Source organism: Aythya fuligula, chromosome 2 (assembly GCF_009819795.1).
Source record: "Aythya fuligula isolate bAytFul2 chromosome 2, bAytFul2.pri, whole genome shotgun sequence".
Classification (NCBI taxonomy): Eukaryota; Metazoa; Chordata; class Aves; order Anseriformes; family Anatidae; genus Aythya; species Aythya fuligula.
In genome coordinates this window covers 158,159,868-158,301,045 of record NC_045560.1, presented here as the reverse complement: position 1 = coordinate 158,301,045, position 141,178 = coordinate 158,159,868, and the positions used below count along the sequence as shown (strand labels likewise).

The following is a 141,178-nucleotide window of genomic DNA, read 5'->3' as shown; positions in this document are numbered from 1 at the left end:
CATGCAGATACCTCCAGGGATACCTGCATGTATGTACCTACACTCGTCCCCAAGTGTGCACACACACAAAAAAGAGTACATGCCCCAAACATACAGTCAAAGACAATGAAAATGCTGATGGGCTTTTTCTTGTTGGGGACCCCAGATTCCCTGAGGATCACCCCGTTGCATGGGGTGGTCTCGAAGGGTTGAGGTGCAGTAAAAAGACAATTGCTTTCCCATGGTCATGGCAAGACCACGGCAGCACTGGGATGTTCGAAGCAAAATTTTATGGTCTTAGGCTCCAGTAGACGCAGCCTTCTGCAGTCAGCCCTGATTCACCCCATAAAACAGCAAAAAAAGGGGGAGATGAGTAAAGAAAGACGAGAAAGACCATACGTAGGGGAAGGTGGTGGGATGGAAATGAAAAACTCTTTTCCAGGGCTGTTTGAAATGAAGCTGAACATGTAGGCACAGAGAGGACATGAGTGTCATCCCCTTGGCAGAGCTGTGCTCTATCTGCCTGCTGCATTTAGGAGGTTTTAAGGCTAATTAAATAGCTAAGAGGAAAGCAAATCCTGCAAAGGAGCCAAAATTTCACTGCAAAGGGACTCAGCATCTGTCGCATCTGCAAGAACCCACCTTGCAAAGAGGTTCTCAGGGATGGAAACTAATGCACTGGCAGTGAGAGCTGGTCAGGGATAGGATGGATTGCTGGGGATTTCAGCCCTTCATGTCTTCCTTTGCCTTGAAACACTGAATCTCATTTGGGAGTTTCAAAATTAGCTTTCACAGGCTGTAAATCTGGAAAGTATCCTGGTGATCCTCTACCCTCACTACAAGGATTATTATACATATATTTTTTTAATTTTTAAAGAGTTTTAATTTTTTCCCTAAGGATTGCGATATTTTTAATAGCCTCCTGGAATGACAAATTCCAAGCATGGCCACAGCAGTTCAGCTCCTATTGCCTCTTGCTGCAACCTGATTCCTGTTCCTGCCATATCATCCTTGTTCTCAGTGATCCTGCAATGCAAGAATCAGATTCAGCTGCACATCTTCAATTGCTCATACAATTCCCCTCCCTAGCTTCCAGCGAAGGCCCCAAGAATATATTTATTTTTGCTTCTGCCTGCTGCCAACACTGAACTCTTTGCTCTTTTTTTGGACTTGTCTTTTGTTTTGTGCACTGTAGCTCCCTACCAGCCTCCAAACACATTCCTGTAGATTTAAGATCTGTTCCCATTATTGCAGTTTGAATAACTGAACTCGCACACTTCCTGACTTTGATATATCGCAGCCACGCTGCAATTTGCATACAAAGCACAAGGCGCTCGTATCAACCTGTAGGCACCCTCTTTACTTAAAGCTGTATTTTCAGCACGTTCAGTGCAATGGGTCTCAGGGAGTGAGACCTTGTCAGACACAATAACAAAAGGTATTTTCAGTAAAAACCTTGGGTAGGATTCATCATGTTGAGTGGAGGAGTCAACAGCTAAGTCATCCGCGTTTGAGCTGTATATCCAGGCTCCTGTTATGCAAACCCACTTGATATTGCCAGTGGAGTTTGGGGCATGTATTTCTAACCCAGCATAGGTGTATGTTTTCAAACGAGGGAATTGCTCCCTACATTTCACCCACCCCACTGATCAACCCTCCAGTGGCATTTCATCCTGCCCTCCCAGTATTTTTATTGTTCTTGGAAGAGCGAAGGCTTCAGATGTTGCTGTCGTGTTTCACAGTCTTCAGAGCTTTTGTGGAGATGTGGGGGATGTTGGCTGCTCCATGAGCGCAATCCCAACATTGAAAAATCCCAAAGCATTCAAGCAATAGTAATCTGAAGAGTAGAAACTGTGCTGGTTTCCCTCTCCTGCCTACCACATGGCTCATTTTTCCTTGAGGGGACATTAGTCTGATTATTGGAAGTATCTGCCATGGCTCTGCCTGGGCTTTCTCTACCTTGGGCTCTCTCTGGAGTCAATGCAGACTGAGCCAAGAGCTGGAGTTTGGGACACAGCTCACCTCACTCCTGTGCTTGTTCAGCTGAATCAGCTCCATGCTGGCTCCCTAAGGAAGGTAAAATGGTGTAGGGTTGCAGAACTAAAGACAGATGCAAACTCTCTGAAGAGGTTAGGTGTCCTGTTGGCTTGTGACCGTCCCCTCCCTCTGCGGAAATGTCCCAGATATGGGTGTTGAAATGGAAAATAACAGCTTTAATATTTTGCTTAGGTAGTACAAAAGTCTTTCTGTTTCTCTGTCCTGCTGGAAGAGGTGAGGAGGCTTCTTCCTCACACAGGACTTCGAGGCTAGAGGAGAAGGCCAGCCGTTGTGACCTGCAGGAACCCTTGGAGGTCAGCCTGCCTCCTCCCAGACCCAGCTCCAAAGCCACGACTAGCCTTGCTGCCAGAAATTCTTACCATGGGGCAAAGAGAAGCATCAGAGATCTGGGCACCCTCCAAGTGTAGAGAAAGCTGAGTTTTGGGGAAAATTGCTCTTGTTCCTTAGAGACGACTCCCAATCCCAGCTCCCAGCTCCCTCCCAGCCAGTATTCATTACACTTTCATTGGTTAAAATCTACTTTTAATTTTAAAATAATAGTAACCCCCAAGTAGATGAATCACTGTCAAGAAGTTTTAGCAAATGCTACAATTCTTTTCTGAGCTTCCTCATCTTTCTCCCACTTGACACCAAGAGGTGAAAGCAAAACACATGCTTCTGGAAATATCATAGCAGTGGCAAGGGCAGGATTTGGCCCTGGCACACCACAACTACCACAACGTATTTCAGGTTCATGGTTGCTAGAGATGGATAGAAGGAAAAGCAAACTCTCACTGAGACTGGATTCATTCTTCAGGAGCACAATGTCATTCTGTAGAGTTCATGGCTGGGAAGAAAGGGAGGAAAGGGACAAGGTGAGAGAAGAAATAAGACCAGGCTGATGAGGCTGGGCAATAAGACACAAGTGAAGATGCTGGGCTCTGCCCTTTTTCCTCCACCCAGGCTGAAACCTATGCAGCTCATTGCATTTAAACCACCAAAAAGTGTCTGGGTGGCACTGGGATGAAGAAAACTCTTGGTGGATCCATAGGGGAGCACATCTTCGATGCCTACAACAGCAAGAGGCCATTCTCCTGACTTCCCCAGCATGCGATGTCTCCAACCAGTCCCATCCTTTCTCAGAGGCAAATCTCCCGTTCTCCTCCTCCCACTGCCCGAGTGGATGCATCTGGAGGTCGCAGCTGATCTTGGTGCTGACGTTGTGCAGACAAAAACCCACCGGCTGTCCCCGTGGGACACGTCCCTGCCGGAAACGGGGCCGGTCGGCGCAGCCAAGCGCCAGGGCTGTCAAGAGATGAAATCAGAGCCGCTCCGGCTTGGGTTGCAGGGACGGCTTTCTTTTCCGATTAATAATTCAGGGTTCCCCCGGGGGTGGGAAGATGACATCATATCCCACCCCTTTCCCACTGCCACCCTGATTTTTCCTTCCCTATTTCTTGTCATTGTGCTGCACTCGAGTCTTCAGGCAGTAAGAGGGTTGGGGACATCTTGGTGAGTTTTGTGTCCCTCTAAGACCATGTCTGCTGGAAACAGAATTCCCAGCCCTCTTTAGCTGGTCCCATTCATCCATTCACAGGACAAAAAAAAAAAAGAAAAAGAAAAAAAGGAAAAAGGCATAATTTTCTGTCCCTGACCTTTCCCCAGTGAGTTTTTATCCTGTGATGGTTTTGCTCAGTCAGTGAGAGCAGCTCAGTGCTGCATCTTCTTGGAATGGATTGTAGACCAAAAACAAGTGAAGGTCCCAGAAAGCTTCATGGTAGAAAGCAAGGTCTGAGTCTCATAGTCTGGAGACAGAAAGTTGGTGGGGGATCCTGCAGTGTGTGGAGCAGGGCTGGAAGTTTTTCCTGGGGGTCCTGCTGGGGACATAGCTTATAGAAGAGGTTACGGAGGTGCAGTTTGCCTCCAGGTCTTCGGGAACATCAATTGCTTGGGAGGAGATGAGGGCTGATCCAGCTGCTCCGGAGCTGCTCTGAAGTCTACAGCTTTGTGCTGTCCTGTGTCTCAGAGAGGTAGCCAATGATCTGATCTCAATTTAGAAAAGAACTTGTATTCATCTGTAAATACACCCTCATCCCTTCCTTCCCCAAAGCCCTTCCTTTGTAGGAAGAGCTTTTGCTAGCCCTCCGCAATGAAGACCCTTTGCCCCATCATTCAGTGGAGCCGAGATATGTCCCTGCAGCCTCCAAAACAGCAAAACAGACCCAGTCACCTCTTCTCTTGTGTTTTTTCCACTCTTTAATGCCTCCCAATATAACTTACGGTTGTACAGCACCAGAATCAGGCCCTGTATGGGTCAATTGTGTTGCCTGTTTAATTTCCCCATCTGAAATCCCCCTTGCCAGGGGATTTCAAGTGTTAACATAACAAAGCCCTGGCTGAGCCGCCTGATTTATCCATCTCCTAACCTTGACTTTATTTCATGGTCACGATTCTAACTGCTAATGTTACGTTACTAGTTTAACTGTCTGATTTATCCACGCTCACCTCACACATTACTTCATGGTACGGGTTTTAAATGTTAATTTTAATAATAAAAGTTTTACGCCCCTGGCGCTTTCTGCGTGCGGTGCACGAACGCGGGGACATTATTTCATAGTACGAGGGTTTTAAAAGCTAATGTCATAATGCTAGTTTAATTGTCGGATTTATTCCTGGTAAGAAGCAGAAGCAGCCATGTGTGGGTGGGAGGAATTGGTGGCCGGTGTCGATGTCTCGCTTGGTGTTGGTGGGATGAGCAGGGTCACAGATTCTCAGAGATGGGAAGGGACCTCTGGGTCCATCTGGTCCAACCCTGCTCAAGCAGGAACACTCAAGCAGAGTGCCCACATCCAGGTGGTTTTTCCTCCAAGGAGAAAGACTACAACCTCTCTGTGCAATCTGTGCCATTGCTAATGGAACAACACCTGGTATGAAGCAAAGAGCAGCTTGATCCTGCACCTGGTATAAACGCGCTGGCTGCACTAAGGAGGGATCCGAGGCTTCACAACACAAAATGATCTAATGCAGGGTGAACCAACCCAGCCCCGAGGGTGTCAGCTGCTGGGTTCGCCTTGCAAAGTGATGTCTGCGGGCAGGAATGTCCCTTCTCGTCCTGCCTCCCCCTCTGCCCCATGGGAAGCTGGAGAACAAAGATCCCACAGTGTGCCAAAACAGAGGTGGGGCGGATGTCAGAAGCATGTGAGGGATGCAAGGGGATGCTTGCAAATGCTTGTGGGGTGGCATTTGCTCACCATGAGCATGGCAGCAGCAAGGCTGCCCCCCCCATGACCGCATACCAGCGAGGGGGAAGCAGGAGAGCAGGGGCAGGGTCCTCTGGGGACAGCAGATGCTGCGTGGCTGAGCTGGGGTGGGGAAGCGGGTGGGCAGCTTGCCCAGAGGGAGATATGCAAAGCATTCGTGTCCAGCTGGGGAAATGGAGGGTCTTTCCCAGATCTGCCAGCATCGGGTTTAGGAAGTGGAGGCAGCATCTGGCCCGCAGGGGCAGAGCCATGGCAAAGGAGGGGCCAACCCATGCAGGCAGGACCTGGAAGGGTCTGGCCTCTCTGTGATGTAGGTAGGAATAGGGCATGATGGATACTGCACTGCTGAAAGGAAGTGTGAGGGCGAGAGGCCAAGTAGAAAACCCACGTCCAGTAGCTGTCGGTCTGCACATCACCATTTGTCCACCTAGACCCACAGCCCTGCATGGTGAGGGATAAACGTAGGGTTCAACGGGGGCAGCACTGGAGGGGGGAGATGGTGGCACCAAGGCACGTTCACCCATGGTGGCTTGACTCAAGAGACTTCTGAATCTCTGGGCATGCTACTTGCTAGAACAACTTTTCTGGCCTCTTTTATTTGTGGCTGGATGTGTTCTTCCATCACCACCCTTCTGGTGGCACAGCTGGGCCCCATACTGAAGGCACCCAGCTGGACTTCAACACTTGCAAGAACCCAGCAAGACTGAGCAGAGCCCTTTGCCTCTCTGTGACCTCTGTGTATTTGCTGTCGGCATCAGAAACAGATGGCTTTGCTTTGGATCCTGTTTCTCTTTTTCTTTGTTTTCCCTCAGATTACGAAATTCTCCCATTACCGAAGCCACTTAAAGTACAGGAGAAAGTAAGTGAAAATTCAATTAAATAAGCAGTGTGGGCATTTCTTTCTCACTGTCCCTCATAAAAAGCAGCCCACCAAGACAGAAACAGAGGAGCCAAAGTAGCAGTAGTAAAAGTTCAATAGAATAAATACCAATAACACTCATTTTCATCCTTCTTTTTGGCTTTTCTGGCTTATGGTACAGAGATAGTGAAAATCCAATTGAATTTTAATAACAATGGGTCCCATTACCAAAAATACAACCAAAAGGCAAGAAAGAGACCCTGACTTAAAATCAATGGCAGGAGAGATAGGCGACATCATCAAAATTATATTAGCCTTAACAGTCAATCAATTAATTAAATCTCCCAGTTATTAAAGAAAAAAAAAAAAAAAAAAAAAAAAAAAACTTGGAGGCTTTTTTTTTTCTTTTTTTTCTGATGAAGTTTTCCAACAGGATTTGAAAGCTTCTCATCCCACCCGTGGCCGTGGCTCTCCCCCAGCTCCCACCCACCATTTAGGGGCCGTTTATCGAAGTGACAGTCGCCTTTATACCGAAGTGATGGGGAGCCGCGGAGAGGCGGCGGCAGGAGTGCTGAGGCCACTGGAAATGAAATGTTGCATAGATATGAATTTTGATAGCTAGTCAATACCCTCTGTCCGTTTCAATTAAAAAAGAGCAGCGTGCACCGAGGGCAGATGGGCAACATTTCAGAGCCCATAAAATCAAACGGGGGGGATAGAGGAGAGGTCCGGCCGGACTTCAATCTCCTCTCCCTCTCCTCCAGCTCTCGCTGAATGCGTTTCACCAGAATCCTTTCTCTTAACACTTTGCCTGCTGGTCCATCCCTCCTTCATCAGGGATGCTCTTCTCCACCTGTTGCAGGAGGGTTTTTGGGGTGCGGGGTAAAGCTGGATCACGTTGTTTCCAGTCATCCTGGGGACCTTCATCCTGACCCCAGCCCTGTGGGGATAACCCTGGTGGGTGCCACGCTCATGTGAGCATGGAGCTAAGTCACTGCTTTGCCAGGAGCTGGCCCATGTTTGGTTATCTGTGCACTGCTCTGCTCTGGCTCAGTGCACCCACATCCCCTTCAGGCTAGCATAAACCAAGGTGCTGATTCCCAGCAAAGGATTTAACCCTCGTCCAGCCCAGATTTCAAGCTGCTGGGGAGATGCCAACCACAGGTCAGTGGCAGGGCATAAATGGTCGGAGGTTATCTGAGTGCTGTGGATGCCACCTTCACCCTCCCAGCCCTCTGCACTGCTCCTCACCCCCTTCCTCCCCCAGCAGAAACCCTATCTGTCCTCCTCGGTGTCACCTGAAAACGGGGATCTGCTTTCAGCCCCATCCCTCTACCCTGCTCTGTTACCGACAGCAGCATGTGCGAACTGTCTCTGCTGCCCTGCCCAAATCCTCAGCGGGATTGCTGGCTCAGGGAGCTGCTCCCGGGGACACAGAGGTGATGATGACCACAGGGTTAACTCTTTGGGGTCCTTTCCACCAGGTCCTGCTCGTGAAGCAGGGGTACAGGGGGAGCTGACACAGGGATGTGGTTGGACAAGCTGGAGTGATGGTTGCAAGAGGTGGGGAAATACCCTGTGGATAGGAATGTTCCATCCTGAGGCACATTAGAGAGGGGAGAAGACCCCAAAACCAAGAATGGAGGTGGGATAGACTTTTAATGGAGTGATGGAGACAACAAGAAAATGAAATTTGAGAAAGAAAAAGCTCTGGGGAAAGAAGAAAAGCTCTGGGGAAGAAAGAAAACCTCCAGGAGGAGACATAGCAGGGAGGTGAAGGGATTGTGCCTTGCTTGGCACAACAGAACAACGACTTTATCTAGCTGTTTGGGAAAAGCTTCCATGAGGCTGTGAGGTGCATCATTCATGGGTTTCTGAGGGTTTTCTTTTCTCTTGGACTGGAACAAGAATTTCATGGCTTCATCCAAGGACTCCAGTTAACCCAGGGCACGCTGCAAGTAGAAGTTGAACTGGGAATCCCAAAGCAGGACTGGAACCCACCTTCTTTCAGATGAGGTAGGAGCCTCAGTCAGAATCCATTACCAAAAAATGATCCCAACTAGGCAAATGAGTGAAATGTTTAGGAAGTCACAAAGCAAGGCACCTGGATGACCACGAGGGAGTCGCCTTAGGGTAGCACATCTCTTGCCACCCTTTCCACACCATGCACGTGGTCTCTGAGCCCAGGTCCACCAACCTTTCTAACACAACTTTACCCTGAGGAACAAACCAAGAAGGCTTGTGTGTGTGTCTGGGCTGTCTCTGTCAAGGACATGACCTGATTAGCCCTAGGTTTTTAATTCAGACATATGGAACTCAATCTCCATATCCACCCAATCATGGGGAAAGTGTAAAGAGCTTGTCACTTACATCTTGTAAGTGAAAAAATGGACAGCTGTCAAGATCCATTGAAGATCCTTCTAGCTGTCAGATCAGCTCTTAGGGGTATTTTCAATGGTTCCTGAACTTGGTATTCCACACTCTGCCAAGACATCTTTCAACATTCATATTAACATATTCTGAATGTCCCTTGGTGTTCATTGCAACCCTCACAATATTGTACATGCTTATTGGAAGCTGGTAGCTATCCCTAGGAGAGTCAGATTCAGAGCAACTGGGTTTGCTGGAAATGTTCATTCTGGTTTAAAGTTATAACACTTCCAATTGGAAGGAGAGAATGAAGAAAGAGCTTCCCAGAGGGTTGTGCTACCCAGCAGCCAGTGAGAATGGACTCCTAGAGGTGCAGGTCGTTTGTGTCCAGGTGATTTTACATATCCCCAAAAGTAATGTTCAGCTTTATCTGCTAAACGTGGGCTCCTGGCCCTTCGTTTCCCCATTTGAGAGATGTGCTAGCTTCTAACACTTAGGTTTGTGGTTGGAGAGTAGGGTGAAGGCAAGGTGCAGAGCAGGAAAGGCTAACATTGGGTTTCACCCTACAAAAAAGGTGGGGCAAGGCAATAGCTATGTGCCCAGTCTGGAAGCATTCCCATGTCCCAGAGAATAGAAATAACTAACTGATGATCCTCGATGCTGTCTGGAAAGTGGAAAACAACTCCAAAGCAGCAAGAAGCCATAGATATTACAGTCCTGCTGAGAACAGCATGCAGATTTTGCATAGAGGATGCAGGAGCTGGTGCCTCTTTCTTTGTTCAAGGGGTTGTTTTGGGAAAATGAGTTTTTTTTTTGTGGGTATTTCCACTTGTTTTTATCCATGGAGTGATGGAGGTGAGGGGGTAAAGAGGCTCAGCCTGAACCAGATGGCTGCAGTGCTCATTCTGCAGCCTTTTGCAAACCAAATACTGCAAGGGTAGGAGAGAAACCACTTCTGCAATGATCTGCCTTGGCTTTTGTCCTGGAAATAAGGAGGAGCATTAACTTGGATGTGTTCGAGGTGGGGGCACAAGGAATTTTGTTAAGTAGTTAATGGATGCAGAATCTGGTCAGCACGGCGGCACCGAATCTTGCTAACTCCATGCTTTTAGCAGCCCCGCGGGATGCAGGTTTGGATGGAAGCGGTCTGAAAGCAGGATTACCTGTCTCTCCTCTGGGATGGTTTTGGGGAAACCTGGCTGCCAGAGGGATCTGAGCTCAGAGACTCTTTTAGCAGCACCATGGTTCTTAGCATCCCTTGCTCCACCATCCTCTGCTCCTGCAGCATCCTTGGCTGGCATCCCTCTTATTTCAGCCTGGGAGATGTAAAGAGATCACAGCCCTTGCTGAGGACCTGATAACAAGCAAGTAATTCCTCTCTTCCCAACTCAGCAGCGGTTGATGTCACTGGGTGAGTGACACGGTGTGAAGAAAACCCCCTCTGTGGCCAAGATCTTCAAGGATTTCCCTGCCCTGCTTTCCCCTCCCTCCTTATCACACACGCTGCCTTGTTCTGCTCCAAGATTTCCGACGCGGAGCAGCTGGGGAATAAAAATGTGAACCTTTCTGATTCGGTCTCGCAGGCTCTGCTGGAGGCTAAGTGAGGTTAATAACTGAACACGCCGGGAGGTATTGAGGAAAGAGACGGGGGAAAAAGCTCCGTCCCTGATCTGATAGTGATAAACGATTGGAGATAGGATATCTGATTTCTTCTCTCTGGTGGTCCCTACAGTAACAGCTTCCAGGCGAGCACGTCAGCCATTCATTAAAGGAAAACGGCGAAGATTATCGCTAATATCTCGAAGATTAGTTAGATAAATACACACTGCAGAGGAATATGCAGAGAGCCAGGTCTGTGGCTGCTGCAAACCGAGTTCATTGACTGAGCCGAAGCAATTTGCATCCAGTGCCGTGCAGCGTTCATAAAGCCGACCCGCGGCGGCCGGGTGTGTTTGTAAACACACAGCGTGCGTGCCCTTAATGCACATCCGCTGCCTCCCTCTGTGGTTAGGAGCACAGAAAGTGCTGTTGGGGGATCAGACCGCAAACACAAGCACCTTTGCTAAATAATCCCCAGCAAAGTCCGAGCGTGATGTAAGAACGGTTCAGGCGACCGTATGAGCTGCTAAGTCCACCGGCAGCAAGGAGCTGGGGTTTGCCAACAAAAGCTCTCACCTGGCTAATGTCTGGGTGGTTGGAAATAGTTGGGATTCTTCCAAAAGATACAAAGCAAAAGAGAAAGAATTTTTTTGCACTGAAAATTTTATCATTTTCACAAGCAAAGTCCAAGCAAATCTCAGCTGACCCCCATGGGACCCCAGGGCTGACGTGGATTTAGAGGTCCCATCCCACCCAAGTCCCTCCTGTGACTGCAATCAGGAAGCTTTGCTTTCCGAGCAGCTTTCTGAAAGAAAGGGATACCCAGCACTCAGTGTCAAATGTTGTTTTGTTTCCTTTTTAAAAACCAGCAAGCAGAAACACTCGTGGTGCTAAGTCTAAATGAGGCAAAAACTGTTGTTTCATATTGACGCAAGTGTCAGCTCTTGTTTCTCTTCTTTTACACTTGAAAGCCAAAGTCACAGTTTAAGTCAAAACAGAGGAGAAATGCAAGGGCTGCTGGAAGGAAACCAGCGTTTGGAACCACCATTTTGCTGTGCAAGGAGAAAGCAGGGGGAAAAACTCCAGACCTGGCTCCATCCTTTGGCTTGGTTTGCCGTGGGCAAGGGATGAGCACAGCCAGCATGCTCAAGGGCTGGCTGGGTTTGGGGTGCCACATCCACCATTGAGTGAACGGATATATTTTGACCCCTGTACATCCTTCTGGCCACAGAGGGATGTCCATGGGAAGGTGAGACACGGCTGTCATCCTTTTGACCTGGAACAGAGCTTCTAAATGGTGGCTGGTCTGTGTATTTTTATTTCCTTTATTTCCTTTCATGTGTTATTACTTCCTTTTATTTTCTTTTTAATTCCTTTCTTTCCTTGTATTTCCTTATGTTTGCCTTTTTGTTAACATTTTAAGGGGTCCTTTCTCCCTGATTTATTTGTTTTCTCCCCTGGCCCTCCCCTTCCTGGAGCAACACTGAGTACTTGGTGTGGCTGGAGAGCCCCGGACTGGTGGGAGCATCAAGAGGGGTGCAGGGACCTGGGCTGCCCCCACATCCATGAGGTCTCTGAGACCAGGTCCGTTGCCATTTCACCCTTCTGGGTTATGATTTGGGCTGGTGAAGCCTGTTAAGAAGCCAGAGGAAACCACGGAGGTCTGTGCTTTATGTCTGCCCAACCCTCTCCCCCAGCCAATCTTAAATACCCTAGAATAACTCCATGCCTTGCTTCTTTGCTATCAAATCTGACAAAGGGGTGGAAGCTGCAGGGCAAAATGTTATTTTTGCAAGGTTTGCAAAAAAAGGGGCTTCTGGGTGCAGGGGAACTCGAGACTCGAGCACATTTGGTGGCTTTCACTGGGCTCTGGTGGCCTCCTGGGCACCAAACCTACTCCTGTGCTTGCACAAAACCAAGAGGCTCCCAGCACAGCTGTAACAGGAAAAAACACCTTTCCGCAGCAGGAATTTCCACTGGAGCAGGCAGGATTGAAAGTAATGGGACAGATAAGAGAAAAAAAAAATAGTGGTAAGATTTGCATGAGCTATGGTAGTTTTTAACCTTTTCTCTCCCTCCACATCTTTTCTTGTGTTCCCCAATTTTCTTTCTCCCTGCAAGAGCGGCAGCCTTCCCTTCCCCATGCGATAAACAGAGACAGCTGGAAAACAAAGAACCGGCTTTTTAATTTTATTTATTTATTTATTTATTTATTTTTTGCCACCTCTGCATTCAGCTGGAGGTGGGATGCTCTGTGGATATATGTGTGTGTGTGTGTGTGTGTCTGTGTGATGAAATTCAGGCCAAGCCGGCAGCGCGCAGAATTCCGCCGCCCTCAGCAGTAAATAGTAGCAGGAGCAGCAGGATTGCAAGGGCTGGCGGAGATGAGAAAAGAAGGGATGTGCGTAATTGCACACTCCAAATGCCACCTTCAATTGCGGCTGCAGATAAGCCAGCTCGCTCCCTGCCGCAGCCCCGCAGAGGGCTGCCAGGGTGCTGCCGATTCCCTGGCATCATCCTGCATCAAGGTACAGCAGCTTCAAAACATGCATAACAAAACCAGCAGTCATTTTCTGACCTTTGTTTTACTTTCAGAGACAGCTCCAGCTCTGGAAATCTTGGGACTGTGTTTTTTTTTCTCACTGTCCTGCCTCTCTTTCTCATTACCCTCATAGCCAGCAGGAAAACAAGTTTGTGAGGTTTGGTGGCAAGTATCAGGAGTGCAGAGAGTCGGTGAACGTTTTACCTAATTTCTTTTCTTTTCTTTCTTTCTTTATTCATTTTTCTGGTGAATCGGGCGATCTCATCAGACCATGAACTGCAACAGCTCTCCACAAACTGACTGTTTACATGCACACTTGCATTATTATGGGTCCTTCTGGGCTACCTTCAGGAAGCAGAAAGCCATCGTGCCTTCTGCCTTCAGCATAGCCTCTTTGCAATGCAACACTGCTGCTCCCTTGCTTTTGCCACCCCGAATTCAGACACTTGAGCACACATTGCATTACCAAAATAAAGAGTAGGAGGGAAACTGAGGCAGATCTGCAGCACAAATGTCATGCAGACTCCACATCATACAGGACAGTTCTCTTCACATGCGAAGACAGAGTAATTTTTCTCCTAAATTTTAGCTTTAGTAGCTCCTCCTTTATTCTAGGACAGGTTTCATGATGCTGCCCACCCCCAGCCCAAGTCCCATCACAGGTAATTCCCCCCCCCAAAAAAACAAAACCCAGAGAAAAACCTCGCAGCCCGCAGAGCTGCAGCTCACACCCGTCTCGGTGTTATTTGAAGCTGCGCCTCTGCGATAATGCCACAAAATGCTGGTCAACACTTTTTGATAGTGGAATTTTCTACCGGAAAACACATTCTTGTCGAAATCGTCTCGGGATCAGGCTGATTGTGGTGATGTGTTTTTTTATATTAAAAATATTGAGACGACTTGTTTCAACTGTCTTGCTTCACTCTCAAAGCAACAAAATATTTTTCATTGCTGGTAGGAAACATACTGCTTCAGCCCTGCTGAGGCATCCGGGTTTCTTCGAGTGTTTATAGTTAAACCTTGGAGTTAACAATATATTGGATTATAAAGTTGAGATTTTTAGCATATTTTGTTGCTCGTGAGAAGGATTTTTTATTTTTTTTTGGGGCTGAGTTAAAACACCATAACATCAGAATAAAACATTTCCAGGTGGACTTTGTTCTGGGAATAAATCTCAAATTCCTATATGTATTTTTGGCTTCAGAATGCAAACTCATTTGCAGGTGTCAGAATTTTCAAGCGGAATAAGATGCCATTTCCCAGCACAATGATGTGCTGCACACTTAGACAACTGCTCAAAAATTATTCCATGTTTCCCCTGTGGGTTTTCCTTATTCTTCTCTTAGCCTATTTATTTAAGGCATTATATTTTATATTGTGTCCGTGTGTAAATAGGATCACGGATCAGCAAATGAGTTGGTCAGGTAGAAATGTGTCCCTGCACCTCGGGCATCTCTGTTGGTGCAGCCTAGGGCATAGCAGAAGGAACAGAAACTAAAAGCTGTGGGTGCAAGGCAAAGGACTTCACATGGTGCAAAGCCCCTCTGCCTTACTAAAAGAAACCAAGCCTTTACTATTTCTTTGGGAAAGTTGTCAGTGGTTTTCTGCCTGGTGCTGTCTGTAACTTTGGAGTTTTCCAGCTTGTGTCCTGTGCTAACCAAGGGCATCGGAGCCACAGAAACAGCCCAGCACTCAGCAAGAGCTGAGCTGAGAAAATAATGCCTGCTCCAAGGATGCTGCCACCTGAATGAAGAGATGGGGTCTGAGAGTTTTAAGATCCAGGAGATGACATGAGACGTGTGTCTTGCCTTGTGTCATAAACACCAAACACTTGTGCTGGGTGTGCTCTTAATCCCCTTGCCAGAGCGAGTCTTCTGAAACCAAAACTGCTGGAAGAATAGAAAAGAAGAGTAGGACCCGACCTCAAAACCCAATAATTGATTTGCTCTGTAATTATTTGCCTCCTTGGCAGAACAAAACCAAAGTCCCTTCCCAGGAAGGTGGTGGGGTGGGAAAGGATCCTGGTGGGTTCAACAAAACGAGCCCAGAGCACCAAATCAGGGTTTTATTCAAATGTTGGCAGGAGCTGAACAGAAAATCCTTCAGAAAAGGCTGGCTACAGTCAAATACTGGAGGGCAGACAGGCTTCTCTTTCAGGAAAAAAAAAAAGTGCAAATTTATTCTTGTGGCAGCTCCTAACATTATTATTATTTCAGGGTGTGGACCAGGTCTTCTTCTGCCTTTCTTCCTTGGGAACAAGGAAAAGACACAGACTTAGAGCAGATCTTCCTATGATGCACAGGGTTTATTTTACCTTTTCATGTGCATGTTTATTATAGAGTGTATGGATATGTGTGTAAAAGGAAAACCAGGCTTTCTTGGCAAGAATTGTGTACCTTATTAGAGGCACCTTATATCTCCTTACATTACCCTCCCGTGACAGCCCTGAGTTTAAAGGAAACCCTTTTTCTGGAGGGCTGGCAGTGAAGTCCCTGTGTCTACGAGCACTTAAGCACAAGTGTGGCTTTGATTGAACCGCGAAGCGAAGCGGTAGCGTTTTACAGCCACTTCTCATTCATTTTTTTCCCTAGCCACAGAATATTTCAAAATGTATAAAGGCAAGAGAGACTGGAGCCCTGAATGTCTGCGTGAGACACACACGTGCCTGTTTATAGGTCCCAGCCTGGCCAGAGACACCCAGCTCTGCTGCTGTAAAACCAGGAACAAATCCATCAGCGTCAGCACTTTTTCATTGACATAAAGGTGAGCTGGCCAAGATGCAGCCCCTCTCTCCTGCCCTGCCTGGATGTGCCCCACAGATATACACAGGAGCCAGAAATTTAAATCATTTAAAAATCAAACCTATCTATTGCACTCAGCAGCTCCATCTCAATGTTCAAAAGGCATTTGGAGAATGCCCTTAAATAATGTGGTTGTCCCCGAAGTGGCCAGGCAGTTGGACTCGATGATCTTTGTAGGTCCCTTCCGAGTAAACTATTCTATTCTATTCTATTCTATTCTATTCTATTCTATTCTATTCTATTCTATTCTATTCTATTCTATTCTATTCTATTCTATTCTATTCTATATAGATATATAGATATATTTTCTATTTTATATGAAGTATATTCTCTATATAGAATACTCTATATTCTATATAGAATTGAATCTATATCTATATAATCCATATAGATAATATATATTCTATTCCATATAGAATAGAATTTCTCTTCTAAATATCTCACACAGACCCAAATGACCCCTTTAAAGATCCGAAGTCCCTAACAAGTTTTATTTAAAGACGTGCAACGGGAGCTTTCAGCCGGGTGCCCGCAGCCTCGGCTCCTCTCTCCAGCCCTGCATCCCCGTTGATGCGTTGATCAATGGCTCATCAAACCTTAATGTGTGCTTTAACTCAGCTGTGGCATCTTAATCAGGGCGCTGAGTGCCGAGTGTCAGCCCCATCGACTTGGGGGGGAAGAGCCGGGACAGATGAAGCCATCGACTGCCGGGGAGGGAAGGAGAATTTCCACGGGCCTGACCTGCCGTCTAGTGGCTGCAGGAGAAGAGGACAAACGGAGATGTGTGTGCGGGGTGGGAGGGCTGGGGGAGCCTCTCCGCAAGGCTGGGGTGCTGCTAGATGAGCGAGGGCTTCTTTAGGGTGCCATCGTCCCCCTTTGGTCCCCCCTCGGGAGCAGGTTTGGGGCGAGGGGGCTTCCCAGCGGGTTGTCTTCGTGGGGAGCATCAACAGAGCTTGGGGGGTGGAGAAGGGAGCGTGTAGGGCTTTGCACGCCCGCTGGCACGTCTGCACGCTTCTGTGGGGCTGGAGCAGCAGGAGTGCAGGGGGGGTGACAGCACTGGGTGCGTGCTGGAGGAAATTTGGGTGCACGGGGCGGCCGAGCAGTTTATTTGGCAATGGGGTGCTCATGCGTGGTGTCTGCAGGCTGGAGGAGAAATTGCTGTGTGCATGTACCTGCTTGAGCATGTATGTGTCCGTGCACATGTGTGTGTGAACAGAGGTTCCCATAGGCATGCCCATGACTCCACGTGCAGTGGTAGAGGTCTGAGGGATCCCAAGAGAGAAGAAACCCCATAGAGGATCCGTCCAGAGCATTAGGGCAAGAGGTAGGGCTGCACATGAGGGGTGGAGAGCACAACGTGCTGAGCTCTCCCGGAGCACAAGCTCTGCGCCGTGGGGCCACAGAGCTGAGAGCCCATAGCTGGCCCCAGCAAAGCAGCCAGCCTGTTTCGGACCAGTCCCTGCTCTGCCTTGCAAGCCCTGTATTTCTTTTTATTTGATTTTTTTTTTTTTTTTTTTTCAATAGCATCAATTGGAAAAGCTGCTTAAAGGAACAACAAAGAAAAAGCTGACACAGACCTGAGCGGGAGGGAGAGAGCAGGTCAGGCAGCGCTCCTCTGGGGTGGCAGTGATTTCTGCATCTCAGCTTGCGTCTTGTTTTAACAAGCCCCGTGCCCTCCAGAGACCTCTCCTCCAGACCTGGAGGAGACTTGGAGAACCCTTTTAGGGGGAGTGGGGCTATAGAGGAGCAGGTCCATCCCATCTGAAGGGGCTGAAAGCTCACCCTATAACCAAAGGGGAGCGTCAGGCTGTGCTGGCTCTCTGCCTGACTCTCTCCACTGGGTAGAGAATTAGCTGAAGGCAAAAATAATTTCAAGTCAGGTACTTCAGTTAAGTGCCGACAAGCAGGAGGGATGTGTCTGGGTTTCTGGGGTATGTAATGCCTGGAAGAAGGATTATTTTTTTTAAGGCTAAGCTGATCCCTGGTGGGATGCTCTGGGGAGATCACAAAGGCTATGCAGATGCTGTTCTGGGTTTTGTGAAGTTGGGACTGCACTGTACGAGCATCGCTGTCTCCTGCCTTAGCCAAGCTGTCTGTGCATGAGATTTCTTCTAGTTCTTATAGCTGTACCCAGCCCATGCCAGCAGTGTGATGTCCCTGTGCCTCTGGTCACACCATTCACAGCTGGTAGGTAGCTGTCTTGCTCATTACACTTATTTCTTCATTTGTTTTGCAACCCGACTGATGATCCTGACCAGGACTAAGGTGTTCCCAGTGCTGTGCAAACATTTCCCATCCCAAATCACCCCCTTGTCTTCCCCAGCACTCAGGAGAGACTCAGGGACTGGGGATGTGAATCCTCATACTGCTTTTCCACCCACCTGCTTCCTCCCAGCCACAAAGCAACCTTGAGAAAATCAAATAACACATTTGTCACTGGTTTATGCCATCCTGTGAGACCTTACCTGGTGCCACAGAGGGAAAGGTGGCAGCAGCTGGCTCTCAAGGCTGCCAGATGCAGATTTGGGAGGGCAGAAAAGAGGCGATGCACCCGGATCCGTCTCTGAGGCAGGCAGGGATCAGCTGCAGAGGGGAATGAGGTGAATTTGGGACCCACCCTGAGCACAGGCAGCAGGGGCTGAGCACTTTAGGTGAGACCAGAGCCTAGTGGGTCACCCTGTGATGGGTCCCTTGAGCTCAAAGGTGTGCACAGAGAGGGGAGGGGATAGGGAGCCTTGTGAAGCTCTGCAAACCACCATGTAACAAACATTTTCTGTGATCTTGCCATCAAAGGGCTTACAGGCAAAGAACGAAGCGCAGGAGGTCATAGCTGCAGCCCGGAGCTTATATAAAACCAAAATGTTTCCTCCTTTGACAACTTGCTTTATTGCTTGAACAAGATCAACATCTTTTGGCATTGCTGACTCATATTTCCAACACTTAAATCTGAGGCACTGTGACCCTTTTTAAAAACAGCTTTACAGGTGGAAGACGACATGAGTGTCAGTGGGGCCAAAATCACTCCTGAGATTCATCCCAGGTCCTACAACATCAGTGATTTATGAGAGCAGAGGAAAGGTTCTGTCCTGGCCAGGGCTCTCTCTCCAATTGTGGCTTTAAGCCGGGTCCTTCAATGGAAAAAATAAGGGGACAAACCTGATACTCCTTGTAACAACCTCCTGGGCTCCAGCTGTTCTTAGCTCGGGGGATTTCCTGAGCCTGTTGTCACTTGTCTGTTCAATAACCCCCAAGAGATCTCTTTTCCAAGCCTGTGTGCAGCCTCCTCAGTCATTAACTGAATCCATGACCCCCCCAACAAGGCGTCCTGCAGCTCTAAGACCTGCTATGTTAGAAGTTTTATTAGGAGTTAGGAGCCTTTTGTTCAAGCACCAGCTCCTAGATCATGTTCATAGGCTTATTATTATTATTATTATTTTATTTTATTTTATTTTATTATTATTTTTTTTTTAAATAAAGTTGTGTTCTAGAACTAGTTGTGAATAAACCCATAAAGATATGGATCTTACAGACTCAAAGGCAGGTAATCAATCAATCAAACAAGCAAACCAAATCATTTTTGAAAATAATGTTATTCTTTTTGGTAGATTTGGTAGATCTGGCAGATTTGGAGCACTCGGTCACAGCTTTGAGGGCCCCAGGTAGGGACTACAGGAGACTGCATGGTGACAAAGCTTCATCCCAAGCCACTAGCATTTAAAGCCACATCAAACTAGCTAACTGCACATGATGGCAATTCAGGATATAAGTGAGCAGGGTGAGAAGGAGCCGTCAGTCAATGTAGTGTCATCTGGAGGAAATGTAAGGAACAGCTCTCAATCTTTCAGGTATGGAAATACTGTTATTGAGCAGGGTCTGCTGCACTGCCAATACATCTCTCCAGCCTCTCAGGGCACCCCTGGTGTAGGAACAGGGACTTAGCCCTGTGTTACAAGCACAGGGACAGCATTTGAAGTCCTCTCCACCAATGCCACTCTGGAGACCATTCTCCTGCTAATGTGGTGGAAAGGCTTGTAGGGAATGGCCATAACGTCATCTGGGTTCTCCATGGCTGCAAGCTGCTGTAAGGAAATTCCAGTTAGATATAACACAAACAAAAAGATTGGTTAAGCAATGAAAAAAATGGCTCTAAGAGGTGGTGAAGCCTCCTTCTCTGGGAATCTGAACTGCCCAGGTCTGCATGGAGCTCTTTTCAGTCTCCCTTGAACCTCATTTTGCTTTTTGCCAGGATATGTGGGCTCAGGAGGAAACTCTCCAATTTTCCTCCAGTAATCATAGAACCATAAAATTAATCCCAATCCCTTGCCACAGGCAGGGACACCTCCTACCAGACCAACATGGTGTCCAAAGCCCCATCCAGCCTGGCCTTGAGCATCTCCAGGGATGGGGCATCCACAGCTCCTCCAGGCTTCCTGTGCCCATACCTCTCCACCCTCTGAGTAAATAATTTATAATTTTTAGATATCTAATCTATATCTAATCTTCTTTATATTTACTCTTTGTGCCTGGTGACATCAAGAAAACATCTTGCTTATGGAAGGACTTCAGTCCTCCCTGGTGGGCAGCTAAGGAGCCCCTTCTCCTGGGAGGGGGTGAGATGCTGCTGAAAATCTGGGGAGAAAAATGGGGAAATGGCAGAGGAATCTGTTCCTTGTGAGAACAGTTAAAGCAGAGCAGAGATGCAGAGATTTCTCTGCTGTAGGGGCTGCTCCTGCTCAAAACAGAAAGGGCAGAGGAAGGAAACCAAATCACACAAGGGTGATTTGTGGTCCCCTTAAAGCACCACATAGGTCCCATGGTATAGGAACCCCTCAGACTCTGCTTGACCACAGATGTGCAGGCAGCTGAACATCTCCCAGCCCCAGCCAAAGAACTAATCTCCTCTTTTTATAGCCCCTTGTGACAGCGAAGGATAAGCACATGTAGCCATGATGCAACCATGGCTTTTTAGTTGCCTTTTTATGCCCTTCCCCTTTGTCTCCATGCCCAAGGGCCTTGATGTGGCTCAGGAAGACCAGCAGAAAATTCTGATCTTGGCTATGAAAGGGAGATGTAATACACACCGTGGCATGGGTCACCATCCTGGGTGTCCTCATGTTCTTGCCCGCAGCACAGATGAGCATGGAAGATTCTACAAGCCTTTTGTAGAAGATATCCCCTTTTTTTTCTTCTAGCCAAATTGATTAAGCTGACATCACATTGCCCAAATCTCTGTCCAAACCTGAGCCTAGGATGCCAAGCATCACAGGGAAATTGTAGCAGAGCAGGTAAAAGGTTTCTGAATGCTGGTCTTTTGCAGACCATGAGCTACCCAATGTGTCCCATCTCCACGTCTCTTTGTTTTTTTTACAGGTGGAACAGTGGGTGAGGGGTATTGCTTTGCAGATTCGGTCAGATAAATGCCTGCTTTGCACAGGTATAAATAGTTTTATGCATGGCAGTGGGAAATCGGGACTCCAAGGGAAGTGTGGAGATGGGCTGTCATTCTGCAGAGAGTTCAAAAGCGCCTTGTTCCTGTAAAAAATGCATGGTTTCTGCTTTCTCGCTTTTGCAAGGAAATTTCAATTTTCCTTCTCTCTGTTCAGGTGTTTTCCTTTCACCTAGGCTGAAAGTCTCTTGGATTCACAGAACAAGCCTGCCAGGTCTGGACAAACACCGTGCTGGAAGCTCCAGAGGTGCAATAAATTATCAGACCTTGTTCATTCATACAGTAGCTGCCTCAGTGAGTCTGCAGCCTTTCTCTCATGGTTTTCCCCCAGCATCCATCAAGCTCACTCCCTGGACCGATGGTAATTCAAATGTGTCCTCCTGTTTGCTTTGCTCATTGGTGACACTAGATTCTCCCCCTTCACATTGCTCATCCTCCTCTTTTGCTTATTTTAGGCAGTTCGTCGTACCAAACAGGCCAGAGGGACTTCATGGGTGGAATTTCAGCAGCAGCAATGTTCACAAGGTGCTGGTTCTTCCCAAATCCACCTCCTTGCAGGTTGAGCACCAATTTCAGCAACAGAGGCTTGAGGAGCTCACACCGGCGCACGCGCCCACGTGCCCACACGGATGCACACTCAAACCTTCAAGCTGCCGCAATTAACAGGACAGCTTTTAATTGGCAATTACAATTCCATTAAGCTGGGTCTGGCAGATCATTTGCTCTGTCAGGAAAGCCCTCAGGCAGGGAAGATTAGTGGCTGGCAGGATCCGGGCTCCCGCGCTGGAGCTGTGGAGGAAAAGACAGGTAACAGCTGTGCTTTCTCAGCCGGGGAAGGTGGGAGGGAGAATCGCAGTTGCATGAAGCCCACTTTGTCTTCCCTGCCCAGGGGGAATGCATCCCACCGCAGCCGTCAGGAGGAGAGCTCAGCAGGTCCAGGGAGGGGGAGGCACTGATCAGACCAGGGAGCATGAAGCAGAATGAGCTTCGCTCCCAGGAAAGCAAAGCTTGGTGGTTCCTGTCGGAGGGGAAAAGCACAGGGAGCCAGCAGCACTGTGGCTCCAAGGGAAGTCCATTGCTTGAAGGTTTTTGAGGTCTGGGTACAACATTTGGGCACTGCTGGAGCCAGCAGCACTGTGGCTCCAAGGGAAGTCCATTGCTTGAAGGTTTTTGAGGTCTGGGTACAACATTTGGGCACTGCTGTGCCACCTTTGGGCCATAGGGAATTAATCAGAGGATGCTCAGGAGCTTCCTCATTCTGATCCTGGCTCTCAGCAGACCGTGGGTCTGGTAACGAACCTCTGGAATCAAAATCCTCTAGGTTTCTCTGTACTGAGAAGTATTCTTACTCTCATATCTATATATCAGCAAGATTTAATTGGTTAGGAGGTGATCTTTTTATTTTATTTTATTTTATTTTATTTTATTTTATTTTATTTTATTTTATTTTATTTTATTTTATTTTATTTTATTCTATTTTTTATTTTTTTCTACCAACTGCCTGTAAAAATCCAACCCTGATAACTTTATAACAGGTTGGGTGAATACTCCCTATGCAACCATCACCAGCATGCGGAGAAGGCCAGAGGGCAACCTCAACCCAGCTACATCTTTCCAGGCAAGGCATGGGTTTAAAGGAGGGCTCAACAAACAAAACAGTTCTTTGAGGTGGGCTTCAGGGTTTTCAGGACAAAGATCACATTATTGTGGTGATTCAAAATGGTTCATGGCATGGCCAGAAGAATGGAGATGTTTCAGTCCCAGCTGAAGTTATTGCAGACAGGAACCTGTTCTTTGTGTGTGTCCCTGTGTTTATTTCTCTGCCTGTTGGATGTCCCCAGCCCCTGCAAGCTCATAATTCCCATGCCACTTCTGATCAGGTTCAATAGAAAAATAGGGCTTTTTCTATTGAAATAATTCATTTCCTGCAAACTTTGTGAAAACACATAAAAGAGTCCTCAGTGCCTCCACGGAGGTAAAAGCTGCACAGCCTCCATGCAAGGAAGAGGAGGCTGGAAGGCACAAGGGGATTACCCCATGGGCACTGTGTCCTTCAGGCTCCCAAGAATCCCATCAGGATGCAAGAGGCCAGAGGAGAATTTGGCCACACTTTGGTCCTGGAGCCTCTGGGCACAGTTTGCTAGCTTGCATGCAGTGCTGCTTTGGCACATTGGAGATCCATTTGGAGCATCAAATATCTGTCTCCTCTGTCTGAGCTCTTAGCAGTCTGTCTCCATCCTGCTCCTCATCTCTCGTTCACAGCCAGAAGACCAGTTCTCATCTCCGATCAACAGAAAAGTGCAGCTGCTATTGCTCCCCCAGCAGATTTTCATGCAGACACATCGGTGCTCTCCCTGACTTGGAAGAATCCTCACAAGAACTTCTACAAAGTGCCCTCTTCCTTCTCTTTCCAGTCCCAGAATAAAATTCTCATTTCGTGAGATATTTAGAGACTTCTTTGATTACTTTTGAGATATACAATCTCTACACTCTCTACTTTTATGCCACTGGATTGAACTGCTCCACCTGCCCACACTAGGTGGAAGCTTTTTAGGGTCAGGCCCATCCTCATATCCTCCATTTCTCCTTATTTCTTAGCACACGTTTGTCCGTGATGGGATACCCACCATTTGTATATGGTTATCTGCAAATAAATAACATAAACAACGATTTTCTCTACTGCTGGCAGATCTAACTCTACAGATGGATGGGAAGGAGAGCTATTGAGCAAGAATTCCATTTTAATACCTCATTCAATAGTTTTGGATGTCTCTTGCTCTTCCTCACCTCTCAGACACACAATTGTATGTTACCAACCCTCTGACAATATAAGAATATGCAGATACTATTGACTTCTGCTAAGGTCAGTTTCAAGATTTATTGACCTGAGAAGGGAATATTGACCTGAGATGAAACTGAGGTCAATGTGTGGATCTCAGGGGACCATAAATTTCGAAATTGACCCACCAAACAGAAGTCAATAAATGAATGGTTAATATAAACATTGTCTTACAAAAATTAATTCTCGGTGACATGGGTTCACAAGCAATTTTTATTGTGAAATATGGAGGGCAATATTGGTTACCATGTCTGAAGAATGTGAGTCGGTGTCTGATTATGGAGAGTAATGAAACTGCTGGGAATGGGGGAAAAGGAATTGGATGTGATTATAATTTAATCTCCAGTCAGCAATGGAAGAGCCTCTTGTTAACCAGAGCAGGGTTATGAAGATAACTCCTGAACGAGCTAGGCAGGATAATGTTTAAGCCTCAGGGAGCAAGTTTACAGAAGGTGGTGGCTCGTGACTTCAGCTTTCCTGTGCTGGGGCTCTTCAGAAATCTCAGCAAACTGGTGAGGGATCCTCTGCTTCTTTCAGTGGAGTGGGACTCACTCCCTCGGTTGCAATCCAGTGCTTATCAGTTTACGTTGTCTTCAGTCAAGACATTAAGAGGTGGGCTATGAGCTAAAAATGTGGTTCAGGTCTCATGATGTGTGGGGATGTACAGAGTGGAGGTGTCAGGATCCAGGTATGCTACCAAAGTCCTTTGTTCCTAGACATGAATGCCCTCCACACACAAATACATCACATGTTTTAAGTGATTTCCACCTGGAGTTTCTGTGTAGGCATTTGCAAGTGTTTTTTCTCATTTGCAAGTGACCTGAGAATTTAGGAAACGTGTAAGAGCATCTGCAGTGTGAGAATGGCAGACTTTATTTCTTTTCTTCTTCCACTTCACCATACCATGGGGATGTACCTCTGCCTGTGTGTTGGTAGATTTTCAGTCCTTGCCATAGAGAACAAAGTGACACTGCAGTTTGGGAACTCATGAGTGACCATCTTTTGGAGTTCTTGAATAATGATATATAGGTTTGGTTAGAAAGGGCAGCTTTTGAAAAAGACCCCAGGGTGGCAAAAGACCCTAGGGCTACATCAGACTTTCACTATCTTTTTTTAGGGGAGGGGGATTTCTTTAGGGTGATCACTTCATTGTCATTAGTTACACCCTGGTATTGTCTACAGCCAACAGGTTTTGAATCTCATGGTGCTGGGACTTACGTGAATTTGCCTCAGATCAAAAATAAAATGATCAAGAATAAGCAACAGTGTGTAGAAAAGAACAGAGATCAGGGCAGAGGGCAATTTCTATAAAGATTAGGGCCCGTGAGAGAAAGCAACGGTGATGCTGATCCGCTTGGGTACTGAGGACTGGTTTAATTCAACCAGTCTAAATTCTTACAGATGGCATCTATTTCAGATGTTTGCCTCAAAACTGATTTGTCTTATCTCTCTTCAGTTAGTGGGGAGAAAACTAGCCCTTTGATGGCACGGCTCATCCCACTTGAATGTTCAAATAAATCACACCCAAGCTGTGCCTGTTTCTGAACCACTAAAGCCATTCTGATTTGCAAAACCACAAAGTCATTTTTCACAGCAGAGAAGGCTGTGAAAGAGTTAGAGAACACTGTCATTTGGATCCAAATCTCCCTGACATCAGAGGTGTCTCTCCATGGACTGATTTGAGGCTGGACTGCAACAAAAACTAGTAATCCTGCCTTCTAGTCTCATCTTCATCCAGTCTGTAGTTGTCCTGGCAATGTATTTGCATCCCACTCCACACTTGGCCATCCTCATAATTACTGTTTCATATTGACATCTCTGGAGACGCTCAGTGCAAAGAGATGTCAGGTCCTTGGCCTTTCAGGTACTGTGCCAGTCTACAGTGCACAGCCAAATTGAACTCAGCTATCTTGGCTTTAAATCACTGTCCAGATTGAACTTCTTTCAAATGTTTAAACCACTCCAAGGATTTGAATTGCAGGGCATATTTAAGAGTAGCTTAAATTATTAAAGCCCTTAATGTTTGTTGTTTTTTTTTTAAGATGCATTTTGGAGCTGTCAAGCGAACAATCTTAAATGACAGATTGATGAATTCATTGTCCCTTACCACATCTCCAGGCTGAGAGAGGAGCATGGCTCCCAGAGAAACCAGCTTTTCTAACAGAGTTACAAGTTGCTTTCTCCTCCTTGACCTCTTGGGTCATAAGCATCCTTCTGCTGGCTGCAAAGGCAACATAGCAGGGATGATGTTGGCCACAGACTCTCAATTTCAGCCCACTGATGATGAGGACTGATACCCCATGTAGGGATCATCTTCTGCTGATAGGGGTGCTTTTCAGAACAAACAGTTCTTAACTCTAACAGGGAACGCCTGGTCCTCCAGACAAGCAGCTCTGTTCCATCATTGTAAAACTGTGTCTAAATCCACACACAAATATCATATGTTCAGACCTTGCCCTGACTTTCATGAGTTGTTCCTCCTGTATGTAAAAGACTGGCCACGTACTAAAAGAAGGAGTTGTGTGGTGACTGTAGACTGAATAATTGGCCTGGGTTGGACATTTTCTCCCATGAGCAAACTAAAAGATGTTGGGAATATTCCCTATTCTCCTTTATGGGTGGGAAGTGCAAGGGATAAGGTCACTGGGACAATATTGATACTAGTAAATTTATGTGTCTGAGCATGTTCCTGGTACTGGGACTAAACTGTTAAACTTGTTGGCTGTTAGAACTATCTTGGAAATATTAATGGCCCAGGATAATTAATCCTTTTTCTAACATTTCCCAGGAATCAGGAATCATGACCAGCCACAGGCCATTGTCACCACACTGGTGGACATCTTATGTGAAGGTTAAAGGGAGTTTAAAAGCACGGCTGTGTGTTGTTCAGCGCCGGCTATCCTCAGGGGCAGTGGACAGTCCAGGCACATTTAATGTATAAGAGTAGTCTTGGAGTCTGGGCAAAGCCCCTGTTTATTTGTTTTTTCTGCAAATCTCAGCTCCCAGTCAAGAAGCCACTTCACGAGCAGAGCCGCCTTCGGCAGCCTTCTGGAAATAACGAACAGCAGAAAGATCAAAAATCCCGGAGGGATGGCGGGGCTTCGACGTTAATGTATATGGAAAGTTGTGCTCATTTCTGGGCTTCTTCTTACCAGACAGATATTGTCAAATGGCAGGGAGTTCATATAAGAACAACCGACAAATGACTGAGGGCTGGAAGGATTGATTTACAAGGGCAAGATGAAAAGAGCTGAATCAGTACAGCAGTGATCAAGACATGATGTGACATCTCCCTAAGTATCTGAAGGGCGTAAACACTGAGAGGCAGTGTCTTTGTGGGAAATGTCTTGTGTCTGCTTAACAGGCCACTTCGTTGGGATGTAGCAGGCTACTTACTGTCTATTAAAGATGTGCCACTTGATCATTATCAGTGTATTTATGGCGGGTCTAATGGCTTTCATAAAGTGAAAATTACAAAGGTAAAGAGCAGAGGAATCAAAGCCATGTCCCTCCCAGGTGAAAGAAACACAGAATCCTTTTTTTTTTCTTCTTTTTTTTTTCTTTCCCCCCCCCCCCCCCCCCACAGATCTGTGCTCTGGGATGAAGTCATATGCCTGCAAGCAGGTTATTTAACAGGGAACTGAAGAGAAGCTGTCTGGTATGTGGTATGCCCTTCATTCTTCTAATTATCTGTAAAAGCCAAATTTTACCTTTTGTACTCCAAAAGCAGGGACGTGTCCATAGGAACTTGTTAGGTCCCAGCTGAGACCGTTTGCCTTCTACCTGGGCCCAGGGGTGGGGAGGTGGAACAGCAGAGTTAGCCTTTTCTGATGTTAGGTGCCCATCAATCCATTAACACATCACTGGTTTGAGTCCTCGGTGGGCTGTAGAACAGATGCCTACTTGGGTCACACCATATTTCACTGCCTATCCCAGGAGTTCAGAAAACTGTCTTATACATGGGCATTTATACATAAGAACCCTTAAAATTAGGAAAGGCTCACCCCACCCTTTGTCCACACACAAGGAGAAGGGATTTTGTCCAGCAGAAGAAACCACTCTTTGAGCTGGATCACGTAGCTTGTTCTCTGAAAGCCTTGACTCAAACCTCCCTCTAGTGCATCCTCTCTTGTCTTCCCCTGCAGCACGGGGAATTGTTATGAACTGTGCTGGGAGCTAATGCTGGCCTCTGAGAGAAGGGGTGGTGCTGGGTTTGTGCCATCTGACATGCCCATGGATTGTGCTGGATCCTTTAATAGCACGCAGAGGGTGCTAATTCCCTCTGGAGGTGAAGCTCATCTCTCTATTTTTCCTCCTCTATCCTTAGCTTGCCCCCGGGCTTTAAAGAGAAGCCACCTGGCCGTGCTCCTCTCTTGCACCTGCTTTCCCCTGGATTACATGTCGGCCGGAGCCGAGACACTAGTAACTTAAGAATGTTCCCTGATGGAGGCTGTGCCACCCTTATCTCCTCGTGGCAGTGTGTGAAACGTAACCCCCTGCTTGCCGCCAGCACGGACCCTTCGTGCTTGCATGGAGCTGGGGTGGTGTCGGACGGCCAGAAGGACACTGCTGACAGACACAAGAGGCAAAGGCATCCCGATTTGGAGCAGTCTCCAGCTTTTAAAGGACCGGGAGCTGGTGGCAGCTCCCTCAGGCTCGTATCACAGGGAGATGAGGGCTTCTGTTACTTCTGCCCCGAGCCATGTTCCAACCCACAAGCTGTCCCAGAGGATGCCCAGCTTATTGCTGGGATAATCCATTGCTGTTGCAGTTCCAGCTGTGTGCAAGCCCAGAGAACTCACGGGCTTGAGATTCACAACCTGAAATACTTTGTGAGAAAGTCTAGAGAGTTTTCTATGCTACAAAGTACTTCTTCCTAGCTTGACTCGTCCATCTTTCCATACATCAACACAATTTGGAGCAGAAGTCTCTTCACTGAGTCCTGAGACTGAAGGAATAATGACCTGAAGCCAGACCAGGAGTCCGGAGACTTGAGATTTCTGCTGTTACACTCGTTATGTGACCGCAGGCACTCCGTGTATCTTACTGCACTTCAGCTTTTTAGTGACATGGGGAATTATCCCTTGAACACTGTGTTACCTGCTCCTGGAGGATCTGTGAAAACCAGTTCATTGTTCAACTATGATTTACTTTCAAAAAAAAAAAAAAAAAAAGGAAAAGAAAACACCAAAAACCTGTAGCTCCACTCACTAAAAGGCTGGTTTCAAACACACTAAAGATGATTTAAGAATCTCAGTGGCTGAACTGAGGTTCAAATCAAGCCTTAGGAAAGGCAGGTGGGCTTCTCCAAGCCTCTTACTGAAATGCACTCTTTTGATGAGTTCCCTCCTCTTACACTCCCTGCCACCGAGCACACTATGAGATTATTACTGTTTGCATCCCTGTGATTGACCCCTTGTATTCTGCATCCTGGAGATGCAGAGAGATGCTCTGAAAATCCCCAGATTTGGTGATTTATGTCCATCCTGCCGTGTCAGAGGTGACATTCTGGGCTTTCCCTGTCACTGTGCTGGGCAGCTAAATCACCCACGAGCAGACAAAGTGGAGGGATGCCTTTCCTTGCACAAATCATCCCTGGTGCTGCCCAGACCTCCTGCAAACCACAGCTGGCTTGGAGGCTGCTGGAAGCTTTGGGAGCAGAGGTGTTTTCTCCTGAACCTGTGTGCAATGTAATGCTTTGATCTGCCCAAATCCCCTTTGATCTGGATTCTTGGAGGGGTGGGACCCCCTGAATAGGACCCCCCAGGGGCAGGGAGCAGAGCTCAGCACCACGGACAGAGGTGGAATCAGCCCCAGGGGCAACGCCAAACCCTGGGATGGGGGCGAGGGCAGAGACCCCAAAATGGTCTTGCGAGGTGAAGGGTGCTGGGGGGAAGAATCTGAACCCAGACAAGCAGCCAGGGTGGGAGATCATCCTCCTGTCTGCACGAACAGTTTATTTTGGGATGCTGAAGAATGAGCAACAAGCCTGTGTAAGCAGCAAGGGGGAAGGCTGGAGGTAGAGGGCTGGTTCGTGGAGGTGCAGCTCCAAGCAGCTCGTACATTTCAGAGAAAGGATGAGGCTTCACGCTGAGATCTCACTGATTCTGCCTATCCATCCTCCCTGTCCCCATCCATCCATGCCCCCATCCATCTATCCATCACCACAGATCACCTAATGTTCTCTCTATCCATTCCTTATTAACTCACGAGCTTGCCTTTGCAGAAGCTGTTTTTAGAGCAAGTCAGCACTGACCTCAGCCCTGGTGCACTCACCCTGTTACTATAACACAAACCATACACAAAAAACAAACTCTTCTTAAGCTGGTCACCAGGACTTTGCTGCCACTCCGAGGCTTGTGCCTTCTTCTAATTGTCCCATTTTACCCCCAGTCTTTGCTCAGCCTTTTAATCCACCAAAGACCTCGGAGCATTTTCCCTCCTTTGACCCCATTTCTTCCCCCTGCCCACCCTCAGCCCTTTCTCTTGCTGTCTCTAAGGCAGCTGAGTGTGAGGAGTGGGAGTGATGCTGAGGAAGGGCAGGAGAAGGCAGAAAAGCTCAAATTTCTCAATTTCTCTACACACCAGAACTCTTCAGAACCACATTTCTGATCTTCGTACAGATTTCTCCCGTTAATTCTGCTGCAAGCAGGGTGGCTGCGGCCCCGCTCATGCAGGGGGAAGTTGCACCGCCAGCACCTGTCGAACACCAGCCCGGCACTGGTTCATAATTTAATGGTCACTGTGAGGAGAAAGGTACAGGCCTTCCCCCCACCCCCTTTTCCCTTTAACGGAACATTATCTAAACAAACGCACTCCAAAACTGCTGAAGCGCAGGCAAATAATGACACGGGAGCAGGAGCCAGGCATTAAAAATTCATGTTGTCGAATATTAAAACTTTTTACTTCATCATGTCAAGGCACCAGGCAAATGCAAACAAATGAGACCCACTGAGCGCTGCCTGCATGGGCCAAGACAGAGACGAGCCACTCACGCTGCCGGGGAGAGACCTGCATTGCGGTCCCTGTCTCTCCTGAGATTGTCAGGCTCAGAGGGGGACGGGGGAGCCGAGGGGGTAGTTAATTGCTCGGTGTCTCTAAACGAGCTCTGCAAGCTGACAACCCTGCGGAAGGCAGCTCGCTGCCTGAGCGGTGGGGCAGGTAGGTGGTGGCCGGGAGCAGCCCCATCCCTCCCCACATGCTGTGCTGTCACGGATCCTGAAACGGTGGGGGAACGTCTGGGAGGGAGCGTGACGCCAACCCCCTTGTTTATTCGGTCCCGTCTTTGCTAATTAAGGCACCAGCCCCTGTCTGCTGCTTGCTGCGCTGCTGACAACAGGCTCATTCGGCAGGGATTGCAATGAGACCCAGCAAACTCAAATCACGGGGCTCTCCCTGATGCCTCGCAGGAGACAGCCCCACAGGCTGGTGGTTGCCACCAGGGCATGGCTTGAGTCCCCACCTGGAAGGAATTATGCTGAAGAAGGGGAAATTTCCCATAAAGATGAACACAACCACCCCGCCCCTAAGGTTTGTCCCCAGGATCTGAGCATTTGGGTGCCTTGCTGCAGATATCAGAGCACTGCTTGAACCCTGTCCTCTGCTATTTATGGCCCAGCTCACTTTCACAGAGCCAAATATTTTTCCCCATGTCCCCTTGGGTGCTGGTGGAAGGATGTTCCAGCTCCAAGCTGCTCCGTAGAGGCAGTGTGACATGAAAGCAACCTCGCTCAAGCCAAGTGGTGATTTCACTGGCCACATTTCCAGGGTGAGGCACGAGTCAGGCAGAGTAAAGTTGAAGGAAAAAGCTCCTCAATTAATCTGTTCCAGCATCATCTATCACTAATTGGGTAATTTTCCCCGTTATGCGGCACACACTTTTAATGCACCCTGTTTACTTAATGACTCCTGTGATCCCCTAACACAATTACCGGTAATAAGCAACTGATGGAGAAAAGGATTAGGCCAGTAATCTTCTCGCTGTACGATGCTTTATTGGAAGTGCACTGAGCATCACATTTTGATTTTTAATAGATAACTTCTCTAAGTAATTGATTAATCATAAACTCACAGACTGCAAGAGCCAGAGATAATTTTATGGCACCTAAAAAAGGGAAAGGATCTGGATGATGTAATAACTAGCAATCTAGAGGCAAATAAAGGAGGGGAATGTTTGATTAAACATTCAATATACTTTTATCGCCTTGTGTGTTATGGAACTATCTTCATTGGTTTATTGTGTGGGAAGAAACATCATCATAACAGCCAAGGCGGGTGTCCACAGAGCCAGACGCAGGGTGCAGGGCTGGCAGGATGGGCAGTGGAGAGATAATGAGGATTATTTTAAATCACTTTGTCTCTGCAGCCCAGATAAGCTGTGAAAAACAAAGCCTACAGCAGGGTTTTGAGGATGTGGTGCTGTGTCACACTGCGGGTGGCATTTCAATGCCTGGCTCCTCCAGTGGTGCCCCCAGCCCAGAGCTTGGTGGCTAGGTGACCTGCAGAGTGTCCTAGCCAAGATGGCCAGAATATTAAGCAAGGAGCATTAAATATTGGGGGTGAAACATTGCCTGAAATATTGAGCAATGACTGTTGAATATTGGAGGTGAAGAGGCCCTGCTTTGACATGCCACACTACATGGTGATAGGCCTGGTGGAAGTCCTTGAACCTTCTCAGCTCAGACTGACGAAGGCTGAAGGACTCCTAGACCTGTCCAGAAGCACAACGTGAACTATTTGGGGAACACCAATACCAAAAATTGTGGTGTCTCCTGAAAAAAAAAAAAATGTGATGTCTCCTGAAAGTAGGCTTCTTCTAGGCCAGGCAGGTGCAGGGCTAGGGTTTGGAGACTGTCGATGTAATTTTTCCAAGGGTCTAATTCAAACCTTTCAAGCAGAATCTCCTATCAACTTTAATGGGCCACAAGGAAATCTTTCTCCATGGTGTCCCACAGAAAATAAATAAATAAATAAATAAATAAATAAAGCAAGCAAGCATTACAGGGTTATGTAGTGAAAGATAGTGCTAGAAATGGGAGAGAGGCTGCAACTGTGGGCTCTGCCACATGAAACAGCTTGCTGCACATCAGTTCTGGTAATTGGTCATGCACATACTCTTAGTGCATGCAAATGGGTTTTAATATTTTAAGACCAGGCTGCACAGGACACGGAAAAGTGTTGTTGGGCCAACAGCCCTGCCCTTCACCTCTGCCAGCTGCTTCTGCTGCTGGCTTGGACCACAGTGACCATGGCTAGGGACAGCACTGGTTGGGTTGGGGTGGTGATGGTGGAATCAGGGATGTCCTAAGGATATTATTGCCCTCCTAATTTTCTGTGCTCTCAATCCAGCAGGCAGGACTGTCCAATTCCAGCCCGAAAAGGCTTTGAACCCAAACCCTTTGTCTGCAGCCCACCACAGCTTCTTCTCTGGCACTCAGGTGGGCTGCTGTGAGCTGGCAGCCCTTTGCCAGGCCGTATGTTTTGCTGGATTGCCAGCACAATTTGGGGGGTCCGCTTTGCAGGTGGAGGGTTTCTGGTCCATGGTGTGGTGGTGGGGGACCTCCTCATGTTTGCACAGGACTGATGAGGTCTGCAGACAGAGAAAAAAAAAAAAAATCATGGGGAAAGCAGAAGTTACTGTTTGAGATTAAGTCAGGAGGGGCCTGTAAGACTGTAACACACCTAGTGCTGCCCCTCATGGTGAAAAGAGCTTTGTTTTGTGCCTAGACCTTCTCTGCAGCAAACTCCACACCATGCCACTGCCTCTGGCCCCAAGGGAGCTTTCTGTGGGCTCTACGTCTTGGCTGGCATCTCCCTGCTGCTCCCTGCAATCTCTCCATCTTCTAGCAGGACCATCCTCAGGTCTCTCCATCTTCAGCTCGGTGCTGGGGCTCCCCTCCGCAGCCCCCTCATATCCTTCTGCATGAACAGACTCAGCAGATCACCCAAAACCAGCCCCCTCAAAGCATCCTCCTCCAGTTCTCTTTCTACAGAAACAGCATAAATGGGGAACATGCAACAGAAAAAAAATCCATCACATCTTATATCAATTGGGGTGAGTGGTTTCAAGGTGACAGAAGTCAGATATCTGTTCAGGTGAGAACTGGGAAGCCCTCTCCTGGTTGCACATGCAGGTAGGGATGAATCTTTCCATCAGTGCAATTAATGCAGTGTCACACACACTTTTGCTCTTGTACCAAAACCAAGCAACTTGCTTGGAGCCTGCTCTGTCCCTGGAAAGGCACTCGAGGGCCCAGGTTGGGCATGAAGCAGGTCCCAGAGCAATCTCATCTCCCTAACCTTGCACCAAGGTTCCCACATCCCACGGGCACCATCTGCTTTACTTCTGAGCCCCTCAGCTGTGTTGTCTCCCACCTGGGAAAATGAACATCAAAAGAAGCTCTTTTCCTGGGTTTTTCTTTCCTCCTGCCATACTTCGTGCTGGGAGATGCCTGTTATAGGTCTAAAATAGTGCATTTGGCTTTTTGCAATGTTCGTATCAAGACATGGCTGAAAAGGTGGAAGCTGAATCCTCGTTTTCTTTTCCCTGATTGAGGCAGTCCTGGGAGTTTAATTCAGCCCTAGACAAAAGCCAAGGCTCACAAAGAGTTACGGGCAAGAAAACCACCTGAAGCAGAGGAAGAAGAGTTAATGACCGGGGTGCAGGAGAAGGGAAGAAGGGGCTTGGATTACAGCACAAATAGTAAATAAATCAAGCAGCAGGAGAGAGTGTCTTCGGTGCCAGTTTATTTATCACTGTTTTCTCTGGGCGCTGACAGGCCGAGGAAGGTGGGGTGGGCAAACAACATCATCTGGCTTGATGGATGAGGCGTGGAGAGGGAAGGAGCCTCTGCCAGGCCTTGGAGAGGCAGGAGGCAGCCTGTGGAGGGATGCACTGATGAAGCAGGGGGTGCCCTGTGCTTGGCACTGGGGGAGCATCACCTTCCTAATCTAAGCATCCCCCTGGGGAAAGGAATAGGCAGAAAACTGAGACCAGGCAGCAGGTACCTGGCATTTCTGGAGACCTCTTGCAAAGCCATGGCCGAGATCAAAGCATCCCCAGAGCCAGGAGCAGCATCCTTGCTCCCTACTGCCATGAAGCTGGGCTTTACTTAGCTCTTTGCTGGACCCCAGAGCTCTTTAGCCACTAATTTTCATTTATTTCTATTTTTATTTATTTTGGGGATGTTCTCAGGCAAAACTCTGCTGTATTCTTTGTATTCTGTCTTCTGGGTTCTGTTTACTTCAGGGAAAACACATGAGCACAGATTTCTTACAATTCCTAAGTCACCTGTGCCTTTCTTTTGTAGAAGGTCCTCACATTCAGGCTCTTCCAATGTTTGACCCTAGAAATGCTTAAATACACAGGTGTTTAGGGTATTTTCCATTTCTCTACTGGTCTTTTGCAAAGCCTCCCAACACACTCACTTGCTGCTAAGCTGCTTAAAGACATGGCTCAGCTAAAAACTTTGGAGGTCCCGACTCTACATATTCAGTCTAGGGATGGGGCATTGGACTCATCTGGCTTAAAAGTGGCCTTGTGCTAATAGCAGGAGCATGCAACCACAGAGCTAGACATGGGAGCAGGGGGATGAAGGAAAGAAGGAAGGAAAGAAAAAACCACCTGGCTGTAGCTGCAAGGATCCTGTTTATTTAAATGGTTGTCCCAGGAGAAAGGTTTGGGATGCCTACAGGTCTGGGTGTGAAAGGTCACGGTGATTTACCCCATCACCTACTGATGTGGAGTTAACACCGATAAAATAAACCCACAAGACTGTGGCTCTTACTTGAACAAAACCCCTGCTTGGTCAGCGTTACTCTTGGCTTTCTCCTCTATCAGGCATTTGTATTTTCTCCCTTGACCCTTCTGCTCGATGCCTGAGTGCTGGCTGGTTTAGCTGGCCCCTCTCCAAAGGCCCCTCATCAAGGCTGAGCATCCTGAGCAGGAGGCATTTAATGGCTTCTCATTGCCACATCAAACAAAGCAAGAAGGCAATGCAGCTCTCTTGGCCATGCTCCAGTCCCCATGGATGAGATGTTTCCAACTTGCCTGTCTTGGTTTCGGCTCATGCTCAAGACTCTGTTAGGATGGGGCTGTGTTTTACTTATCTGTGCCCATGATCACCTGCCCACACCTCCCTGGGAGAAATCTGTCCAGGCTCCTCTCCTCAAGCTGTTGAGCTCTGGATCCTGGGATTCTCTGCTGGAGGCATTCCCTGGGCAGGAACATCTGCCAGAAAGCCTCACAAGTCAGCGAGGAGAGCATCTCCATCGTCTACTGGCAGGCTAAGTCCACCTAGGCTTCTCAAGGCAAGGTGTCAGAACATAAATTTGATCCATCAGGGAATGTGAGTCCCTACAGAGGTGCTGCCCCTGTCCAAAAGAACCAGGGTTTCTTCCTTCTCAGTATCAAAAGAAAGAAAAAAGGGTGTAGCAAGCTGGGTAGCTTGGTAGAAAATGAGTTGATACTCACCAAGTGGGGCCCCTTTCTGCTCGCTGTGGACCAGGCTGGATCTACTTCCCCTAAACACAGAGGTGAAAAGCCATGACTGTGGCCACAAGTCCCTGGAGCTCACAGCTCCCTGCATCAGCTTGGGCAGACAAAGCCTCCGTCACTTTACAAATAGCACCAGATTTGGTTCAGATTCCAGGATTCTCTCACTTTCTTCTGGTTTTCTTCTAACCACAAATGATATCTGCAGAGGATAAAGGGAAAGGATGGGATAGGGGCTATAGCAGCCTCACAGCCAAGCTCTCAGCCTCCTCCAGAGTTGTTGGGGGCTCTTATTTCTTTAGAGAAATTCCCTTCCTCCATAGCAGCACCTTTCCTATGCAGACCCCTGTTATACATCACCCAGCTGTGTCCTCCTTTCCCCATCATTGGGAACCAACCAAATCAGTGCAGTCCTTTGGCAGAATCAAAAGTAAAGGGGAACTTTCTTTTAATGTCCCATTAAAGACCAAGGCAACACTTCCTGGCTGAATCCTCTTCTTAAAAAAAATATAAAATAAAAATATGTTTTTTTCTGCTTTTTGGTTGTCTGCAAGGAAGCTTTCGGAGCGAGGAGGGATTTCAATAATTACCTTCCGATTCCGCCCCCGATACGGTACCCTATCCCCAAAGCGCAGGCCCTGCACGCCTGCCCTTCATCTGAAACTCCAAGGGAAGCAGTTTAACATGAAGCCACATTGATATTCAAATAGATTATCATGCAGGCAAATGGAGGTAGCATTCCAGCCAGCAGCGTGTGAAAGAGCAACTAATGGATTAGTATTTATGGTCGAGTATAATCCACATTTTAGGATACTGCATCTGGAAGGGACATATGATGATCTTCTTTTTTTTTCTTCTTTCCAGCCTCCCCCCCATCCCCACCTCACCCACCCCATCTCTCCGTCTTCTCCGCAGCTCCCTCCTCCTCTCTGGACAGGATACAGCAGCCTCCTGGCACCGCTGAGCTTGGCAAAATTGATGACAGGACTTTAGGATCCATTAGAAAAACAAATTCTTAAACAGTGTCTTCTAAAATCAATCACTTTTACCTTTAGTGGGATTTATCGCTGGCTTGCCTGCCCCTTGTTGCAGAGATTCATGTCTCCCAAGAAGAAAAAATGACCGAGTGGCCACGCTCAAGGCTGGAGGCACTGGCCTCTCCTTTTCCCCTAACAGAGGTGTTTTTGGGTACATGTAGGGAGTTTCCAAGGAGGCAGGAGCTCTCCTTGGAAGGCCTGATCCAGCACAGGGCATGTCCCTCTTGGGGCTCAGGATGGTGAGCAGCATTGCTCAGGAATGGGGAGCAACCTGGTGCAAAGGTGATCAGACGGAGACGTGGACATAACTACTGAACATTAGAGTGGATCATTGGGAACATTTATTCCAGTGTAATGGGTTTCCTGAATTAATCCCTGCTTGCACCAGGGCTGTTCTTTTGCGTCAAACATCTCCTGATGTGGAATTTGCTGATGTCTGCCAGAGATGCACAGCATAACGGGACAAACCCACGGGGAAGAAAACCAACCAGTTAACCAGAGCAGGAAGGGTCGTAGGAGTGAGAGGGGGGCTTCATGACACTGGCTGCCACGTGCCATGCACAGAGTGGAAAATTTCCCAAACATACAAGAGGGGAATTATCTCCCCAGGGGTGGACTTCAGCAGCAGAGGGAGCAGCCCTGTCTGGATGCATGGATGCAACTGAAGAGCTGATCATATCCAGCATCCCGTGGGGTGGGTGCATTGCCTTAGGTTGTGGCTTTTATTTCACATTTATGTGGGTTTTACTGGCTCATGTGGAGATCTGCTGCAAGAACGGAAAATGCAGCCACCTAACACCAAGGCCAGCAGGAAAAGCATTTTCTGAGGTCTTCTTCCAGTTGAGTATTGCAAAGTGTTTGAGATTTCCCATCCCTGGGGAGGGAGAGGGTTTTATTGGAGCACTATTATGGCTTCTCCCCCTAAACTGTGTTATTTAGTGATCAGAGAAGCAATGTTTCTCTCTAATGACCTTTATTTAATAAAATACATAAAATTTACCAAAAGCATGATTTATGCTTGCAAGTTTTAAGGGTCTGGGCTGGCTTCAGGGTTTTTTGGATTGTTTTTTACATTGGACTCACTGGTAGGAGAAATGATACTCACTGGTGGCTTTTCCCCAGGTCTCCAGGAATCAAACCCAAGCTGGCAGAGGTGAGAGGTGAATCCAGCCCCTGGTTTTAACCTCAGGATGCTTCAAGGGTTTTTCCTCCTCACCTTGATCTGGTCCAGCCTGGCTGAGCTTGTTGGATGGAAGCGAAGGAAGTGAGAGAGGTATAAGCAGTGAGGAAGACGGGTAGCAATGGGAGAGGAAAGTCAGAGCCTTCTGAGCACCCTCCCTGCCCCAGCTTCAGGGATGGGAGGGGATGATGCCAGAACATTAGTAAATTCAGAGAGAAGCTCATAATTCCTATCGATTCTCGACCAGCCAGTGCGAGGTGTATAAAAATGCTTGTTCTATCATTTAGAAAAATGGCAATGTTATGATAGAACTGATTGATTTTCCTCTTTAGGAATATTCATAAACACTGGTTCCAAGAACTGATAAATCTCGCTTCCCCTGCGCAGAGTAAATCACTCCCCAGTGCTTCCCAGAGCGCCGGGGGCAAGGGAGGTTGTTATTTCTAATTCCCTTCAAGCTGCTGCAGATGGGGAGAGTCCTGGGGCATGGGGGCTCGGCGGCCAGATCCCACAGAGCCCATCATGGCCAGACCCTCTTCCTGTGGGCGCTCCTAAAGCTCTTCTCTCTCATTATGCCCCTGGCTGAGGTAGGCTGATGATAGAGAATCGAGAGCTCCCTCCTCCGTGGACCTCAGCTGTAAAGAACTTCTTGCTCGTGCTTAATCACATGCATGCATTTTTTGTTTTGGCTGCGATTTCCAGTTTTCCCCCCTCCCAACGACAACGTGCTCATTTGAACTCCAGCTGGGATGCAAAGCCTCCTTCCTCAAGGCTTGCACCAAGATGAGCCTGCCCTGGGGAGCATGTTGTCTTATTGTGGGCTGTGTTTCTACAGACATGGGGCACATCAGCTGTTCTCAACAATGGGACACTGCTGCTTGCAGGTTTGCTTTTGGCTGCTCTGGAAATCCATGTCTTCTGCTCAGAAAATAATCCTGAAAATAGTGTTCAGCTCCAGGATCCTACTCCCCAAGCCCTTGTAGACGATACCAGGCACAGCTCCCATTCCTTGCCCAGGACAGGGTGGGCAGCTCTTCCACTCCACTTGAAGGTAGTTGTCCCCATCCAAGACCTGGCATGGGGCCCCTGGGGTGGAAAAGACACAGTGGAGCGAAGCTGCAGATGCATTCCTAGCTAAGCCTCCTCCTCTCTTAGGGGAGTGCTGCCTGAGAGCTCCCCGTGAAGATTTTATTCCAACCCAACCCTGGAAATGCCTGGTCCTGCTGGACAAAGTCTGGTGTCCTCAATAAAATGTCTCCAGCTGTGTGTCCATCCTCTTCCCACCTTCCCTGGGCTTGTGGTGGCATTGGCCAGGCAGATGGTGTCCTGCCTGCTGACATTTCCAGGCTGCTGGTGGTTCAGGTGTCTCTGGACGTGATGGCAGGGCACACAGGCAGCTCTTTCAGGCTGGCAGGAGACCATGAGCCAACACGAGTCACCACGTTTGTGTTGCTTGCCATTCTTGAGGTCGAGCACCTGTGGTTACCAGTCACCAAGTGACATTCCTTGCACGCCCTGGAGGTTGCCCCATGGGACACGTTGCTCACGGAAAGGAGGAAAAAACAGTGGGGAGAATGAAAACTTCTTGCATCTTTTCCATTGAGGTACTGGTGAAGTAATAGCTTTTCTAAAGCTAGTGGGTATAATCAGAAAAAAATAAAATTACATTAAAACAGGAACTTTTTCAGGTTCATGATGTCTCTCCCTAGAAATGCAGCTTTGCTTATAAGCTTTAGCTCATCTCAGCTGCAGTCACATCACTACATTGCTGGTATAAATTAATAGAAATGCAAAAAGAGTAAAAGTAAATACATTTCCACTTGCCCAGGTCACTCCTAACATCTTGCCTAGAGAGTAATACTAAAAATGAAGGTTTTCAGTTGCAAGCTGGGTATTTAGATATCCAGAGAGGAGCTTCTCCCACTGAGATATGAAATGGGGAAAAAAAAAAAAAAAAAAAAAAAAAAAAGGAAAATACATGCATGTCCTGGTAAAAAATATTGGTAATTTTTATTACCTTTTAGATTTTACATCTGCAGTAATCTATTTTAATGAGGTCAGCCTGCCTGGCACCAGGTACCCAGTCTAAGTGGAGTAGTTTAATGTCAGGATCAGGGAGGAGAGGAGCACCGAGGGGGAGGGGGCTGGCCGCCCGAGACACTGGGGTCCTATATCACACAAACTTACGGTGTAAAAATTGACTCGGTTTGCACATTTTTAACTGTATTTGAAATCGACAAAAAGTGTAATTATAAAAAGGGATATATCTGCTGGGATAGGTGGGGAATTTGATGAAGCCACTTTGAAAGCATTGGCTTTTTTTTTGGAAGGAAAAAAATATGCTTATTAGTGTACAGTGAAAATTTATTAGATGATATGATTATTTATTATAATATCAGCTCTGGTGAAGGGACTCTATTATCTCTATATTTCCTCTATTATAGCAGTAGGTGGTCAATATTAATATCACTGCAATTTAGGGTTAGATTTTAGAAAATCGCTTTTAGCCATGGTGTTCCCATCCTTCAGGAGCAGTTATGCATTGCAGTCAAAGATGGAAACTTAAGGAAAACCTCTCTCCTCATCTTTAAAGCAGTGAATCTACACCAAGAAGGTCTCTCCTGTTGGAGACAGGGCTCGGTGCTCAGCCCCATGCTCACCAGGTCCGTGCTACGTGCCTGGAGGACGTGGAGGAGGGAGGGAGACTGACAGACATAAAATCTGATAGAAAAATTGATAGAGATCTATAGTGGAGATGGGCAAATGGCTGGAGGGAGATTTGAGAACAGATAAATATGCTTGGGAGATAGATTGGGATGGATACTACCTGTCTCAGAGATCAATATATCTATATCTACTTTACACCCATCGGTTTGCCATCGGTGGCTACCTGACTTACTTCATATTTTCTGGTTTGCATGCCAGAGGGACATTTTACCTGTATCCACACACCTGTGAAGGAAAGCCAGAGCAAACCCACGAGACCTGCTCCAGAAGCTCTGGCCTAGGCACTTACCCTCTCTCCTGTGTACCCTGCTCCCCATCACTTAGCTGCCAGTGCTGACACCAGCAGAGATGTACCTAAAGCCTGGGACACAGGGGCTGAGAAGATAGTATCCAGAAGATGGGATGGATATTTTATCCAGAACTCCACGCCAGGCAGAACCAAGTCTTTCTATAGCTCTAAAGTCCAATAAACCTGGTGAATTTTGCAGCAAATTGCTTAACTTGCTGCTTCCGCTCCATCCCCTCCCTCCTTTTCTCCCACCTCCATCCCCATATAAATGAGGCTCACCCTTGGCTTGGCTGCTTATTTCCAGGGGAATTGGTTACAGAGCCGAACCCTTTGGGATGCTTTCCTTTTCCTCCTCCTCCCCTCTGCCCCCATCTCTGCCCAAGGAGCGCTCCCCTCACCTTCTCTAGCCCTTGCCAGCTCCCTCACCCCTTCCCTCCCCACCTTCCTCCGGTGCTGGTGAGCCCGGCCAATTCATCACCCTGTCAGACCCGTGTAACAGCCCTTCATAAATGCACCACAATGAGCCGAAATAAGCAACGGAGCAGCCCTCAGCCCAGCCAATTTAGCAAAGCAGGCAACATCTGAGAGGCTGAGTCCCAGCGTGCCGGCGATTGAAATTGGGAAATTGGTTCTACTCCTCTTTGGCAGCACAGATTTTTTTTTTTTTTTTTTTTTTAATGTACCTATATATTCCCCCCCCCCCCCCCCCCCCCCCCCCCCCCCCCCCCCTTATAGATATATATTTAAGGTAATTCTCTCCCACTTAAATCTCCAGTGCTTATTGCACACGGACACCGTGGCCCAGTTGCTCTCTCTCTCTCTCTCTCTCTCTTCCCTGAACAGTGGTAGATTATGAGAGGGTTTTATTGGTAAACTTGCTTAGTCTGCAGAAACGTGCTGGCTTCAGCAGATTGAGGCTGTAAGCAGGGCTGGGCTCCTCCTGCCACGCTGAGCTCTCAGGCAGCGGGGAGGCAGGTCGCTCGCTCCCCCCGGCTTCTCCTTCTGGATGCTGGCAATCGTGCACTGCCACTTCCCCCGGCGTTGCTGACCCTTGCAGGAACGGCCCATGTCATCCCTTATTCCCACCCGGAGGCCAGAGGATGAAGCTAATGCACATCCTCTAAGCTGTCTACAGCGGAGACACGTAGAGCTGACCTCGCTCTGGGACCTCTCTGTGGTCAAAGGGCAGCAGCTCAGTGGAGATCATGTCATCCCCAAGCACGGTGTCCGCTCTGCTCGGATAAATAATGTCCTGAACCCCCATTGACTCCATCGCCATCAACCATAATGGGTTCAGAGATGCCTGGCGTGGATGGACGTGCCCATCCTGCAGGCACTTAGGGGAGATGAATGCCACTTGCAGTTTGAACCGAGAGCTTTTCAGAGCAGAGGCGACCTTGTCAGAGTGTGTTTGTTCAGTGCTCCGCAGGAGGGGACTCTTGGTGCTGCCTTCTGGTGCCTTGCTGGTGGGTGAGGTTGAGCTGATGAGTTTCGTGGTCGCTAGATCCGAGCTGGCAGATATACCTGGCTCATGACATGCAAGGGATGAAGACATTTGTTCTGAGTTGGCAGAAAGACGAGGTAGCAAGGGTGAGTTCACAGCGATGCTCTGACTCCAGCCTTGCAAGCTCAGGATTTACCCTGACACCTTTCCCCACCTGGCCTGGAGGAGTTGGATTAGGAGAAACCTGCTCACGGGCTCTTCCAGTGGAAGGTCTGTGGGACACTGCATGAAATCGGAAGGTGGCAAGGTCAAAACAAAACAGAAAAGCAGAGGTGGCTTCCCCGACAGCACATGGTCGAGCTGTAGAAATACCTGTCACAGGATGTTGTGGGTGCTACACCTTCACAAGGGTTTAAAAAAAGAGAAAAGAAAAATTGAGCAGGTTAAGCAGGGAAAATTCTATGAGAAAGCTGCATGGCAATGCCACCACACCAGATGTGTGCAAACCTCCACATCAGCACTCAAAATAATGCTGGGTGCCTGCTTCTCAGCCAGACAGGGTGCAAGACATCACTGACCAGTGTTCAAAACAGAAGCTAACATGCCTGGAAAAAAGCTCAGTCCATCCAATTATACTTCCACGTGCCTGGCACTAGGTTGAAAAGAAAAGAAAAGAAAAGAAAAGAAAAGAAAAGAAAAGAAAAGAAAAGAAAAGAAAAGAAAAGAAAAGAAAAGAAAAGAAAAGAAAAGAAAAGAAAAGAAAAGAAAAGAAAAGAAAAGAAAAGAAAAGAAAAGAAAAGAAAAGAAAAGAAACCATTGACTTTGCACATCATTCCATGGGGCTGACCTCCCACCAGCTTGCAGTGCTGAGCTGGTTTACACTATGGCTTGGATGACACCTACATAAAAATTTCCCAAACATGCATCAACCTACATGGGTGGTTTTCAAAGCTTATAACGACCTGAGGTCCTTACCAAAGTGCTGTCATGCAAGGAAGCTCCTCACCCAAACTGCAGAATGTACCTTGTTCACCTCTTGCCATTTCAGCTGTTAGAATATCAGCTTCCCTAAGAGCCCGATGGCCTCTCCTTGGTGATCATTTATCCCAGCAAATTGTTAAGAGGCAGATAATTAATTGTTGCGAGTCACTAAAAAAATGATCATTCTTTTCAGAAAATTACCATGATGTTCTGCAGAAATGTTAACGCTTGCAGCCATAAAACGAATGGTGAGCTACAGCACCAGCTGCCAGGAGAGCTGTGAGTTATAATCCCACAATTGGATGCAAATGGGCAGAGCTTCCAGACGTTTCTGAAGAGAGGAAAAGCACATTCACTGCTTAGCAGTTCGGTTTTATGATTTTTTTTTTCCTGCCCCAGAGTTGACTATAATAGACTATTAATGCCTGAAGCAGGGATAGGAACTGTTTGATGATACCAGCTAGGCACGAAGATAGTCTTCAGTTTTATTTTCCATCTGACTACTGGGATTTTTCCTGAACCAGTTGGAAAAGAGGACTTGCAAAGGCACAGCTATGCTGAACAGCCTATCTGGGCTGTATTCCCCTGCCTCCTGAGGCTAAATAGCTGAGTTCAAGAACGGCAGAGAGAGGAAAGTTCAGAATGACCAAGTCTGAGAGCTAATTACTGAGATTTGCCAAGTGTTGGCATGTTTTCCCACCAACGTCTAGCTGAGGCAACTAGAAAGGTAGTCTGAACGCAGTCATTGTCCTCATATTCCAATAAATCTAGCCCAAAGAGGCTTAGGGAGCAAATCTGGTAGGTCTCCAAAGATTTGGTTTTGGAGTCAGGATGACTCCTGACTTTGCATCCAACAGAGTTCTCGTCATTCACAACGCTAATACTGCTTATTCAAGAACCTGGCTGAAGTGGGCAGGTGTAAAGAAGGACACAGGGTGGTTTTGGAAGGCATTTTTTTCATCCCTCCGCCAGATAAGACCTGACATATTTATTGATTTCCATTTGCTATGGACTAGCATTTGCATCACTTAGTGTTACTCCACAAATGGACTAAGGAGATGACTCAGGTCACAGCTGGTTTCCCAAATATGGGTTGTTTTTCTGCTCAAGAAATGTGAAGTTTCCAAATGACTAGCTCTTTTGGCCTTCTCCTTCGTGCTTGTATTCCAGTGACTTCACCTCCCAGCAATGGGGTGGGTTTCCTGGCCATCAGACCACTTGCCTGCAGGGAAGCCTGCAAGTCACGCAGTCACCTCCTCCCTTCTCTGCCAAGCAGGGGTTTTTTCTCCCTGGTTTTCATGTAGATAGTGCAAGAATGAAATGGACTAACACCACTCTTGCAGTGGGAGTCCAAGACCCAACGTATCCTTGTCATATGCCAAGGAAATCCACCGGTCAGGATATGCTGTAGGCTAGATGAAATTTGGTGAGTGGAGGTTGAAATTGCATTTTAATGCCTGGGGTGAGAAAAGCACAGAGAGTAGCAGTGCTTCTGCTTGAGAAGAACATTTCCAGGCAAGAGTTTCCCTCCCTTACACCTGCCTCCAGCATCAGCTGCCGTCCTCCTGGCCACATGGGCACACCACTGCTCAGGGTGCTGGTGGAGCCTCCAGTTTGGGGCTGGGGTGGTGAGTGCTGAGCAGCCAGGATGCTCAGAGAGCTACAGGATGGGAACTACAGGGAAAGATGGAAATAATTACTTTTTTTTTTTTTTTCTATCTTTTTTTTTTTTTTTTTCTTGCTAAAAGAAGAAAGACTGCCCTCAAATCAAATAAACAGAGCAGCAAGAGGGAGGGAGGGCTTTGGTCTCTGTGTCCCTGGTGGGCAGGTTTAGAAGAGGACAGAGGAAGGAAGATTTTGGGCTAGACATTAGGAAAAGCTCCCTGACTGGAAAGAGTGAAGCAATGTCTGGGGAGGAGGGGGATCTCAGGCACTGGGGAGTTCAAGACCAGGTCAGGAGAAAGAGCAACATGGGTCTTGCTGCTCCTACCTTGCAGAGGGGTGGCCTCTCGTCCCCCAGTGCCAGCCCAGCTCTGTTTTCCATGGATTATATTTCCAGGTAACCAGAACCTCAGCTGGAAAACAGCCTTCTCGCAGCCAGACCTTTGGTGTCTCCTGATCAAAGCCAGCCTCAGAGGACTGATTGAGAGCTCACTGGCTCAGGGGCTGATCACCCTTCAATGCTTTCAGCTTTAATGAGCTGTCTGTGAGGAGGAAAGGGAGACATAAAGGTGCTCTGCCACATCGAGGTGACACAAACGTGTCACTGATGCCTCCTTTGATGGCCTCTTTCTTGGGGAACGTGCTGCAGGGAAGCCCAGCTTGTTTGGGGCTGGATTTCTCTGCCCCTTATCATTATCAGCCTTTGACAAGTGACAGCAACAGGTATCACTGGGGGAAACAGAGATCATGCAAAGCCACACCAGCAAAGGAAGCGAGGATAAATGCAGCAGGAAGCCCACAGCTGCCACACAAGAAGGACTCGTCTGCAAGCCATCCACCTCCGCTCGGCGCAGATGAAGATAAAGAGCGGTGGCAGGGCTGGCAGAGCAGGCAGAAACCCTCCGAGATGGAGACATCGGCCGTCAGCACCAATTAAATCAGATCCAATGGAAAGGAGCTTCTTGATGTATGCTGGTCTTCTCCAGAGGTGGCAGCCTGCAGGTCCCAGGACTGTCTCTTCCACAACATGCCTAGATCTCTTCTCTTATATGGAGACGATCCATGTAGATGCCATTTTCCTCTCTGTGTGCACAGATTTATCGATATTTTCAATATTTTTGGACTCAGAGTGTCCATTCCAGGCAGTGTAAAGACAGAATGATCTCGGGGAGCTGAGGCTACCACTCCCATGAAGTCCAGGAGAGATGTCACTTTGTTTTCCACCCAGGGCATATGACATGAAACTCCATCTATACACCTAAGGCACATTGGGGTCAGCTACCCTCCAGGCTGAGTCCTGGAAGAGCTGCAGAAAGAAGCAGCACAAGCTGAGTCGCAGGATTGCGAGCCTGAGTGGAACCATTTGATTGGAAACTGGCAGATGAAGTTGCTGGCTTAAGAATAAGCTAAATTGGGCAATTGCAAGGCTGTTAGCCTGGTCTCAGGGGCATGCAAGGAGCCTTTTATTGAAGGCTTGGAGCAAATGATAAATGAAAGGAAGTACATTTATTAAAGATAGGTAGTGTCCTTCACTCTTGAGCTCTCCCTTGGATAAGAGATTTTCTAGGAAGAGCAGAAGGCACCTATCTGGATTTAGCAAAGCATGTGATGTGGCACCTCATAGATAATTAGAGATGAAGCTGGGCAAGATAGGATCTGTATGAGAACTGTGAGATGGGGAAAGAAGTTGCAGACAGTGAGAGGACAGTGGTTGAGAGGGAAAATATCGGGCCAGAGGGAAGAGAACGAGTGGAGTTCCTTAAAGATTGCCTTTGGGACCACTTTTATTTCAGAATTTCATGCAGGAGTTCGTTTCAAAGAGGAAGAGTCTGGTGATGAAATCTGCTGATGGTATGAGGTTAGGAGGCAGTACCCATGTCCAAGTAAGTGCCAGATGATCTTGAGAGACTGGAAAAAGTGAAATGGGTCGAAATGTAGTTAGGTAAAGCACAAGGCCATGCATATACAGACTTACAACAAGATTCTCTGTTATAACTTGGAAAAAGGAAACAAACCCAACCAACCAAAAACCAAGCAAGCTGAAATTAGTCACTGACTTCATGCCATGAGACATCACTATTGCATGACCATGAAAAAAAGGTGAACGTGACTGTAAGATACACCAAGACAGGGATTTTTCTTAGAATCGGTGAAGAAACAGGCCACAAGGGCAGAGATGATTTTGAACTGGGACAGAAGGATGAGTTTGGGTGGAGGAATGGACAACACAGCTTGTGGGGGCGAACTAGAAGATTTTGACTTGGTTAGTCATCAAGGGGTGATCTGAGAGAAGTCATGGGTGAAGTCATGGGTCCCCTATAAACAGGGACAAACACGAGGAAGTGGAAGAATGGTTTGGGCTTAAAACAGTAAGTAATGTAAAGAAATGAGTATAAACTGTCCAGAGATGGGGTCCAGATTCATCTCAGAGCTGTGCTGTGACAAAAAGAACGACAATGGACAGATGTTGTAATAGGAAATTTTGACTTGATATTTCAATATAAATGTGTGCATGAGGGTCACAAACATTAGAAATTAGACTCAAAGAAAGTGTGGGTGTCCATCCTCAGAGGTACCCAGACCTCAGCTGGAGAAGGCCCTGAGCATCCCGCTCCAACTTTGAAGTTGAGTCTGCCTTCGATATTGACACCCCTTGAGCAGAATTTTGGAGGTTGCCAGAGGTCCCTTCCAGATGCCAAGGGTCCCTTCCACATCCTACGATTCCAAAAAAGATGCCTGAAAATTCAAAGTAAGCTTTAAGTTGTCAGATTAATGAAGATCTTGAATACTGCTCCTTCATGAGTATCCTGCCTTGGCTTCCCTACCCCAGGTTAAAACACATTTCCAAAGTGCCTGCCCACCTCGAGGTGTGATTCTGTTAATCAGTTTGCATTTCCTCAGGATGCAATCACATCTTATTAATTTTAAATTGCAGGGATAGTCATTACCCTTGTAATTGTCTGCTTAGTAAATACAGTGATCCCCAAGGGCTTATTGAGGCTTATCTATTCCTAGGTGATCCTTGTGGGTATTGATTATTTGCTTGTTAGTCTTCATTAAAAATGTTTTTTAATAAACAATTGGAAGATAATCAAGAAGCAAGCAGAAGCTTTTCTTGGGAAACATTGCAAAGCTACCTCAGATGGACCATCTGAACAAACAATCACACTTTATGCAATTCTTCAAGGGAAAAAGAGCTGAATCCCAGATTTCATTTCCTGCCTTTCTTATGACCAGGGATTATTTCTGGGCAGATTCACTGCTGTGGGACTGGAATGGTCTGGATGGGTAATTAGTATCCCTTTACTCTACAGGACACAGATGCAATAGTAGTGTGGGATGTGAGCTGGGAGAGGTGAACTCGGCTCCTGCCTCTGCCTTTCCTCCCCAGGGCACTTCTCCTTTTCCACCCAGGTGTCACACCTTATGGACTCAATTAGAAACACGGGGCATTGTGTGTCATCTGAGATCCCTCCACAAGTCTGGGACACCCTCTGAGGCTGGCAGGTGTTGTAGAGGACCTATAGGAAATGTTTTTGACCCTCTCTGGACCAGCAGCTGGAAGCTGAGCTTCCCCCCTTGAGGAATGGAAATGTTTGGACACCCATTAGCCCAATCTTGGCCACCCCTTCTCCTCTTGTCCCTCCTGGTCCTACCATCATGGGCAGCTCTCCTACAGGCCAGCCCAGCCATAAATGCACAAACCTCACTGGGAGGAGGCTTTGCAATTGGGGTGCACTTAGCATGTGAAAGCACAAAGGGTCAGCACCAAGGTTTTTGGAGATGTGTGGGTTGTGCAAAGCAGGAGGCAGGACTGGGAATGAGCTTGTGCTCATGGCTGGAGGGCACACAAGGATGTAGAGGACTCTGGGCATCTTGCTTTGCACCCATCTTGTGAATAAAGCAGGGAAAGGAGATGGTTTTATGCCACCAGTGGAACTGTGGGCCCTTGCCAGAGCATCTCTGAGCAAGGTTTGAGTGGGGTTTGCTACCTGGAGAAGGGAAAAGGTGTGAGGGGAGAATGGATTCATGGATATATGTTGGTGGGGGGCTCCTGTTCCCCACCACAACCACTCAAGGCTACCAGACCACTTCCCTGCTGCCCCCAGGGGACAGCAAGCATGGAGGGAAGCAAAGGGAGATTCCCAAATATTCATTTTCTACCTCTTCTTTCCCCCTGGTAAGCACTGAGTTGCCTTGCTGTTCAGGGGTGCACAAAAAGCAAGAATTACAAAAGGAGCAGGGGGTGGAGATTTCCCTCTTTTGGGGGGCTAAATTAATGAAAAATCAATCCGGCCTCAAAAATCCATTAGCGGCGATAATGCACTGATTACATGGCAGGAGCGAGGGCTGCAGCGAAATCCAATAGCATGAGTTAAAGCGGGCCTCTCACACCTCCCTGCAGCCGCAGTAATTTGTGGGGGATCGTGTTGGGGGCAGCGGATGCAGAAGAGATTCGGCTCCTTTTAGCATGCCTCGAACCCCGTCCCTGCCCTGCAGGGTTTGGGGAGGTTTAAAGGAATGGGAAAACAAGGATGAAGTGGGCACAGACACGGGGGATGCCATGAGAAGGATTTTCTTTTCATTGCGTTGTCTCATCCTGCTGCCCAGGGTGCAAGTTGTCAATGCTCAGGGACCTCCAAGCGGGGGAAATGTGGAACCAAATGCAATAAATAAAAACACAGTGTATGAAAAGGAAATCTTTGTACCCAGGGACTAAATTTGGGACATTCCATGGAAAACATGATCTGAAACTGCTTCATCTCAGGAGCAGGTAATACCAAACAACAAAAAGGTGTTTTCTTGACAAAGATACCTGGTTGAAAGTGATGGAGCTCAATTATGGGCTCATAAGGGCTGTGAAATTTTTCCTCACAATGCTGCATGAGATGATGTTTCCATCCTGCCCTTGCACATGGGGATTTGCAGCTGCACAGATATTGTGGGTGAGGATCCCTCATGGGTATTTGCTCTGCAGGGCTTTGATCCTTTGTCACAGGCTGGATCCTCCCTGTCCCAAAGTCCTAGGATGTCTCAGATACCCCCAGAGAAACGGGTCCAGATTTCTGGTTTCTCCTCATCTTCCTGGGATTATAATACCACTTTTGGAAGGAACAGACCTTGGATGAGAGCTGCCCTTCTGCAAAGTGGTTGGGATCATAATAGGAAAACTCAAAATTGTTGATCCTCCAACACACAGCTTTAACTGGGAGGCTCTGGGCAGAACACAGCTCCGTGCCCAGAACAGCACCTTGCACGGGTTGCATGGTTTTGGGATGACACTCACCAAGCTAAGCCACACATGTAGGGTCCCAGAACCCTTTCCTACATACAGACATGCAAGACCAAGGCTTGGGGAGACAACGTTGGCTCTGGAGCCCACTATTGGATGTCCACCAGCCCCCACACCCCCTACCCTCCATCCTCCCTCCATTATTGATGGAGCTTTCTGGCTGTGCACACGATGAGAGCTGTCTGGCAGCTCCATCCGGACCCAAGGAGGTTTCCCCCCTCGCCACCCCTTCCCCCAGCCCGGCTCGCTCCCCGCTCCCCTCCTCACCGGATCACGGAGATTTATGAGCCAGACTTGCATTATGAGGTGAGTGACTTATCGGTCTGTCAGGGGGAGCGTTTTAAGACAGAATTATATGGGAGAGGGAAAAGATTTTTACCAAATTAATGAAAAATCAATCCAGCCTCAAAAATCCATTAATGGTCATAATGCACTGGTTACAGATAGAGAGATACCGCAGAATCCAATAGTGCCTGTTAAATACCTCTCCTGGAATGGAGCGTCTGGGATATAACTCATTCATTAGGCTGCGTATGTTTACTTTTTAAAGTGACACCAAGCCCTGTCCCTGCAGGACTCCATGCAGCATTTATAAGCCGCGTCCCCCAGTGCCCATCTCGGGGGCCAGCCTGAAGGAATTGATCCTCTGCTGCCTTTTCTCCCCCTCCCCGGGACAATCCCTGCTGAGGCAGTGATGGGCTAAGTCGGTTCTGATAACTGATACCTTCCACCCTTCCCAAAAACACCGTCTTTCACCCCAGACAGCTCTCCAGAGGCCAGACCTGCAGCTGAGTGTGTCTTCTCTCCACTTTCCAGGTCTTAGCTTGGTGCCTGCTCCAGCCTTGCTAGCAACAGCAATGCTGCTGGTCCTGGGGACTGACCCTGCTCCCAGCCCAGCATCCTCCAGATGTGGACAGAGGTGGTGGCTTTTTGGGACAAGTTATCTCCTGCTTGGGAACTGTTACTGGCTCCCTTTCTCTCAGCTCAAGCCCCTCAGACAGAAAAGCAACTTGATACCTGGTTCAGAGGGTCAATGCTGGCCATCTTGTCCCTTTTAGAGCATCCCCTGCCTCTTCTCCCTTTGCTTCTGTGATTTTTGTGTGCTATTTGCCCCAGTCTGCCCCACACTTCAGTCCTTGTACCCCAGTTCTCCCATTCCCCATGGATCCAGTGGGTTTGGCTGCCCAGCATCCCGCATTTTGGCATCCCAGACCATCCCTGCAGGTGGATCTCAGGTGGCTTCAGATGAGAGCCACCCTCTCCACATCTGTCCAGCTGCTGCCCACAGCCCTCATTCACTGGGTGGCAAATTTATCAGGGAGGAAAACTGCACAGCACATCAGGGCTGCATCCAAACTGGGAACTGCGGGACACTGCAACCTCTCTGATGTGATCTCCCACCAAAGTGGTGAGCCTAATTGTCTTAAATACCTTAAAATAGGTACCTTGAAAGTTTGGGTCACACCAAGCTTATCCCTTCCTCCACTAGTGACATCTCCACGGGGTGGTCCCATCACCCACATATGGTTCAAGAAGGATGCAAACACCAAGCAAAGTGAGGGCAGACAAGAGGGACTTTAAATCCAAAGCCTCAAAATGAGGACATTTCCCTTGATGGGGTGTCTCAGTTGTGTCTTGACCCTTGCTCATGCTATAAGCTTCCTCAGAGCCCACTGGATAAAATGCAACCAGCTCCTGTTGTGTGCTGACGTGCCCACGTGCAGCTCTGTAGGTTGGATGTGTATTGCATGTGCATGACTATTTTTTATCAGGCCTGGAAAAATCTCCTCCTGCTGTCACGGGAAGGTGCAGAAAGCTGGGTTTTGGCTTGACTACAGCCCAGCGGTGAGCTGTACACGGGGTGCTCCTCCGACCTCAGCTGCCTTTGCTCTGCAGCCCTGATCTACCTGCAGCTGCCACTGATTTATGCTGGTCCGAGCGAGGGTGGGATCAGGACCCAGCATGTTCCAGTGCAATGCCTGGATAGAGTCAGATACACATATCGACCCTGCTAAATGTCATAATGCACCAGGGTTTTGTTTCCTTTAAATCTTTTAAAAAGCAATAAAAGGACCCAGAATACTCCAAGCACCAAACATCTAGCAAAGTGACAGGCTGTCAAAGCTGCCTCACCAAGAAACCCTGGGCCCAGCAAATTTTAAGCAGGAAAATTTATTCCTGTGTCGCTCATCTCTCCGAGTGAAAAATGGCCAGGGCTCCTCTTTTGCATGAAGTCTTGAAACCACCACAGTGCTCAAACAAGCGGATCGGCCTGAAACAGAACCATTCATCATCTGGAACAGGCGGCCGCGACAAGCACCACCACCACCACGAACTAAAAAAAAAAAAAAAGAAAAAAAAAGAAAAAAAATTAAGTTGTGGGTTTTATCCAAGCTTAAATGATCCTGCCCATTAATATGACACGACAGGGCTGCAGAGCACGCTGCCTTGCCTTGGCTGGTAAAGGGCTTCACCGGTACCTAGCAGAGGTCTCCGGGAGAGCTGCTCTATTAACCAGGCACCTTTTCTGCTGTGTATCTGTGGGGTTTCCCAATTCCATCTCCCCCCTCCCCAGGATTTTTTTTTTTTTTTTTTTTTTTTCTAGAGGATTTCGGTGACGGATGCCTGCTGCCCAAGGTTTGCGCTGAGCTTGCGTTGTGCTGATTGCTGGGATGATGCTCGGAGCACGGGGGCAGGCTGGGGAGTGGGGAAGGAGAAGCCGTGGACGGACCACTTGCTGAGCAAAGCTTTCCACTTGTGGGAGATTGGCTGGGGATGGATTTTACTGGAGATGGCTTTGAGTAAGCAGGTTGACTCCAGACTGGCTATAATTATTTTGTACTGCCTGTGCCAGACTTCCAGCCTGACTTTTTTCTTGACTTGCCTGCACTTTGGTGTGGAGCGCTCCTCAGCTTGGAGGAGGTGATCCTGGTAAAACTACCAGCTCTCCTGGACCCCTCTTCTTTCTGGGGATGTGTCCCATGGGAGCCTTCCAAGCAGTCCTAGGTCTGCTCCCCAGAAGCTCAGGGCTCTGATCCTGCTTTTTTCTCGCTCCCTTCCCTCCGGATCCTGAACTTCACCATCTCATGGTCACTGAAGCCAAAGAAAACACTCTCCAGCTCCCTCAAGAGAAGAGGCTGCTGTGACCTGTCCATCCCCCGAGTCTGAAACTTTGTCCTAGTTCAGGAAGGTGGACACCAAACCAAACACCTTTTGTCTCAAGCTGAGCCTCCATGCATCCTGCCTAGGCACTGGGGAGTGGCTGGACCGGTGATCCCACTCTCACTCCAGCCCTAAGCCCGGGTGAAGGTCGCAAATCAGTGTTTGAGGTGGAGACACCACACGTGCACTTTTCCAGGAGGTGACCCTGATGCATCCAGGTGCTCACAGCTGCAGCCTGACCTTTGTTTGGGGCATGTCCATGTCAGGTCCTTGCCCTCGGACCCATCACGTGGAGCATCACCGTGCCCCTCGCAGGGCAGCTCCACAGGTACAGACAGACGAGGATCAGGTTTTAATTTAGAAATGCTGACAGGTAAGGAGCTTAGATACAGAATCATGGGCAGGTGTACCTTGTGGGTCTTAATTCCCCTGGCAGTTTTGAATGCAAAAATAAATAAATAAATAAATAAAACAGCATAGCAGAAACTTTCACTTTCCACCCTAAATCCCGTGCTCCCATGTCTGCATTTAAAATGATTGTGTTGGGTTAAAACCTTGACTTAAATAACAGACTCCCCAAAAGATGTTATTGGCCCGCCTGGAGGCAGTCACCCAAGGTGAAAGGTTTCTCCTTTTTCATTTTGCTATGTTCTCCGCCTTTATTTGTGTGAGAAACCCTCGGTCTGGAGGCACAAAGCAGCCGAGCAGAGGGGTGACTCCTGTTGCATCCCAGCTCTTGGTGCCATTCCCACCCAGCCCAGGCTGTGCAAGAGCTCAGCTGAGACCACAACGCTTCCTCCTGGCCTCAAAATCTATTTCCCTGTCAGCATTATTTCTCTCCTAACACAAATACCCTGCTAAAATCGGATCCCAGCCATGCCTGACGTTATGCCCTGGACCTGTGCGTGGTCAGGGAGCCCAGGGGTGGTGGTGCCGGGGGGGTTTGTCCCCTGCAGAGCTCCGTGCAGAGGATCTGAGGTGACGTTGGGCTGCCTAGGGTAAATCTGTGGGGACACCTTGTCCCCCAGACTCTTGAGGCTGTCCCACGTTTGCAGCCCCACATGCAGCAGCGCTCCTCCTCTGCAGCCCCACGTGCAGGTAAGCTGCTCTTAGGGACCTGCGCAAAGCTGGGAAGCCCCAAAGGGATTTGAGAACAATTTTTCCCTTTGTGATACACCACACGGGTGCTGCCACTTGCCCACCACCCTGCTTTGGCTCTTCCTCAAGCCTGGGGACACCTTTGAGGGGGTCACGCATCCCCACCATGCTTCACCCCAGGCTTCAACATCTGCAGGGCAGATCTCCCCCCCTCCTTCCCCAGGGGCTTTGCAGTTCAAACAGGGGTAGGGTCCTGCCAGATCTCTTTGGTTTTTTTTACCCTTTTCCTCCTCTGTCCCACTTTTTGCGAACCCAGGGCTTGCAATTTCTTTTCAACGAGGTGGAAATGCTGCGGGGAAGAGGTTGACGGGGAGCATCAGCACTTGGAACGGCGTCGGCTTGGGATTGCTTTTATAGTGCTCTTCTGCTGTGTTAAAGCACATAACTAAAAAACAGTCCAACCTTTTATTTTAAAACAAAAATCTATACGTTGGGCTTAGCCAGCCCTGAGAGCGCCTCTTAATTTTTCTTTAAATAACACGTTGAGAGCTTGCCAAGACAAGAGGAGGAGAAAAGGGAAAAAAAAAAATCAAAAGCATCTTCCTAACGTGTTTGGGAAGCCGAGAAGTCCCCTATTACACAGTCATGGTATCAAACAGCCTTTTTCCCCATGCAGATAAAATAATTCCCTAGATCTAATTTTAGACGATTTGCCGTTTTGTGTGGAAGCTTAAAAAAAAAATTTAACTGGTGTCTCATGAAAGTCAAATCAAGTTGGGCCTTTTTATTTTTCTTTCTTTCTTCTTTTTTTTTTTTTCTTTCCTTAAAGATGATTTTTTTTTCCCCTTTAGATTTTAATACATCTTGGTGCTCTCGCTAAGCAAAGCTGCGAACAAAGTCCTTCAGCACAAACCGAGCTCCTGCTTGGCTGCTTTCACGCTGTGCTCATATATGAGAAGGGATCGCATATACATATAAATATATATGTGCATGTGTGTGAGGGGGAGATACTTAACAGAGCACTTTTCCCTTCTCAAATATTAAACTTAACCTGACCCACCTCTATTCATTCCACTTTAGAGACGGGGAAACCAAGGGACACCGGCTGTGCCCACATTTTGGGGGACCCTGCTTGCTCGGCTGCTAGCCTGGGATCTTGGCTCTGTTTTTTGGGCTGGACCTGGGTCTCAAAGCTCCCTTGTCAAGACGAACATCCTCTGATGGAGACGTTTGTGCCCGGGCACCTGGGGATTGTCACGAGGCAGAACGGCTCGGTGACACTGGCCCCATGCAGGCAGGTCCCCACGGCTCCCAAAGTAATTTGGAAGCAATTGCTGACCAGCCAAGCATTTAAATACCTCGCAGGCTCAATTAAAATGTTGAGGGGTGGATGCTGGATTTTTTTTTTAATTTTTTTTTTTTTGGGGGGTGGGTGTTTTCTTTTTCTTTCCTAAAAGCCTTCTAAATACCAATAAAAAAGTCTTTATTCATTTCTGCTGGCGTGATTGGCAGAGCAAGGATGCTGAGAGCCTGGGGTCATTCGGTGAGCCATTAATCCTGCTGGACATGAGCTTTGTTAGCAATATTACCTCCTCCAGCTGGGTGAGATCTGGCTGTCACCGAGAGCCTGCCGGAGGCAGACCCACCTTTGCTCTCCAGCTGGGGCAGCAAGCATTAAGGTCATCGGCACAACACGGCCAAGCTGGGCACATCTTTATTTCCCCCTGTGAAAAGCAGCATGGGGCTGAGACACGAGAGTGTTGTGACAGTGCTTTCTCCTGGCTGGGCTTTTTCTGCTCTCTTCTAGCACTCTGTTTGGGAAAACTGCCCTTTTTTGCCCTCTGTGTTTGGGAAAACACAGAGACCAGGGCAAGATGCTTTGGAGAGCATCTGGAGAAGGATGGGTTTCTTCCAGTTGGTGGCCCATGGTTTTAGGGCTTTCAAGTGACTGCTTTATTTTTCCTCCAGCCTGATAAATCCACCAACCTTAGGGACACTTCATCTGTAACACCACACTTGTTTCACCCTGCCTTGATCCCCCTGACTTCACGGGAGCTGAAAACCGAAGTGTTGAGGCTCTGCAGCATCTCAGCAACTGCTTACCATGGGCAGGACACGCCATGCGATGGCTCACATTGCTGCTGAGGTCCTCCCCAAGGGCAAGAGCCTCTTGGCTGGCCAACCACCCCGTGGAGAGGTAGGCGATGGCTCCCCAGCTCCCTGCCAACCCGCCCCGGCGAACGAGGTTGCTCCTCCACCATCCCCTGGGATCAGTCAATCTCCGAGCCAAGCGGTGGGAGGATGCCCTGAGCTCACCTTCGCTCCCTCCCCGCCACATCGCATTTCCCACTTTTGGTTTCTTGCTCTTCTGGCAGCTTTGGAGCATCTTTAGGAAAGGCAAAGCTTGCTCTTTCCCCTCCGCCACCCTCCACCACCGCTGTCCTCCCGGTCAATCCGAGATGCTGCCCATAGCAATACTCGTCATTGTCAATCCTGCCTTTGACAGCCAGGTTCGCCAGGGTCAATATGGTCAGAATTCGCCCCAGAATATTTCACGGTGGCTGTTACAGATAAAATCAATCAATCCATGGAAGACTCGTTACCAACAAGGCCTGGGCCTTCTGTGTTCTACTTCAGTGTGCGATTGATGGATAAATTCCTCTTGCCTTTTTTCTTGCCCCATTAATTCAAACGCTCATATTTCCCACCCGAAGCCTTGGAAGGTGCCTCTAATGAGCCAGCTGGGCTCCATAAGCTCTTAAGCAGCTCTGGACAGGCCCACGTCACAGCAGCCACCACTGCGATAGCAGAGGTGAGCGGGACAGATTTTCCAGAGGGGCTCATCTCCCACCGAGATGCTCCAAGGCTCGGGCAGACGTTGGATTAGGTGTTTATTATCCTCCCCCAGTTATAGCAATGCATAATCCAGGGATGATGCCTCTGACAGGTGGAGATGAGCGAGGGGCCCATCCCTGCTGCCACTAAGGCGCTTCCAGCAGCCCCGTAGCTCTCCGTCACCCATGGGTGATGCTGCCCTGACTCTCAGCATCCTTCCACCGAGGTCCTCTGCACCCTTGCTGCTGCTGGAGCATCTTCCTGTCCTATAATAAGCCCCTTTGAACCCAGCATCAGCTTGCTGGAGAGTTTTCCAGCAAGACAGGAGGATTTCCAGCAGGAGAGGTCTCATCTCCTTTATGCCTCCATCATCCCTGGGGATGGTGGCTCTGGGACACAGCAGCAGCCCAGCAGCTCCTCGGATTTTTCCTCTAGTGCAGCAACTGACTTGGCACTTTTTTGCATCTGTGTACTAATGAAGCAGTGATTAATTTCTCTGGGCCACGCTGGGATCTTATTAAAGAGAGAGCAAGCACATCCCAAACCTGTTCCCGGCTCCCCTGCAGCCGGGCTGCGCTCTCTCCTCTCCCCCTCCTTGCTTTTCCACTCTGCCTTCTCTCTCCCACTAAATTAATCTCCATTGCTCCAAAGGTCTCTCTCACACACACCGCTGACCCAAGCTCAAATTGATTTTTTTCCCTTACCCCTCACCCCCTGCTGTTTTCTGCCAGCAAAGCAGAGAGAGGATTTTTTTTTTTCCACCGGTATTATTTTTATTTTTTATTTTTGGAGGTACTAAACTTTGACCTTCTGGACTTTGGGAAAAAAAAATAAGTTAGAATTGAAAACTAATTATTTCAATGCAGGAATGTGCAGAAGGAGCCTGGAGGGCGGGGGCTCTCTTTAATGCCTGCTTAAGAGGTAAAGTTATCAAGCCAGCTGCTGGAGTTTCATTCTTTCCTGTTTGCTCCCTGCCTGCCCCCATTTAGCTGTGAGTTTGGGCCATTTATTTGTTATATTTTGGACAGACTGGGACCACGGCTCCAAGATGCTGTGATGGTTCTGGTTTGGGGTAAGCCCCTCCGAAATCACCCTCTTTGGGAGACCAGGGGCAATAAAAAATGGGTTTTGAGCAGGGGAGCTAAGCGTGGTGCTCTGAGTTGTAATGATGCTGATTGTGGAGCCGTGGGAAAGAGCTTGCCTCTCCCCACCTCTCGTTAGCAAAGAGAAACCTTACACCAAGGTCCTCATCCAGGGAATTGGGGCTCTGCCCTGCTCCAGTCTAGGAGATACCTGGAAAAAAACTGCTGCTGACTCCTGGCACTGTTTGCAATCCCTGCTCGGGTCTGTTGGTTGTCTCAGAGGAGCTCACATCTTACCAGGTCCCTCCTCAGCATCCCAATTCATGGGGGGGCTTCTTGATGCAGCAAGCAGAGAAACGAGCCCTGCCGCAAAGCTCCCTTCAAGTGGAGCTGCCTGCAAATTGCCCTTCTAATCCTCTCGCTGACAAAAAAAGGAGGTTACCCCAGCGAGCGCCTGCTTTTGATGAAGTTTTTCAGGTCTCCGTAAAGAGCCGGTGGTGGATATGTTCCCTGCAAGAGGAAACGAGAAGTTTGCATGTCTTTGTGAGAAAGACATTTAAAGTTTTCCATAAAAGAGAAGAGGAAAAGCTTCGTGCTGATATGCATCAGGACGGGGGGGATATGGGATGGTCAGTGTCTACCCTCAATGGTTCCTTTGGAGAGAGGAGAATTCACCGATGGAGGTGGCAAATATCAGCGTGAAGGAGAAGAAAATATAATTAGTAGCCCTGCCCAATTAGTTATGACAGAATTAGGCAAATAACAGGCTTGTAGTGTTTAAGAAAGCTCACAAGAGAGAAGAAAGGTATGGACATTTTGTCTCCTGGGAAGCTGGAGAGGGATGGGGGAAAGGATGGGGCAGCTCAAGTCACTTGGTGCTCCCAAAACATCTCTTGGCCACTGCCCAGGAGGCCAAGATGGGCCACGAAAGAGGTGGCCGGGGCTCTCTTGGGGACACCTGATGGACTACAGCATCAGTGCTGGCCACCAGAGACCTAATGAGAAGGCATGGTGGAGCCTGTAAGATGCCATGAGAGGACTGTTTTCAACCCTGCCCTGTTCTCTGCAACAAAACTCCTGCCTGGCAGGGCCAGGACAACCAGCCTCCTTCCAAGGGTCAGCCTGGTGTTGGATTTCAGCTCCGGGGCCCAGGTGGGGAAGTTGGCCCCAAAACACCTCCCCATGTGAGTACAGCCAACGCACCAAGTCAGCAGCTTGGGATCTGGCTCCTCAGCAGCTGCTGGGGGACAACCCAAGGACGATGCTCCCGCAGAGCCCACATGGGGCCGCGACACCAGAGAACTTTCCTTCCCACTCAGGACTGCCTTGGGCAGGGATTGAGGTCTTTGGGATATCCCTTGCCATGGCCCTAAAGAGGACTTCTGGGACCAGTCCTGCTCAGGGACAGCCTCTCCTTCAGGATCTCCCAAGGCTTTTGCAAAAGCAGAGGGAGACACAGCCTTCAGGAGGGAGACCAAAGTGATCGACCCATCACACCAGGTACCTGAGGCTCCAGGAGACACCACACATGGATGAAGAGAACAAATCTGAGCTTTCTAAATAATGAAAGTAGCCTAAATTCCTTCCCCTCCCTTAGTGGCAGCCAAAAAGATTTTTCTCTATGCCCAGTTAAAAAAAAGAAGAAAAGAAAAGAAAAGAAAAGAAAAGAAAAGAAAAGAAAAGAAAAGAAAAGAAAAGAAAAGAAAAGAAAAGAAAAGAAAAGAAAAGAAAAGAAAAGAAAAGAAAAGAAAAGAAAAGAAAAGAAAAGAAAAGAAAAGAAAAGAAAAGAAAAAACCCTGGATTTCATGATCTCTGTGGACACCAGCAGAGAAATCCACAGCTTCACCATCCTTCCTCCTCCAAAGACGTGCCATGTGCTCTGGAAGGGGGTTGCTCCTCGCACCCTGCCAGGATCATCTTCCAGCCACCTCCACCCTGTGGCATCTGCTGAGCAGCTCAGAGTGGGTACAAAAAGCTATGAATGAGAGCAGGAGGGATTTGGGAGCAGCAGGGATGGGGTCAGCTCTTCCCTGAGCTGTGGGAAGGTTCTTGCTTGGTGCTGGAAGAACCCAGCTCCTTCTCTGCAATTCTTTACTGTTAACACATCACAGCCTGGAGGTCGGTGGTGTCAGAAAAGGCTTGAAGAAATGCTTTGGGGGCTTGTCTGCAGGGTGAAACGGATCCAAGCGGTTATGTCGTGTCCTCAGAGGCTGCTCAGGTTTCTTCTGCTTTGCTGTGCAAAACAGCCCAGCGTTGGATGGCAGGGGAAGGGAGAGGAGGTGGATGGTGGATGGGGAGGATGCTTCCCAGCATTGCTGTTGGGGGTATGTCCAGGAGCTGAGCAATATGGGACTGAAAATGTCCCTGTATTGCTGGATGGCAAATGTGGGGAAGCAGCAGGGTGTCTGCAGGGCTACACGGAGGCCATGAGCCTCCTGTGGGGCACAGTGGGGCTGGGAGAGTTATGGCTGGTGGCATCAGATCTCTTTGGATGTGTTCTCATCACAGTTTGCCAGGGTGGACAATGCCCATCTACCTTGGACTGGTGCAAAAAAATAGAGGCAAAACTTTGCCAGAGCTATTGGAGAGGCTGGGAGAAAATGAGAAAGCTCGGTCTGGGTTGATGGGATCTGCTCAGTTGCCCGCAGAGTGTGCAGAAAGGAGAAACTGGAAAAGAAGAAAGAAAGGAAGGAAGGAAGGAAGGAAGGAAGGAAGGAAGGAAGGAAGGAAGGAAGGAAGGAAGGAAGGAAGGAAGGAAGGAAGGAAGGAAGGAAGGAAGGAAGGAAGAGAAAGAGAGAGAGAAAGAGAGAGAGAAAGAGAGAGAGAAAGAGAGAGAGAAAGAGAGAGAGAAAGAGAGAAAGAGAGAAAGAGAGAAAGAGAGAGAGAGAGAGAGAGAGAGAAAGAAAGAAAGAAAGAAAGAAAGAAAGAAAGAAAGAAAGAAAGAAAGAAAGAAAGAAAGAAAGAAAGAAAGAAGAAAAAGAAAGAAAAAGAAAAAACAACAACCAAACAAAAAAACACACCCGACAACACAACGTTTACCCAGATGAAACATTTATACGCCCATTTGATCTTGGAAATGTAATTACTGCCGCTTGCCCATTGATCGCAGCGAGGCGTATTGACCAGCCCCGGAGCTCGTGGAGTCCTCATCCCGCTGCCAAGCGATGTATCAGCGAGGCCGAGCTCAGAGCCAGCTCTCCCCATGCCTCCTGCCCCTTACCGTAACCCCACCTTGATGTGCATCACCCTAGGAATAGCAAACAGCTTTTTGTTCTCAAAAATGAGCTATTCTAGGACACAGAGATTGTTTGTTGTTTTTAATTTTTTTATTTTTTTTTCCATTGCCAGCTTGGAAGCCTGCGATTCAAAAAAAGCTGGGATCACAGGGAACCTGTGCTTTCCATTCAAGAGGAGATTCCCATTGCTCTGGTCCCAGAGATTTCAGGCAACAGTGGATTTTCTGAGGGCTTCCCACCCACATGCAGCATCCTCGTACGGGGATGTGCGTAGGGTGGCACCCAGTGGCTCTTTTTTGGGGAGCCAGGCTTTGGTGCAAGCCCAGGGATGTGTGCACCTCCAGCTCCCAGCCATCCATGCGTTCAGGAGATCATCCATGAGCTGGGCTGGTCACACTCAAAGCTGTGTATCAGGACATTGAGCAGCAAGTTTTGAAGGATACCACGGGTGTGAGCAGAAGATGATCCTCCCTGGACATTTGCGCATCCCTTCCCATGGGTTTAGGATGGAAAAACCCAGCAAGAAATCACAAAAACACCCCTGTCATGAGGCAGTCATCCCTTCTGCACCAAATTCAGGGGTGAATATGATAAGTGCATGAATATCTATGGCTTTATTGCAAGTGGCATTTTCCCTCATTTCAGTTTATTCCTGGTGAAATTCTCCGTGTTTTCAATGAGAAAATGAAAGTGGAAAATGCTCACCTTCCGTATTTCTGATGAATGAAAACACTTTTTAAAAAGCAACCAGGAGAAACCAATTTGAGAGTTTTTTAATAAACATACCTAAGTGATACCTTGAAGCATCACTGGGATTCACGCTTTTAAAGCAGACCGTCCAAACACCGCCGAAATGATCTTTTTTTTCCTGGAAATTTTTCATAAGCAGCAAAGTCCATTTCCCAACTTCTTCTCCAGACGTAGGTTTATGCGAGCTCTGGGGGGGGTTGCTTTCATCTTCCTTCCCCTTCTCACTCTCTCCCCTCTTTGTTTTATAACAAAATAATAATCTTTTCATTTCATATATCTGGAGGAACGCTACCCCATGCTGATACCGTTAATCTGTCCAAATGCCTCACGTAAGGGCTGCCCGGTGCGCGGCGGCAGCCGTCGACCTTACAGCAATAACGCCACAAATGGGTCCCCGAGGGGAGGTGAAAATACTGATGTACATCGGCCGCGAATCCCCTTCGGCAGAGATGTAACCGCTTTACAACCAGGTAGGATCGAGCAGGAAGACGGAGAGCAAATTGGGAAGTGATGAGCGCTGGGATGAGCGTGTCACTGCTCCATAAATATGGGGTTGGAAGGGTTTGGGGCGGGCACCAGGGCACCTCTGGCTGTGGGTTGCAGGAGTATGAGCAGTGACAGGGGGGGACACCATCCAGTCTCTGTCTCTCCCAGGTAAAACCCATGAAAATCTGTTCATGCCACAAAAATCCTTCATGGTGTCTACCAGTGAGCCCCGGATTAGGCAGGGATGGGCACAAGGCTCAGAGGGGATGGCTAACTGGGAGAGGGGAGGATGCTGAAGTCCATTTCCCCCTGAAAACAGACCCTTCTCTGCTTCGGGATGCTCTGGGGAATGGGATTCATCCCCACCCTGCTGCAGAAGGGGCTTCGGACCACCGGTGCTGCAGAACGTGGAGGTGCTGTGCTGATACCTCCAGGCTCTGAAGTCCTGAATCCTGAAATCCAAAGCCAGGCAGCCCCGTGGGAAGCACAGCGGGGAGCTCCAGGGCTGTGCAAGGACCATTCGCGAACATCACCACGCTGTTGAGCTGTGTTTGGAGAGGAGGAAAATGAGTTTTGCAGGGGCTCTCAGGATGCAGGAGGAGGAGGAAGGGGTTAAGAAGAACGAAGGCTGCCGGGCTGGCAGCCCCCCACCGTGGTCTCGGGGCGGAGAAGGGAGGGGGGGGCTGCGGGTTAAGGACACCTCGGGGAAGGCTGCCTCGCACGCAGCCCATTTCTGCCGGCTTTTTCCAAGCTGTGCTTTATTTACCTGCTCAATATCCGCGAGCAATTCCCACTGCAGCCTTAACACTGCATGCTGCAAAGTGCTAACGCCGCGAAACGCCGCGGCCTCTTGGAGGAGGATGCGCTGTAACGCCCTGCACGCCACCGGCCTGCTGGGCGCCCGTGCACCCAAAAAACACCCAACGAGGGGCCCGCAGGACCCCTGCGCACATCTGCACGTGGATTTGCACCTTCCCACTTGAACAGAATGAGTGTGCATGCGTTTGCACGCTCGGAGATGGGCGGCAGCTGCATGTGCTCGGCACGCCGCGTGTTTGCAAACCTGTGCTGTGCACACATGCACAGAGCTGCAGGGGAATTTGCTCAGATGCTGCCGGGATGGGGATGCCTTTGTGCTCATCCCGTGCCCATCTGGCGCTGAACCTGTCCCTTGGAAGATCTCCAGGGAGGTGCAGAGATGGCAGCCTGCTGCAGCAAAAGCAGAGGGCAGTGCATGAAGGGGTGAGAAGGGTCCCGAAGCTCTCTGTGTTGTGATTTATTTGTTTAAAGTAGGGTCTGGGTGACCCTCAGGGAGAAATGGTCCCAGAAACCACTTCCAGGACAAGAAGGTGTTACAGAGGGGAAAGTCCCAAGCAGCAGCTCACCACAAGAGATGTGCCTGTGACCCATAAGGGAGAGAAACATCCCCCAAAATCCTTGCTCAACCCTCAAATGCAGCATCCCCAGAGCGCAGGGGAAGCTCAGGAGCTCCTAGGTCACTAGAAGAACCAATTTGCATCGTGACACCCCTGTCCCTCCCTGTCCCAACCCCTCAATCCAGACCCTTTCCCCAAATTTTTAGGGTGCCAGGCAGGTTCTGGAGCCCCCCTTGCCTCCCAGTGACAGATGTGCTCATCTGCTGGTGCCTCGAGCTGCCTGTGCCTCCCCTCCTCGTGCCGGGGTGATAAATGGATTTACCCTGCATGAAATTGCTGGCAGCAGCTTGGCCAATCCATCAGATGCTCCTTGCTCACCACTTTTTAGTTCCCCAGGTGAGCCTTGGACCCACAGCCCTTCCCTGATGCTTGGATACTTTGGGGATAGGGACAGGGACAGGAGGAGCTGGGATTTTGGGGGGAGCAGAGACATCCTGGGGGGGTCCACCCCCAGGACCCTCCAGATGTGGTTTCAGTGCTTGCAAACCAGCAAGAAAGCAGCTTCACATCCGTTTTTTCACTCTAAAATTCAATTTAATCGATTTATAAGGGACCCCAGCTGTGGATCCCTTGCCCCCTTGGGGAACCTGATCTGGGGGAGATTAGCTCTGGGTTGGGGGAGAGGTTGGAGGGATGGGAGGGATGGAGGTGCTGGAGAGGGAAGCACTTTAGGGAACATCTTCCTGCCTTGAGCCCATTCCCAACTCCGTAGAGCCCAAGGATTAATGCTTGTCCTTGCACTTCTGATGGAAACCCGTCTGCTCCAGGGGAGATAGCTTGCCTGGAGCTTCTCCTGCAGAAACCTGGATGCTGAAAAAAATAAAATAAAATAAAATAAAATAAAATAAAATAAAATAAAATAAAATAAAATAAAATAAAATAAAATAAAATAAAATAAAATAAAATAAAATAAAATAAAATAAAATAAAATAAAATAAAATAAAATAAAATAAAATAAAATAAAATAAAATCCTGCCTAGGAGGGTGTTCAGGATGGTGGGGAAAGTTTCGGGCTCCAGACGAGCCTGGTCTTGGGTTGTCCATCCATCAGCTATGGATGGTGGTGCGGTGTTGGGCCATCCATTCAACGGGATGGATGGGGTGTGTTGGCAGGTGAAACGTGCAGGTGTGGCCAGGAGAAGCACCAATTAATGTGGGTGCTGATAATAATAAAATATAATGCTGCTAAATCATGGGTGCCCAAACCCTCAGCTGGGACTGTGGGTATTATAAATGCCTCCCCCAATGGGATGGGTTAGTTCACTTTCAGCGTGAAGCCTTTTCCCATCTTCTTTGCCCTACATGTGTGCTCAGATGATGCCTGCATAGACTGGGAGATATTTCTTTCTCACCTGAAGCAGGTGCTGAAGGAGGAAGAGCAAGGAGAGGGCAAGAGAAAGGTGGCAATACATGCACCAAGCACAAAATCCCAGCTCGTCCCTGAGCAAACCTCTCCTGCTCTCTGTGTGTGAGGCTTAAGGGAGTTCTGGGATGGTCTGGCATCTCGTAAAGAGCATCTCAATGTCCCCAGCAAAGTTCCCCAGGGTCTGTCCCATGCAGGCACCGATTGTCATCGCTTTATCGTGGCGTTGGGGCTCAATCGATAGGTCTGGAAATAAAGAGGCACAGCAGCAGTGGCGGCAGCGTGGGCTCGGGGAAGGTAATGGATGGGAAAAGCCAGTTCATCGAGAGGAAGGGAAGCAGAAAAAAAAAAAAATCAGAAAGCAAAAAAATCAATGGGCAGGATTGGGATGACATCATATCGCCATTATTATATCATCAGCCCCATGCTGCTGATTTATCGCTCGGGTAATCACTCTCCTCTCGCGCCTGCAGCTCGGCGTCTGCTGCCTGGTTTGCACCGGAGCCCTAAAAAGGCAGCTCTTGGGTTAAAAAGGCAGCTCTTGGGTTAAAATCAGGGAAACGAGGCTGGGGACACCAGGGACTGGTGACACCATCCTCCTCGTCCTCTGTATGTGTCACAAGAGGGATTTGGGGAAAACAATACCGTCGGTTTGCCACCGTTTGCCTTTTTGCCAGGTGCATCGTTTGGGGATGAGCCTTTGCTCGAAGGCTCCCTGAGCTGTGCTAATCTCTTGGCTGTAATCATATTTTCATCATTTGCCTTTCCTGCTTGGAGGAAAACACCTTAAGGAGAGTCCAGCCCTCTTTGTGCAGCCCAGACCTCGGCGGGGGTTCAAAACCCTTCTTAATTCCCCATCTGATGCATCGTCTGCTCTAGTTGTCCTAGGACCTGGACAGAAATTCAGCTCGCTGCCTTCCCCATCCTTTTCTGTTGGGTTTTTGGTGCAGGTACCAACAGCAAGACCCAACACCCACAGCCCCTCTCTGTGGCTAAGGGCACGGTGACGATGCCACCTCCGGTTGCAGTTTTCTTTCAGGTCACAGAAATGGTTATGCTGGCCTCTGATTGAAATAAAATTAAAAATAATAATAATAATTAAAAAAAAAAAAAGTCCGGAGAAAGCAAACACACCCCAAATTGGGTAATTAAGAAGTTCAAGTCTCTGTAGCAACATTAGCTCGGGAGCATTACGGACGTATGGCAATTTTTTAATGGCTGCTCCAGCACTTTAATATGCACTTTAATATTATCCGTGCTCCCCAGCATGCGGGGGCCCGGGCAGGGAGGCTGATTTCGGCTCAGCGAGGATTAAACGATTTGGTTCTGTCACATAAGCAGCTGAGGAAACGTCACCTCCCAGCCCATAACTTGGAGATTAGACAAGGTAAGGGGCAGCAGTGGAGCTGGATGAGCCTGCGTGCCTCAATTTCCCCTCTCCATCAACCAAACCCACAATGAGATTTGGGGTTTCCATCTGGAAATCCAAGCCAACGAGACACAGAAAAGCCAAATTTTTGTTTCAGGGAGAACTTACGCAAAGCCCATTCATTACAAGGAGGTTTAAGCCTTGTAAACCCCATCCCTGCTTTTTGTAGAGCCAAGAGGCACCTTCCAGACTTTCCTGACCCCATCCCTACCCCTGCAATGAAATTTTGACTTTTGCCAGGACCAAAGCACCAGCTTTGCTCGCATCCTGCAGCCATCACTTTCTCACCACCACTATGTTTGTTGCCTTTTTACCAATAACACTAAGCTGCGACAATCACATTTATGTCGGCAGGATGGATTCCCAGGAATTTCCCTTGGCCTTTTTTTACTGCTCTGGTCCCATCAGGGGAACACCCCCTTCCTCACCATTAAACCTGGGTTTCTTATCTGGAACTGGATTTATTCAAGGCTGCAGAAGTGCTGAGGACACACAGTCTTGTGACATGTGTCCCAGCATCCAGATGTGCAGGATTCAGCATCCAGATGTGTAGGATTCAGCATCAAGATGTGCAGGGCTCAGGAGCAGGCTGTTTTGGGGTTTTGTGACCATGCAGGGAACCTTCTTAGGGTGAATGTAGGACTTCCCCACCACAGCAGAGATGATTCACAGCCAGCGTCTGTCTGGCAGCAGGAACTCGCTCCAAGGAAAGGGCAGGGAAAATTGTGGCAGAATGGAAAGGTTTAATCACCGAGAGAGAAATCATCGGGCTGAGATCTTTCCTCGGGGGATTTGTTTTTTAAACAAAACATTTCCAATGAGCGTTTCCACTTCTGAAAGAGTTACCTGTGTGTTACGGGACGGGAGGGCTGGGGCGGGGTGAAGGAGGGGTGCAGTTTGATTTGCTTTCCAAAAGTCTGGGACTACAAGTCCCTGGGAGGATGGAAAAGCACTGCACATCAACGTTTTCATCGGTCCTGGTAGCAACTTCTGTATTTCTCCTCTTGGCACCTCGCAGCATCACCAGGGGGTTATGGCAGGGATGCAGGGGAGGCAGGAGGGACCTTTGAAGCCCCTCCAGCTCCTGCACCAGCACCAGCAGCCCAGTGGCAGATGCCACCACCATGCCCTGCTGCCTGGCTCTGGAGGTGACAATTTCCCCAGGGCTCGGCAGCACAAGGTTATGGACTCTCTGATTTTTAATTAATGCGATTGACTCGGTGCGTGTTGGGAAAGGGGAGGGCCGGGGACGGGAAATTGTCCCTTCGAGGGACAAACCCTGACAACCTTGTCATCCCCAATTAGCGGGTAATTACCTCAATGACGTACATCTTTATTAATCCAATTAATAGAGCGGGTGGCGTGACCTCGGCAGATCTGCTGACTCAGGGTGATGCTCGCCAGGAGGGGACGAGGGAAGGGGGTGGAGGAAGGAATGAATTCCTCCTCTCCCATTGCCCCTTCTTCATCACTAATTAGAGCTGCTGTTCGCCAGCCCACATGCTGGCATGATGCAAGCAGACAGGGACATCTCCCAGCCCCATCTCAACTCTTTCCTCTTTCATTCCTCCTTTTCCTACCCGTCATCCACCCATCTTCTTGTGTATTTGTCCCCTTATTTATCCACTTTCCAACAGACAATTTTCTGGGGTGAAATAACCCTGTTTCAGGACATCTTTTCCCAAATGGTGGTGATCCATTGGCAGACCATGGGGATGCTTCCCAGTTGGCACGCTGGGCTCATCCCAGGTGACTTCTTTATAGGGTCACAGAGGTGTCGAGGCACCGAGCTTCCCTGGATGGAGGAAAGCTGGGTGACAGGAGAGATGGAGAGAGAGGCAGATGGCCAGAAGGATCCATGGGTGGATAGAGAGGTGGTTAGATATATGGACAGGGAGATGGATAGGTGGACAGAGAGATGAACAGCTAGATGGATGGGTAGGTAGATGGGAAGATAGATAGGTAGATGGAAAGATAGATAGGTGGATGGATGGATGGATGGATGGATGGATGGATGGATGGATGGATGGATGGATGGATGGTTGTGTAGAATGATAGAGATGAATGGATGGATGGATGGATGGATGGATGGATGGATGGATGGATGGATGGATGGATGGATGGATGATGGATGGGTGATGGAGCTGAGGAAATGAATTGATGATGCAGGTACACAATATATAAATATAAATATATTTGTGTATCATAGAATCATCCAAATTGGAAAAGACCTTCAAGATCACCTAGTCCAAAGTATACATATACATAGGTACAAGTATACCTACATGTATATGGGACCTGGTGCTTGGAAGCCTGCAGGGATAGCTGGACAGACTGAAGGATTTCTGGAGAGCCACGTGTGGGTCAGATGGGGGGGAAGACAAACAGATCAACCACGCAGTGATACCTCTGGCTGTAGAGAGTGATACCCTCTGATTGCAGAGGGGCAGCCCTATAAAGCTGTTGGGGATGCATCAGAAGAGGGGGTGCCCCTTCTCCTGGGGGGCTGGTGCTCTCCCCCAAGGAGGGGATGCTACGAAGGTCCCATGTCCCCAGGGCCACCAGCTAAGGTGGGATTTGCTGCCAGGCACCGAGCAGCCAGGGCAGGAGAGGGGGGGAAGGCGGAGGTGGAGGAGGAGAGAGATCTCTTTTCATGGCTCTCTTGTGGAGCGACCTCTCCTCCTTCTTTCTCCACAGATGGAGCCTCAATTAAATTCGGAAATACATTTTTTAATAGGACTTTCACCTCAGCTCCCTCCCGGGCTATTAAAGCCATTATGGCAGAGTTAAGTAAAGAACTAGCGGCCAGGCAATAAGCTTGAGAGCCTCTGTTGCTGTCATCATATGTTTATGACCCAAGCAATGTTTGCTTTATTAAAGATTCAGAAGCCATTTCCGAACGGCTCGGTTCTGTCCTTCCCATTAAAGACGGGGCCCTGCTGAAGGAGGGGGGGAGGCTCTGCGTGAGTGCAGAGAAAAAGAGGGGGACTGCTCCTGACACCAGATCAAGTGGGATGAGCTCGTTGGGAGCAGACGGGGCAAAGGCAAATGGACAGAAAACAGCCCGATACCAGACTTAGGTGCCCTCAGCTCATTTATCAATTGGTAGGAGCTGGCATTGCTGCCCCATGTCGCTCCATGCAGAGGAGGGAGTTTTCCCCTCAAGGGCTGCTTTGCATTTATTGCCCCTGGGTGCTCTAGGGAAGGGTTCTGTGGGGTGCATTTGTCCCTGGTCTGCAGGAGATGAGCAGGACCCACAGCTCTGGGGAGGTCACGCTGGCTGCTGGCTCGGCTTGGTGCAAGTTTGGGGTACTGAGCTGCATTCCTACTGCATCCAGCTGTGCTGTGAGAGGTCAAAGCAGCCAGGCTTGCTCCAAGCCTCACTGAACACCAGGACTCTAAAAGCCTCTTTGCCCCATAGCATGAGCACCTTGATCCATAGCAGGACCCTATTGCCCCATAGCATGACACTATTGCCCCATAGCACAACCCTCTCGCCTCCTAGCATGGCCTCATTGCCTCCTAGCAAGATCCACTTGCCCCATAGCATGTCCACCTTGTCCCAGAGCATGACCCATTTGCCTCCTAACATGACCCTCTTCCTCCATAGCATGACCCATCCTTATCACAGCATGTCCTCCTTGCCCCATAGCATGTCCACGTTGTTCCAAAATCATTGAACCTGGTTCAGCACAGCACGACCTCCTTGCCCCATAGCATGGCCCTCAGGACCTCACTGCATGGTGTAACCCCAGCCTGGTCACCCAGCTCATCCTACAGCTGGCAAAGACCCTGTAACACATTTTTCCATGTCAGCAGAAAGGCAAAAATTCTGTCAAAAAAAATTTGTCTGGGGCAAAAATCTTGCAAATCAAAGTAAAGAAGGGTGGGTTGTGGGAGTTCTGTCAGTTTAGAAAAGGTGACCCATAATACTCCAGGACTGTTTAGATTAATCTGGTAGAGGACCAGCTTCCTCCTGCATCCTCCCTCGGGACCAGAGAGGGCTGGAGGTGTCCCCCAGGCCCTGCTGATTTTGGGGAGCAGGACTGCCGTGTGCTGACTCTGCCCTCTAGTGCAACACAGTCAGCTCACATCCCCAGCTCCTGAACCTTCTGGCCCCAGAACCAAGCCCAACATCCCGACCCCAAGCACGGCCTTCACTCCCCTGCTTTTCCCTGGCATGACCCCTTCTTGTGGCCTTGCATCCAGCAGGCTTCCAGTGTGATTTTTGGCTGTGCAGGAGGGCTTTTGCATCTCCAAGCTTCTGAGGAGAACACCTTGCAAATCTCAGTGAACACCTTGCCAAAACTTTTTTGCATCAGCCCAGGGGAACAAGACTCCCTGCAGCCACAGCAGTGGCTCCCAGTGCTCCCAGTAGAACACCACATTTCCTTTATGGGGTGGATGGAGCTCGCTGTGAGCTCAGGGAGCTCTACTTCAGAGGCAGCCACACCGCAGTGCTTGGCTTTATTTCTTACACTCTCCCCCTATAGGAATATAGGGTTTTAAACTGCTCTTAAGGCTGTGATTTGCAATGCACTGGTCTCCAAAGCACTTCAGGGACACCCCAGTTGGTTCTCCCTTGGGTGCCAGCGTGGGCCGAGGAGTGTCAGGCTGATACTGGGTGCTGGCGTTCATAAAGTGGGTGCATCGGGCAGGGTGCTGCTGCCCTCCAGTGGGCTCAGGCTGGAAGGGAAGGTGACAGAAGGCACCCAGCGCCCAGCAGGGTGCTCAGGGCACTGTGGAGGCTGCAACTGGAGAGCTGGGCCCAGTGCTGGGTGCCTGGGCAAACTGGGGAGAGCCCAGCACAGAGCCCATGAAGGGTGGCAGGGCCTGGAGCCCCATTGCCATGAGGAGAGACCCCAAGAGCTGGGGCTGCTCGGCCTGGAGAGGAGGAGGCTCTGGGGGAGCTCCCTCACGTCCCTGTGGCCCTGCAGGGAGATGTGAGAGGCCCACGCCATCAGCGGAGGCCGCAGGCCCAGCCTGGAGCCTGGGATGCTCCCCCTGGCCCCCAGGCAGCCCTACTGGGCTGGGCGGGTGCCAGAGCCCTGGCACTGGGACCAGGGAGGTGTTGGGGGCTCCTCTTTGAGGGTCTTCAAACCCATCTAGACAAGGCCCAACCTGCTCTGGGTGTCCCTGCTTGGGCAGGGGTTGACCAGATGGCCCAGAGGTGCCTCCAGCCTCAGCCATTCTGTGATTCTCCTGCTGTGGGATGGAGCGAGCTGCAAATTCAGCATAGGGAGCATGGTGCAACACCCCAACACCAAAACACATTGGAACTGGGGGCCATCAGACCAGAAGCTCTTTTCCCTCTTTTTTTTTTTTTCCTCAGAACGTGCAGGGGCATTAAATCATTATCCGAGGAATCCTACAAGTTAGACCATAACCTGTACTCAGCTTGGAGAAGAGGAAAATTTAGCCTCCGAGGCAGGAAACTCTTGAAATCCTGTGGGTTTCCAAGACAGTGGTCACCACTATTTTCTGTCTCAAGGCTCCTAGAAACCAAGAATTTAGAGCTCAGTGATATGGTTTAGTGGAGGACTGGTTAGTGTTAAGTCAGAGGTTGGACTAGGTGATCTTGGAGGTCTCTTCCAAACTAGATGATTTGGTGATTCTGTGAAAAAGGGATTAAAACCCCTCCCTGCTGACCATAAGGTGCTCCTAGGAAATACATTAGCTGGTCCCAAAACATGATACTCAGACCAAGGAGTGCTGCACGCAGAGATGGAGGTTGGAGAGACCTCAGATCCTTAAAGCTATTTTTCCAACATTTCTTATATTTCCTGCCCATGTTCTCCCCCCAGCCAAGATCCTACAGGACCCCTTCATCTCCCGGTCCAGATGGAGAAGACAAGCATGGTGAGATCCAGCTCCTTAGCTGCTCAGCAGGGAGCACCAAGCTCTTGCTGTTGGAGCGTGTCTCATCCGAAAAGCTGTCACCGGAGGGGGAGGTGATCCTGCCTACAGCATCACAAATTTCCCACATCACTTCGGTGGTAGGTGGGAAGGGGATCTACTGCGGCAGAACGACTTAGCGTGGGTGGCTTTAAAAACCTGGTGGAGCTTCGTGGTTTGGCAAACTGGTAGGGCTTCATGGTTGAAAACCCTGGTAGGACTTGGAGGTTGGTGCTGGGCACAGAAATCCTAACCATAGGGTAAACAAGTCCTAAGTGTGTATATGGCCGAAAGAAATGGCAAAAGAAGTCAGGTGCTGTTTTAACCCTGGCTTGGTAGATGGGAGGAGAAGCTGAGCCCATGCAAAGAGGCTCTCCACCACCCTTTTACATGCTACCCTGACGCTGAAAGCACTGACTTTGGTTCATTCCTATCTCAGGGGGCTTGAGCCCACCCCTGTGTCTCAGAAGAGGAGTTAGTCTGTCCTTCCATCTCTTACGGGGTGCATGCTTGAGGGAATCGGTTGTGGGGCTGGACCATGAGCCCTGGCAGCCATGGGCTTGGTGGCCCTCCAGTGACCTCCTCCTCCATCAGGGACGTAGGGACAAGCAAAACAGAGACATTCAAGGGAAAATGGGGTGTACAGGCAGGGGTAGGAGGTGTCCCATATAGAGAGTTTGCTGTTTACCAGCTACCAGAGAGGCACATTGGCTCCTCCAGCATGAGTGATGCCTTCATCCCCACTGACATGCTCATCCAAAACCAGGAAGAGGAGCTTTGAAGCAAAGATTATTTTATTGAATGATGACTTTCTTTCATTTTGATTCAGGAGAAAAGCCCCCAAGGGATCCAGCCTGAGTCCCAAACCCCAGTTTGTGCTTTAATTCTGTGAAATAACTTGTGTGACAAAGCCACTGGCCACCACTACAGCATGCTGGAAATTGAGATGATGGCTCACCAAGGGCTGTGGGACTGATCCGGATGCTTCATAGCTTGGTTTGCCTTGAATCAGGTCTTACTAGAGCCCAATAATCTCTCCCAACCTCAAAAGCTCCCCATTTACATAAAACTGACCCAAACCCACTCACAAGCCCAACCCAGGGCTTATTCCCCCACCACAGCCAGTGCACCCAGTCCACCTAAAATAAGCAACAGAGATACACGCTATGAGGTGTTTTCAAAGCAGTGCTTTTTAATCCATAAAAGGTGAGAGTCCACGTACAAATTAAAAACCAAAACACGGGTGTTAGGAAAAATATCCAGCTGGCACGAAACGCAACCCCTCCGGCAACGCCGACGGAAGGGTCGGGTGATGCAGGAGGACCCGCGATGCCCGCAGCCGCCGCGTGTGCACGCTTCTTTTTTAAATAAATACACCTCTAGCTCCAAGACGTTTAGGATCAGTGGATGTGTTCATGGCAAGCCCCTTGCCTGGGAGTCTCACCGCCCCGCGCCGAGCAGCTGGCAAGATTAGGCAGAAAATCTGACTGCAGCAGATGGCCTTGCGGTGGCAGCCAGAGCCGTAATCCCGTCTGACGGCGTCTAGGTCTCGCATCGTGCAAGCGGAGAGGCTTCTCGGCAAGGAAGGCAGAGCTAGAAGCCCTCCTCCAGTTCTCCCGAAATAAAACCGGGGCCGAAAGCTTGGCACGTGGGCACCAGGCCACCAAGAAGTGGAGGTGCGACCCCGAGCCGTGTCCTGCTGCCAGCCCGAAGGCAGCCACGTGCTCGGCTCATTTCATTAAGCTCCCGCTACGAATTTGTCACGACTTAAAAAGTACAAAAATACAATTGCATCTCTGAAGGGTATTTTATACCTAACCAAGATCATCCAAGCACTCAAGACCAGACAGCTCTTTAGCTTTCAGAAAAATAATGCACAAGGCAGAAATGGGATTGAGAAAATTTTGCCAATCTATCTCGTGCGTATTCGGAGTCTCCCTGCATTTCCAGTACAATTACCAAGATGCATGTATCCATCAGGCCAGCTCTGGTACGAATGCTGACAGCACAGTGTTAGGGTATTAGCAACGTGTGCAAGATCCAATACTAGCACAAATTTAGTAGTTTAATAATCTGGAGGAGCTATCTTCCTGGAATTTTAATCTCATACCAAGTAAGAAACAAGGCTCTTAGCTATTAATCTACTCACATATTTAGGGCAATCCACCTCTACTGATTAAAAAAGCGAGACAACAAATGCACGTTAAGTCTTTCCCTTTTCTTCCAAAGAAGCAGGCTGTGCAGCCAGGCTGCATTTGCTGGTCAAACCTGGGTGCCCATTAAAAAAAACCCTGCACAGGAGCCCTAATTCCGCACAGCACAAGCCTGTGCTCGTGTTTCTTCTCTCTGAGCTCGCTTAGATGTGACCAAACATATGCTATTTGCAAAACTCATGGGAACATGCAGCCCACGAGCTGCCTCCTTGCGGATGACGACGGAGGATCTGACACGCTGCCACCTGGTGATGGGGACATGTCGACCCCATCCTAGCTTTAACAGCTTGCTAGGACACCCCTAACCGGTGTCACGGCAAGGATGCACAGCTCGGTGCTGCCAAACCACCCGGGCAGATCTGTCCCAGACCCTGTGACATTGTCATCGGTGCCCGAGCTAAATTCTCCCCAAAACTGGGAATTCGAACGTGATCTCCACGTGCAGCCTGCCCCGATGGGCTTTGTCAACCAGGGGCTTGCAAAACTGAAACCCTCTCCACCTTCCTCCAACGGTGCCACCGGGCAGGAGCTCCTGAACGACTTGGCTCTGCCAGCAGCGTGCTGCCTTCCACCTTGCAGAGAAAGCCTACGAGACACGCTAGAAAAGGTTACAGCTTTTGCTTTAATGGCTGGGCTTGGTTGGGCTGCTCCTCGCACCGAGCAGACACACAAACCAGCCCCTGCTTTATACCGAAGCTCAGCTCCCCCACCCCTTAAAAGAAGAAATAATAATAATAAACCAGTGTTTCCCCCCTCCCCCGTTGTTTAGCAGAGGACTGTTTTTTAACGCAGGAGATGGAGGAGTCCGGCCATCAGCAGCGCCAGGGGCTGTGCATCACTCGCCTCCTCGGAGAGGGTCCGACCAGCGGCGCGTCCCCGGGGGGGGTCCCGGCATCCTCCAGGGGTGCTCCATGCAGCCACGACGCCAGCGCAGCCCGGATCGACAGGCAGCCAAGCCCCCGAGCTGGTGGGACACAACCTAGCCCGGCAGGCGCCTCAGTACATGGCCTCGTTGTCTCCCACGGCGGTGAAGGGGATGCTGTAAGTGCTGTTCTTGCTCCGCTTGCTTTTCTTGTTCCAGATCAGCAGCGTGCTGGCGCTCTTGCTGTTCATCAGGCTCTTCCGGCTGTTCTCCTTGTTGCTCTTCAGCAGCCCGCTGCCCGAGGACATCGCCGCAGCCTTCTTCTCCGCCTGTTTGGGGAGCAGAGAGCGGCGTGAAGCTAAGGCAGCACCAAGCAGGGGGTGCAAACGCCGATGCCTTGGCCTCAGCCCTGCCCCGGGACACTGGGAAACCTCTGTCCCCTGCAGGGCAGCTTCCTTTGGTGCCTAGCTCAAGGCTAAGAGTGAAACGACAAAGCTGGCCATCCCTGCAAGCTGTTGCCTGCTTTATATTTCCTAAGCCAGCTGCAAATGAACTTGCTTTGGAGAGGGAGCAGAGCCTGGTTTATGCAACCCATCTCTCCCTCCGGAGCTGCAGTTTTCCCCCCCCCAAAAAAAGGCTTGGGATGTGACTTACAGCTCTCGGCCCCTCCGAGCCCTGCAGGGTTATCACGCCGATCTCCACACCCTCCTCGCCTGTGCTCTTCAGCAGCTGCACCACCTCGGCGTGCTTGGACCACTTGCAGTCCTTGCCGTTCACCGAGATGATGTAGTCGCCCTCCTTCAGCCCGGCTTCCTGCAGGGGGAAAAAAAAAAAAAAGAGGGTGCACTCGTTTTTGCTCACAGAGGCTGCAGCACGAGGTCTGCTCGCTTTCCTACCCACCCCAGCAGGTCCCAATCCTGCAGAGACACGAGCTGTGGGGATGGCTGGGGTCTGCCCTCAGCCGACAGCCAAAGCCTCATCACCCTAATGATCTTACAGCTGCTTTGCTGCAGGGGGGAATGCTCACAGGCTAAGGATTTCTTTTGCAGCTGCCAGGCTCGACATCCAGCACGCAATAAACTGCCAGCCCTGTGACAAGAGCACATCTGACTCTGACTCACCGACAGGAGTTCAACGCTACAGGTCTCCAGAAAACAAAAATCAGCACCTGCAAGCCTTGGGAAAACGGAGCAGGCTTAGCAAGGTCTTACGCACCAGTTCCACCATCAGGAAAGAACAAGGCTCTTGATATGATTAAAGCAAAGCTGGGACTGTCAGGATATTACAGCCAGGAGCAACCCCAAACCAGGACATGCTGGTGCAGCTGGAGGTTTGGAAACTTGTCCCTGTGGCCACATTTTGGTGTCTATCCAGAGTGCAATCCCACCCCAGCTCAGCGCAGCGAGGGTTAGCAGCCTGGGGGGCACACCGTGAGCTCAGATCTTCTTTAAGAAGCTTTGAGGCTCCCCAAAAGGGACGTGATCCTGCTGCTAAGGAGCCTGTTGTTATGGAGATGCTGAGCTCTGGCGGCACAGTTGGTGCTGTGCAGCGCTGGGAGAGTGGGGGACCACTCGGGCATCCCACCAGGATGCTCCCCTGAGCCTCTGCTGGAAAACAAAGCCACTCCTGATACATCTCACAGTGAGTTTTCGAGGAGATAATTCATGTTTTGGGCTTGCCACCTCGTTCCATCCAACGTCACGACCCCAAACGGGGGGTCCCCACCTCCAGCAGCCCCCGGGTACTCACAGCAGCACAGCCCCCCAGGATGACGCCGGCGATGAGGACGGGGGAGTCTCCCCGCAGCGTGAACCCGAAGCCGTTCTCTCCTCTCCTCAGGTGGACTCTCCGCACCGGGTACCACTTGTTTTTGGCCGAGAAAACCGAGAGGGGCCCCTGGGGGCAAAGCAGAAACAGGGAAAGCACCTTTCAGTGCAAGAGCAACGCCCTGGGGACACGCAACCTTTGCTGTCGAGGGGGCAGAGCAAGTAAGCCTGGCTTCTGCTTTTCTTTGAGGATGAAGTTTTGAGCCTGCACAGTGTTTTAATCCTCCTGTGTATCAAAACCACCAGGTTTGTGCATATTAAAGTGAGAAGGGCAAAGAGTGCTCATCAGAGGGTGGCTCTGTGAGCAGCACCACAGACTTCAGCAGGTTGGAAAGGATCTGGGGAGGTCCTGCCCCAACCCTTCAGCCAGCTTGGGTCGGGACATCCTCCCTGCAAGGCAGGAGGAAGGGATCTCACCAAGGTCAAGGAGCCAGAATCGTTTTAGACATCGCAGTCCCAGAGCAAATAAAACAGAAAGCTACGGTGCAGAGCAGGACCCTTAATTCTCCCCGTATGGAAATAAAATTTTTCATCAAATTTGGGATGAAGGGGTGAGGTTTTCACTCCAGCCTGGCTCTGGGAGATGCAGCAGGGCGCAAGGCATTGGGATGGGTCACTTCTTTGGGGTCAGACCACTCCAAAAGCCTTTCCTGTTCTCTCAGGAGCGGGATATACCCCCCTGCCCTCCGCTCAGGTCATCCAAGAGCAGAGATTCTGGTTACATCCCAACCAGCCCAGCCTCTCCCCAGGGTATTTTCTGTTCTTGGGGCACCTGAGGGACAGGGACAGCAAAACCACAGCAGCCCCAAAGCTCAACCCTGCTCCCTAGGACCCTATAAACCCTAGGAAGGGAGATAAAGAGCCCATGGGATTCTCCCAGTGCTTCCCAGCTGGTGCTGGTCACATACCTAAGACAGAGCAGTGTTTTCCCCAAGGGTAACTCTATCCTCAACCTGCTCTCCTCCAAAAAAAACTTCCAGTGAACGGTCCCTTCAGTCCTTCTTGGACCAAAGCCCACCCAAAGTGCCCGTGCACCGGAGGAGCTTCACATCCCAGCACAAAGGAAGACTTTTGGGGAATGTAATGAGTCTTGACCCATTTAGCCTTGCATAGACAGATCCATGCCCTTCTACCCTTCCTCCTGCCTGGGTCCTGGACGCAAGGAGATGTCTCGTCCTGCTCGGAGAGCAGCTGCACGGGGAGGAAAGAGAGCAGGAAAGCAGAGCATGCAGGGGAAGAGGTGACACCTGGTCCCGTGGGGCCACCTCGGTCTCGCAGCCGTACATACCAGCCTGTGGAAGAGGTCGGTCACCTTCACCTGGGAGAAGTTGGGGGGTTTGATCTCTGGCTTCTGATGCGTTTTGGCTAGCGGTCAGGAGAGAAGAGCACAAACACCCCATCAGGCAGGAGCAAAGCGGCAGCTGCTGCCTCCGCATCCCGCTCCCCGAGCAGGGCTGGGGCAAGCCATAAAATCCCGCAGTCCCCACTCCCACCAGCAAGAAAAAATAAAATAAAATAAAATACTTACGGAGAATATCCGGAGCGTCCCCAGTTTCAAAGAAGTCCTCCTCGTGGTCAATTTCAGAGTATTTGCTCAGCGAGCGCTTGTGGGCGAAGGAGAGGACCTCCTGGAGGATGTCCATCTTCCGCAGGATCTTGCACAAGCCGTGGATCCTCATGGCCTCCTCGTGCTTCATGATGGCTTTCTTCAGGTGAGCTTTGCCTGCGGGGAAGCGGAGATGGATGCAGAAGCCAGCGGACCGGCGGCGCTCTCGCTCGCTCGCTCGGCTGCCCACGGAGGAAGGCAGCCGTGACTCAGGGACGGCCCCGTCACGTTCGCAGCCTGCCAACGGGCTCGAAATGGGGTAGGTCCCAGCCGTCAGCTCGAGCCCCCCGAAGGAGGGCCGGGAAGGGACCTTGAAGGGTGACCTACTTCGCTCCCCCGGCGCCGGAGACGGGGCTGGCAGATGTTCCCAAAAAAAAAACCTCCGGCGAAGGAGCGAGAGGGAGGCTGGCACCGGGCTCCGCCGCCCCCTATCCGAAGTTCCTCCTATCGCTTAACCTAAATCTCCACAAATTAACTTCTCTCCATCACCCTGCATCCCCCGGGGGTACAAAGGACAATCGAGCCCCGTCCTCCTGGTGACAGCGTTTTAGCTTCGGGAGGATGATCTGCTGCAGCTCCCTCTTTTCTAGGCTAAGCACACGCTTCGCCCTGCCCTGCAGGTCCTTTCCGCCCTCTCCGGTGCCCTCTTCTCACTTTCTTCCTCTCCACCAGCCTTCAAGGTGTTTCCACCCTCGTGGAAACGAACTGTGAAGAGAGAGCAGCCAAAAAGCAACCAGAATCGACTGAAATCCCAAATAAACGACCTACGAATATCCTACAAACATCCCCTTTGCGAGAGACCGAGGCGAAGGCACCCGTCCCCAGCGCTTCTAAATGCCAGAGAAAAGGATAAATATATTTAGATAGATGGATGTATCATCGAAACACGTGTGCCTGTAGCATTTCCAGATTTAGGACACACGGTGGCAACATAAGGCAGGGAAAATGATGGTGTTTGCTCCAGAGCCGTGGGGACCAGAGCCCACCAGGCTGCTTTGTGCAAGATGTCGCAATCGAGGGAACATTTCGAGGCTGGAGGAAAAACAGGGAGAGGAAAGAGACTCTCCCCCCAAATAATCTCATCTCATGCATCAATCGTATTCTATCCAAGCACCCCCAGCCGGCCCCACTCGTGGGCAAGAAAACGCCACGGCAAGGAGGTTTTAATGGCTTATCTCTACCTGCTGCTATTTGCACTGATAATGAAGAGATAAGATAACAAGAGATTACCGAAATACAGACGTTGTGCAAGCTGCTGGCTCCAGTTTATTGACGACAGTGGAATAAAGCATGGTGTTATAAAACTATAAGGCAAGGGGAGAGGAAAAATATCCTTCTACAGACATGATTTAATGCTGCAAGGTTCTCCCCTTCCTCCAGATTCAAAGCAGAGCTGAGCCTGGTACCTGCACGTTCGTTTTTTTCACAAGCTGAATGGAGATGTTTGGAAAAAAAAAGCCCGAGAGGCAGCTTGTGGAGGAGGCAAGCAGAAGCTGACACCCCAGAAGCAGGGCACTGAGCTCGCTCTCGCTCCTGCCTCTTCGGGAGGGCTGCTAAAACACGACTTCAGCTGAATAAGCAATGCTCTGTCTCTTCCCCGAAGCTGAAAATCCGCGTGGGAGGAAGCTCTCGTCTCCCAAGCCTTTTGATGCAGCTAAAAAAACCACCCCCAGCCGTCACTGCTTCTCCTCGTCAAGTCAAGGCAGCTGCAAGCCCAAGCCGGGCTCCTTCCCAACAGATTTCTCTGTGCTGGGTGATGTTACCTGGCTCGGGATACCTCGGTGCCCGGGGTTTTACTGTCATATTTGGCCAGATGGGTCAACACGAGCACAATGGGCTGTCCTCAGCACCTTAATAGGGAACCGTGATGCTTTCTTGCCTCCCCAGGAGAGGCTCTTTTCAAAGAAAACCCAATAAAAGTTGTCTTTGCATAGAGAAATCCCCCAAAAGCTCATGGTGCCTCTACAAATCCTGTTCCTACAGGGATTCAGGGGTTCATCCCCCAGAAGTGTGTTTTGCCCCAGGGATGGATGCACTTACCCAGCTTCCTTCTCTCCTCGGGATCCTGCAGCAGGACACGGAGTGACGGCCCCTCTGGCATGGTGACGTGGAACTGGATAAAAGCCTTCTCGTGCTCTGGCAACTCAGCATCAGACACCGCTGGGAGAAACAAAGAGGAAAGGGGACAGAGGGAAAAGTCAGGGCATTCAAAGAGCTTCAAAACTTCAGGGGAGACATCTGCCCCATCCCTTGGACCCACCACTACCTTCTGCCACTTCTGTCTCCATCCTCAGGCTGTCCCACCCTCTCCCATTTCTCCCCCAGAAGCTCTTCTCGCTCAACTCTGCTTCTGCAACGCACAAGCCTCAGTGGTTTCGAGCCCTGCACCCCCTTCCCAGAGAGGAAGAGAGCCAAAAAGATGAACCTACCTTAGAAGATGACCTCGAGGAGCCCTCCAGCCTGCTGCTGGAGGTGGCTCGACACCGCAGGTCCCTGCGTGCATCAGCTGCCCGCCCCCAAACCCTCAGCCTGACCCAAAATCACTCGTAGGGGTGGTGGTGGCAGAGCAGATGGAGATTATGGGTCGCATCCTGCTCCAGCTGGCTCCCCGGAGCCACGTCACCCAGCTCGGGTACAGGCAGGCTGCACACAGACACCCAGGGCAGCCAGCCACAAGCTGGCAATTAAATGCGAGCAGCTCAGCAGTTTCCTGGTTTGGTGGGAGCTTATTTTTATGTTTTTAAAGCCCCTGGCTGGCCTACCACATGGACCAGGTGGCTCTGGAGGCTGCCTGGCTGTGGACACCCACCCAGCCCCAAAGGGGACAGCGGGTGACATCCCTGCAGCACCTTTTTGTTGGCTTTTTTGGAAGGACTTTGCAAGCAATGTGCAAGCCAGAAGGAGAAATATGGGGGACAGCTGCCCTGCGCATGAATCACTGCGTCAATCGGCGTGATCAGCAGCTCAGAGCATCCCAAAAACTCTAGGTTTGGCATCCTGGTGTTCTACAGAAGCCTTTTTTCCCCTCTTTTTCCCAGTGCCAAGCTGCTAGGAGAAGACGCAGCACTCACCAGGGCAGTCGCAGAGAGCGGTGGCAGAGAAGTAGTGGGAGAGGGCCTTGAAATGCTCCGACTTGACCTGGACCATGGTGGTCCAAGAGAAGGGCACGTAATCCTTCACGTGGGCCTGGGTCATGGTCTGGTGCACCAGCGAGTAGGCGTCTTCCACCTGTGGGAGTCAAAACCCAAAAGTTGATGACCCAAGGGTTGGAATCCAGCTCGCCTGTTGGGCGGCAGTGACAGCAGGCTGTCACCCCTGGGCTTTTTAAAGGGTTTTATGGGGTGCCCTTACCCTGGCTGCCTCTTGGGCGAGCTGCAACCACGTCAGAAAGTCCTTCTGGGCACGCAGCAAGGTCACCTTCTCGAAGACGCACTCCTGGACCTGGGCGAGCATCAGCTGCACCAGCATGGTGAGGGAAGCCGCACTCATGTCCAGGCTGGGAGCGTTGGAGAAGTTTTCCTTCAAGTAGTTAAAGGCACCTGCGCAAGGGGAGAAGCTGCTGGGAGCTCCCGGGCTTGCAAGCCAGGAGGGTTTGGAGCATGAAGGTTTCTCTACGAGCAACGGCACGGGTTGCTCAGAGGGGTTGTGGAGTCTCAAAGCCCTGGAGATCTTCCAAAAGCCACCAGGACGGGGTGGTGGGCACCCTGCTGGAGGTGGCCTTGATCCAGATGGACCCGGAGGTCCCTTCCCACCTCAACCAGGAGAAAAGCCACGAAGATGCTCCCTGAGCTCAAACCTCTCACTGCAGCTGGCAATGCTATCCCGGGGAAAAAAACTCCCAAGGGGTGCTACCTTGCCATCTAACCCACCCTTGGACCTGCAGCTTTTCCCCTCAAAAGCCCTAAATGCAGTCCCTTGGAGACTCCCCCATCCCTCTTTGCCCAACAGCTCCACTTCTTGACGTTATTCCTGCCCCAGGGAAACGTCAGCTCCGCCAAGGGGATAAGGGGAGGGGAATCCACGTACCGGCCGCCTTCTGGAAGGCATCGATAGCCTGGTTGAGCCCCGGCAGGGTGGCACGGTCCTGCCGTGCCCCGATCTGGGTGTGCAGGGCTCCGATGTTGAAGAGGACGCTGCCCTTCTCGAAGGCCAGCGCCCGCTGGTGGGACGGGACCCCCGTCAGGGAGTCGTACCTGGGGAAGGGAAGAGTCAACACGGGGACGAGGGCATCACGGCCGTCCCAACACCGCTCCCGCTCGGGGATGAGCTTTCCAGCCCTGCCTCCTTCAACGCATCCACCCAAGGCAACGTCTTCGAGCCAAAAGCAAGGAGGAAAACCAGCTCTTCACGTTGCTGAAGGAATTTCCCCAAAACGAAGACCCCGGCGCGGTGGGGAGGGAGCCTGGCCGCGCTTCCCTCCCTGCTCACCCTCCCCATTTTTTGGGGCTGGATGGGAAAAGCTGCACCAACCAGTGGAAGAAGACCCCCAGGCTTTTGCTGGGGGGGAAGAAGCGGCTGTCGAGGAAGTAGAGCTGGTTGTAATACTCCATGAGGAGCTCGAGCCCGGCCTCGTTCCGGCTGGGGGTGCGCATCGCCTGCGGGGACGGGAGAGGAGGAAGAGACACGTCAGGAGGGGAGAGAGGAGAAGAGGAGGGAAAGATGAGATTTAGGGAGCCGGACATGCTGGGAAACCCTACGAGCTACAGCCCAGGTGGGAAAAAACTGACCCAAAGGGGTCTAGGATTGTAGGGGATGGGGGAACAGCCTGGAGCTGAGCCCATCTGGACCCCCCCTAACACAAGCAGGCAAGGAGTGGGATTCTATGGGATTGTGGGATTGTATTAATGCTGAAAAAGAAGCCCTTTTTCTGTAGCTTCCCTGCTTTTTGGCAGGTTGAAAGGGGACAGCCTGACTGCTGGCATGGGAAAGGCTTTGGGGACACTGGGTTGGGGCACCCAGACCGGAGCCAGCAGCCCGGGAGCAGGGCACGATCCAGCTGTGCTCACCTAAACCGAGCTGGGATTTGCTTTTTTTTTTTTTTAGGATAGAAATTCATGCAAAGTCTGATGGAATTAACACGAGGGAAGAAATACGATTTCTGTTCAGAACAGGAAAGCCTTTGGGCTTTTGACTCGACACGGGGAGGAGTGCCAGAGCTCTCCTCGTTTCGGTCACGAGCCTTTTTCCCAGCTCGTGCCTTTCCAGGGCACCCCTCCCGCGGCCCAGCGAGCAGGATTGGGACCTTCACAAAGCCTGGGAAAGCTTTTCCTTTCCGCCCTTAAGACCAAAGCTGCACGGCAAGGCAAAACCGAGGTTACTTCGGAGAGCTGCTTTGTAGGAGAGGATAAAGTTCACCTTTACCGGATTGCTCTACATTTCCTCTTCTCCAAGCGCTACGCTGCGTGTTAGCTGGAGAGAGAGCAGTCATTTAGCCTCGCCGGGGGTGAACTATTCATCAAACATTAATAATGGATGGCATTGTATTTTTATTGCCGGTCGTTCTAGGTTATCAGGTCATTAAAGGACTCACTCACCGGGACAGCGAACAATTACTGAAACATCTGTACTATTTTGCAATCTATGAACCGAAGCCGGGGTGCTCAGTGCATGCTGCAGGCTTCCAGCACCCCCGAGACGCGAGGACAAGCGTGCAGTTTGGAGGGAGCACGAGGGGACATAGAGCAAAGCACAGCACCTCCAACGAGCATTTCTCAGCAAGCCAAAGCAAGACTCTGCACGCCCAGGGCCACCGACCTGCCGCAGCTCCATGAACTCTTTGATTTCCTTTTCAAACAAGGTCCCCTCCTCTCCGTAGTGCTCGCTGATGAAATCCTGGATGGGGAAAGAAAATCCTGAATCAATCTTGAAAACGGATGTTCGAGATTTAAAGGGTGACTTCTGGTAATTCTGTACAAGTGACTTGCCAGCTCTGCCTGCAAGAAAACCTGCAGCACGGAAAGGGATCTCCTCTCCACCCAGCTCCTGCTCTCTACCCCAGGCAAAACACGTTGATTTGTCCATTGCTCCAGACCCTGTAACCCTTTTTCCACTGTTTTAAGTCCACCTCATCCCCCTAAGTATGGAATCGTACCAAAAAGGGAAATGTTTGCAGCTGCTGCAGCATCTCCTCTACAGCTCCCCATCATGCCCACGTGCAGAAACCTCTCCGAAGGGCAAATCTGCTTCCCTCCATCAGCCTTCACCGCCTTGCGTGCGCCAAAGTGATGCTCACCTTCAGTGGCAGCAGCAAATCCAGCTCCTTCGTCTCCTTCAGGCCCAAGGGAATCATAGGGACGCTGATGGACTCACTGGAAGAAGACAACAACCTCTTTGGTGCCTGTTTTTTTGAAGGGCAAAACTAGAAGAGAACCCAATTCTGCACGGCAGCAGGACGCGCTTTGCACTGAAAAAGCATGCCAATAACCCCAAATCTACCATATTTATGTTTTATTTTCTACAAGAGCAATCAAACTGGCTGCCGTGACGCAGCTGCTTTCATTAACAGCCCTTGGGAAACGGGTGTGATGCGAGCACAGGTCACGGATTCATGAGCTCCTACGTGCTAATCTGGGCTCTGTCGCTGATAAGGACTGGCTCGGGGAGCGCAGCTCCGCCTGATATTGAAATTTGCTATTAAAAGCAGCCATCTAATAATAGCTCTTATCGGGCAGACAGGTCGATACTGTAAAACACTGAAGATTAGGATGACATTGGTAACACCCAGCTGGGAGGGGTGTGTTTTCCACCATTAAAAATGGGGCATTTGTGCCAAAACGAGGAAGGAATGCTACACGGCGGCAGGATGACAACCAGGAAGGGCCATCTTTTGTGGGATTTAGTTGATATTTTGAATTTTGATGCCAAGAAGTAAAGAAATGGTCTTTGTGGACCTCGAATGTGCAGAAAATTACAGCATTATCGCTCTGCAAAGAGCCCCAAAGCTGGTCCCAACATCTGGGTGCTGTATGCGGATGGGAGGTGAGAATCTTTGATGGTATCCGCAGCTTGCACTGGGCTCTCTGAAGGCAAGACAGGAGGCAGGTCGGGCAGGATCAGGCCCTCACCAGCCTGGGGTTTGCACAACAGGCTCATCTCGTTATCTGCAGAAACTGCACGTTAGCAGAAATGTGCATTAGCACATCACAGGCCAAGGAGGGCAAAAACTGGGGAGCAGGGCAGAGGTTGCACCCACATTCTGCTCTATTCATACTCCAGCTTTGAGAGCTATAATTAGTGCTGAAAAGCCATTATCACTCGTTCTCTAGCAAGATTTCCGCTCCAATCCGGTGCCCAGAGCAAACAAAGGAACTTTTGTTTGGCCTGGGCAGGATTTTGGGGTTGCTGCTGGCATTTTGTTTATAAACCACAGCAAACAAGCACGTGGAGGGCTGCAAAAGCTGAGCATCCCCGAGTCCAAGCCCAACAACCCCACATGGCCAGCACATTGCTGGGGAAGAGGGAAACCATCCAGGGTCACGTTCAGAGACTGCAGCAAGCACCCAAGGGTGCTGGAGATGCAGGATCCTTGATCTTTCTTAGGGTCAGAGTGGTTGAGGTTGGAGGCACCTCTGATCTCCCCCCTTTAACCTACTGGAAGTGCATTTCCCCGTGCATCCCAGGATATTTTCTCTACAGTAAAGCCAGCCCTTGCTCTCTGCGACCCTAAAGCATCAATCACACCTCCAGACCGCCCTCGTCCTGCATTGCAGCAAACAGGATGGAGCCACTGATGTTCTTTCCACCTCTTTCTGCCCCCAGCAGCAGAACAATGCTCCCCAGGGAGGACCAGGCACTGGGCAAAGCACACGGATATACCAGGAGGAATATTCTGTGGCTCCACGTTGCTGCAGCACCCCTGGGCTTTGCTGCCTGGGGGATTTCTGCTTTTTTAACCCCATAAATTGCTGCTGGGATTACCCAAGTCAGGCACAAGGTGGCTGGGTGAGCATTTCAAGGTGACAGCAAGGTCTAATTGCAGAAAGAGGGGGAAGAAATTCCTACCCTTGATAGGAAAAGAAACCATCCCAGGAGCAGCTAAAGTATTAATTGCTATTAAATCCCTTGCTGGAAGACATCGTGCTCTGGAGGATGCTTAGGTCAGGCGGATGAGGTAAGGGATGATGTGTTTTTGTTTTTCCTGATCTATTTTTCCTGCTTTTGGGACATCTGCATCCAAAGGACACGCCGTAAGTATCCAAACACCTCCTTTAAGGATCTTTTGGGAACAGCTCTTGAGTTTGGTCGATGAAATGTGGATGTTCCCAGGTTGAAAAACTGTTTCTGGCCAATCTGCCCCATGCCCCAGCCCTCTCCTGTCTCCTGTTCCCCAGCCACCAGGGCACGAAGCACCTACCTTTCGTTCTGGTAGACATCCATGCAGCTGTTGAGCTCCTCCAGCTCCTCCTTCAGCAGCTGCAGGTTGGAGTTGACGTAGCTCAGCTCCAAGGCAACCGTCTCCTTCACCTTGTGGTTACTGGTGGCTCTGCAGGACAACACAGCATGGATCAAACCTCCCCATAAAAGCCTGGCTGCGTCGATAAACAGGGATAAAGTGACCCAAAGGGACGATGCCATCGCCTCTTCCCTGCCATGTGCATCCACCCCAGAAGGCTGAGCCTTCACGACCAGCTATTTCCATCCACCTCTTCGTGATGCAGAGAAAAATTTGGGTTATTTGGGTGTTTTTTTTTCTTGGGGGATGCCCGTTCTCATTTCACCCAGTCCCTCTGTGAGCCCCATCCACGCTCCCACCTCCAGCACAGCTTCAGATTTGGTTACAAGAGCTCAATGTTGGCCTCCCACACTAAATAAAATCTATGTTTTATGGGGGAAAAACTTCATTTTTGGGTGCAAATAACCATTCTGCGAGAGCCAGGCTTGCTGTGCTCACCCATTAGAGGCGTGGGACCTTCCCACCCTCCCTCCTCGTGCACGGCAGGAGATGTAAACACCGAGGATTGATTTCAGCTGCAGCGAGCTGCCTGCTCCCAGCAAGCCAAACTCCCAGGCCGATTATACCCTCCTTATCAGCTCCCAAGGAAAGCAGGGAGAGATAACCCAGCGGCCACGCAGCCAGCAACGTGCAGTCGTTGGCCGAAAAGGGCTCTGGCTGCTGGCCCTAAATCACGCCAAGCCCCTGAGGGATGCAGTAAAAACACCATGGCCAGGGCAATGTTGTGTTTTTTATTATTTTTTTTTTCCTCCCCCAGCTTTTCCTGAGCACGTTGCTTTTGATTTATTTTTTATTGACAGCCTCCCTCAGGGGCCTCGCCCTGACCTGGCCATAAGGAGCTCTGCTGCTTTTCTTTAGGGTGACGGCACTTCAGGGTCTCCTCCCTTGTACCTCCCTCGCTGGGATTCCCCAAGACCGATGGATTTTTTTATTGTTTGAAACAAATAAAGCAGAGCAGGTCCAAAGATCTCCGCAGCCACTTCCGTTTAAACATCTTTTGGCATTTCTGCAATCCCCCATGCAGCATCAGCACAGCATCCCCCCTCTTCCATAAATACATCAGCTCTGCGCCATCATTTCAGTCCTCTACGCATCCCACCTCCTCCAGGATCAAGGTGCAGTGCTGCTTTCACTACAATTTTCCTCCAAATAGTTGAATACCTTCCTATTCTTGCTCTCAGTTGGCACCAGATTTATTTTTCCCCCTTCAGTTACAGCAGCTGATTTTTGCTGACTCGCAGCCTGGTGACTTGCAGACACACGATGGATTTCTGAATGGTGTTTCCATTCTTGCTCTGCAGAAAAAAAAAAAGGACTTCCCATCCTGCAAAGCCTGATTTTACACACCTGTGAGCTTTTCCATGGACACCTTTGCTTCGTTCAGGTTCAGAGCAGGCAGCATAAAGCCTGGTGTTGCTTTGGGGCGCTTCTGTTTGCACTCCGCGGGCGCTGTTTGGAGCCATGCAGAGCACAGCACCTCTCCGAGAGGCGATTTTGGGAACAAGCAATTGTTTGCCAGGAGCAAACCCATGCTGAGGGAGGCTTTGGTGCTGCCTGGAGCAGGCGCTGATCTCCCTACGAGCACGCAGAGCCTCCAATCTTGCTCAACCTCAGTGCAGTCATCACCTGTTTGCTCAGCTAACACTCAACAAAGGTTTTTGAGTTATTTGGAAGAAATGGGCTTACTGGCGACACCTTTATCTTCCCGATTGCTTTGCCGTGCCCCACTATTTGGACAAGAAAAGGGAAGGGTTTCCCCTGCCTCTGCCCACGCGTTTACCCAGCAAACAAACCCCTCGTGCTGCTGAGCAAACACCACGTGCGTTTTTCCAGCGCGCCCTTCGTGGCAGCCTCTCAGGAAAAGGGACCGAGAGGCCGAGCACAACAGCTGAGGAAATTACTTTCTTTAAAGCACTGAGGGTGTTTTTTTTTTATTTTTTCAAGTTGGAAGCGCAGAGGCAAAGCTGCAAACACTGCGCCGGGCTGGGCACATCACTGACCTGGTAGATATAAAGGAAATTTCTCAGTGCAACTCAGCAGCTTTTGAGTAATAACCTTTTAAAACTTCTAATCCTCCTCTTCCAGCCTTTAATTTCAGGCACAGACTTGATCTTTTCCTCCTGATTCCCCCAAGATCCTCAAATTTTGAAAGCCAGAGCACCCCCAAACCCACCCATCGCTCAGCTGCAAAATAGACTGGAGGGAGGGAAGGAGGAAACCTCATTACCACCAAAGGACACTCAAATTGCTGATCCAGCCAAAAAAAAGGGCCCCATCAGTGCATTCTGCCTCTGCCCTGGCAGAGAACAATCCCTCTCCTCCCTGGACAAGTAATTAAGATGGGTTTTGCATCACATTTTTGCTCGCTCCCCGGCGAGGGAGGAAGCAGAGCAGCTCTGATGCACGCTCTTGACACCAAAACCACGGCCGGGCGCGTTCCTGCTGAGGCAGCACATTTCCAGGGCTTTTTTTATTATTATTATAACAAAGGGGAGTTGCATGTAGTGGCACACACGAGGATGTCAAGGCCTTTTTAATTAGATGAATTATGGTCCCTAACAGCCAGCCTGGCGAAAGCTGAGGGATAACAGGGCTCGAACCTCACCATCCTCCAGGGTGTCCCTGCTGTCCTAATCTGCCTAAAAAAAAACCATTACTTGCCCCAATAACTTTTCTTTCAGGTACAACAGGCACAGACTGACATTAAATTATTAAAAAAAAAAAAGTTTTATTTTTTTGCTGGGGGTGAGGAGAGAAATCAACACCAAACTTGCAAGATAAGCAGGAATAAAAAAAAAAGAGGATATTTTCTTGCATTAAGAAGTCTGCCCACCTTGCACTACAGGAATTTGATACATACACACACAAAAGCTATAAAAAAGGGTCACGGGCAGGTTAAAGAAATACATATAATTTTTACAGATCTCTTGTCTCAGTTATATATACAAAATAAAAACTGGGGTAGAGTATCATGGTTTCATCACGACCACTCTCTGGGGATGGCGGCGATGCGCTGGCTCTACTGGTGCTGGACCAGTTGCAACCCAAAAGCCCTGCACAGGGACTGGTTTTTGCACCACGCCATAAATGCATCCTCCCAGCAGGAGGGAGAGCTGCTGGGCTGTATCAATATGCAGTGACATGCCTGGGTTTTCAGACAGATTCTGCTCAGGAGAAATTACTGAAACACTTTTGTGTTATTTTTTTTTTTAAATGAAGCTGGATTTGACCCACTTTCTGGGGGTATCATGCAGGATGCCTGCACTCAGAGCTCAATCCCAGTCCAACATCTGTCCCCTTTCTTGCTCCCACTCGCACCTTGCCTTGTAACAGGCTTCCAGGGCTTTAAATCCCCACTTTTCATTAAGCATCAGCATGGCACGGAGCAGAGGGCAAGCGTTTCCAGGGCGAGTGCTGCAAAGCAAGGGGAAGACTGAGCAAACCCCAAGCAGGGTACGGCCACAGAAAGCCTCCCCAGGGCAGAAAGCAGCCGTTCAGGGACTGATCCACGCTTGCAGACGGGTTTAAAGAAAAAAACCTTGTCCAAAAAGCCTTGCACTTGCCTCACAGGGGGGAAAACAAGCAGCTGATAATCCAAAAAAAAAAAATCCATAAGCCTGCAGGTGCTTCCTGGACATGCCACGGGTCACGGCAGTGAGACAGACACAGATAAAACAGCCAAAAGCCTTCCCCTGCACAGGGAAGGATATATCCCAGGGCCAGAGGGATGCTCTGGGGACTCACCTGAAGAGGTTTTCTGCCCCGGCACGCATCCTCATCTCCTTGTTGATCTGCTGGTTGATCCGCGCCCGGCGGTGCTGCAGTTTGCTGCGCTGGGTCTGGGCGAAGGGGTCGCAGCCCTGCTGGGAAAAAGGGACAGGTTCTCACCACGGCATCGTGGCAGCTGCTCCCATCCCACCTCCATCTCCTGACGTCCCCCAGCACGGTCCCAGATCCCCCTCACCAGCCCTGATGCACGCAGAGGCTTTGGGGTGGGGGCAGATGGTCTTCAACAGAAAAAAAATAAATAAATCAGATTTAATATGCATCATTGCTACACCTGGGGACAGGCAGCAGAGCCACATGAAAAATATTTCATTATCTAATAAAACCTGTTGCTTACAGCATATTTTTTTCTCCCCTGAAGTTATTCAGCAAAGGGTTCAAGTGCAGCAGGGAAGGGATAAAGGAATGAAGCAGCTCCACGCCAGGGTCTGGCCGTGTGGACACGACCCAGGAGTGAAACCAGATGTCCCGGGGGGGGGGGCAGACGAGCCAAAATACCCCTGGAGCTCACAAACAGACGCGACGCCGTGTCTGCCAGAGCCCCCATCTCCCGCTGGCTGCAGGGGATGGAGTGGAAACGAGTCAAAAGTTCACAGGCCGGAGACACGAGCTGCAGAAAGCAGGGAATTAATCCCACCCCCGCCTCCTTCCTCGGGCTTTCCTCAGACGTTTAATCTCCGAGTTGAGGAGCTAGCAGACAGCAGCATCCCTGTGCACTGAAAGAAATCACTCAGAGCCACCACTTCACCCCCTTAATTTAGAAAAACCTCCCTTTGCTGTAGTCTTACGTGCTTTACCTGCACCACCACTGCTGGTGGCCCTCTTGTCCCTACATCAGGAGGGGATTTTGCCACCCTAGGGACTCAGGAGAGCCCCAACAGTACCTGCCCAAAACTCTCAGATCATTTTTAACACGTAGCCAAAATCCTCAGGTCTCACCCCTTCCTCCAGGATGGAGGAAGTTTTTAATCCAACGAGCCAGGATGATGCTTGCTAACACCTCCAAAAAAAACACTAACAAAAAACCCCGGGTAACACTAACCCGTTTCCAAAGTATTTATTCAGATTATTTTTCTGGGATGCTTTATTTGAATTATTTCTCTGGGATGCCAAAAAGGAAAGAAAGAGGGGGAACAGTGCAAGGGCAGCTTTGACTGGGAAGCAGGGAACGAAAAATTTGGCATTTTCATGGATTTCAGCTTTCTGGGCACTCGTTTCTCACGTTTGACATCCAGTAACAGGTGCCCAGTTTGAAAAGGGCCTGGGATTAACATCGCCTCTTTCATTTACGTGCAAGATTTGAGCTCCTAATTGATACATCGGAGACCGAGCAATCGGAGCCGCTCCATCTGGTCCGTAAATCTGCAGGCTCGGTGCTTTACAGTAATCCATGAATTTGTGCAAGTTAAAGGGCTGGGATGAGAGCACGAAGCCACGATTATTCTGCAAAAGCAATTACGGGGGATGTTAAAGGGAAACAGCTGCACAAATCCCAGGTCCGAGACGCTCAGGAGTGAACCCAAGAGGTTGCCCTGAAAGTGCCACCTCTGGGTTCTCCCCCGGGGGAAATTCTCTCACCCGTCCTACAAAAAAAAAAGCAAAAACTACTTAAACCTAAGATGTTCTGGGGGAAAAGAGGAGCGAGGACTACGTGAATTACACGATAGCCAGAGGAACTGTAGCTGAAAAAAAGATGGAAGAAGCACTAGGAGCATCCAAAAGCCTCGCAGGAGGGCCACAAATGCCTTGGCTGGAGGCAAAATGAGAAGAAATTAGGAAAAAACAAGAAGTGAGATGCAGGGTGATGTGAGTTGATGCTAGGAGGACTCTACAGGACATCCAGAAACTGAAAATGTTATTGGAGGGGGTAATTAATTGGCTTGGCAGCTCCCCACTTCTCCCAGGTCAAGCCTGAGACAACCCCACAGGAGAAAATTCAAGCCACCGCGGTGCCAAAGCTCGGGACACCGAAGCTGATGAACGAGACCTTTCTCAGGCATGCAGACACAGCAGCAAGCCCTGATAATCACCGATCATTTTGGGCTTTCCACCCAGGAACGAAGGAGCTCTCCAGGAAATCTCGCAAGCCCTAATGTGGCCGGGGAGCGAACACGCTCCGACGGCAACCAGGACATTGGGATTTGCCCAGACTTCTCCCTGAGCTGTTTGTACAGCCACAAGGGTTTTTTTTCCACCTGAACAACATCTCCTCGATGGGATTTAGCGATTTGGTTACCGATTCCCATCCAGGCTCCTCTCCAACTGCAGAAAGGCACAGGAGAGGCAGGCACCGGGGCCCCGGAGCTCCTAAATAAGTCAGGATGGATTTAAGAATGCCTTACGTAAGAGGGAATACAAAGAGGAAACCCAAAACCCACTGTTAAGTCATAAAAAGGATTTTCCTCACTTTGCACAAGCTCTTGAGATCAACCCTTTAAAGGTCAGAGGAAAGATTGGGTGTTTCAACCACCCTCTTGGGTGCGCCCAGGGACATCAATGCCGGAGCGAAGTTGGGTGCCTGAGAAGGGGCCGGACTCGACATGGGATTTCTCAGCCTTTCTTTGTCAAAGCTTTAAATTCGGGAAAGAAAACACACGGCTCTTCCAACGAGGGGAAACAAATAAATCCCAGAGAGCAGCAGAGTGCAGGGCTCGTTGCGAAAGCCCTGACGGCGTGCGAGGTGCGTGCCGCTGAATTACCCACGCCGGGTCCCGCTCCAAAGATCACCGCCCAGGACAACGCAGGATTATAGGCAGAATTACAGCAATAAAAAGAAGCAAGGGCATTTTATGCCTCGAATTCACCTGCCAAATAACGTCACGTTCAGCCTTCAGCATGCAAAGATGGCAGGGAGCACTCAACCTACCGTGGAGGCAGAGATAAAACTCCCCCCAGGCGGGACGTCAAAAGTTTTTGGGAACACCTAAGGGTGGTGTCAAGGAGCCAGCAGCTCCTCCTTTCAGCTCAAGAGCACCCTTACGGGGTGTTAAACAGGGCAATTACGCGGTTAGTCCTGAGGGAAAGTTTGTTTGGAGGTGATCATGGGGTGCACTTTGCTCCTGGTGGCTCCGATAAACACAGGGAGATGAAGCCTGGATGTGTCTCCTGGATGATGGGGCACACCTAGAGCTTTGTTTCGTGACCCGGGTGCAAAAACAGGGTTATTGCCTCCCAGCTTCGTTCTGGACAGTAACAGGCAACGCCAGGCACTTGTGGGAAGAGGTGGAGGCCAGCAGGTCCAAAGAACAAAGGCGTGTGCTAAGGGACTAATTTCTCTTTCATTTCGGGTAGAAGAACGGGAGCTCCGTAGCTGGAAGTGACTGGGGAAGAGCAAAAAGAGCACATGGAGTGATCAAAGGACTCTGTCAGAAAGGAAAACACAGCCCTAGGAGGTGCTGCTAACGTTACAAGCAAGAAAAAAGGACAGGCAGATCCTGCTGAATCCCTGTCCAGAGGAGCTCAGAGCAGGGTGACACAAGCCAGGCGTGGATCTGTCAAAAAGAGAAGTGGGGACGGGGTCTGTGGCCGTGAGTTTAGGTTGAGCCCCAACAGGAACCGCAGCAACAGCTCCCAGGAGAGCTTGGCTGGATCACAAGGGGCTCTCCGTGGACCAGAGGACGGCAGGAGAAAGCTAAAAATGTTTTAAAACAACCTTAAAATGAGCAGCACGTCCCTGCTGGGGTCACAGCGCTCAGAGGCAGGTAACAGGGGCTGAGATTCATCCCTTGACTGCAGGGCGATGCTTTTGGCTGGCGTATAACTCAGGATCCTGGACCAACGGCAGGATTAGATCCTTCCACTGCTCAAACCAAGGCAGGAGATGTCAAATCCCAGGAATACAGAAAGCCCAGCCCAGCTGCAGTTAGCAAAGCGAGCCGTGATGCACAACCTGCTCCTCTACATGCCCCGAAGTCTCACCTGCCTGCAGCATTTTCATTATCCCAGACTGCTGCATGCGTTCCTTAAAGCCTCACGCTTCTTTATTTTATAAATCATCCCTCCCAGGGAGCAGTTTATGGCATTTTCCAGGGAGGAGGACAAAAGGCACCAGGAGTGTTACTGCTCAGCCCTTCCCCTGGGGAGCAGCGGGACACGGTTTGACTCGTGGCGGATGATCCGTGGTGATTTCCCCGGGATGATCCGCGGTGATTTCAATCCCTTGACCTCTCCCGCGCTGTTCTGCTCCCTCCCTGCACCAAATTCTCCTTGGGGATAAAGCTCAGAGTGTAAGTGCCAGGAGCCTGGCTGTCCGTGACCCACCTTGATCTCATCGCCTCCTACTCAAAAAGCCACCCCAGGCTCTACTCCTGCATGCACCAAGAGCTGTAGGGTCAGAATTACAAGAGCAGGGTCTGAATACAAGAAATAAAAAGCATTTCCGAGCCAGAACCAAGCAAGGCTCCAAAATTTCACCCTAATACCCGAGAGCCACGCTCCAGATAGCTCTCGATGCCTTGCTGCTGGTTCCGTCCCCTTGTCCAAAGAGGGATTGCTCCAGGCAGGATCAGGATTTTTAGGCAGTACCAAAGCCACGCCGGCGCTGGGTTTTCCTTATTACTAACCCCAAAGAGCTGTTTTGGGAGCGTTGAGCAGGCAGGGGGTGACCCCGTGTGAGTTATTGAGCCCTCAGCCTCAGAATTTTCTCCAGCATTTACTGACAGCAGCTCCAGCAGAGAAATAGGACGGGTACCAACCTCCATCCACTCTCAGGAGCAATATTCCCTCCTAACACAGCCACGCACAGGGGCTTGTCCCTAAAAAGGGACATTTCCGAGTAGCCCAGCAGCCACAAAGCTCTCTGGGGGAATAGGGCGAGCTCTATTTCACTTCCAAAATAACTCTGAGCCACGCTGGTGTAAAAGCCCTGCTATTTTTCTGCACTCAGAGCTGTCAGCCAGCATTATTTTTCCCCTTTGCAACCCGCGAGTTACGGATTAGGGCAGCCCAGGACAAGTGGCCAAGTGACACCGGTTTGGCTGGCCTGGGGGACAGAGACAACAAACCCCAGAGAACCGCTGCACGCCCTAAAAAGGGCTTTAAAATGCTCATTTTTTAGAAAAAAACTTCAATAATTTCCTTTTCCTGCCAGCTAAAACTCATTTCAGAAAGAGTGGGCTCCTACGGGTGGGTCACTCCCCAGGTTTTTCCCCTTTTTCTCCCTTCTGGTCTATTTATACCAAAAAGCCCTTATCAGGGAATTAATCTCACCCAGCACTCCGGCCAAAAGCTGGCTTTTCTGTGGGAGACTAAAACCCCTAAAAGCTTTATTGAGAATATGGTTACATCACGCGGCCTTTTTTTTAAAAAAAAAAACGAGCCGAGGATTAAGGTTTTAAACTTAAAGTGCCCCAACTGTTGGCTAAGGCATTCAGCAAAGGGGGAAAAAACGGGGGAAATGGGGCATCAGGTTTTTTAAAGGGCTTAATAACCACAAACCTGAGCCAAAGCTTGAATTTTTGGGAACGTGCAGCCGTGGAGAGGCTGCCTGTGTGTCCCGGGAGCCGGGGCAGGGAGCCAGGAGGAAACAGATGTGTGAAACCTCCGGCCCCACAACGCCAACCCCGGCAAAAAGACGGGCACCGCCGCGGCGCCTCCGATCCCCTAAAAGCCAGGAGAAACACGTGGGGCCACATCCACGGCCTCCCACGCGGCCAGGGAAGAAAAAAACAGCTGGAAAAAGGGCGTGCTGAGGGTTTCTTTTAAATAAGAATTGAGAAAAGTAATAGGAAACCCAAACAGGTCAGGGGTTTTCGTAAGAAGTGGTGTATAATGCGTGTTTTTCCCACCTCGGTGAAGCTTCGTGATGCTTTCCTGCCTCATCCTCTCCTGTTCAATCATCCGACAGATGGAAAAAGAATAAACGGAGGGCTTGGAGAAGGGAAATTTGGGTAAAAAAACGGGAAAACGAGCCCTGCAAGCGGCACCTGCCAGCAGGGTAAGCACAGCCTGGTTTAGGGTTGCAGCCTGGGGTCAGCTCGGTCCCTGCTGATGAAAAGCCACCTCTCAGCTTTTTTTTCCCCCTTTTTTAACCTTTTTTTTTTTATTTTATAAAAAAGGGTTGCAGAAAGGCAGCAGCTCCCTGCCGAAGAACAACTTTAGGAAATCACCTCCTCGGATGGAGGCTCCAGTTTTGGGGCAAAATCACTGTGGGTTCATAAAACCAGCTCCCAGGGGACAGACCTAATGGGAAAGACGAGTAAAAACTCCTAAAAAAAGTTTTTTGGGGAGTTTTTATCACTGCTTTGCCCCCCCCCAAAAGCCAGGGGGGTGCAAGCCCAGCTGGGCACCCACGGGGTGATGGGGTCGGGGGCACCCATGGGTGGTCCCTGCTGGGTGCACCCCCTGTAACCCATTAAATAAGGGGTGCTAATGGGGTCATTTTTTTGGGGGGACAGAGATTTTTGGGGGGTGCACCCAGCTGATGGGTGATTTTGGGGGGGGGGGGGGCACCCAGTTGGTGGACCCGCACCCACAAATGGGTAAAATAGGAGGGGGAAATGGGGTTAAAAACCTCAAAGCAATTCAGGGGGTGACAAATAGTGGGGGGACAGCTGGGGGGACCCCAAAAAAACACAAGACCCCCCCAAAAAAAGAGGTTGGGGGGGTCCATACGGACACCAACACCCACACCACACCCCCAAAGCGGAGATCCCAGCAGGACCCCAATCCCAAACCCCATGGGGCACCGTTCTGGGGTGGGGACCCCCCCAAAAATCCTCCCCCCCTCCCCAAAATCCTTCCCCCCAAATCCCCCCCCCCGTAACCTCACCTTCCTGGCGCTGCCGCAGCTGGGGGTTCGCAGGAGGACGAAGCCCCCTGAGCCCTCCCCAGCCCCAGCAGGGCTCCTCTCGTCGTCCTCAGGGGGAATCATTTTGGGGGGGGCTCAGCCCCTGCCCCCAGTCCCTTTTGGGGTCCCCCCCCCTCAGCCCCGGCAGCGAGCGCGGAGCCGGGCCCCGGGAGCGGCGCGGGGCATAAGCAAGGCGGAGGGGCGGGGCGGAGAGGGCTGTTAGCCAATGGGAAAGGGGATCCGCGAAGACGGGCGTGGGGTTGGACCAATGGGAGCGCGGCGGGGTGGGAGAGGGGGGAGAACGGAGAGGGGAGGGGGGGTTGTCGCCCGTGGCAACGGTGGGGATTAGAACGCGGTGAGGTCACCGGGAGGGGGCGTGGCCTGGCGGGGAAGCCACGCCCCCCTCCTCCTCCTCCTCCCTCATCTGGGAGCCCCCCCTCCCTCCGAAAACATCTGGATGATGGGGGGCACAAAAATATACGAATAATGACAAAATAAACTAAAATAATTAAAAAATAAATGTATAATTATATGAATAAAAATAAAAATATATTTTATATTTTATATATTATTGTTTTATATTTATTATACATTATATATTATATTTATTTATATTATATTTTTATATATATTCTATATTATACATTATATGTTACACATTATATATTATATTTATATTATATTATTATTTATATTTACCTATTAATATTTTATCTGTTATCTATTCATATTTTATCTATTAATATTTTATCTATTAACATTTTAATTATATTTATATAATAAAAAGTATTTAAAAAAATAAATACGAAACATTTGAGAAATACCCCTAAAAATAGCCGGAGAAATAACCCTAAGAGCCACTTTCTGGCTTTTTTTCAGGCAAATTCTGCCCAGCTCTCAACCTCCTGAGCCGTCCCGTTGAGCCCCGGTGGGGTTTGGCTTGCAGGGTTTCTCCCCAAACAGGAGCTGGGTGGAATTTTGGGGGGGGAATTTCCATCCTGAAAAAGAATAAAATAAACAAATAAAATAAAATATAAAATTAAAAAATATATATAAAACAAATAAATAAAATAATAAAAGCACCCAGGGGTGGACAAACGCTGGTTCTGTGGGACCTCAAGGTGTGAGGTGCCCACATGGGGATGCTGAGCTGGTTGGGTCATCCCAAAATGGGGCTGGGGTCTCCACCGGGACAGGGCTTTGATCCTAAAATGAGGCTGATATAACTACTCCTGTGCACTGTAAATCAATAGGGTATCAATAGGGTCCTGGACCATTGCCAGACTGTGCAGGACCCCATTTGTGGTGTGGGTTTCCCAGCTGCAGAGCCTCACATGGAGCCATCCTGCTCCCACTTTCAAAGAGCTTTAGCACCCAGAAAGGGAAAAGATGTGAAACCCACCTCGATTATTAAGGTTTTTAACCCAGGCAGGGTTTGGATGCACAAACCCAAGTGAGTTTGGGTAGGAACAGGCATTTTCCAGCACAAACCCCGTCCTTTCCCAGGAGGGCCAACCCTCCCCAGCACTGGGGCTGAACAAACCCATATGGGACTGCCACAAAAACCCCCCAAAAAACATATAATCGCTTGGCAGAAGAGCAAACAAGGCCCGGCTCCTGCTCCCTGCCCCGGGGCCGGCTCCCAACCCCTAAATTTTTTTATTATTATTTTTTTTCCTCATCCAGCCAGAAAGGTGGCTTGGGCGCCTCTTCCCCAGGTGGTGCAATGGGGGATCAAAGAGGTTCTCCCCGAGCCAGCCCTGCCTCGGAGGGTTTCCGCTCCGGCACCTTCCCAAGGGAACACGTGGCCCCACTAACTCGCCCCAAACACAGGGCAATGCCTTGAAATTCCCTCAGAAGCCAAAATTTTTTGGGAAAAGGGGTGTTTCTTCCCATTGTGTAGTTGAAGGGCTCTGCAGCAGCTGCAGCCCCTTTGTAGCAGGCCCCGGTGCTGCTGTAGGGCTGCTGTTTGGGGTTAGGAGACCCTCCTGAGGCTCAGCTGGGAGAATTTTGGTGGGGATGAGGGCAGGTGGAAGTAATAGGCTCGTCTGCATGAAAAGGGCTGGAGACAGTGGGATGGGGGCTGTGCTGTAGGGGCAGAGCTATGGGTGGTAGTGTCATTTGGGATCTGGCCTCTGTGTCCCCCTGCCTGGGCTTAAAGACCCCTCCGAACCCAGTCATAGGGCTCTGATGGGGAAGAAGAAGGTGAGAAAGGCTGGATTTAGGGTTTTATTTTATCACTTGATTGTAGGGGTGGCCTCCCCCAGGAGGGAGGTGTTTGTACAGCGTTATTTTTGAAGCAACACACCTGAGAAATGCAAAGGGGTTTGGTCCCCACTTAGGAAATCCCCTTGCCAAAGTTATGGGGTTCTCCTGAAACTCAGATTTGGGGCTAAAAACTTCATTTCCCAGGGCCCACCTTGGGCTGGGGGCCTCCAATCAACACTGAGGGGAGGTTTTAGGGAGGCTGCCTGGTGGAGGACATTTCCCCTAGGGTGGCAGTGAGGGTGAGGTTTTCTCCAGCTTGGGGTGGCTCTGAGTATGTCACCCCATGCTGGGTGAGCGTGGTCCCACCACCAGCTGGTAAAACACCAAAATTTTCAACATATTTCTCCTTCCTTGTGAAGTTTGTGGGGTATCTTGTGGTGTGTTGCAGGTTGCCCTTCAATCCTTGGAAATTCCCCTGGTTTCCTTGATGGGGAAGGACCTTTATGGGTGAAGTCCACCTTGGTGCTTAAATCTGAGCTTTGTTGTTTGCTTCCTCTCAGACTTTGAGGTTTTTTGGGGTGATTTGGGGAAGGATTTGTCTGTCCCAGCCCTGAGAAGGAGGGGAGAGGACTGCTGGGTGATGGTGGCCTAGCTGCGTGCTTTGGGGGGAGTCAAATTCATAGTTTTACTATTGCTTATTTGTTGTAATCCATTATTTTTTTTTCATTATGCTCATTTTCAGGGTGTAGTGAGTGCCTGGGGTAATGTACAACCCACCCAGGCTGCTCTGAGGGTGCAATCTACCCCAGCACACAGCCCACATCTACCCATATGGGTCTATGAATTCTGACGTTTGGGGATCCCTTTTATTTTAGGACAACCTTATTTTTACTTCTTTAACAGCATTTTAGGAGCTGAGATCAACACTTAGCACTCAGTGCTCCTCTTGGGTAATTGCAGAAGCTGAGCTCGCTCCCGTGTGTTGCTCCAAATTTTAGGGTTGGGCTGTGGGATTTCTTTCTCCATCTCGTTGCAGTGCCCAACCTCAGGACCACCGCTGTGACCCCACGTCCCCTCCTGCAGAGCCAGTGGGTGACAAAGCCATGGGGGTTTCCAGGGCCCACGGGGCGAAGGACAGCAGCAACCGGTGGGCACCACAGGGGTAGAAAGGTTGGGGACCCCCTGGCTTTATGGTGTTGCAGGTGGCTCTGTTGGGCAGCACACCCTTAAAATAATCAGCAGGGAAAACCCTACGAATCTCCCTTTTGGGAGAGATTTTGGTGTGTGGATTTTTTTTTTTTTTTTTTTTGGTGCTTCTGCGTATAAAGGTTATGTAGTGTAGCTTATTTTTACCACCAAGGGGGGTTTAAGAGGTTTTGCCTGCTTGGCCTTGGTGGGACGAACTCGCTGTTGTCCCCAGGAAGCGGAAGAATGAGGCAGAGACAGGGCAGGAGGTGCTGAAGGCACCCCAGGGGAAGGCTGTGAAGAAGAAACCAGAAGAAACTCCATGTGTGGTGCAGGTACCATCAGCCCTCTAACAATTCGGGCTCTGGAGATGATCCTTGTGCCTTCTTTGGTGTTTTGTGGGCATCAAACCCATTGCACAAACTCTCTTCCCTTCCCTTCTCCTGACATTCAGCCCCCTGTACTGAAAGGGAAGAAGAAATCTGCAAAAGCCAAGGAGAAACCACTGCAGGAGAACATCATCAGCAGGTAATTCCTTAATGGGGTGGAAGGGCTGGAGGTGGCTGTGGGGAGGAGATGGAAACTATGGGGCTTTGCCCACCTTATTTTGGGGTTCTTGCTATTAAAAGAGTTTTTACTGATGAGAAAATCTTGCCTTTTCTCTCCTTTTTTTTTTTTTATTTTTTGGTTGGGAAGCTCCCTAAAGCATGAGGCTGTGGAAGGTGAAGGCTCAAGCCAGTGGGATGGGATCCGAGCGAAGGAGGCAGCTGCATCTGGGTTGGTAGGTGGTGGTCTCAGTGCCGGGGGATTTAGGAGTCCTTGCATGGCTTTCTCTCAAGGGAGCTTGGGGATGGTGTCCTACAGCTTGGTGTGAGCCCATAAGAGGGAACCTTTGGGCATCTGGAATTAAATTAAAGAGCAAACTGACTGAAGCTTGGGTGTCCTGCTAGTGGATGTGGGTGAGATTGGGGTTGAATCAAATGTATTTTTTGCTGGATCAAGAGCATGAGCTGGCTTGGGTTGGAATGGACTTGAAGGATCCTTCAACTCCAACCCCCTGCCATGAGCAGGGATGTCATCCACCAGATCACGTTGGCCAAGGCCTCATCTAGCCTGGCCTTGAACAGCTCCAGGGATGGTGCATCCACAGCTTCTCCATCCACAGCCTCTCTGGGCAACCTGTTCCAGTGCCTCACCACCCTCACAGTGAAGAATTTCCACCTAATGCCTAGTCTAAATCTATCCTCTTTTAATTAAAGATCATTCTCCCTTGTCCTATCATCATCTACAAGAGTAAAGAGTCCTTCTCCATCCTTTTTTAGACCCCTTTAAGTGTTGAAGGGTCTCAAGGAAGTGTCCCTAGAGCCATCTCTTCTCCAGGCTGAACATCCCCAGCTTTCAGCCTTTCCTCCTAGGAGAGGTGACTGTCCACCCCATCCTTCTTGTAAATGCTTTTGGAAATGTCAGCAATCAACTCTGATTGCATCGGAAGAAAACTGCAGCTGTGAAACCCCCAGAGGGCATCGTGGCTGGTGCCCTGGTAGTGCCACCATTCCTGGTGGCATTTGCGTGCAGGAAGAATGTGGCTCCTGCATGGCCCATCCTGGCTGCTGACAGCAGCTGAAGGATTGTGAACCCGAGAGCAGGAGTATTCCCAGGGAACGAAAGTGCACATTGCCACAGCCAACCTGTAATTAACTCAGGTTTTTATTCCACTTAATGAGTTAACCCAGCTGTTTCTCATGAGCAGCTTTCAAGAAAAAAAAATCCCTGTGTGGTTTTGGCCTCCCTTGAAAGCCTTGGAAAGAGAAACTCAGGGAGTCAGAATTTGTTAACGAGAGCCTCAATGCTTGGGATGGGTTTCAGGGCACTGCATGCTTGGATGTAGCCTTGCATGTTGGTTGGAAGCTTTTGGGGTCTCTGTTCGAGTCCCATCTGAGCTCATTTTCTTCAATATCCTGTCCCAATTCTTCCCTAATTCTTGCTCTTTCTTCCTTCTTCCTTCCCTGCTGTTTCTTGTCGTATTTCCCACCGATGGCTTTGCCCCCTGCTTCTTTCCCTCTTGCCATCTGCTCCAGTGGCCATTTTTTAATCTCCCGTGGAATAAACTGGCCTGGCTGCACATGAGCTGTGATTAGAAGCATCTTTTTGGAGCCTTCCTGTCCTTCTGGCATCCTGGCCCAGTGTCCCCAATAACAGCAGCACATCTAATGAGCAGGTGGTTGAGGGGGGTGATGTATTTTGTAGAGCAAAGCCACGAGAAGTTTTTAGTGTTGACGAAATAAGGTACGGGTTTCTGAACCCCATAAAACTTGAAGCCTCCTCTATGGTTGGGGAAGTCAGGCTAGTATAGGCCTGCTGTTTTGGGCTCCTGGTTTCTGGCAGAAGTGGCCGAAGAAGGGGAGGGTGATGCTGTTGGGATGCAGGGACAATGGCCTGGCTCAGTGATTGCTTGGGGTTGATGCTGCTGTTGGGGTACCCATGCCAGCTCTGCTTTTTTTTTTTTTTTTTTTTTTTTAAACTTCTGCATCAATGCCATGAACTTTTTTCAGGAAAAGACTGAATCCAGCCTTCACCAAGGGTCATCAGCAGGGCTGGAGGGCTCTTCCAGGTAAGTCAAGTCACTTTCTTGATGGCTTTTACTGCCTAAAGAACTGGAAAATTATCCTTTTCCTTGCTGTGGGGTTGTGCAGCCCCTCACTTATCACTGAGACCGCTCCACTTTTGATGCCTTTATGTCACTTGGCCATGTCTTAGTGTCTTTGGTGACCCCAGAAGCTTGTCAGAAAACATCACAAGTGGGATTTGAGCCTTTATCCTGGCCTTTGGGTGGGTGAGGAAGGCTCCTGGCCTGATCCAACCTCTCCAAGCACAGAAGGATGCTCGAGTCAGCAAGGTGCGATGGCTTGGCCGCACATACCTACATAAATGCAGAGGTAGGCGGTGGGGAAGTGCTAGGGGGGACAGCCAGCCTCGCAAAGCTTGGGAAAAGGGTGTTTCTCTCCCTCGCCCTGTGCTAGATCTGGGCAGAGATAGAAGCCTGAATTCATTACGCTGGCCTTTAGCAGGATAATCCTCTCCACCTCGTGGAGGCAGGGGCTTTCATGTCCAGTGAGAAGCCTCTAATAAGACCTTTTGGGGAGGGAGCCAGTCCGAAAAGGCTGCAGGACTTTGCCTTCTGAGTCACAAATCTACTGGCTCCTAATGAGATTGGAGGATGTTTTGCCAAGCTATTTGCACTAATGAGTTTAGTGGAAATTGTGCAATGCTTGCTCCAAAAAAGCATCCGGTCTCAGCCGTCTCCCTGGCGTTATTTCCTCAAAGCTGCTTTGGGGCTTGGGCTGTGGGAAAATGGGCTCTTCCCTAGGGATTTGTTTCACCGCAAAACCATACTCTCAACTTGACTTGAGACTGATGCTCGCCCGTGGAGGAGCTTGGTGGGACACACAGGGGCTGTTTAGAAGTTTAATAGGGCTTGAGAGCCATGGAGAGCTTCTGGTGAAGAGCTGGGACTGATGACTCTGTGCAGGGGTCTGAAAATTAGGGTCACATCTGATGGCTCGATGTGATGAACTGTTGATACCAGCAATCGGGGCTTGCTCTGAACAGGGAGGGATGTTTCTGCTTGGTGCAGAATGGGCTCTCAATGCTGGTCCCTGAACTGCTGTTTTTTTGTGGGGAATCTGCTCCTCCATCCTGAGCAAATTTGAAGGTTCTCTGGAGCCATGCATTGCTCTAAAGTCCTACAGCCCAGTAATTAAGCATCATTCTTCTTGAAAGGCATAGGATAAACTCTCCCTTTTCCTATCTGAAACCTTGTCTGTTTTTTTTTTTTTACCTGGACATGTGGGAGAGCCATCACCACCCTCCTTTGTGGGAGAAACCTTGCTTCCAAGCCTCATCCCTGATGGCATTGGAACAGTGGTGGTTCTTGAAAACTGGCCCTAGCTTGGCTCTGAGCTGATCACCAGCTCAGGTTGTGATGCTTGACAGACTGGTGGGTGCTTTGTATGGTTGGGAAGTGGCTGTGACCCAGCAGAGACAGCCTCAAGTTTCCCTGTGGGCAAGGGAACACCATCACCTTGACCCTGCAGAGGTGTATCCACCACCGGGTATGGTTTAGGTTGCTCTTGCTACTGTTTAGTTCATCTTTGGCTTTCTTTTTCTGTAATGCAAGCAACTGGAAGATGAGGTTCCCAACTCACTAAGGTGAAAGTGATTTTATAGGGGAAGGTTGGTGCTTTGTGGCATTGGCACATGCCACAGGGCTCCCCAGAATTCACCCAACCCCTTTGACTGGGGAAACATTCATGCTTTCCCCACCCATGTTGCTGCCAGTGGTGGCTACAGATCTGGATGTTTCTGGTCCTATAGCTTTTTGTGATAAAGGGGCTTCATCCTTCCCCAACATACTGAATCTCAGGTCCCCTACTTCTGAGGGGATTGAGGGTGCCTGTCCCCAAATCCACACAGTCCTGGGAGACATATCTCATCCAAAGATTGCCTCTTCATCCATGTCTATGACGCTCAGCTTGATGCCACCTCCACGTCCTGCTCTTAGTCACTAAACCCTGCAAGCTTGTCCTGTTCTCTGGGCAGGAATGTCCCTGGGGATGTTTCCTTGGGGCCTTAAGGGGCAGCAGGGCCTGGAGCCCCCCTGCTATGAGGAGAGACCCCGAGAGCTGGGGCTGCTCGGCCTGGAGAGGAGGAGGCTCCGGGGGAGCTTCCCCATGTCCCTGTGGCTCTGCAGGGAGGTGCGAGAGGCCGGGGCCTCTCTGTTCAAAAGACACAGCCCCACGTGGACCATCGAGTCCAACTCCTGTCGCTGTCCCCAGAGAGCAGAGCTCAGTGCCTGCCCCTCCGCTCCCCTCATGAGGGAGCTGCAGGCCGCCATGAGGCCTCCCTTTGGCCTGCTCTGCTCTGGGTTCAACAAACCAAGGCACCTCAGCAACTCATGTGTCTTCCCCTCTAGGCCCTTGACCAACTTTATAGCCTTTCTTAGGACACTCTTTAATAGTTTCTATGTCCTTGTTACACTGGAGCTGCTTTTCAGCCTCTTTTTCCGTGTGGTCCTGAGCTCTGGGTGGCCCTGTTTCATCAGGGGACTGGACCAGAGGTGCCTCCAACCTTGGTCATTCTGTGATGAGAATTGTCTGCATTTGTTACAGGTCACAGCCCAAATCCTGGAGAAAGGGACCTGCAGTGGGACAGCAGCTCTCAGAGACCAAGGATGGAGTTGGGGTAGGAAGCCTAGGGGGTACAGGTGGCTGCCAAGACCCAATCTTCAATGGGATGCGTCCCTTAGCATCTCTTCTGTGTGTCTGGACTTCAGGATAATTGCTCTCCTTTCCTAATATCAACCATTTTTTCCCTTCTTATTGCTTCCTACAGGTCCTGAAATCAAGTGGTGGTGTTCCTGGCATGGCTGCATCCCTCTCTGGAGAGCCTGGGGGTTCAGGGTTGTCTCTTGGGGTCACTGCTATGAGGGTGGGGATGGAGAAGGAGCTGGACTCCTCTGTCCCACAGCAGAAAGGGGATTCCCAAGACCCAAAGAGGAAAAAAGAGAAGAAGCAAGAGCAAAGGAAGCAGAGGGAGAAGGGGTTGCTGAAAAAGGGAGGGAGCAAGAAGGATGAGTTTGAGGAAGATCTTGGGGGTGTGATGGAAGGCATCGAGGATGAGGATGGTGCTGATGGGGATGGGAACTGGGGAGTGGGGCAGGACAGAGCCAAGCAAGGGAGCAGCAGTTGTGTCCAGGAAAGGGGTAATGAGAAGGAAAAGCAGGAGAAGAGGAAAGCAGAGAAACGCAAGAAGGTGAAAATAGAGGGGGAGGAGAAAATGGGGAAGAAGAAAATAAAGAAGGAAAAAATGCTGGAAGAGGAGCAAGAGCTGGAGAGGGCAAATGAGGAATTAGGGGGGGGAGATGGACCAGGAGGGATGGAGGGGAGGGATGTGGTGGGAAAGGAAAGTGAAGATGGGAAAGGAGTAAAGGAGGAGGTGGATGAGCAAGGGGATGAGAGATGGGGACAGGAAGAAGATGAGATGGGGAAGGGAGATGGGCCAGAGAAAGGGAAAAAGCAGAAAAACAAGGAGAAAAAGCCAAAAGAGAAAAAGGAGAAGGGGAAGAAAAGTAAAGAGAAGAGCGAAAACGAGGAGATCCCAGAGAAAACCCGGAAAAGAAAATCTAAGGAGGAAGGAGAGGAGAAGAACAACAAAAAGGCTAAAAAGGAGGAGAAAGAAAAAGAAGAGGCAGAAAAGAAGTGGAAATGGTAAATGTCTTGCATGTGTTTGGCCTCTGGGCAGGTTTAACTTGAATGTAACTGGGGTTTTTCATCTTATTTCTGAGAGTAAAACTGTAAAAATTCAGTTTTTATTAATATCTTTAACTGCTTGGCTGTATTTTCCGAAGCCCTGAATGTAGCTAAGCACTCTTGGCAGGAGGGAACAGGGTAAGAGAGGATGGGAGGTCCCAACTACAAAATAGTATTTATATGGTATTTTTATGAGATATGCTGTTATAAGATTATATATTTCTCCTCAACTGGCTTGGCTGGTGTCCAGCCAGGCAAGGGATGTGCTCACGGCTGGTGGAAGGAGAAAACCCACAAATCCACTTCCATATCAGAGGGAGCCATGTAGAGGAGGTCATAACGGGGCTGCAGTTTTTTCTCTTTGCAGTGTTTTTTGGATGTTCGAGTCAAGATTTTTGCTTAGGAGAGCATCAGAAAAGAGCACGTGGATGGGGCTGATAGAGGGACAACATCTGCTCTAATTTTTTCAAGGTGGAGAGCAGTGGCTTTAGCCACTTGGTGTCATTCTGTCCCCAAGCACCCCAATACCTGAGGCAGGGAAGGAGCATTTAGGGGGGCTGGATGTTTTGCAGACCCTCACAAACCCCAGAGCCTGGGCAGAAGAGGGCTGCTGGGCATTATCCCAATTATCCCATATTGGGATGCTTATGGGCAGCATCCACATCCTGGACCTTTGGGACAGCTTTTTTGAGGCATGGGGTGCTTTGAAAATAGATGACTTTTTGTTGTTGTATTTTTTCTTTAAGCAGTGCTGCTAGGTAAACGTAATTTGCAGCAGAATTGCCCCGAAACACACACAGGACTACACTTCCCATAAGGCTACACAGCCCTGACACGTGGGGAGAGCCACAACCTGGACCTTTTGGTGCTGGTGGCTTTTCCTGGCGATGCTTCGGGCAATGCCACCCTGCCCTGGCAGGTAGCGGGGTGCTGGGGTGGGATGCAGGGGGGGGTGACCAGCTCCGGGGGCACAGGGTGGCATGTACTGGCGTCTCACCACCTCGCTGCTGGGTCGGGGGGTCCCTCGCCCCCGGATGATCCCCACAGGCCTCCGTGCAGGCTCGGGGGGCTGCAGCAGGTAAGTGCAGGTGGTCCCGGGGTGGAGGATTGCATGAATTTGGGGAAGAGAGACGGAGACCTTACCAGTGCTCCTTAAATCACAAATCACCCTTGTAGATGCCTGCTTTTCAGAGGTGCTCCCAGCTACGTTTTCTGCAGCCTGTTGCATTTTATAATATATACTTATATTTTCCTAAATATCTTTTTTAATATATTTTTTCCTAGTGTAATGCCCCACTTGATGCAATCTATCCGGCTTTTGATGCAATCTCCTCCAGCGGGGAGGAGACAGCTCTGAAATACTTCCGGGGCACTGCTGAATGAGAAACACGCTTTTAGTTATTTTTTTCCCCTGGGGGTAAAATCTTGCTGTTTCTCCTGCAATCCTAATTTTCCTGGAGATGCTGGGGTTAACGGGCTGGGTCCTGCTGCTGCCCACCCAGCTGGTGCTGAGCCCTGGGGTGCGGATCCCCTGCTTGTCCCCAAATGCTCCTCGGGCAGGCTTCTTCCTCTGCCATACACCTTAGTTCTCTCTTTTAATTTCACGTTTAAAGTGTTTATTTTTTAAAATGCTCTTCAGGGTGTGTGTCTTTTTTTTTTCTACTTTATATTTTAAATCCTTATTTTGCAGCGGAGGTTTATGGTGCCTTTAAAATCCTCCTTGCTCTGTGGGGGGGTGGAGGGAGGTGTTTTAAGGTCTGATTTGCATTAAGATTGCAGGACAGGGTGGTGGATGCCCATGAGCCCTTTTTTTTTTTTTTTTTTTTGGTGCCTATTAAAGGAGGCAGTGGAGGGCTGGGGTGCGTGTTAACCCTTGCAGCCTCTTTAATACAACCTGAGCAGCCTTTGTGGCCCAAGGGTGGGATTTTGGTGGCTGTCCCATGGGTTTGCCTGATGGCTCCATCCCTTTGCTCTCCCCCTGAGTCCCTCCACGTCCCACTGAGCACATCCCTTCCCTCCTCAGGATGCTTTTCCCTCGTTTAGGTCATTATTTTCCATGTCTGAAAGAGTGGGGAAACTGAGGCAGCATCAGGAGTGATGGAATTTCGCTTGAATTTTGTAGCAATGCTCAGGAGAAGGTCTCAAACCCTGAAGCAGAGATGCTCTCATGGCTCTGCATGCCTCTCATGGGTCTGTGTGCTTCTGTCCCAGGTGGGAAGAGGAGAAGACAGCCGACGGGGTGAAGTGGACACAGCTGGAGCACCGAGGACCCTATTTTGCTCCCCTTTATGAGCCGCTGCCTGATGATGTGCAGTTTTATTACGATGGTAAGCCCACCTTGGGAGGTGGTGTGTGTTGTTCTCTGCACAGCCAAGGAGATGATTATCTCCTCTTATATAAAGAGGGGCATAATGCTGGGCATGAATTATTAAATGCTGAAAATATTGCAATATCCTCAGTCGTGTCTGAGGCTTGCTTCTCTGCTCACCGCTTTCTCTGGTGCGGGGTGTGCAGTCATGGTCCCTGAGCTTCTTGAGGGGAAGCGATGCATCTTGATGCCATCTCTTGAAGACCTTGTGTACATTTTCTGAATATATATATATATTTTTTTCCCTCCCAGCCTATGCATAGCATTTTTTTTCCTGATTAACATACTTTCTGGGTTTGAGCTTTAAGTCAGCTCATGCTCTATTTCTCTGCACACTGGGGGGAAAAGTGTTTTTGCTTTTGAGAGCTGCAGCTTCTCTGTCCCATGGTCTCAGTGACATGTCACTTGTCCTCCAGGACACTGCAGGATCTGGCCAGGCTGCTCTGACCTCCTGGTCACGACTCCCTGTGTTGTCCCCAGAGCCACCACGTTTCATCTTGCTGCAACCCAGTGCATCAATGAGGGGCTGAGAGGTTGGAGGGATGGATCCAGGCTTCTGCTGGCCTTCCTGGGTTTCTCACTGTGGTTGTTGGGCTCTTTTCTTCCACACTCTTGTCTCCAGCCCTGAACTGTTCCCTCTGGAGTGGGGAAAGGAGGCAAGAAGGACCATGATGGGAATCATCCAAGGGATGCTGGAGAGAGGAAGGGACCACAGTCCCTTCTTGGTCCTCCTCAAGCTTTCTCTGGGGCTTCCTATTTTTATTTTTTGAGTATGGGGGGGGGAAAAGAGGCCAATTTGGGAAAATGAGGTGTGTGGCAACACTGTCAGCAGAGGGCACTGCTGGGATATCGATGGGGCTGTTGGAGACTTCTGTTTTTTTTGGCTCAGTAAGGAGAAATCTTGTCGTATGCATGTAGTTCGTGTAGGGTTTGGACCTCCGCTGTGGTTTCTGCTCCGTTGCAGATCCATCCGTATTGTGTGCATCCAGGCTGGTGGCTTTGGTTTGGCATCTGGAGAGCAGTTGGCTCGGTTGCTGTAAGGTTTCACCGTTCCTGGGTGAAAACCCATGTTTTTGTGCCCAGGCAGCAGCCCTGAGTAGGAAGGGAGCTGCTGCACGTAGGCTGCTGTGAGGCTGTGACTCACCATGCTCTGCAGTGCAGGTGGAGGTCAAAACACCAAAATCAGCACCTGGTGTAGGCAGGAACCATCGAACCATCCCTGGAGCTCTGAAGGGCATTTTTTTTTTTTTCCTGTGGCTTGCCTAGAAAAGCTATTTTAAAGAGTGTGCTTCCCAGGAAGAACCAGAATGTTCCCTGGCTTCTTTGGGTTTTGTTGCTACAGCCAGGGAGCTTGGGAGAGGCTGGTGGTGGCTTTGCCACCTCCAAAAAATGATCCAAAACCCTCCTGTGGTCATCCAGTGAATCTTGCACCTGTATTTGTTTCATGCATGTTTTCTTTGAGCTTCTTATGATTTCTCCATCTGCATAGGAGATGATTTGAGATGAAGCTATGAGAGGGATCCTGGCTGTTCAGCGTGGTCCTGGAAGGGATCACGGCTGGAAAACAAACCTTTGTGTTGCCTCGTTAAGCCAAGAATTTGGGACTTAATGTTGCAGGACAGCTGCTGAAAGCCTCATGGCTCAGCGACCTCGGTGTAAACCGGGCTCTTACAGAGAACAAAATGATGAAATGTGATTGCAAATTAGTCGTGGCAGTGTCCTGCTGTGCTGAGAGCTCTGGGGATTGATCCACAAGCAAGGCTGCTTGGTGTATGGGGGTGCCAATGTCCATTCTCAGCCTTTTTGGCACCATGCTGAGCATTGAGGACTGACCAGGTGATCTCCTGGGGCTGAAGAGTGGGACTGTCCCCAAAACTGATGCTCATGCTCCTCTCTCTTCCCAGGCAAACCCCTGAAGCTGAGCCTGGCCACGGAGGAGATTGCTACCTTCTATGCCAAAATGCTTGATCACGAGTACACCACCAAGGAGATCTTCCAGAACAACTTTTTTAATGACTGGAGGAAGGTACCTTCCCTGCAGGGGGGCTTCCTTGCTGCCCGTCCTCTGCATTAAACCCCCCAGCGTTAAAACTGTTATCTGCAGGCATAGCATGGGAGGAAGGGGATGGTTTTTTGGGGTTTAGCTCTTTATTTCTGTGCTCCCTATGGGTTTGGGCCAGGGCTTGCTGTCTACAGCAATCCTTGAGCACTTCTTGTTGGCACTTGAGCTCCTTTTGAGTTTAAGTGATGCTGTCTAACAGAGTAGGCATGGGGTCTACCAAACAGCTTTGCAAGCTATTTAGGGTGTGCCTTCCTCTGTAGGATTAACATCAAGAACCTACAGCACCATGGCTCAGTCCCCCTGCACAATCAAGACCCCTCCTAGTGCTTACCTCACCCTTCAGTGCCCCTTTTTCAGACCCTGACGTCTGCGTGCAGTCCCCTTTTGGGACCATTTATTCCTGCAGCAGAGGTTTGAGGCTGCTCCACCCCAAAGCTGGTTGTATTTTGCTTCCCAGCTCAGGTGTCCAGAGCAGCCTGGCCTCCTGTTGGGGCAGCTTTATCTTCCCTTGGGTGGATGTTGCTGATGTGGCTGTTTCCCTATGATTTTTCTGAAGAACTGGTGTGCAGCTCTGTATTTCCTTTTCTCTGGGGTGAGATGTAGCCAGCAGCACTGTGCAGAGCTCTTTTTGCCAACTGTCTTTACCCAAATTGTCTTTACCCAGTCCCTGTCATCTCTCCCTCAGGAGATGACCCCTCAGGAGCAGAAGATAATCAAGCACCTGGACAAGTGTGACTTCAGGGAGATCCACAAGTACTTTGTAGACAAAAATGAGGCACGGAAAGCGCTCCCCAAAGAGGAGAAGCAGGTGAGGACTGTTTCCCATGATATCTGGGGCTGGCTGATATGCTTGGGGACCAGCTTGAGGTGTCCTATCTCCTGCTGGGCTCTCTTTTTTTGGTGGGTGATGTCCTCACCTGGGACCTCTTAGGTATTTGACTGGTTCCATCTCTCCAGGGCCATCACACCCTTCTACATTGAGCTTTTCTGCAGGTGGTGCGTGCCTCCTGGCTTTGAGAAGTCCCAGTCATCCTCAGGCCATGGTTTGGGGTCCTGTCTTATCCAGGAGGTGGTGGACCCTTGCTATATGGCACTAATGAAACCCAAGCTTTGTTTCATCAGCATCTCATGCTGGGACAGCATCCTGATGAGGGTTTGCAAAGCAGGTGGAGGTGATCTGTGTGTTGTGCTCGACTCTTTTTTCCAGTCCTTTGAGCTTTGTCTTTCCTGCCTTGATCTCTCCAGGGAGAGGATGGTGGGCAAGCACAAGTCATGGGGTTTCAGCTATGTCTTGTAGGGTGATGGTGGCGTGGTGCTCATTTCAGAAACTGAAGGAGGCAGCAGACAAGATCCAGGAAGAGTACGGGTACTGCATTCTCGATGGGCACCGGGAGAAGATAGGCAACTTTAAAACTGAGCCTCCGGGGCTTTTCCGTGGCCGCGGTGACCACCCCAAAATGGGCATGCTCAAGAAGAGGATCATGCCAGAGGATGTGATAATCAACTGCAGCAAGTGAGTTGCCGAGAGAAGAGCTGAGGTTGTGGGGCTGCTTTTGGGGCTGGGATAAGCAGCACATCTCCTCTACGTGGAGCTGCCACAGGATTTTGCTCTCTGCTGCATCTGGAGCTGTCCTATAACCTCCTGGGACCTCCAGACCTCTGCTTTGCAGTGAGGTCTGACCTAGTCTGTACGTGGCTGGGGAAGCTGGTCAGCAGTCCTGCCTCTTGTTGGTGCTAGCACCTTTAGCAGGATATCAGCTGCGGGTCCAGCAGTGCTCCTATTGTCTCTTTGAAGCTGGGACAGCTGGGTATTGTTTCTGCTGTGCTTCTTTTCAAAAAAAGGTGTCATTCTGCCTCACTTCACAGTTTTTTTTGCTGGCTGGAAGCATCGACATCATCCTCACTGGAGGGAGGAAGAGTAGCAATAAGTTAAGAGTGTATTTGCTATAAATGATGTTGCTTGGGTTGGCCTTAATGCACCCGCAGGAAGACCTCATGGCCTTGCTTCAAATCAGTCCCCACCAGCCCAACAAGTTCTCCTCTTGTCCTCAACATCCAAAGGGTACAGACTGATCATGTAATCGAGCAATTTGGGGCAGGCTTTGTGCTTTCAGTAAGGAGTGCTGCAGCTTCTTGACCATCCTTTGCTTGCTGTGAAGAAATGGTTGAGATGCTGACCCATTTCTTCTCCTTTTGTGGCCTCTTTGGTATGAGGGCTGTGTTCTTGCTCTGTCCCCAGGGACTCCAAGATCCCCGAACCTCCTGCGGGCCACAAATGGAAGGAGGTGCGCTTTGACAACACGGTCACCTGGCTGGCCTCGTGGACCGAAAACATCCAGAACTCCCTGAAGTACATCATGCTGAACCCCAGCTCCAAGCTGAAGGTCAGTGAGGTGCTGCTTTTTGTGCAGGGCTTGTTGCCTTGCGGGCCACTGGCCTTTTGCCAGGTGGAAAGGTTTAGGGAAAAAGATGTGGCACGTCAACAAAAACATACTTTCCTTTCCAAGAAAAAGGAGATAAGATAGATTAATTAAACTAGATTAAATGGGATGCCCTTGGTTGTGGTTGGGGGTGAAAAAAGGGTAAATTCTTTAAGCATTGAGCCTGTTTTTAGGGACGGATTGCTGGCAGAACTGTCCCAGTGCCATGCTGCTTGTTTTCATCTTAGGGAGGCTGTTGAAAGCAGGGCAGGGGCAGAGGGGATCCACAGGGTATGAGATCCAATGGGGTCTGGTCCATTTGTGCCAGCAAACGGGAGGACAGGAGGAGGTGGGATCACCATCTGCAGCCCTGTGGGAGGGAGGGAGTGAACACAGCGGGGAGAGAAAGGTGACTTAAAGCTATTATATGGAAAGGTGACTTAAAGCTATTTCCAGTCCTCAAAGCTAAATGAAAAATAAGGAAACCACAAGCCAAGCAAGCACATCGTGCCAGTCCACGCTGGTGGTGTGTGAGTATCAGTGGCCGTGGCTGTGCAGTGCTGGACCAGTTGGCTCCTAGTTTACCCTGTGCTGTCCACAAGCTGGTGGAAGGCTCATGCAGACTATGAGCAGCTCCAATTTTGTGAGGATCCTGAACCCAGTGCAGCCAGCAGAGGGCACAGAAACCCCAGCTGAGCTGTTTCTGCTTTAATTTTTCATTTCCTGGATTTATTTTTTTGAGAAAGCACTGGGTTTTGAGTGATACTTAGACCCTGGAGGTTGTGTTTTCCAAAACAGGGGCTGGCTGGTGGAGATGGAAATAAGACAGGGCACTGAGTGGAAATACCTTGGTCTCTTTTTCCAGGGGGAAAAGGACTGGCAGAAGTACGAGGTAGCCAGGAAGCTAAAGGACGTTGTCCACAAAATCCGTGCTCAGTACCAGGCCGACTGGAAGTCCAAGGAGATGAAGAAACGGCAAAGAGCAGTTGCTCTCTACTTCATTGATAAGGTACCTGTGGCCTTACCCTGGCCCCCCAGGGTGAGGGTTTTTTAAAATTATTTAGTTTCTTTCTTCCTGATGTCCATGCCCTCTTGTGGTGGAGTTGTGGTGGGTTGGAGGTGACTCACGGTCTCCTGTGGCTCCTTCCAGCTGGCCCTGCGAGCTGGCAATGAGAAAGAGGAAGGGGAGACCGCGGACACAGTTGGCTGCTGCTCCCTGCGCGTGGAGCACATCAAACTGCACCCCAAGCTGGACGGGCAGGAGCACGTGGTGGAGTTTGACTTCCTGGGGAAAGACTCCATCCGCTACTACAACAAAGTGTCGGTGGAGAAGCCGGTGAGCATGGCTGAGATCGGTGTCGTGGCCATTGCGGTGCAAGGGGGTTTTGGTTCACTTGGTGGTGGTCCCAAATCCGCATATGAAACGTGTGTTTCAACCCCACTGTGACAGCACGTGCAGGAGATGCAAGGGTGTTGTGGGATGAAGACACCCATGTGTTGACCATGGCCTGGAGAAGAGGGTAGAAGCTTTGGGGTAGGGATTTCAAGGATGTTTTAGCCCATGAACTGTGAGAGAAGTCCTGCCTCCTGCTGGAGGGAGCATCCTCAGGTGACTAAGTGGGAATTAAGACTTAAAAGTGTCCCCATTCCTTTTCGTTTTGCCTGTGAGATGAAGTTAATGCTGTTTGTGGGGAAAAGTGGAGTGCCAGGGATAGCAGGGATGGGGAGAACAGTCTGTGGCACCAGTGTTTGAGGTCTCAGTGGAAGTCCTTGAAGTTGAGCAGGTTGGTGCTGTGGTAGGATGCGTGCTCCATGAGTATAAATCAGTGTATCTGGATGAGGGGATGAGGAGGCAGATGGAGATGAGGGAGGTGTCTGGGAGCAGTATGCTCTCTGTCTCTGACCAGGACCATCCCTTCTTCCTCTCTAGGTGTTCAAAAACCTGCAGCTGTTCATGAAGAACAAGGACCCAGGAGATGACCTCTTTGATAGGCTCACTGTAAGTTGTCACCTCTCTGCTCTTGAACCCCCTCGATAGGAAAAAAGTCGCAACATCCCAACTTCTTTTAGCATTGGCAACATCTCTCCTTTCCCAAATGCAGGCTTGTCTGTCTGCCTGCGCCCACGACTAACCCATATCCCTGCTAAGGAGGTGTTTTTCTGCTGCTTTCCTCCTGGAACTTATCTGCCTGGGCTTTTTTTAGCCTGGGAAGACCTGCCCACATGCGTGTTGCCCAGGACATTGCTGGAGGTGTCAAATCTCAGCTGTCTGACATTTCCATGCCTTGCAGAGGCTCAACAAAAAAGGGAGAGAGACTTCAGGAGCATAGGGGTGCTGGAGAGATGTGCTGCAGCCTTTTCCTCCCAGCAACCCTCTTAGAAAAATTTCTACCTCCTCTTCAGCATCAAACATGGGCTGCTTCTCCCTGTGCCCCCCCCTTCTGCCACTTGCCCACAAACCCACTTGTCCATCTTGCTTCTAAGGAAGGCTTTCTCCAAACCCCAAATGAGTTATTTTAGCATCTTCAGTTTCTGCTCTGACTGCAGCCCTGTGTGCTCTGTAGAAGAAAGATATCAGATGTGATACGTGTGAGATGTGATACTGGATGTGAGATATGTCCCCTTGGACATAAATAGGCAGAAATTGTTCAATTTGAGGGAAGTTCTTTGTGAATTTTAGTGTTTGTCCTAATCTTCAATAGTTGAAGCCTGACCCAATAGGTAGATCTGCAAGTTACAGAGGATGTGTGGTTTTTTTTGAGACTTTTTCTAAACGCCTACTGGGTTTGTTTAGGCAAAATATGATGGTCTGAGAAGTGATTTATTGTCCTGGCTTCTGCTGCTTCTCCTCCTTTTTTTCTTCACTTTGTCCTCTCCTCCTTCCTCCAGACGGTCATCTTGAACAAACACCTCCAAAATCTGATGAATGGCTTGACTGCCAAAGTGTTCAGGACCTACAACGCTTCCATCACATTGCAGGAGCAGCTCAAGGCCCTCACTAACCGTGAGTTTTTAAGAATTTGTGTTGCCCCCAGCTGCCATATGGGGGCAGTGGGCTCAGATGTCCACTCATTGTCCCCATAACTGCCTGCTCCTCCTTGGCTGGTCATGCACCACGTTGTAGGGTGGTGTATAGCTTATGGGTGCATGCAACAGGTTAGGAGCTATGCCGAGTGATGAAATCAAATTACCTGCTCAATGGTAGTCTGACAGCCAAGACAGGATTAGATTTTTCCCCTTCTTTGTATTGTTTATTGTATTATTTCTGTCCTGCCTTCTAGTGATGAGATGCACTTTCAAATTTGGTGCTTCCCAGGTGTCCTTTACCAATTTCTACAGCCAGCACTGCTCTCTCCTGAGAAAGGATGGGAAAGGCAAACATCTTGCTGTTGTTCTGGTCTGCTCTGTCTTCTCCAACTCCCAGAGAGGAGACAAATAACGATCCTGCACTTTATTTCCAGCTGAAGACAGTGTTGCAGGAAAGCTGCTCTCCTACAACCGAGCTAACCGAGCTGTGGCCATCCTGTGCAACCATCAGAGGTCCACGCCAAAAACCTTTGAGAAGTCAATGCAAAACCTCCAGAGTAAGGTGAGGAAGACCAAACTGAGAGCCCTCACCCTGCTCCCACCTCACCAAGCTCTTTCTTGGATGTGAAAAGGGAGGGGGGTGAATAACCTGATGCCTAAAGAGATTGCCCTGATCAAGTGTGGTATCTAGGAAATGTACCAGAAGTGGTGTGGGTGCATCCGCAACCCAGGGGTGGAGTAAGGTCAAATGCTGGTTGAAGCCCATGTGGCACTGAATTCTTTTCACTGCTTAGTGTCTTCAAACCAAGCTGGGTGCTGTTAGTGATGCCACAGCTCAGGACTATGGAAATGAGTTCTCCTATTCAGTTGTTTGTAGGAGAACCAGCTGAAATTTAATGGGTCTCTTATGGCAATTCCACAAACCGACTTTTAATTGTCCTCAGATCTTTTGTTCATGCTCTACCACTGGGCTTGGGACTTTGCAGTAGGGTCTAATATTGTTATGAGCCAGTCAATCTCAGACAAGTGCACAACATGAAAAAGCTGTGAGTTTTTCCAAACATTTGTGTTGGAAAAGACCTCTAAGATCAGAAAGTCCAACCCTTAACCTAGCACTGCCAAGTTCACTGTTAAACCATGTCCATGAGCTCTACATCTACACGTGTCTCAGGCAGTTATTGGATTTAGAGGTTTAGATCAAGGCTGATGAGAAGTTGAGGAGCAATTTGGTATGGTAAGGGAGAGGCAGCTGAAATCCCTGGGGAGGACAGGAGCATGGGCTCACTCTGTGTTTGCCTTCACAGATTGATGCCAAGAAGCAACAGCTGGAGGAAGCTGAAAAAGAGCTGAAAAAAGCTGAAGATGAGTTTGAAGAGACAAAAGATGCCAAAGCAGAGGCGTGAGTGACTCTTCCTTACAATTCCTGTTTGCAGAGGGGTCTGGCTGGGACCTGTGGGTGGGAACGGTGTGGTCCAACACCCTACATGTAGCTCATGGGAACTGAATTGGGTACTGGGTGCCTCCTGTCCTATGGGAGTTGAGTGGATGGATGGAGGTCTTGTGGTTGTCTGCAATAGCAGGACAAAGAGTTCCCTGAGGGGGTGTTTCTGTGCTCATATCTCCAAATACTTGGATTTCAGCCCAAGCTGCTGGGTTGTCCTACAAATGTCATGGCGTAAAGGATGCCTGACTTGGGGTTGAAGCTGGCCCTAATGCAAGTTTTCTTGTGAGACTTCTGGGTGGAGGATTTGTCATGTATCTCTCCCCTTCCCAGAACCCTAATGTGACTTCCTGCCCAGTGACAGAGGGCAGCTGGAGAAAGGGAAATAAAGCTTTTTTTTTTTTTTTTTTTTTTTTGTACTGTGGGGTTTCTTGTCCTGCTTTTGGCTTGTGCTGCTAATGTGCAGAGCAGGCTGCCTGAAATGGTCACTGCTCACAGAGTCTGGATCTGAGGAGGTGGTCTCTGCTGGCTGCAGGCTTTTGTACTTGTACAACTTTAGTGCTAATAGTTAAGATGTGATTTTTATTTTTTTTTTTTTCCCCCTCAAGTACTCTCACCTGATAGGTTAGTACTACATAGCATCTTCTGCTTTGCCATTCTGGAGCTATTTCCAGGCTCAGGACTTAGAGTGAATTTAGAGACTGCTCCAAGCTGAAGCTCGTTAGCTTCTTATCATGCTCCCAGGCAGCCTCAAGCCAGGAGAACTGCTGTGTTTTGCCTCTGTTGCTTCTTTTTTTCCCTTTAACTTGCTGTGTTGTTCTTGTTCTGCCCTCAGCAATATACGGAAGAAAAAGAAGCTGTTGGAGCGTCTAAAAGAGCAGCTGGCCAAGCTGAATGTCCAGGCCACAGACAAGGAGGAGAACAAGCAGATAGCTCTGGGCACGTCCAAGCTGAATTACCTGGACCCCAGGATTAGCATAGCCTGGTAAGTCTTGGGTGTGCTCCTATAGAGAGATGTGCAGAAAATTTGCTTGTTGGGGAACAAACGTGTCCGAGCCGTTTTGGTAAAGGAATAAACCTTGTCTCTAGCTGGCCAGAGAGACCTCTCCAAACTCTGGAGATGTTGGAGCAAAGTCCGAAGCTGTGGCCTCCGTTTCTGCAAATAACTGTTTGCAGGGTTCAGGGCAAGAAAGAGTCACTTTGTACATCTTTATCAACTGTGTAAGGGCAATTAGGGGAGCTAAGGAATTATCACAGATGATGAGGGAGGACTACCGTGGTGGGAGCCAGGTGGGATGGGTTGTGCAGCCCTTGGGATGTCCCCTCAGTGCCTTGTGCTCTCCGTAGGTGTAAGAAGTTTGGTGTGCCCATTGAGAAGATCTACAACAAGACACAAAGGGAGAAGTTTGCCTGGGCAATCGACATGGCTGATGAGGACTTTGAATTCTGAGAAAGCACCTTTCCTGTTACCTCATGCTCATTTGGTGCTGTTTAATATCTTTCTTTTTTACATGCTGCAGCAGTTGTTGCAGATGTGGGGTGCTTGCCTAAAGGAAGTTTGATCTATGTATTTCATATTGTTTTTTTGTATAAAAACTAGAAACCAGATGTTTAAAACAACTGACTTGTGACGCTCGTTCTGAGTGCAGTAACTTTGCTGTGAACTTTTAATTCCTCTCCAGAGCTGCCAAGTGCACTGGATCTCTTCTTTTCTCCTCCTTGAGAGTATGGGAAGAAGATTTGAGAGCCTTAACAGTGCCAATAAATGAGATTACAGAGTCTAATCCCATCTCCTTGCTGTAATGGAGATGTGCTGTGCTTTTAGCTACTCTGAATTAGCCTGATGGGGAAATATGAGGCAATGACAGCACTGAAACAGGCAGCTGCAGTATAAGGCCTGGGCTTGGGTCAGGGGATACAGTGGGAGGAAAAGGAAAAATCTGAGGGTGTTTTTGTGGCATTTTGCCCTCAGGATGTGAGAGAATTGTGCAATTACACTGACATAATCAAAAGGGAGAGGCTTTGTGTTGCTATAGGAGGAGTTCCATCCTTGAGAGGGAGGGATGCTTCTTCCTTCCCCTGGACACAGAGAAGGAAGGGACCAGCTCCATAAAATGCTGCTGATTGCTCAGTTGGCTGCTTTTCTGAGGGAGGGGGGGAAAAAAGTGAGATTTGCATGTACCTGGCAACAATTAACCTAAGTGCCAGTAAATATCAGGTGTAGGATGTTGCAATGGCAGCAAAAACTTATTGCATCTCAGGGCTGATGTTCAGGTTGCTGTAGTCCAAAGCAGTCAGAGCATCCCATGTGTTCACTTTCTGCCACTTATTCTGGTTTTAAATTGTTTCAGTTGGGAGTCATTAAAACTGGAAGTGATCTGTCTGAATATTGGGATACTGGAGGCCAGAGGCTTTCTAGCAGCTTATCCAAGACATAGTTCCACTGAGAGCTGGTGCACAGAGTCCAAGCTGGAATTTGGTCTCTGGAATGGGTGTGTGAATGCTCAATTGTCCACAGGGATTAGGCTTGATATGAAGTGCTTTGCCTTCAAGCAAAAAGCCTACCTGCACATCTCCAAAACAATTTGTGTTGGTTCCTAAGGGCCCATATGTGAAACGGAGCCCCTACACTTGCTGCTGCATGTTAGCTGAGATGGGACAAGTACAAGGAGAAATGCAGGAGGGAAAACAATGTTTTTGTCACATCTGCAGTAGGAGGGCACGTGCAATGCTCTACCACATGGCTGAGATGTGGCAGCTTAAGAAATCCTGATCACCAGGACTCCCTCTCCAAGCCGCAAGTGCTTATCTAGGGTTTGAAGAGACAAGTGAATCTTAAAACAGGGATCTGAAACAATCTGATGGCAGAAGTGAGAGGGAATTTACTTACTTTTTCTGACCAAGCTAACCCGGTTGCCAACTGGACAGGAGCTGCCAAATGTGCTGTGACCGCTATGTTAGATTTGTACCTGTGAACACAAGGGACCCAGTGTTCCTTGTTCCTGGATCCACTGCATAGAGGTATTTTCCTGCCCACTCTGTTACAAATGCTTTCTGGCTTTAAAAATTGTCGAAGTTATTAATCACCACTAACTGTGGTGGAAAGGTCCCATCTAGCAAGCCCGTAGAGGGGAAAATGCTCATTTCCAGTTGCAGAAAAAGGAGCAAGATCTAAGTGGGTGTTTCCATGGGACCAGCAGACTTTTCCTTTTTTTTTTTTAAGTAACTTTTAGAGGAAAAAATCACTCAGGAACCATGTGAGGGGACGGAGTTGTAAGAGCCACTGCAGCAATCTGAATAGCTGCTGAGGAAGCAGTGGAAAATGCCTCCATTCATCTTGCTTCTCTCCAGAAGTCTGTGCTTGGAGCAAAACCCATCAAGACATCAGGGAAATCCAGCTGCAAGCCCTGTGCTTGCCTCTTGCACTGCAGCAGCTGAGGAGCACCAACATGGCTCAGTGTCACACTGAAGGCTCCTTGGCCATGCTCTGGAAATCAGGGCTGTGAAGAGCTGTCAGTATCAGCTAAATAATTACTGACTACTCTGTAGGAGCTTAATGAAGTTGCTATGTTTTTCCCTAGAGGATGTTAACCTGTGTCACTCACTCTACATCTATGGCGTAACCAGTTCTGTCAAAAAGCTCAGTGAAACAAAAATCGGAAAGACAATGAAGCAAACTGAGGTTGGATGGGTTTTGTTTCACTTCTTACTGTTTTGAGTAATGCAATAAAGCTGGGACAGCTTTGAGGGGAGAAGCTGGTAAGTCTGGGGAGTGTCCTCCTGGCTTCTGGCCATACCCAAGCAATACACAGGTTGGAGAAGCTGGGTTTTTACTGATGATATCACATAATGCAGCAATCTGTCCTAGTTCCCCATCTGTCAGGGATTTTCTCCTGCTCAGGACCCAGAGGAGCAGGAACTCTGACCCCATCACTTGTGCCTATAAGAGCAGGACCCTTCCCTTCTCTTCCAGGCACCAGGCTGGGGTTATTTGGGGATTCAGAGCAATGCTTGCATGCTCAGCTGAACCCTGCTTCGTCTCTCTTGGCCCTTTTTGGGTTGCTTTCAGCTTAATTTCTCCAACGAGGTGACTTTACTGTAGGCTTTCGTGACTAAGATATCTGGTAGCTCAAAGTAAAAAATAAATAAATAAATAAATGCTCTGAACTTGAGCATTTTTCATTGCAATCACTTTTTTGTGATTGGGAAAAAATTGTGAGTGGGGGAAAAAATGCAGAAATGGAAGATCTGGTTTCAGGCAAAACCAGAAGTGGTGCCTTCCCTTTTAACTTTTTGGGCTGCTAATGGGCTTTTCACAGAAGCCTGCTGTTCATCTTGGCTGGGAGGAGACCTCAAGGCAAATTTATCAGGAACAAGGCTGGCTGCTCATGCTGATCCTGGGATGGGCTCAGGGCTGCTCTCGTTTCATAACAGTGCTCAAAAATCCTCTTGGTGGCTGGAGTCTCCCTGCCTGCAGGCTTGGGCTGTCCCACGCTGTGTGATGGCTGAAGGACAGCACTGGTCCCAAGGCTGCTCCCTAAAACAAGCCTGTGGGTGGCAGGAGGTGGTGAGAAGTTCCTCTTGACTTGCATTAGCATCTCCTTTCCTTCCCAGGCTCTCTGTGGAAGTGCTGAGGCTGGGAGGGTCTCTGAAGGCTCTGGTCCAATGGTCCAACCTCCAAGCATGCTCAAAGCATGGCAAGCTTTGGTTGGGTTGCTTTGGGGCAAACTTTATATCTCCAGGGAGGGAGATTTCCTCCATTATTTTTCCTGAGCATCTGTTTTGGTATTTAATCAGGCAAACGTTTATTTTTCTGTCCTTTTTATTTATTTATTTTCCTTCTATCCCTGGTTGGAATTTGCCTTGCTGTATCTCCTGGAGGCTCTAACAGGGCTTCTGTGTCACCATCCCAGAGAGATGGGAACAGAAAGCCAACACGCTGGCACCCTTTGCAGGAACTGAAGCCCTCGGTCTGAGCCTCTGCTCATCAGAAACCTTCCCACATGGTGCTTTCTCCTGGGGATGAGTCAACCTCTTTTTGCTCGACCAACCTTATCCATCCTCGCTGCTGAAGGCCGTGCATCGGGCTCCCCTTCTCTGGAGCTGCCTCCTGCTTTTTAGGGCTATCAGGGCTGGTTTTAGGGTGGGCAGCACTGTTCCCTTGCCTACCACGGCTTCCTGGGGTGGCGAGGGGACCTGGTGGGTGCCCATCACGTGTGTCTCCTTCATCTGCTTAATGACAGGGCCATCGCTCGCTTGTAGGTGGGCGGCTTGTGGCTGATTCATCTTAATTGGTGCAGAGAGGCAAGCGGGTGTGACAAGAGCTCCTCGGAAAGGAATTTGCTGCTGAACTGCTCCTTACACCCCGTGTCTGCTCCCCGGTGAGCCATCAAATTAAGGAGAAAGCAAAACAGCTGGAGCCGGGCAGACGTGGGAGAAGTGGGAACCCCCTGCGGGGATGAGAAACCCCAAGGGTTGCCAGAGGGTTTTTCCCTCTTCCTCCCCCCCACCTCCTTCCCTTGAGGGCTGATGTTACAAAAACTGCAAAAATTGGGAGAAATGGAACAGAAACTTTAAAGGGGATTATTGTCAATGTGAGAGTCTCGCTTAAACGTTGTTGTTTCCTATCGCTGCTGTGATTCAGAGCTTCTCCCTCTGAGTGCAATAAACGGAGGCGCTTCCTTTCCCAGCCTGGATTAGCAGGAGGAGGAGATCGTGGCTGTGGTTTGGCATAAATAAAACGTGTTTAAGGAGCTCCCCAGGCTTACGCAGTTGTGCTCTGCATCCATCGACTGTCAGCCAAGTTCAGACCACTTAAAATAAGCTCCGATGGGATGGGTTCCAATGGGAGTGGCTGCAAAGGAAAGTAAATGATTAAACTATGAGAAATTGGATCCCCGTCATAAAACGAAGGGCAGTCTAATGAAGGCTAGAGGAAGGGTTTTTAATAGGATAAAACCCTAGGATATCAGACTTGTGAGTCCTGCTGGCACGGAATGCAACTTGGGCCAGGGAGGGGAAGGTTTTGCTGGCTGACACTGGTGTCCCACAGGGAATGAGTAAATGGCACAGAGGCTGGTTCTTCCAACAGCTTCTTTTTAGCTGTAATTGTGATATAGTTGGCCAGCCGAGCACATGCATTGTTTGAAAGAACAATAAAGGGCTTCTAAGGAAGAGCTCAGCCCAGCTGAGACCATCCTGAGCTCTGAGGAAGGCTTCTCCAGACCTTAATTCTGAGCTGCTGCAAGCTGGGGCATGAGGAATTCCAATAAATTGCTCAATTACGATTCTTAATCCAAGCCTGGATTAGGCTGCAATTATAAGTGATCAGTTTGACTCAGAAATAAGCCTTTTAATAACTGCCTTCACAGCTGCAAGAGGGCTCATAAATCGCTTCTGCTGCCACGAACCTGGGAAGAGCATGATGCGAAATCTCTCTAAAACCAGGGTAACTTCCTTTGGTTTGGGGAAATTTCCAATAGGTTATCTCGTATTGGAGCAGGCTTGCAAAGGAGGGATGACGAGGTGGATGGCTGATGGCCTTTCTAAAAAATGCTGTGTTTCTAGCTTGGTGGATTGCATACAGACCACCCTCTACTCTTGCACACAGGGCAGGTTATTTATCCGTCAGGGTGGGTCAGAGGAGGAAGTCTGTGATCCTTTCCCAGAGGTCATCTACACGTGAATGAGCTCTTTGTTTGTTAAACTTGCTTTTTTGTGTAATCTCCTCCAGCCATTTCTCAAGGGATGGTTGGACTCTTCAACCCCTGAAGGCTTGGTTTGCCATAGAGAAGGAGAATTGGGTGGGAATGATTGCAACCTGTTTTAATTAGGGCTCGTGTTTCCTTTTTGGTAGACCTCCAGGCAGAAACAGGTTTCCTGTGGTTCATTCCTGGTGCTGCAAGTCCTATTTCAGAGGCAGAAGCCGGGGGGGATAAATCTCTACCATTCCCTCTCCTGTGCATCCTTGGACCTAGCACCATCCCTCTTTCTGTAGGCTCAAAGAAAGGGACCAGATTCTGCTCAAGTAGGAGCCCGGGAGCCCAGCAGGATTCCCCACCAAGGCAGGCAGGAGATGGCTCTGTCTGCCTGCAGAGACAAATTCTGGAGGCTCTCCTTCCAGAGGTAAGGCTTGAAGGTGAAATTGAGAGGGGAAGAACAGGACCCTGGAGGTCTGACCTCTCTTCCTGTTTTTTCCTAGTGCAGGCACGTAGCACAATCCCAATTTTTTATTGTGCTTGGCTCCTTTTCCTTGGGATCCCGTATGGGGCAGCTAGAGCTTCATTTCTCACAAAGGTTTCTGCTTCATCCACACATTTTTAGACCCAGCACCACCTCGACTCCATCCTGGCGTAGCAAAGTGTGCCATGTGAACACCCAACGGGGTCCTGGCACTGCTGGCAAAGTTCTGAGCATCCTTGCAGTCTGGCATGGAGTTCATGGTTCGTTTACATCTCCTTTTGTGGTGTCCTCCTTAATTGTTCCTACTGGTTTGTTTGATTTAGTTCCACTTTCCCTAGGCCCATGCAGCGTGGCTTCTTGAGCAAGCAGCATGCCTGAACTGTGGCTGCACAACCCTAACTCCTCTGATGTATAGATAAATCTTCCTTTTTTCTTTTCTTTTCCATATTGAAATCTTCCTTTTTTTCTTTTCTTTTCCATATTGTGACCTTCGAAAGAACTTCTCCATGGGGCTGTGCTGGGTTGCCCTCATAATGCCTTCCTATATGCTGGAAAAGGGAAAAAATATATAGGATACATAATTCTACAAATAAAACCAAAGCGCTCAGTCTAATTTTTCCGCTATGAGAGGCCAAGGCAAGATGGTTTGTTATCCTCTAGCACCTTAATTTGGAATTGCCATTGCTAGTAGCAGGCCATGAGCTTTGTACTGAGACGGCCTCAGGGCTGAGGCTCGCTGGGTTTGCTCTGACTTTGTCCTGACCTGCCTGAAGCTTTGTTTTACTTGGCTGAGCTGTAAGAGCAATTTTTCTAATTGACTAGGTGGCTATGGCTAATTTGTTCCTCTTTTATGTATTTTTTTATGGTGCCAACCGTAGGTTTGTATAGATAGCAATAACAACCTACTGTTTTGTATACAGTGAGGTTTTTACAGCACTGACCCAGGCGGATGAGAAGAGATGGGGCCGAGGCTGGCACTGGAGACCTCTGAGCTGTCGGCAGCTGAAGAAATGCAAGACCTGGGGTTGGACCAGGTTGGTTTTAGGGGTTACAAATTAAACAAAATGAAAAAAAAAAAAAGTATCTAAATACATATATATTATATTTATTTATATAATAAATATATTTATTATTTATTATTATTAATATATATTTATATGCTGCTTCTTTGCCCGTAAGACAAGAATTTGAGGTTGTAGCACTAGCACAGCATCTTCCCCCTGGTCTTTCTCCACTTCCCTTGTGCTCTCCTCATGTTGCTGGTACCACACCAAGCTCAGAGACGTGGTAATGGAGCTAGTAAAGCTGTGCTTGGGCCAAGTCACCAATGGGAAATCTGCAAGGTCTCAGGGGAAACGAGCTTTCCCAGTGCCCCAGCGCTAACCCAAGGCTTCAACCTTGACTCTACACCAACCAGACCAGCAATGATCAGTGCCTGGAGGCTTCCAAATGTTCCAGAAATGAGACATTTTGTGTAACACCAGTCATGATAGACCAAGGTTGGTGAGTCCCACTGCTGTGACCCACCTGGGCTGCGACATCCCAGCCCTGCTGCCCAATGCTCCCGTGAGGCTGTGTCCTACAGGGAAGTGGTGGCATCACCATCCCTGGGGGTGTTCAAGGAAAGGTTGGAGGTGGTGCTGAGGGACATGGTTCACTGGGTGACATTGGTGGTAGGGGGATGGTTGGACCAGATGACTTTGGAGGGCTTTTTCAACCTTAATGCTCCTAGGATTCTGTGATTCCCCACTTTATTCTCCAGAGCACTGGGGTCTGAAACACTCCCATTGTTGGGGTTTTGGGAGACCTGAATAATGTTGGGTTACAGGTGAAGCCCAATTGTTTGCTTGAGCAGTGAGACAGAGGGTAGTCAAATGAGCCATGACCACTACAGACTTGGGTGATCTCACATGCTGCTTACACATTAAAGTCAGGATTTGCCCTGGTGAAAAAGGTTCACAGGCTCGTTGTATTTGTCTTTTGCTCCAGACATTCACCAGAGGTGAATTCACAAAAAGCTGCAAAACACATTGCAGAATCTGACCCACCTTTTGTGAATGCTGCAGTCATCGCTGCTGCAATTGCAATGAGGCATCCATGGGGAGACATCCCTTCATCCCTTCCTGGTGTTGGCAACCACAGTTCTGGTTTGGTGCCAGGATGGGCCGTGATGCCCTGGGGAATTGGGTTCCTGCTGAATAACCCATGCAAGCCTCTTAGCCCATCCTGGTCCCTCAGTTCCTCCAGTTGTTTCATTCATCTGCTCCCAGCACATCTTCTGAATATCCGATGTTCAGACACAGGCAGGCCAGTCTGAGCCTAACGTGAGCTTGATGGCAAAGAGATCCCTTCATTAATCTTTTATAGCTTCTCATGCATCAGGGCTCTGCAGCCACCATAAAATAAAAGAGAATAAATAACGCCCATCTTGGAAATTTCTGTTGATTGCTGACTCACAGCAGGGACATGGTTTTGCAGGCAGCAAGGGCTGCTTGTTCGTGCAATTACACGGAGAGCTAAACAAATGGAGGTGAGTAGGAGGAGGGTACGATCCTGATCAGCACAGCCCCAAATCAGAGCCTGGCTCTTACTGCTTCAGTCAGGCAGAAATTTCTGAGGGCTCACAGAAATGAAAATTTCTGTGAAAATAATGAATTTACGGGGGTATTTTACTAGCACGTTGTCTGCACTCTGGTCCTGACGAGGGGTCCCGATGCCATGGGGAAGGCATATTAGCAAATATAATGTCCTGTGTCTGTTCCTGGCTCTGGGATTAGCTGGTATCCATCTGTATAGCCAGGCTCTCTCCCTCCAAAATAAGGTGGCTGAGTCCAAAGCACCCACTGGAAATTTTATTTGACTTGTGATAAAACCTGCACCCTGCCCAGGAATTGCCAGAGATGGTCTTAGGCCAAAACTGTGCATAAAACCATGCTAACGATTAAACAGAATGGCCAAATGTGGGACAGCCCTTGAAATTCTGCATGTTTTGCTGCTGAATGTTTCCATGTCAGCTCTTCAACAGCGTGGTTCCAGCCTCAGGGCTGCTGGAAGGGTGGGGACCTCCTCTGGAGCTTGTGATACCTGGAGGCCACAGCTGGATTCCCCTATTACAGCCTCCAGGTGTAGGTATCATTCTCTATTTAACTTAGCCCAGACCCAGCTGGGATTTGGGCAGTACAGGAGTGTAATAAACTCCAAGAAATAGGTAATATGGGAAATGGAAACTTGGGATAACCCCAAGGCACTGTTCTCCTGCCCTGATTCAAAAAAGGGGAGCCCAAGGGCAGGTTCTCAGAAGGATTTCACCACCTCAGTGTAACCTGGCCCCAGGCTGCCCATTATATGTGGTGGAATCTGAGTGTCTTTGGGCCATGGTGGGACCCCCAGGTGATCATCCATCTCCATGCACAGCATGTGGGAGGTGGGGGCAGAGTCCTACAGGGATTTGGGACATGAAGGGTTTAAGCCCAAGTTGGTCTGTAGAAAACCCATGGGTGGGTTTACCTCTAAGAATGCCTTGTCTTCCTTGAGAGTTAAGCACTGAATCATCTGGGAAGTCTGGGGTAGGGACAGTTGTGTGTCAGAGGGATGGTAACAGCCTGCCTTGGTGTTTTTGGGGTGATTACAACCAGGAAGAGTTGAGGAAAGAGCTGTGCAGGACGAAGTGTGAGTAAATCTACAGGGAGGAGGAGGAAGGTGGAAGGAAGGAGCCAGGAGGAAAAATTACTAATCAGCTTCTGTCCTCGGACTCAGGGGTGGGAAGATCTGGAGCTTGCCCTCACCCAAGAGATGCTAAACACACACAGCTGCTGCTTCCCTTCTAAAATCTTCTAAAATCAGATCTGCTGATCTTTAGATGGTCTTTCAAGGTCCCTTCCAATCCCTAACGTTCTGTGATTCTCCTCCCTGGGCAACGCGTGCTTCAAGACATTGTCCTCCCTGCCAAAATCAACAAATGGCACCCCCTTAACAGTGTCTCTTTGATAGTTTTTTTATCTACATCTGAAAAATCCTTGGTGGCACAGCCATACCTGGTGCTAAGAACCTCCTTCATCCCACAGAGCTTGGCTCCTGGGGGTGTTGGCAAATGGGTGGGAGGTGGCAATAAACATGATCTGGGATGATGCTGGGATAGGTGGAGATGTTTGGGAACCTCCTGAGGTGCCAGTGAAGTGGTGATGAGGGCCTGGCAGAGCTAGTGCTGTTACCAGACTTCAGGACAAGAAGGTTAAAGACTTCAGGACAAATTCAAGGAATCAAAATCAGAGGCCTGCCACATACCTGAGAACATCCGATCTTCAAAGCTGAATCTAAGGAAGGGAAACAAACAGTGCTTGGAAACGTTCCCTGGTCTGGGATGCTGTCATCCATACTGTTTAATTAATTAATCATAGAGTTGTTAGCACGTTTCCTGGCAGGGTTTTAACGTGGGGCAGCTACCACCACCCATGCAGTGTCTGGAAACAAGAGAGGAGAAGGCACAAGGACTATTGACAAGAGGTCCTCTTACACCCACCTCTTGGATCCATGCTGGAGATGGTCCTTGGAAGCCTTTAATTCAGCTCTACGGCTGTCTCCTCATTTCTGTTTTGTAGTGGTGGACACCAAGACAACTTTTTTGCAGCTCCCTGCCCGGATCTAGCCCAGCTTTGCCTGCCATGCTGCAGCCACGGTGCCTGCACGTGTTGGCCACCCAAGGTGCCAATGCCAACCTCAGTCTCCCGTGTGCCACCAAGGAAATGCCAGCCATGTGCTGGCACCCCCACACCTCACACACGTGCATCAGAAATACTTGAGGCCAGGTTGGTAATTTCCCAAATATCTGGCTCAGTGGGCCACGGGCAACCCCCCGAATGCCAAGCGGCCCATCGTGCTCCCTTGGCTATCACCACACTTTTCTTTCAAACCAATCCTGCTGGTGGACCACCATAAACCACTTCCCATGGCCTTGTAGCTGCTCTTCCTGCTGTCAGCAAAGAACATATTCAAAACCCTACCCTAGGTGACTCTGCTCCAGCTCTGCATCAGAGAAATGTTCACAACATCATTCTTTGGCAGTGAGCAGATAAACTAAATCAGAACCGTTTATTTCTTAAAATAATAATAATAATTCAATAATGCACCTTGTAAATCATATTGAAGAATAATACAATTATTTTTTCCCTTCTTCCTCAAAAAAAAGAGTCAAATCTGCTTAGAGCAAGCTGCTTCTTTGTCCATGAAGACCTTTGCCAGGGTGTTCCTGCTGCTGCAGGATGCTCAACCTTGGCTGCCCAGGCTGATTTCCAGATCCTGCCAGAGTCACCCCTGAAGGAGGACTCCACACTGTGAATCACTCTGGACAATTCTTGCTCCCTGGAATGGGTCTAGCTCTTTAGTTGCTGCCTTGTGACACCTGGGAGGACTGACACACCTCCTCTGGCATCCGCGGTGGCGTGCAGCCCCCGAGTCTGGCAGAACTTCATCTGTTGGGCAAGCGATGTGGCTTCTCCTCTCCACGCCTACCAGCTGAATGTCCATTGGAAAGGAATGGGGAATGCTCCGTGGGGTTATCAGGGCTGACTTCACCATCCTGTTAATCCTGCTCTATGTCAGCAGTACTGATAGCCCCAGTGGTTTAAAGCCAGTGGCAGAAACCTCAACAGTACTTGAAAATTACCCTCCCCTAAACACCTCCCCCACCCCCACCCCCACCCTTTTTTTTTTTTTTTCTCCTTAAAATGAAATATACCACGGGTTTTGGTGTCCTTCTGAACTTCCTCTGGTCATGCCTTCACTGTGATGAGCAATGATTAGTCCTATCAGCTGCCCCGAATGTGCAAGATGCACATGACCTCTGCTTCAGGGATGTTCACCCATATGCTCCCGAAGAGCTCATCCCCGGGCATTTTTGCCCTCCCCTAGTCAATCTAAGCATTTTATTTTTTTTTTCACACTCTCTCTCTTCTTCTGCAGTTCCATCTGATAAACCGCAGGTTGTGCAGATACAGCTGGATACCTGTTATCTCTTTCCTGCAGACCAGCACTTGCAGGGTGGAGAAGGGGAGAGCAGAGAGCTGAGTGCCCAGGCAGATTTATTCAGATTTATTCAGAGGGGTTGCTCCTGCTTTGTCCTCTCTGCTCTTTGGTGCCTGGGCGGGTGGTGACTCACGGAGACATCTGCTGATTTGCTGCACCAAACCTCCTGATGGCTCGTTCCCTGGAAACAGAAGTGGGACAGGCGGTCAAACTGAGGACCCAGAAGGGTTGAAATTACCATCTCCAGCTCCACCCAAATAGATAAACATTCAGAGAAATGGTAAAGGATGGGAGCCTTACGTTTGACTGTTATCCAGCAGGACTTTGGATCAGATGTTCCATGTAGAAAGAGGACAAAGATGTTTTTACCCTTTTCTCAGATGTAGCAAAACTGGAAACCACCCTCCAATATGCTGGCTCCTGCGTGTGGACCCCAAAGACATTGTTCCCTTGCTGCAGCTGCTCTCAAAAGTAGGATGTGGAACATTTAGGACTTTGTAACTAACCAGCAGCTTTTATAGACAACGGGAAATAATAAAACCTTTCCTGTTTGTATTGCCAACCATGGAGACACAGCTAGGTTTGTCCTGACTGTAGGTACAGGGAGTTCTCCAAATCTGACCCTGGAAAGGCTCTTGGCAGTCATCCACCCCGATGAAGCCATCAATTTGTGCAACTTACTGCCATTTTGCTTTGAGTAGATGCCTTCACTGAATTATCTGGCCACAAACATGATGATCAGATTGGAACTAAACAGTACAAAAACCCCACTCAGACATCAGTAGCACTACTAGCCTGACCATGGAGACATCAAAGTATTAAAAGCAATAAATGGAATGAATTGCCTTAGTGCTTTCACTCGTCTCCGGCCCCATCTGACCAGCCTGAAGGCAATGCTGAGGTGAGAAAACAACCCACATGCATTCCTATCCTGTCAAATAACACATGATCCCTGCCCATTCTTTCAAAATTGCTGTCTTCATAATCACTCAGTCCAAACGCAGGGAAGATATATATCCTGTCCCCAGATGAGGGTGATTTTCCTGGGCTGCGGACACGGCTGGGAAACGATGAAGGCCTTGCTCCTCGCCCTGCTGGCTTTGGTCCTATGTGCAGAGCAAGGTAAGGCATTATGGTTCCTTCTAGACAAAGAATAATTGCGTGTTGGAAGGCCAAGAAGGCCTTGTAGCCAGGGAAAGAAGTGGTGGAAGGGGTTGCCTTAGTGCTTGATGAAGGACTTGGTGTTTCTCTTTGGGTTTCTCAGCCTGGCTGTGCCAAGGGTGTTTTTTTTTTCTGCAGGGGAAATTTCTCTATGAACTCGTGTACTACTGGACTAAAAAGAAAAAAAAAAAAAAAAAAAAAAAAAAAAGGAAGCAGTTGCCACTTTTAAGTCTTTGTTAAAAGATTTTCCTGTGGGTTTACTTGTTCAGATGATGTAAGACTGTGGTTATTTCTAAATCTTGATGAAGAAGTGCTGCAGCCCACTATCACAAAACACATCAACAGCTCCCGGCTCCTGCAGGTGGTGACACCGCTTTTAGCAGCAGCACGGGGACAGGGCCAGACCCACAGCATCTGCCCTTGTGCCCCGATGTTTGCCCATCTCAGAGACCCTACAGGGGTGATTTCAGAGGCTTTGGTGTCAAGATGGGGAGAAGTAGCTATATGGGGTCAACAGCCTTATGCTGGGATATTGGGTGGAAAGGAACATTTGCATATTATTTGCATTACAGATTATGTAGTTTATTTCACAAAGAGATTGCAAAGGAAAAGTACATGGTCCTACAGCCTCCACAGACAAGTCACTTAAGCAGCCAAAGAGAATTAATGTTATCATCATTTTCTAGAGAGGAATTAGCTTTGCCAGCTCTTGGAGATTTGCCACATTATCTGGTGCGGAAAAATAATGTCTTGGAGTAGTTATTTCTGTCTCATTGTGGCCTAAGAATACTTTTCTGCCATTTAACATGGTTCGCTTTCCAGAATAGTGATCTTGACAAATTTCCTAGCATTAACAAGGCCCGAGGGACAGAGATTGTCTTCAGCCCCAAAACCAAGAGCACCTTAACTCAGGTTAGAAGACCTAGGAAGTTAAAATGAAGTGTTGGACTGCACGGGTCATAGGGGTGAATTCACACTGCTAAGAGTTAAATGCCAGTCTTCTCATCAGTGTTTTAACCCAGGTTTGGGGGCATTAAATCCCACTCAGAGATGCAGGTGTGGCAGACTGACTTCTTCAGGCCAAGGAGGTCCCAATTAATGGGACTAACAACAGCCAGTGCTTACTGCCCAAGTAGTCAGCAGTGTAATTTGTAGGGTCTCCAGCAGCTGGAAAGGGTGAACCCAAGCCTTGGGACATCCCTGTAGACTCCTACAGCAGATCCTGGCCTTCCTGCTCCCTGCATCATATCAAACCTGGTGCCCTGGCCCTTGTGCATTCAAGGGTCAATGGAAAGAAATCTTTGCTGCTGGGAGTGGTGGTGGCATTTTGTCTTCATCTTCCATATCCCCTGTCTCCTCCTGCAGCAGATGCCCTGTACTGCTACACCTGCGAGTGGGAGCAAAGCAACTGGAGCTGTCTGAAGGCCCAGAAGTGCTCGGACACGGATGAGTACTGTGTGACAAATGTTGCCTCCGTAGGGATCGGTATGTGCTAGGATGGCGTCCTCTCACGGGGATGCAGGAATGGGATGTGGGGTTTTGCCTGGGTTTTTATGGTTGCCCTCTGTGGATGGATGGGATGAGGAGTCACAAGGAAGTGCATGTGGGAGGTGGAGACCTGGTGAGCCCAACCTGGCAGTGCTGAAGTTTGCAGGGTTTGAAATCCTCCTCCCTGACACATGCTGGGATCTTCCTCTTTATTTTAAGCCTGCTTGGAAGCAGCAGGGGACACTGAGACATAAAGCAAGCAGTCTTCAGGGGGATGAATAAAGAAATTCAGACTTTAGTTAGACAGGGAGATGAAATGAAGCAGGTAACCAAGATGGATGAGGAGGTCTAGAGAGATGCAGAAGGGAATAAAAGCTCTCTAAAAGAAGGGAATAGGAGCCTGGAAATGCATTTTCAGCCCAGGCAAGAATATTGTTTCATGTGTGCCATGAGGCTAGTGCTGAATGCCCAGCAGAGATATTGAATGCCTTGTGTAGATGGTCCCAGCTGCGTTGGGTGGGATGGGGATGGGTTTCACTGGCCTCATTCTCTTTGATCTCGAGGCTAACTTGGGAAACCCTCATTGCTAACACCTCTCTCTCTCCTTTCTCCTTTGGGCCAGGCTTTTTGTCTCTGTGGAAGAGGATCACCAAGAAGTGCGCTGGGAGGTGCCCGTACCACAACTTCAGCCTGGGTCTGGCCACCTACACCTCGTACTGCTGCCAGACCTTCTTGTGCAACCTGAGTGCCTGCCCGGGGCCCAGGCTAGCTCGCCCATAAGATGCTGGGGGTCCTGTGTCAGTGTCCTTCTTCACTGGTGGTGGGGAGAAAGGGGCTCCTGATGGCCTGAAGAGCACGGTTGGATTCCCCCAAGAGGGTATGGTCACCAAGCATGCTGTAGAGTAGATAAAGCATTATGGTCATCACCTCCTGCCCTGTGTTGCCTCTCAACCTGTAGCTCCCTGCTTGCTTTTCGTGCCTGAGCTCTGTTGCCCTGGCAGCTCAGTGGAGAAGTGGCCAAGCTGTGTCCCCTGCAGCCAGCAGCAATGCTGCTCCTGCATGTGCTGAGCATCTCCTGCAGCCTCACTTTGTCTTGGGCACAGCTGGAAGATACACAGCAGGCAGCACCTTCCCAGCAAAGGGAGACCAAAACTGATGACCCCTCTGTGCCAACTCAAGGCAAATTGTGCAAACTCGCTGCTGGGGAAAGGAAGAACCTGCCCTGAGTGTAAAATCCTCACCTTGTCATGGGTTTCAGCCACAGCTTTCCTCCCTGGCACCCCTCTTCTTCTCCATACAACCTCATGCTCCATGTCCCCAGGTAGTGACAGTGACAATCCCAGTGCCACCACCCCATTAGCACCTGGACACACCAGGCACACTGTTGGCTCTGCCCGTGGTGCCGTGTTTTTACCAGAATTATGCTTATCTTCACATATTCTCTGCAGTCTTCATCCCCATCTCCCCTTCCAGCAGCTGCCCTTGGTCCTCCCTGTTTTCATACTGCCTCGCTTGCTTCTTGCTGCTCTTTGAGCCAAGTGACCCGACCCACCCTCAGACATCCCCCAAAGCAACTGCAGGGTAATGAGAAGTATTTGGGTCGAGCTGGTGAGGAATAGTGGAGAGGGTTATAAAAGAAGAATACAGGTTTTTGAGAGGCCAAACGTTTTGTGTAGATGTTTCCAGCAGATAATGGAGGGTAAAAGGATGCTGAAAAAAGGGGGGTGATGATGGGAGCTTAGGGTTCCTCATTGCCAGAGGTGCTGCTGAATGCCCTTCCCTCCTCTCATGCAGCACTTTTTGTAAGAAAATGTAAATACATCCACTCGGATGGGCCGAGAGGGCAGAGGAGCACTTCTCAGAGCTGGGGTTGTGGTTTGGATGCCGAACCCACGTACCAAGTCCCCTGGGCAAAACAGGGCACAGCTGCAGCCCAGGGCTTGGTTTCCAACCACCCCATGAGCCTGCAAATCCTCAAGCGTTGCTCAGCCAGAGGATGACGCTTGGTGCGTGCAGCATTTCCAGCCCAGCCTTGGTAAACAAGGGGGACAAAAGGGACTTTGAGCCGTGCCGAGCGCGGCTCCCTTGGGCTGGTGCCCGCGGCTGCTCCGGATGAATGCCTCCTCCTGACGTGCCGCATAACGGGAGCCTTCAGAGATGAGTGCCCTCTTTTATTAATCGACTTCTGCTTTCCTTTGCCCCCTCCTTCTCACAGCTACGCCGTGCTGCGAGGGCAGATCTCCGCGCCGAAGAAGCTGTGCTGGCGATGCACCTCCCTTTACCTCTTCATTAGACTGTGATCTTTTTTTCGTGTGGTGTAGGAATTTGCATTTTTCTCCCCGAAGCACTCAGAGCCCCCTCCCACCCCTGAGTCCGAGTTCTCAAAAGCTCTAATTTACTCCACACACGATATCTTCACATTAAAAAAAAAAGCGCTTTTTGTGCGTGTGTTTTATTTTTTTCTCGGTGTGCCAGAATTATTCAGCTCTCTGAAAGCACTGAGGAATCCCAGTTGGACAGACTCTAATAATTAATATTTCATTGCGTTGGATTTACACGTCCTGCAGCAGCAGAGACAGAGTCCCCCGCAGCCTGCAGGAAAACACAGTTGGTTGTGTTTTTTTGTTGTTATTTTATTTTTCTCTTTTAAAGCAAAACTGGCTGTTTTTGCTTGGTTTGGTCTGTCTTTGCTGCAGAAAAGCTTTCTTGTGAATTTCTATGGTGAATATAAGGGGACATAAATCATCCTGGCCATAGATGGGGAGCAAAGGGCACTGCAGCTCCAGGGCACCCAAACCTTCCTTCCTCCCACGGAGCAAAACCACCCTGGTGGCAATTCCTCCTCTGCGATGTGGGGGAGAAACAAGGCATGGGTGCAATTTCCGACCACTAATTCTGATCACAATTAGAGCTGGTGGGGACCACAGAGAGATGGCGATCATTAGCACGAGGATGAGGCTGTCCAGAAAATTACCCAGTGGATCCCAAGAACTTAAATTAGAATGGGCACTTAAATTAGGATGGGCACTGCTGCACCCATCCCCTCGTGTCTGAGCAAAAAGCATGGACAGGAGGGGAAGAGCATGTTGGGGTAAAGAAGGATCTTAGTAGGGTAGTTTGTTTCCCCATCCCACTGTGGTTTCTTGCTGTTTCCATGGGATTTCAGCATTTTCTTCTGCCCCTTGCTGTGCCAATGCATGGTGCAAGCAGGACAACTCCAGGCAGTGGGTGAGAGAGAGAAAGAAGAGGAAGAAAGAAGTGCCTGAGCTCAGCACTTAGAGGCAGCACGAAGCAAACCCCGAGTCCTTCCCGTGGCCGGGGCTGGCACACGCATGCAGCAGGGACATGAAGCAATAAGCAATTATAAATGATGTCATAGATGCCTGATTGCGGGTAATTAGCAGCAGTTTAAATACCTAAGGAGCTAGTCAGATGGGTGTAAGGGGGAGCTGTGACGTAGCTGCTTCGGGTCCAGGCTGTAGGATGGCCAGACCCGCAGCGTGTCGTTGTCCCCCTCCTCCTCCGGCATCGGCGCTGCCAGCTTGAAGCCTCCAGCAGCCAAACCCACGCAATAAATTTATCTCTGCGCCAAGCTGTGCGTGTGTGGGCAAGGCTGGAGGAGTGCTGGAAGCCAACAGGAGCCGTCAAGCCTTGTGAAGACGAGGGCAGCCAAGCCTCCCCGTGGCCAGCAGCCTCCCCTCTTGTCCCACCACCTCTCAAGCCACCGAGATGAGTGTCACAGCAGGCAGGAAAACCCCAAGCCACCTTTCTGAAGAGCAATGGCACTGAGCTGTTGCCCAACCCTTTACAGGGTGAGGGGTGAGGACCTTGTTTGCTTTGTGGGGTGGTGAGCGTCACCAGGATGTTGGTGGGACCTGCTGGGTCATGCAACCTGGGGAGGAGAGAGCAGGTAGCAGGTCCCCAGCAGGCATCCAGTGCTGTAGTATGGACAAAAATCTCCCCGAATTCACACCACCTCCCTGATATGGGCTGGTGTAGGTACTCCACTGGGACATTAAGATTTTGGGGGTAATTCCAGCTTTTTAGGGAAACCAAGAGTTTTCCAAACCAAAGTCAGAAGCTGGAACGAGAGAGTTTCCCGAGAACTGGATGGGGCCAAGACACATTTTTTTGTTGTTGTTGCACAGATCAAGAAAGCTTTTTGCCACGTTATTTCCTTTTCTTTCTTCATTTTTGACTTCATAAAACTCGATTTCAACCATTATGAAGCGAAGGAACCTTTGGGAACTCACGCCACAGCCTTCATTGATGTATCTCAGTGCTGGGAGCCTCAGCCCATGCCTGCCCCATTAACAGAGAGCTGGGCACTTCAGGGTGATTCCCGAAATCAGCTGCTTTCAATCAATGACAAAATAAAAGGCCAGCAAAACTACAGGGAAAGATAAATAGGCAGCAAAACTATGGGGAAAAATAAAACACCATGTAAGTATCAAAAGGAAGCTCGATGGAGGTTGGCCCATTTCAACAAAACTTCTGTTTAGCTTCAATGAATATTCAGACTTGAGGGGGGAATAAAAGCAAAGAAAACCACTTTCCTGGGAAATTTTGGACGGTTTCCAGCGCTGAGAGCCGGGCTGAGCCCACGAGAGGGAGCTGGTGCCTCTGCGCGGCGCCGGACTGGCTACCGAATGCGGAGAGCTGGAGCTGCCAGAGCGATTTGCAAGGGATGAAAAAAAAAAACAGCAGCCGTACAAGGGATGCGAGGGCCCTGCTGGAAGCCTCCCAGAGAAGGATGGCTGTGTGAGCAGCCCTGGCAAGCCTCCAGTGTCTGCCTGCTCCCACGCCGTCGGCAGCCGGGGACGTGCCTCGGTTTGGCAGTGCGGGGTTCTTCGTCTCTTTTTTCTTGGCACCTGCAAGGTCCCCTGGCCTGGGGAGGGAAGAGGGGATCAAAGCAGATGGGTCTGCACCTTTCTGCCCCGTTTTGGATGGCTGATTTTCCTTTTGCAGTGACTCCTTCAACAAATTCCCTCCCCTCTAAAGCTAAGCCCCTCTAACTCCTTCCATTCCTCTTAGAAATGGTCTCGGCCAAAAGACAAGACTGGCACCTGCAACCAAGCAAATTTCCCTTTTCTCCTACTCGTGCATGGGATTTTAACTTGCTCTTTAACCCACTGCCCATTGCCTTCATGAACTTCATGGAACCA

The 141,178-nt window shown here is 49.5% G+C and overlaps 2 protein-coding genes across 3 annotated transcripts; one reads left to right on the top strand and one right to left on the bottom strand.

The window, feature by feature from the left end:
- Window positions 1-74,861: 74,861 nt before the first annotated feature.
- RHPN1 (rhophilin Rho GTPase binding protein 1) lies at window positions 74,862-99,226 on the bottom strand. Its single transcript, XM_032181997.1, has 15 exons — window positions 99,125-99,226; window positions 92,314-92,429; window positions 88,471-88,599; window positions 86,350-86,425; window positions 85,872-85,949; window positions 84,588-84,712; window positions 84,144-84,310; window positions 83,469-83,656; window positions 83,189-83,345; window positions 82,158-82,277; window positions 80,040-80,234; window positions 79,800-79,876; window positions 78,435-78,581; window positions 77,340-77,498; window positions 74,862-77,014 (listed from the first exon to the last, which is right to left on the bottom strand). The coding sequence occupies exons 1-15, from the start codon at window positions 99,224-99,226 to the stop codon at window positions 76,820-76,822; spliced, it is 2,031 nt and encodes a 676-aa protein (XP_032037888.1). The 3' UTR covers window positions 74,862-76,819.
- Window positions 99,227-109,695: 10,469 nt separating this feature from the next.
- On the top strand, window positions 109,696-121,797 carry TOP1MT (DNA topoisomerase I mitochondrial). Of its 2 annotated transcripts, none has more exons than XM_032182823.1 (14): window positions 109,696-109,762; window positions 111,055-111,170; window positions 113,116-113,237; window positions 113,959-114,081; window positions 114,599-114,786; window positions 115,513-115,657; window positions 116,559-116,702; window positions 116,844-117,029; window positions 117,624-117,692; window positions 118,583-118,697; window positions 119,155-119,282; window positions 120,025-120,119; window positions 120,997-121,146; window positions 121,509-121,797. In XM_032182823.1, exons 1-14 carry the CDS (start codon window positions 109,731-109,733, stop codon window positions 121,609-121,611), a joined length of 1,716 nt encoding a protein of 571 aa, XP_032038714.1. In that variant the 5' UTR covers window positions 109,696-109,730; the 3' UTR covers window positions 121,612-121,797. The 2 variants fall into 2 exon arrangements, with proteins under 2 accessions (XP_032038714.1, XP_032038712.1); XM_032182821.1 differs by lacking the exon at window positions 109,696-109,762 and adding an exon at window positions 109,821-109,921.
- Window positions 121,798-141,178: the final 19,381 nt, after the last annotated feature.

Bases quoted from the DNA above. Each gene is read 5' to 3' on its own strand.
- RHPN1 (XM_032181997.1), bottom strand. From the start codon at position 99,226: ATGATTCCCCCTGAGGACGACGAGAGGAGCCCTGCTGGGGCTGGGGAG. The intron at 84,713-85,871 runs GTCGGTGGCCCT...CCGTCCCCGCAG, and splicing joins AGTTCATGGAGCTGCGGCAG to GCGATGCGCACCCCCAGCCG. The intron at 84,311-84,587 runs GTTGGTGCAGCT...TCCCTTCCCCAG, and splicing joins CTGGGGGTCTTCTTCCACTG to GTACGACTCCCTGACGGGGG.
- TOP1MT (XM_032182821.1), top strand. From the start codon at position 109,824: ATGTACTGGCGTCTCACCACCTCGCTGCTGGGTCGGGGGGTCCCTCGC. The intron at 117,030-117,623 runs GTGAGCATGGCT...CTTCCTCTCTAG, and splicing joins AAGTGTCGGTGGAGAAGCCG to GTGTTCAAAAACCTGCAGCT. The intron at 117,693-118,582 runs GTAAGTTGTCAC...TCCTTCCTCCAG, and splicing joins ACCTCTTTGATAGGCTCACT to ACGGTCATCTTGAACAAACA.